The sequence below is a fragment of the Rhineura floridana genome, chromosome 13, assembly GCF_030035675.1.
Source record: "Rhineura floridana isolate rRhiFlo1 chromosome 13, rRhiFlo1.hap2, whole genome shotgun sequence".
NCBI lineage: Eukaryota > Metazoa > Chordata > Lepidosauria > Squamata > Rhineuridae > Rhineura > Rhineura floridana.
The window spans coordinates 33,150,583-33,294,761 of NC_084492.1; the positions used below are offsets into that span (position 1 = coordinate 33,150,583).

A 144,179-nucleotide genomic window follows, 5' to 3' on the forward strand; every position below is an offset into this window, starting at 1 on the left:
CACATTTCAAATGAGTTGATTTTTCTCTTATCTGCTTTTTTCACTGTCCAACTTTCACATCCATACATAGAGATCGGAAATACCATGGTCTGAATGATCCTGACTTTAGTGTTCAGTGATACATCTTTGCATTTGAGGAGCTTTTCTAGTTCTCTCACAGCTGCCCTCCCCAGTCCTAGACTTCTTCTGATTTCTTGACTATTGTCTCCATTTGGGTTAATGACTGTGCCGAGGTATTGATAATCCTTGACAAGTTCAATGTCCTCATTGTCAACTGTAAAGTTGCATAAATCTTCTGTTGTCTTTACTTTAGTCTTTTTGACGTTCAGCTGTAGTCCTGCTGTTGTGCTTTCCTCTTTAACTTTCATCAGCATTCGTTTCAAATCATTATTGGTTTCTGCTATTAGTATGGGGCCAACTAATTCTAGTTGAGTGCCCCTGTTCCTCCTCCCTGCTAAGCAACACTGAGACTAATGAGGAGGAGGAAGTTGACAGGCAGTGCTGGTTGTGCAATCTCTGGACTGGTTGTAAATAAGAGGACAGGTAAGTGGGGGCTGCCTGAGGCCAGACTGAGGTTGGGGAAGTGCTCTATTTGCCCTAAGGAACCAGCCTCCGCTGCTGGAACATTTGTCATGTAAAATGTTACAGGGTCTCAGCAGGAAGTTATGGGACATACACTGATTGGAAACAAAGCAGGGTGTCCACCCCAAAACCTGAGCGGGCACAAACAGAATTGAAAGTTTGCCGCCCTGGGCTCCTGCTGGAAGGAAGGGCGGGATATAAATCAAGTAATGAATGAATGAATGAAATGGGATCACATATAACTGCCCCAATACCATCATGAGCACAAATCATCGTGAATGCACAATAAAAATGATGTTGGGGGGCCCTGTGCTTACTGGATGCACCGAAAAACTTACCCATCCCCCACTATCTTAATTTGCCCAGAGGCATCTATATACATAAGTCAGCATATGCAAATATTGTGCAAATTAGTGGTTATGGGCATGAAACCCCAAATCCTTTAAGCAGCAACATTCCTGGGGGTTGGAAAGAAGGCAGAAGATGGATGGATTTCACCGTTCCTGTGCAAGGATGAAAAATGTTGCCTTTCCTTGAGATGGACCTTGTTTGAAAGTGTAAAGCGGCTCCAGTCTCGGGATGGTCAGTGCCACCAACCGAAAGCATCAGATTCTCCATACCCCCTCCACGACTCCCTCCCCCCAAGCAAAAGCAAACACAGCCAGATTGTTTTATATATCCCCCCCCCTCGTAACTGCCTAAACTGCTGTCAAGCCCCATTAGGCACAACGTGGTCCAGACTGATTCAAGATTAAGCCTTTTTTTGGCGAAATCCAATTGAGGACTTTTCTTACCTTGAGGGGGCAGCTGAGATTACATTAACCAGGCTGCCCACACTTTCCCACCCACAAGCTGTGCAGAGAGAGACAGAGAGAGAAAGAACAGATCAAATTCTCCAGGGGAGAAAAAGTGAAGGGAGAATGAGGGGTGGGGAGAGGCTGTCTCGGGCACCCCCTTCAAACTTGTCTTAAAGCACTGAAGATCCACTCCGCTCCCCACTCCATAGTCTTTGGCCTTTGGGGGATTCAGGAGAGGGGAAGGATCCTTTCAGCTGCTCCAGGCTCTACCTAGTGCCTCCACTAAGGGAAAGCGACCAGGATGCTCCAGGGCAAAACATCTGCGAGGTTTTTATCAATTCAGTAATTCAATCACGTGGAGAGAAGAGAGACTGGGGTTTAAAAAGCTCCCCAGTGCCTCGCCTACAGCTTTTCTTCTTGTCCCAAAGGAGACGAGGGTCTGCAGCAAGGCGCACAGGCTCCTGCGTTTGTCCCACCTGTCAACCTCAGGGGATGGGACATCTGTCTTTGTTGAGTGCCGTTTTCTGCTGAGAGATTCACCTGCCTGCTGGTGAGTTTTCACAAGGCCTCTGCTAAAGGGGTGTTTGGTTTTGGTGGGAGGTGGTATACTCCACGGTTGCGAACTCTGAGGAGGGAGGTGAGACGGCTAGAGCACCAGTGGCAGAAATCTTGCTCTGAGGACGATCGGACACTGGTTAGAGCGGCTGTAGCAGCCTACCATGTGGCAATAAGGGCAGCAAAAAAATGCTGCCTCTATTGCATCCGCAGAGTGCTGTCCCAGGAGGCTGTTCCAAGTGGTCCGAAGCCTGGTCGGTCCAGTTGCTTCGGAACCTGTGGAACATTCTAAGACCTCCTGTGATGAGTTTGCAAAGCACTTTGCAGAAAAAATTGATCGTCTAAAGAGTGCGATTCTGCACACTATGGATACAGTGAGCGAGCCAGAGTCGGCCAGTGGTTCTCCAGTGGTGTGGGATCGGTTCCAGCTTCTTCCTTCTGATGAAGTGGACAAGGTGCTTTCAACCTTAAGGCCAGCCACCTGCTTACTCGACCCTTGCCCATCGTGGCTCATTATGAGCTGCAAGGACAGTCTGGGCGAGGGGATCAAGGCGGTGGTAAATGCTTCCTTGGAAGAGAGCGTAATGCCATCAGCCCTCAAGGAGGCAGTAATAAAACCAATTTTAAAGAAGCCCTCCTTGGATCCCCAAGATTTGAACAACTTTCACCCAATCTCAAACTTACCATTCTTGGGCAAGATGGTTGAGTGGGTGGTGGCGAAGCAGTTGCAAGTGCAATTGGAGGAAGCAGATTATCTGGATCCACTTCAGTCGGGTTTCAGGCCTGGATTTGGGACTGAAACAGCCTTGGGCGCCTTGGTGGATGATATGAGGACAGCATTGGATAGGGGTGAGTGCACCTTCCTCGTCCTCCTGGACCTCTCAGCTGCTTTTGATACTGTTGACCACGGTATCCTTCTGGATCGCCTGGAGGGTTAGGCATAGGGGGTACTGCATTGCAGTGGTTCCATTCCTTCCTCTCTGATAGGCACCAAAGAGTAGCATTGGGGGATGAGGTTTCGGACCCTTGGCCTCTCACTTGTGGGGTGCCACAGGGTTCCATCCTCTCCCCGATGCTATTTAACATGTATATAAAGCCGCTGGGGACTATCATCAGGAGATTTGGGCTGCAGTGTCACCAATATGCAGATGACACTCAGCTCTATCTCTCATTTAAATCTTCACCGAGGTTGGCTGTAGAAACCCTATCCAAGTTCCTGGAATCGGTGAGTGGCTGGATGGGAAGGAATAAGCTGAAGCTAGCTGAACCCTGACAAAACCGAAGTACTGTTCGTGGAAGACAAGGGAAGGTTAGGGGATTTGGACCTGGTGCTCCATGGGCTACAATTGCCCCTGAAAGACCAGGTCCGTAGCTTCGGGGTCATTCTTGACTCCCAACTGTCCATGGAAGCTCAGGTTTTCTGCTGTGAGCCGGGCAGCACTGTATCAACTCCATCTGATATGGAGGCTACGCCCCTACCTTTCCAATCATCTGTTCTCATCAGTGGTACATTCCCTCGTCTCCTCTCGCCTAGACTACTGTAATGCGCTCTACGTGGGGCTACCGTTGAAAACGGTCCGGAAGCTACAACTGGTACAGAACGCGGTGGCGCGCCTGATTAAAGGCAGCCGCCGGCAAGATCATATCACTCCAGTGCTAAAAGAGTTGCACTGGTTACCAGTTGCTTACCAGGCCCAATTCAAGGTGTTGGTTTTGACCTTTAAATCTCTATATGGTTTCGGCCTAGTCTATCTAAAGGAGCGCCTCCAGCATCATCAGTTATGCCGCCCAACAAGATCAGCCTCAAAAGACCTTCTCTCCATCCCGTCAGTCAAAACAGCCAAACTGGTGAGGACTAGAGAGAGGGCTTTTTCAGTTGTGGCCCCCACCCTGTGGAACTCCCTCCCAAATGATCTCTGCCATGCCCCTTCCATGATGAGTTTCCGCTGGGCCTTGAAGACCTGGCTCTTCAGGCAGGCTTTTGGGATGGGCTAGATTTTATTTTCATTGTTTTAGATTTTTAATGTCTAGGTATTGTATGCCTATTTTGTACGTCGCCCAGAGTGGCTGGACAGCCAGCCAGATGGGCGACTAATAAATTAAATAAATAAATAAATAAATAAATAGGAGGCATGGGGCTGGGGGAATGCTGGAACAAGCATCTCCAGGCGTCAAAGGAGGAAGGTGTGGCCTCTGCGTGTATGTGTGTGTTTGTGAGAGTATTGTGTCCACCCTTTGCCGCAGGGATGGATGAGTCTGTCCATTTCAGTTCCTCTCACTTTCTAATTTTTCAGTTCTCACATTTCCACATCAGTTTGCATATTTTTAAAAAAAGTCCTCATGGAAATTCATCAGTGATTTTCTCCTAACATGCATATTTTTGCATGCAATTTTGCCTATTTTTACAGGGGTGTAGTTGTACAGGGTCTCAGGGGATCTTAGACCCCCTTACCTTCTTAGGAGCAGGGTCCCAGCAGGGTCCCTATGTCTCCAGCATCCTGTGAGCCAATCAGCATGAAAGGGGAGAGTGTTAGCCACTGAAGGGAGTCTTGTAACATGCTTCCTTGTCCTTTTCTGCTGATTGGAGCCAATCAGAGTGAAAGGAGGTAATTGAGCCACTGAGAGGACGCTTCTCAGCAGCTAACTTACTACTCTTTCATGTTCATTGGCTCCTAGGAACATCTGTTGTGGTGGGTGAAGGCATTAACAAGGATCTCAATCTCAACCCAGCAGCAAAAGGGGGGGAGGAGGCGTGGCCATGACTACCATGAAGGGACCGTGCAGTTCTGAATTTACCACTACACTATTGTATTTTGGCAAAGAAATTTCCCCTAACATGATGCATTTTTGTATGCATTTTTCATTAATGTGCACATTTTTGTGCGCATTACTTGGTCTGAGAACCGCCTTGCAAAATTCGGAGAGGTGTGAATTTCAGAAGATGGCTGTGGTTCAGTTCTCATATTGCTTTGGAAAGTGTGAATTAGGTAGCTTTGCCTTTACATGCAAACTGAATCTAACTTACCTCTTATGCTTACTGTGCAAATGTGTGTGTAAATGCGTGCAGGCAGGTGTGTCTAGCCAACATTTGCATCACAGCGGTAGACTGTCAGTCTGTTGCACTGCCCATGCACAAATACGTCTACTACGTGTACAGTACGTGAAACTCATTTCAACGATTCACCAAGAGGTCTGGCAAAATCTTAACAGAGTTTGGGGGAAGGGCTGTATCTCAGTGGCTGAGCACCTGCCGTGTGTGCAGAAGGTCCCAGTTTCAGTCCCCAGCATCTCCAGGTAGGGCTGGGAGAGAATCTTCTCTAAAATCCTGGAGTGCTACTGCCAGTCAGTGTAGACAGTATTGAGCTAGATGGATTGATGGTCTTGATTCAGAATGTGGCAGCTTCCTATGCTCCTATAGTTATTTGGCACATAGTTACATAGGAGAGTGCATAGGTGGTGGTGCACAGGGCTCTGCCTTCTGTGTCTGTGTGCAGGCACTTTCATGTGAACAGTTACTGTGCCTTCGCTTTAGCTAACTTTGATTCCATTCACACACAAGGTAAGTCCTGAGACCCTAACTCAGGGGCAAATGCCCCTGAGCACATGCTTCACATGCAGCAAGCCCCAGCTTTAATTTTGAGCATTTTTGTTTAACAGATTTGTGTAGCAGGCGAGGGAAAAACCCTTAACCAGAGACTCAAGGGAGCTATTGACCGTTGTTGTTGTTATGTGCCTTCAAGTCAGTTACGACTTATGGCAACCCTATGAATCAGCGACCTCCAAGAGCATCTGTCGTGAACCACCCTGTTCAGGTCTTGTAAGTTCAGGTCTGTGACTTCCTTTATGGAATCAATCAATCCCTTGTTTGGCCTTCCTCTTTTTCTACTCCCTTCTGTTTTCCCCAGCATTATTGTCTTTTCTACTGAATCCTGTCTTCTCATTATGTGTATGATAACCTCAGTTTCATCCTTTTAGCTTCTAGCAACAGTTCTGTCAGTAACAATTTTATTAACATTGTCAATGTTATTGACAGTTAATCATATACAATACCAGGAATAGATGGACAATGTTCCTGTAAGAAAAGGGGAAGAGTTGTAGCTCAGTGTCAGAGCACCTGCCAGTTCAGTCCCCAGCATATCTGGGTAGAGCTGGAAAAGACTCCTGCCTAAGACTTTGAAAAAACTGCTGACAATCACAGGCATATAGGTCACATCCACACCATACATTTAACGCACATTTAACACTCATGGCTTCCTCCAAAGAAACCTGGGAGCTGTAGTTTGTTAAGGGTGCTGGGGCGTGTAACTGTGATGGGTAAACTACAGTTCCCAGGATTCTCTGGGGGAAGCCATGAACATTAAATGGATGGCATGGATGTGACCACAGTTTAAAGTTGAATATTTTATTGATTCATTTTCAAAGGTTTTTATCTAGAGATCCTCAGGGCAGCTTAGAATAAGACAGGAATATAGGTCCCTGCCTTTTATCGAGATAGACCATTGGTCCATCTAGCTCTACTTTGATTGGCAGCGATTGTACAGGGTTTCAGGCAGGGGTCTCTCTCAGCCCAACCTGGAGGTGCCAGGGATTGAACCAGGAACCTTCTGCAGATGCTCCACCATAGAACTATACCCCTTCCCCATCTCTGCTTACAGCAGATTGCAAATACTAAAACAAAATCTTATACATATACACAGGTAACCCAATGCTCTGGCTGATGGGCAGCACCAGAGGTCAGTATTGTTGGGCACATGTCAAGGCACATGCCACAATAGGGGTGTGTGGGCTACTGTTTGTTCCCCTTCCATTTTCTGCCTGTTCACCTGCCCTCTCAAAAGAGGTGCAAGGAAGAAGAGCAGCCTTCATGGGCTTTATCTTCTTCCTGTGTCAGGTGGCCAGATTGGGTTCAGTGGGACAGCTGTGGAAATGGATGCTGGCATAGTAAAAGGCACCTTCCTATGTCTGGGCTAGTGGAGGGTGACATGATCTAAGGCCACACTAGCAAAACCACGTCAGGGTTTCTCTTCCACTCCCTGGCCTGAGCAAGAGGACAGAAGAAACCATGTTTCCCCACACAAAGTGTATCTTCCCACTTTTTGACTCTGATAAAGTGGTTTTGAAGGGCGGGGTGTTTTTTTTCCCCATTTGCTTTTTGTATTGTTCCAAAAATTTACAAAACCTATCTGATGATCAGTGATGGCAATTCAACAAGAGAAATATGGGAAGTGGCATTTGTCTCACACCACTTTCAGCTCTCGTTAAAAAAAATATTGCCTTTTCCAACCGGAGAGAAAGAGAGAAAAGGAGGTGCCCAGATTTAAATAGAGTGTGCATTAGAGATGGGCAATAAATTCAGTTTGGTTTGCATTTAAAGGTGAAGTTATCAAATTCCTAATACAAGAACTGAAACAAGCCATCCTTCAAAATTTGCACTGACTCGAATTTTGTGATGCAGTTCTCCAACCAAGCAATGTTTACAAAAATGCATATATTAAGGTAATGTGGGCATAGAAATGAATGTATTAGTGAAAATAACATACAGAAATGCATTACATTAGGAGAAATCCCTTGCCAAAATGTGTACAGTAGTCAAAACTGCATACAAAAATGTGTTAGGAGAAATTAGCCCTAAAATACTTAAGAATTGTCATGAAGATTTTTAAAAAATATATATATATTGCAGATTGCTGCAAAAATGTGGAGAACCAAATTTCAGAATGGAAAGATGAGAAACGGAGAGAACCAAAATTGACAGATCCTTTGATCCCCACAGCTATAGCTATAAGATTTAATAGGCAATCCTGTCAGTGTCTGCTCCAAAGTAAACCCCACTGAGTTGAGAGGTTGCTCCCAGGAAACTGGATATAGGATTGAAGCTTCAGGCTTGGATGAAGAACCTATGGCCTTCCCACCAGCCCCAGCCGGCATGGCCAATGGTCTGAGATGATGGGAACTATGGTCTAGCAACATCTGAAGGAAGTCAGTTTCCTCACATCCCTGTTGCACACACTTACCTGAGCAGACATGTTTCAGATGATGATGTAACAGTGAGCAAGTATGCGTGGGATTGTGATGCAACAGTGCAAATCAATGCATAGTTACTCAGAAGCAAATCTTACTGTTCCCAATGGGTCCTCCTTCCTAATAAGTGCTTATGATTGCACACCTAAATAATTACAATGTATTACTATTATTACTATTATTATTACTATTACTATTATTATTACTATTATTATTATTATCATCATTATTACTGTTACTATTATTACTATTACTATTATTACTATTATTATTACTATTACTATTATTATTACTATTATTACTATTATTATTATTTTAAAATAGACCTCTTTCAAAGAACTTGGGGCACACCACATCACAGACCATAGTAAACCACTTCTATTGGTTTGGGTTACCCTAAATAACCTTGTAGGTTTCATGAGCCAGCTTGGCTTTTTCTGCTAAGAGATCCCTGCCACTTTTACAGGACTGCAGTCTCTGAAGTTTAACGTTGTGGTGTGGACGACCTCTTAGACGTGCATGCAAGGTTCTTCTCTCATGTTATCCTCACAACAATCTTGTGAGGTAGGTTAGGCTGAGAGAGATGCAGTGAGCCCAAGGTCACCTGGTGCGCTGCACGGCTGAATGGGGATTGGAACTTGGCTGTTCCCGGATCCAGAGGGTCCGACGTTGCAGTCTGGGGGTTAAAGAAGAGCCCAGAGTCTGGAAAAGTTTAAGGCTACTGGTTTAGGATTTGTGGCAAGGTAGCACCCCTACATTTTTCTCACTTCACACGTGTGTCTTTGAGTGACTATGTAGAATGAAGGTGATTATACCAGGGAACTCCAGCAGGGCGTGTTAATATGCGCCCTCTGTGTATTTGTTTATTACGGTCACAGACCCAATAAAATAAAATAGTAAAACATCAGAATAATTAAGATATAGGAATATAAAAGTACAACATAAAAGAAAGAAATAGCAGTTAAAAGAGAAGAATCCTCTTATGACTCCTTTGCGCCCTCTTTTTTAAGCTCATGAAGTTAAGAGTGGCTGAATGAGTCAAATCTCTGAGGTTTTACGACAGGAACATAGGAAGCTGTGTTATACTGTGTCAGACCCATTGGTCCATCTAGTTCAATATTGTCTACACTGACTGGCAGCTGCTCTCCAGGATTTCAGGCAAGGGTCTCTCCCAGCCCTACCTGAAGATGCTGGGATGAACCAAGGGGTCTTCTACATGCAAAGCGGATGCTCTGCCACTGAGCTATGGCTTTAGGTTGGCGTTGTCTGTTGACTGAGATGTAAAGGCCCTTGTCCCAGTCTCCATGGTGTAGCTGTTGTTTTTTAAAAAGACAAAATGGACTGGTGGCAGAGTGACATTTGTGGGGCAATGCCCCATTCAGACAGCAAAAGATAGGTAGGAAAACCGGGAAGATTCTTTTTCCCAAATGGTGCTAGTAGGCATGTCTAAAATGCCTGGTTTTCTAGTCTTCGTGTACAAAGCCCTATGCAGCTTGGGACCAGGATACCTGAAAGACCGTCTTACCCCTTATATGCCCAGTCGATCACTGCACTCTGCAGGTGAGGGCCTCCTGCAGATACCATCTTATCTGGAGGTCCGTTCTGCACAACATAGCAACTCCCTCCCCTTAAATATTAGGCAGGCGCCATCTCTGCTATCTTTTCGATGCCTTTTGAAGACTTTCCTCTTTCAACAAGCCTTTTAAGTTGAGACCTATCCCAGTCTGTGTCTGTGTTGGAATTGCTTTTTAATATGTTCTTAAACTTTCTTTTTTAAAATGTTTTTAATCTTAGGATATGTTTTCATAGCTTTTATTAAGTAACATTTTTGAATATGTTTTGTTTTAATGTGTTTTAAAGTTTGTTTTTATGATGTTTTAATCTTTTTATTGCTTTTGTTTGCCGCCCTGGGCTCCTGCTGGGAGGAAGGGTGGGATATAAATCTAATAATAATAATTATAATTATAAAGGATTGTCTAGAACATAGGAAGCTGGCTTATACTGAATCAGACAATGGGCCCATCCAGCTCAATTTTGTCTACTCTGACTGGCAGCAGCTCTCTAAGGTTTCAGGCAGGGGACGTTGCCAGCTCTACCGGGAGATGGCAGAGACTGAACCTGGGACCTTGTGAATGCAAAGCAGATGCTCTGAGCTGCAGCCCTTTGCCTTCTCAGCATTTCCTTCTCAGGAAAGGATGTGATTCAGCTACCATTCTTCATTTCGAAATTGCATTGGTTCGAATGTGAGAGGAAAACATGAGCTAAATGTTCTTCTTACCCTGAAATCAGTGGAGTTTAAAAAGTCTTGATTTTGGCTAGATTGCCAAATGGGGCATGTCATTGCTGACTGCTCCTTGATGGAACACAGATTGGTTAGGCAGGAACTGTTCTTAAAATGCATAATTGAAAATGATTTCACTGCCCTTTATTGTTTGCTGCTCTGTGATCCACAACCCAGTTTATCTCACGGGGCGCCTTCAATGCCACCAATTATGCCGCCCGACAAGATCGGCCACACAGGGCCTTCTCTCAATCCCGCCAACAAAAACAGCCAGATTGGCGGGTACAAGAGAGAGGGCATTCTCAGTGGCGGCCCCCACTCTTTGGAACTCCCTCCCACAAGATCTCCGGCATGCCTCTTCCCTAAATGTATTTCGGAAAGCCTTAAAGACTTGGCTTTTTCAGCAGGCCTTCGGGGTATCCGGGGAGGGTTAATCGATATAATTGTAATGCCTCCTACCCAGTTTTAATATTGTTGTTGTAGATCTATTGTTTTTATTGTATTACTGTATTTTATTAATTGTATTTTAATAATTTTGTAAGTCGCCTAGAGTGGCCATTGGCCAGATAGGCGACGAAGAAATTAAATTTATTATTATTATTATTTAACTGAATCTGGATCATTTTCTGTTCTATGTACTTCACTAATTGCCATCCACCAAATAAGTGGAACAAATGTAAATGATATTTTATAGCCCAGGTTGGACCACTGTTGCATTAGCACACTTCTCCAAATTAGAGAATCAGGTCTCCAACCAAGGAATGTGCAGAACAAAATGCATATACTAGGGGAAAGTGTGCGAGTCTCGGGCGAGGGAGGGAGGCTAACCGAAGCGGGCTAGTTACTCCGAATCTCAGGAGTGTCTTTGTTTTGCGCGCACGCCAAAACACAAACAAAACAAAAAAACCGAAGATCGTGGCCGGCCGAGTGGCGCTTAATCCTGGGCTATCGCGAGGCAAGGTAGGGTGAGAAGGAGGAGAGTCCACTTCTTTGGCGAGTGTACGCGGCGGCGCTTGGAATCAGAGGCCGGCTGTCTGGTTTAGTTTGGCCCCCGAGGCGGAGGAGGAGAGCTCAGTGTGTGTGTGTGTGTTTTACTACGGAGGAGGGGGGCGCCACAGCTCTGCCTTTTTTACCCCCTCCTCGCCCCTTCCCTCCCGCTTCATTTGCATGCCCTCCTCCACCGCCTCCTTTCACCGCGCGGCGCGTTTTTGCGCTGCGCTCTTGGAGAGCCCAGCCGAGAGCGCCGGGGTGCCCGCTCCTGGGATAGAGGCAGGGGGCGCTTCCGTTCGCTCCGGCTTCTCGCCAGCCTGCCTCGCCTCCCACTCGCGCTTCGCCCCTCCGCTCTCCCACGCTGAGCTTTTTCCCCTCTCTCTTGTTCCCCCTCCCTCGTTCTTTCTTTCTCCGCTTGGACGTTTGAAGGCGAGGATGAACAAGCCCCTGAACCAGCCCGAGCGGAGGGGCTCGGCAGTGGCGCCGTTACGGGACTGCTCCGATCAGCCGACCAAAAAGAAGGACGTGGAGCTGCTCCTGGTGAAAGAGCAGAACGGCGTGCAGTACACCAGCAGCAACCTCCTGGAGCCCGGCAGTACGCGCTACAGCCCCGCCGCCGGGGAGCCTGAGCGGGAGACGTGGGGCAAGAAGATTGACTTCCTCCTCTCGGTCATCGGGTTTTCCGTGGATCTGGCCAACGTCTGGCGATTTCCATACCTCTGCTATAAAAACGGAGGAGGTAAGAGAGCCTTTTAGTTCCTTATTTTTTTGCAAATGCGAGCTTCACTCTCCACCTCCGGTGCTGTTCGGCGGGCAGGTGTTTTCTCCTCCCTGGGATATGTGGACGGGTCAGGGGCCGCGGAGGGGATGGAGAGATAGCTAGAAAACGCTGCAGCCAATCTGACTAGCCTGTAGACGTTTTACGCACTTGGCTTGGAGAAGTTTTGAATGGGGGGGGAAGGACCTGGGTTCAAACCCCACCGTGTCTGTTAGCCACGCCCAGAAGGGCAAGCTCCTAGCCTCGGTTCCCATCGGTAATGTTGTGACAGTGGCGAACTACCTCCTAGGGTTGTTGTGAAGGTGGCCACAGCAAAGAACACTGGTGGAATCCTGATCTGAAACATACTTGAAAAAAAAACCCTACAGAGTTCACTTACTTGGTTATCTAATACAAGTTTGCCCTTCTCTTCTTCCAAGCAGTGCGAAGGAAGGAAACACTCCCTTTTATTTATGTATTTATTGCATTTCTATCCCACCTTTTCTCCAAGGAGCTCAAGGTGGCATGCGTGGCTCTCCCCCTCCTCATTTAATCCTCGCAACCCTGTGAGGTAGGTTAGGCTGAGAAGCAGTGAGCACCCAGTGAGCTTCATGGCTGAATGGGGATTTGAACCCCTGTCTCCTAGGTCCTAGTCCAATACTCTAAACTACACCATACTGAGAGTGTTGAATTTTGATCTCCTAGAACTTCATGGATGAGTAGAGATTTGAATCCAGATCTTCCCAGAATCAAGCCCAGCATATCATGCTAGCTCTGCTACTGTTAACTATGCTTAGGATTGCACCTTGATTGTCCCAGCTGATGCTTGATGCACTTGAAAGTAAGTAAATGTGCATATGGCTGCAGCTTGACAGTGCAATCCTATGCATGCCATCTCAGAAGTAGGTCCCACTCAGTTCAATAGGGCTTCATGCCATAGCACAATCCTATACATGTCTCACAAAAGTAAGTCCCACTGAATCTTACCCCCTGATCAGTATGTTTAGGATTGCAACCTAAAACTCTTTGCAGATTAAAAGGATACTCTCTCTCTCTCTCTCTGATAAAGTAGAAGCAGTTGATTAAAATTGAAGACTTTTCTAAGCACTTCTGTTTTTTAAAAAAAACAAACGAGGGAGAGAGTTGAGTTATAAACTGACCATGTTGAACATTTCTGTACAGATTCAGGACTTTAAATTTCCCAGCATCCTGGCGCTGATTCATCCATGGCACTCTGTTCAGTGTCTCATCACTTGATGACTCTGAATGGGTGATCTGCTATGCTATCAAAAGGAATTGTGTTTTTCAGGTCATGAGAGGAGCATTCAGATTGCTTATTATGATCGTTATATTATTAATTATATTTTGTTCCATCTTTCCTCTGAGGAGCTCAGGGCATTCCATTTAGACCTCTTCCCCTCCCCCCTTTATTTTCACAACAACCCTGTGAGGTAGGATAGGCTGAGAATGAGTGACTGGTACAAGCTCACCCAATATGTTTAATAGCTGAGTGAGGATTTGAACCCAGAATTCAACCCCACACTGCTGCATAGCCAATTGATTAACTGAGTAAACACAAAACAGCAAAGAGTCTTGCGACACTTTGCCAGTTTTATTGTGGCATGAGCTTTTGTGGATTGGAGTCTACCAACAGATCCATGTAGTGTTATCCACAGTTAGAAAGTATGTGTGTGTGTGTGTGAGTACAGGCACATGTATATAAGATAGGTCAGAGGGAAATGAAATGCAAAACAAATATGGTGGTGACAATTGTACAAAATCAGAAATGTGCGTAAAATAAGCACAGTGACCATTCGCAAAGCAACAGGCTATGGTCTGAAGGCACATAACAGCAGCTCCCTGCTGAAGCTAAGGAGGGTCAGGTCTGGTCAGTGCCTGGATGGGAGACCACATGGGAACCATATATAAGCCGCCTTGGGTTTCATGAAAAGAAAGGTGGGCTATAAATGTAGTAAATAAATAAGTAAATAATATTGATTAGTTGGTTGGTTTTATTTATTATTTTTGCTCCACTTATGCTAAAAAGCAAATCGTTGTCCCAAAAACTGAGCCAGCAACAGATTAGGACCAAATCCAAAACAGCAGATTATGAAAAAACCCAAACAGAACAAAGAAACAATGGTTTGCTAAAACGAGAGAGTTTTCAACCTACATTAAAAATGCTCAAAGAGAAGGGTATCAGTGGATCTCAGTCGAGAGTTCCACCATCTTGGGACCACCACTGAAAAGGCCCTGCCATGGAAATACACCCATCTGATATTGCATATGGAGAGGATCACGAACCAAGCTTTAGATGTTTATTTTAACTAGTGGGCAGGTTAAAAGGAGAGGAGATGGTTTCTGAGGTTACCTGAGATTTAAGTTGTGTAGGACCTAAAAGTTTAAAGGGAGTCCAAAAACAGCGAGGCAGCCAGTGCAAATGTTGCAATGCCTCAGGGACATAGGAAGCTCCCTTACACTGAATCCATCTGCAGTACCTCATTATTGTCTACATGACCAGCAGTGGCTTTCCAGGGATTCATGCAGCAGATATTCCTAGTCCTACTTGGAGATGCCAGGGATTGAACCTGGGACTTTCAGCATGCAAGACAGGTGCTCTGCCAAAGAGCCCTTTCCTAGAGTTACATGTTGTGAACTCTTCTGGATAGGAATCTGGGGGCAGGATTCTGAACCCGTTGACGGTTTTTGGATAGTCTTTAAAGGCAGCCCTGCCATGCAGAGAACATTGCAGTAGCCTGGTCTGGAAGTGACCGGGGGCAGCCTTTACCAACCTGGCTACCCTCCAGGTGTTTGGGACTACAGTTCCCATCATCCCCCAGCCATCGTGGCCATCTGGAGGGCTGTAGTCCAAAACATGTGGAGGGTGCCAGGTTGGCAAAGGCTGACCAAGGGTGTGGGTGACCAACATTATTCCAGATAAGAGGGTGTTAGAGTAGTGAATTAGGACAGTACAGATTTTATCTATCCAACAGATAAAAGGGATAAAGGTATTACTTCTTTGGGGGAGGGCAGCATAGCTTAGTGGAGAGCATCTTATTTGTATGCAAAAGGTTGCCGGTTCAATACCTGGCAATTGCAAGTAGATCTGGGATAAAGATCCCTGCCGGAGACTTTGGAAGGTCGCTGCTAGTCATTGCCAACAATTCTGAGCTTGGTGGACCAGTGGTCTGACTTGGTATTAGGGATGATTAGAGAAATTTGATTCCATTCTCATCTAAAGCCGAAGTGATCAAATCTGCACTTTCCAAACTATGAGAACCAAAACAAGGACATCCTTCAAAATTTGTACTTATTTGCATTTTTGCAATGCAGTTCTCCAACCAAACAGTGTGTTTGAAAAAAATGCATGTAGTGGGGGAAAATATGCATAACAATGAAAATATTAGTGGAAATAACGTAGGAAAATGCTTTCTATTACAAGAAATGTATTGCAACAGTGTCTACATGAGTCAGAACAGCTTACGAAAATGTGTTTAGTAGGAGAAAAATCACACTAAAATGCTGAAGGGTTTTCATGGGGACTTTTGTCAAAAAACTGCCAATTACTGTGGAAATGTGGAGCACTGAATTTAAGATTGGAAAAATGAGAAACTGAGAGAACCAAAAGTGACAGATCCTTCCAACCCTAGTTAGTATAAGGCACCTTCCTATGCTCCCAAGGAGCAAAGTATCTTGGCTGGTGAGACGCCACTCCCACTCCAGGCTGAACAAATTGGACTTCTCTGATTCCGTACATCTGTACTAGAGTCTGGAAGGGCTGTAGGTCAGTGGTACAGCACACGCTTTGCATGCAAAGGTCCCAGGTTCAATCCCTGGCATCTCCAGGTAGGGCTGGGAATGTCCTTTCTCTGAAACCCTGAAGTGCTGCTGCCAATCTGAGCAAGGTGGCCTGATTTCTATAAGCCAGCTTTCTGGGCTCCATCCAGTGTTGTAAGAACCATGCTCACACAGCATGCCTTGTTCTTCTGGTCTCTGTCTAATTTGACTTGCTTGGACAAGAAGGTGCCTTCTGCATGCTTGGTGGAGTCACTCCATCTGCAGTCCTCATTGGGCACCTGCCAGTCCCATATTGGAGGAATAGCGAGTGTGGCAAGCAGATGGAGAACTCTTGGCAAGGCTGTGGAAGGGGTGGGATTGATGTCTGGCTATGAGGGAATCAGGCAGCAGAAGACACAGTTATGTTACGATGCCTGGACCACTCAATTGCCAGATGAGAAAACAGTAACTAAACATATTTGATGTGGAAAATGGATCTCAAGGGATCTGATGAATGCACACGCTCCATAGCTCAATGGCAGAGCATCTGCTTTGCATGCAGAAGGTCCCAGGCTTGATCCCTAGTGACTCCAAGGAGGGCTTGGAAAGACTGCTGTCTAAATCCCTGGAGAGTCACTGGCGATCAGTTTATTTATTTATCTATTACATTTATATCCCACCTTTCCTCCAAGGAGCTCAAAGTGGTGTACATGGTTCTCCCCTCTCCATTTGATCTTCACAACAGCCCTGTGAGGTAGGTTAGGCTGAGAGACAGTGACTGACCCAAGATGACCAGTTGAGTTTCATGGATGAGTGGGGATTTGAACCCTGATCTCCCAGATCCTAGTCCAACACTTTAACCACTATACCACCCTGGCTGTCTAGAAATTCTGAGCTAGATGGATCAATGGTCTGACTCAGTGTAAGGAAGCTTCCTACATTCCTAACTGTGGTTCTGCAAACTTTTACAAAATGCATAACTTATTTATTTTTAAATGGTGGGTTTTAAGAGGTATGAAGCTGAATTACAAGGCATGGAACCTGCCTCCCAGAGCTCAGGTTTTCATGACCTAGGAAACCAGCTCAGTCAGAAAACTTTCTGTACTCAAACTCACTTGCAATACCTTACATTTATGGTTAAAAATATGGCTTATTTGTCATGTTCTGAAACTGTGCAATGTCTGGCAAATCTGTCCATTATTTAGAGTTGTTCACATGGGTGTACATTGCTTGCTTACTCTGCACATGTAAACGCATATGTTCATGTGAACAAACTGGCTGAAAAACAATGCATTTGAGGTCAAGTGGGGTGATAGGAAAGTTTGATGTGTGATAGCCTGTTCTCTCTCTCTTACACACACACATCCCTTGCATAATCTGATGTTACATTCCACAAGTGATGTATCCCCATGTGTGAACCAGCTATAAAATGGGTCGCAAGAACCCTTAGACTATAATCCTATACACCCTTATCTGGAAGTAAGTTCCATTGGATTCAATAAGCCTTATTTCTGAGTTTTCATCTGTAGGATTCTACTGAAATAGGAATATCGGTTTTGTACTGTAACATTTTTTAAAAAATATCTTTGGTTTGTGATGTTGTTTATATCAAAAGCCATGCTGAGCGCTGCAAGCTCAGTGAACGAGCAGGGTGTGAATGTGTTTAAAAAGAGGGGTATTCACATAGTACATTCTATGAATGTACAGTCTGTGTACCTGTGTACAAAATAGTTGAGCTGCACAACTACTTACATGTAACGCTCAGCAAGTGTACAGTTTGTGAACCTGGTGAGCTATACAAATCAACAAGTGTACGCTCTTCCACACAAACTCTGTGTAGAGACATCTTGTACCTGTGTTCAGTGTGACGTAAATAACATAAAGGTTAAGTTATGCTTGCGAACGTGTGTAGCAGCCAAAGGCACTGGAAAGATCACCCTATCAACCAGATAGCTGTGGATATTCCCATGAGTCCTCTGATGATGGAATATATTGGATGAAAGAGCTCTGCCAGCCAACCCATGAATTTGGCTCCTTTTATTTACATGCAGAAACACCGGATGTATTAACTTCAGCTACCTGGATTTAAAAGATTTGGCTTTATTCCTCAAATAGTAGCACAAGGATATTTTTTTTAAACACACACACATGTACAACTTCCTGCATTCTGGGGCTTTGTTCTCTGGTGATTTATTTATCACTTGCCCTATGAAGGTGAGAGATCCATCACCCTGTGGATGAGATTTCTAGCACAATGTGTCCTTTGCGAAGGTGGCTTATCTCTGCCAGTTCTGGCAATAATTTCCCCCCAAAAGCATGGCAAAAGGTGAATGTGAGACTTCCCTTTCTTTGCAAGTGGAAGATGTTATGCGGTGGTCTGGTTTATGCAGGGCCAGTGTTGGGAATTGGCATTGTTGGGTGCCTGTCAGGGTCTGCATCCTGATGAATCTCAGATCCTCCTGCTGTTGCCTCTCACTGCTTTCTCCAAGCATGAGAATAGTGACAAAATTGAGAAGGGAAGGCTCCACTTGCCTTGCACTTTCCTGGGCAATGGCATGGAGACAGGACAAACAAATGAGGAAGTGGTGGCCGTGGAAAAGAGTGTTGGTGGGGGTGCTCAGAAAGGGGAGCAAAAAAACTTGGGCAGTTTTTTGCCCAAGGACTCCCAGAATCTGGATCCGACAATGGGTTGACTCTGTCTAGATCAGAGGTTCCTAAACCGAGGTCTGCAAGCTTCCTTCAGGTGGTCTGTGGTGTGTCCATATCAAATATCCATATTGATTTTGTACTGTGTTTTTACTGCTTCTTTTAATTCTTGGGTTGTATTTTGCTGCATTTCAGTTTGACTTCTATGGAAATCAAATTGTCTCGCAATGCAACATAAGAAGCCAAAGAAGCAATTAAAAAACCAATTAAAGATCACCCAACACCTTGAACAGTGCATGACAAATGCTACAACCAGCAGAAAAATCACCGAGTGGTCTGCCAAAACCCTCGGCAATTTTCAAGTGATCTGTGTCAATAAAAGTTTGGGAACCACTGGCCTAGACGGTTTGGGCGGCTCCTAATGCCAACGGTGTCCTAGCTGACCTTCAGTCCATGGTGAGTCTTTTATGCTCTAAAAGGCATGCAGAGTTAACAAGGAACCTGCTGTTCTGCCAGGGTTACAGCAGACCATGTGCCCAGGCGAGCTCTTGTCAGACTGTACCACTTCAAATTGCAAACGGGGGATTTGAGCGTTTCAACACGCTTGCTGTAATGATGTGCTAATAGAGTACAGCAGGAGTGGGCAACATTTTTTCAGGCCGAGGGCCGCACTCCCTCCTGGGAAACCTTCCAGGGGCAGTATGCCAGTGGTGGGTGGAGCTAAAGGTAAAAGTGAGTGGAGCAACAAATGCAAATTTTATCTTCGTACAGGAGGCTGGCATCTACACATACCCATGTACTTCTCTCTCTCCTCCATCCAGACAAGCAAAAAGGCATTATCAGAGTTCAAGGGCACATTCCAGCCAGACAAAACCACTTAGGGGCCGGCCAGAGAGACATGGGGAGGGGTCTGCATTTGGATCACAGGCCCAAGGATTTCCACCGGGTACTATAATATAGGTTCTTGCACATAGAAATCAAGCATGTCAGGAAGAAAGAGCTTTAATCCCACACACCCATTGCAACTGTCTAAGTTGGACAGAAACTACATGCAACATTAATTGCACGAAGAGACTTAACAAGTGCATGGTTTCTGTTATGTAAATAGCAGCTGGAGTCAGTCTCTGGCAGTAGTGTAGTGGCAAATTCAGAAGCGCAGGAGCCCTTCATAATAGTCAAAGCCAACCCCTGCCACACCCTCTTCTAAGATTATATAACCTTCTAAGATTATTCTGGCTGGGCGTGAATACTGCTTTCTGCTTCTCTGTCACTGTCACCTTTTGACTGTCCTTTCTCACTGTAAGAGATGTTGCTTGAATTACTGAATTGTCATAGAATCATAGAATAGTAGAGTTGGAAGGGGCCTATAAGACCATCAAGTCCAACCCCCTGCGCAATGCAGGAATCCAAATCAAAGCATTCCCAACAGATGGCTGTCCAGCTGCCCCTTGAAGGCCTCCAGTGTCGGAGAGCCCACTACCTCCCTAGGTCATTGGTTCCATTGTCGTATGGCTCTGACAGTTAGGAAGTTTTTCCTGATGTCAGTAACTACGCATTCATCTCCTTCTGCTACCAAACTATTTGATGATGAAGATGGGATGCAATCATCAGGATTCATTGTCTCTTCTTCTGCAATTACAGAATTCTCATTCTCCACAACTTGGCTTTTTGAAGTAGGAACTAATAAGTCCTTTTCCTCTGATTGGCTCCAATCAGCAGGAAACAACAAGGAAGCAAGTTAGAAGACTTTTCTCAGTGGCTAACACACTCCTCTTTCATGCTGATTGGACCATAATGCTTGATGAAGTATTTGAGGATACAGATGTTAGCATTACAGTTTATACCCTTTAATTTATTATCCTTTTGTATTCTGTGTTTGTAACTGATTTGTGAAAAGATGGTGATGTGATTTTGTTCTATTTCCCTTTCTCTTTCAGACATTTCTCACCATTACTAATATCCAATCATAGACAGTGTTTTGTAGAAATTTATAGTTAAAGCTTTTAATTTTTAATCTCTAATTTTTAGGATTTTGATTATGTCTATATGGAATGTACTTGTGTTTGGTTGTAAGTCGCCCAGAGTGGCAGATTAACCTCTGCCAGATGGGCGTCTAACAAATCTCATAAATAAATAAATAAATAAATAAATAAAAATAAGATGCTGGAGACATAGGGACCCTCCTGGGACATGGCTCCCCAAAGAGTAATGAGTCTCCATGAGACCCTGGATGACTACACCCGTGGTCTTTGAACCACAGAAAGGAAAGGTTTAACCTGTCCCTTCCCTTTTGCAGCCCCAGTGAAAATCACCCCTCAGAAGCTGCTAGTTGCATTGGGAGGAAATCCTGTATTGGTTCCAGTGAAGGCTTCCCTTGAAATGCAAATCACAACTTTGGAGAGGCTTTTTTTTTTTTTTTTGGTCGGGAGTGTGGCAGGGAAGGAAAGAGTTAAGCTTCCCTATCCCAGTTTTACAGCTGCTGTTTACATAACAGCAACAAAAAGGCATTCATGTAATTAATGTTGTGTCTAGTTTGGCCCTTTGAAATCTGCCTTTGGGTTTCTGCTACAAACCTGTGATACTTTTCCTAGTTCTCTGTGTGATAAGGATGTGTTTAAAAAACAGGGGTAATCTGTTTTAAAAGCTTTTAAAAATCATTGTATTTCTTTTCGTCCTTTCCATTTTGTGATTCCACACTGACACATTTATGAGCGACTGGGCCAAAACATTTCTTCATTCAGAGCCAGTGTGGTGTAGTGGTTGGAGTGTCAGACTAGGACATGGGAGACCAGAGTTCAGATCCCGATTCACTCAGCCAGTGGGTGCCCTTATGTCAGACACTGTCTGTCTCAGCCTAACCTCCCTCACAGGGTTGCTGTGTGAGGATAAAATGGGGAGGGGGAAAGAACCACATGCACCATCTTGCGGTCCTTGGAGGAAGCATGGGATATAAATGTGCTAATAAATTCATTTGACAACTTTTTAAAAACAAAACAAAACACCAGAGTGATGTGGTTGCTAGTCCTCAATGATTTCTTCCCACCCTGCTTACAATAGCAACTAGCAGATAATAGAGAGAGCCTAACAGTGGTATCTTCCATTGCCAACATTTCTCCCCGCCTATCACCTGCGCTCCAGTAATGTCGGCATGGGATGTGACTATGTTTTCAGCACCTCCAGGGAAAGGTTGTGGCCTCAAAGGATTCTTGAGCATTGCGGGATGGAGTCACAAGGAATCGGCAGTCTCACCACTTCTATGAAAGAAGAACCCACCTGTTGGCAGGCATAGCTGTGCTCTAGCATTGAGTTTCACCAACAAATTGTGCGGAGTCAAAGATTGCTGTTGCAAGCAGTTCTTGATACTGATGTTTGATCTGCTAGGTCAAGGGTGAGGAATCTCAAGCCTGGGGCCAAATGTGGCCCTCCAAATCTTTCTCTCTGGCCATTGGGACCCTCTCCATCTCATGCCCACTCCCCAGCCAGACCACCTCCCCCCAGTCCCTGCTGCTCACCGGCCGTGCTTTGAACTCTTCCTGAGTGGTTTTGCGTGGCTGAGATGCATCCTCTGCTAAAGCCTCTTCCTTCCTTGTTTGGATAAAGGCTAGAGGGGTGGGTGGGTCAACACTTGGCTAGTGTACAAAGACACATTTTTACATCCATTCCTCTTCTCGCTTTTGCCTCTGGCTCCACCCACCAAGGCATATGGCCCCCAGAGATTTGTCCAGGAGAGAATGTGGCCCTCAGGGTGAAAAGGGTTCCTTGCCTCGGCCAGGTGGCCTGAATTTCTCATCTGGCCACATCCTTTTGGATGTCAGTATGTATGTCATTTGCTCTAGTCTTTCAGTCCCTGGATTTTTATTTTTTTTTAATGAGCCAAGCACCGAGGCATATTGCAAAGCTGTTCCCTTGACATATGTTAAAAGGCTTCCCATTGTTCCACAAACGCTCCGTTGTTTGTTAGTTGGTACTCTGCTCCAATAGCAGGGGTGTGATACAGGGACTCTTCCTTGCTACCTGAGAGCTATTCTTAGCAGATGCAAATGAGAATCTCTCTTATCCTGCTGTTTCTTGAACCGCTTCCCCTAGAAAAGGCACAACAACGCGAGTTGAACTGCAAAGTATTGGCAATGAAATAAAGGATATTTATTTATTTTTAAATGATTATATACTGCGTAATCATTTATACACACCGCTTAATCATCACCAGTGGTGGCTGGTGGTTCCATGTCAGTGGGGCAGTGGAATGCACTCCAGGCTTTAGTCTAAAGCGCCCGGGACAGCTTCTTGAAAGTTCAGACTAAAACCCAGAGTGGATTCCACTGCCCCACTGACATGGAGCCACCAGACACTACTGATAATCACTGGTGGGCAGTGACTTAAACCCTGCTTTACTCAGGGAGTTGCCAGCTTGATTAAGCTCCCCATGGACACTCAGTTGTACAGCTGATCCAGCCATGTCTCTGCTTGCCCCACACATATGATGTCATGTGATTTGGGGAAATGGCTTTGCACAACCACCTGGGATCTGTGCTGGGGCAAATTTGGACCGCAGGCTAGAGTTCCCCCCCCCCTGCACTTTATGGCCATATACATGCTCTTTTTTTTAAAAAAACAAGCACTTCAGCTTGTCCATCTTGGCCTGGAGGCTTCTGTCATTAGCATATAAACATCTGTTTCTACTGCCTGTCTCCAAAAGCCTTTGGCATGATCATTTTACCTTATGATGCTTTGTTTTCTCTGACTTGCTATCCTGCCCCCCTGCACTCTCACTCCCTAATTCTATCCGTCTCCTGTTTGGAAAATCATAAGAATTTTCACCCTCATCCCTTAGGGATGACTTATCCCGAACTCAAAGTTCCTCGTCTCTTGTCAGCATTCCACCAGTGATCATTTTCAAAGCTGCTCTGCCAGCTTTATGAACCAGCAGTGTGGTTCAAGTAGTGCCCATCTATTTTGTACGGGCAAAAATGTTCCAAAATGTTCTCCAGTGCCTAACAAATTAAAACACTTCCTGCTGACATCACTGTCTCATCCACACTTTGAGATTCCTTAGCTCTGCCTGGCTTCCTGTAAACAGGACAGGGAGCATTTCAGAGAAAGCTACCACGAAGGTCCTGGCTTTCAACCTCTTACCTAGCAATCTACATGTTGCTTTCAGGACCGCTAGAGCACTTTCTCCCATATCATTAGTGCCACGTTGCACCATGGCCACTGACTCTTCCCCAGCCTTCTCAGTCAGGCTATGTAGATGATCTGTAACAACTTCAACCTTCGCACACCATGCAGTCTGCCTGTTTGCCACAAATCTAGCTGTCTGTGTCCCTAATGATTTAATCGCCAGGACGCTCACAGAGGAGTATCCTTGATGCGAGAGGATATCTGTTCATCACCAGGGAATGAGGCCCTTCTAAGAGATCATTACCCTCTTACTCAGAGTGATATCCTTCCATCAGACACTCCACTTTCTCCATGAAAGCAAAGGTGCTATCCTCTGGGAATGGGATGCCATTAAGATGTCCCCAAAGGCCTCATCTATGATATTGTCAACATCTCCAGGTCAGCTATCTTGGCTTTAAGGAAACAAACTTGTTTCCTGAGGGCCAGGAGTTCATTGCAACGGGCACCCAATCACCCACGATGTCTGTCCAGCATGCAGATAATCATGCATGTCACATTCTGAACTGGGGGGGGGATCATTTGGCCCACCAGATGTTGCTGAACTACAACTCCCATCAGGCCCAGCAAGCATGGCCAATGGCCAGGGATTATGGGCGTTGTAGTTCAGCAACACCTGGCAGGAACAGAGAAAGTTGCCTTATACTGACTCATACCATTAGTCCATCTGGGTCACTATCATGTGCACTGGCTGGCAGGGGCTCTCTAAGGTTTGTCCTACCCTTTCCTAGCCTGGAGATGCCGGGGATTGAACCTGCGACCTTCTGCATACAACGCAGTTGCTCTACCACTGAGCTACGGCCCTTCCCCACCAAAGGTGCCCCACTCCTGTTCTCCATAATTTACTGGAAAGCCCCCACAACCTTTCTCTCCCCTGCCAAGTCTGTATTTCCTTTTAAAAACAAGTTACGCTTACATGGACACATAATCTGATCCATAATTTAATGCCTATCATGTCACAGTAATGTAAATAAATTGTACGGATGTCAATTCTCCTAAAACATAATATGCCAAAAACATAATAAACAATTGTTATGGTTGTCAGCATTCTAAAATTCTATTTGCTTGCCCATTATTTTCTCTTCTGTCATATGTCAGCTCTGATGATGTTACAATATCCATTTCTGTACTGGGATAGCCTGACCACTGTGGTCCTTTCACCTGTAACCTCCAGGCTGGATTACTGTAATGTGCTCTATGTGAGCTGTCATATCAGGAGATCCATTCCTCACAATATACAAATTGGGCTTTGGTGTGGTTGCACCTACCCTTTGGAATTCCCTCCTCTTAAATACTAAACAGGCGTCATCTCTGTTGTCTTTTCGGTGCCTGCCGAAGACTCTCCACTTTCAAGAAGCCTTTTAAGTAGAGACCTTACCCCAGTCTGCATCTGTGTTGGAATTCTTAAAGTTAGATTTAAAAAAAAATATTTAAAAAGATGCTTTGTTTTTATGACGTTTTGTAGAGGTTTTTTTTAGTGTTTTGTTGTTTGTTTGCTGCCCTGAACTCCTTCTAGGAGGGACAGGGTATACGTTAAATAAATAAATAAACAAAACACCTCTGCTGTCTTTCTTCCTGCATACCTGTTATTGCTCCTTATTAATTTACTTTGGACGTTAGGATTTGTTAGGTACTAAAATGGTGGAAGGAGCATACTGTGCTGAACTGACCAGTTGCCTAACTCACTTGTGACCTTGTTTTGAGGCTTTGTCACTGAGACCAAGACACTTCACAGGTGAGGCTCTCCTCTTGCTCATGAAGTAATGATCAGAGGTCTTCTTACACATTTTCTATAGAGTGAAGAACGTGCCCAGGCCCGGCACCAGCAAGCAGCCAGGTTGGGCACTGGCCAAGGGCCTCTGGGGCTGAGAGGTGCCCTTGCTGCTGGGGTTGGGTGGGTGTAGTTACTGCTCCACAATCAGCACTAGCATCAAGTTATGAAGAGTGTTGCCTCCCAGGCAACACCACTCCCTGCTGCTGATGCGGGCTGCCTGCACCACTTCCCACAGTGTCGCAGCACCACTTCCTGTGTTGCCGTGGTGCTGCGTCAGCGCTCTGTGTGGTGATGTTAGGCATATGCACGCAAGGCCTACTAAAGCCTCCAGCGGCAGTGGCAATAGTGCCACCATGCTGCCCCAGCCACCTTCAAGGGCCTGCTGCAGTCTAGTGCCAGCCCTGAACGTGCTGCTAAAAGGAGGGATATATATTAGCGGTATGGGAAGTCTCACCATACAGTCATGTGTTTAGTCCCTGTCATTCAGGGAAGCCATATATATATTCTTCAGGCCACAAGGTGGAGCAGTGAAACTTTAAAATAATAATGTACAGCAGTTATATATGCATATGTTACTTCTCATCTTCTCATAAGATGTCCAAGTTACCCCAAAGATGTTTTCAGTGGGTGGGATCCAGTGGTAGTGCTACTCAGAATAGACCCACTGAAGTTAATAAACATTACTATTAACTTAAGCCAGTATGCTGTAGTGGTTAGAGTGTTGGACTAGGACCTGGGAGACCACGATTCGAATCCTCAGTCACCCATAAAGCTCACTGGGTGACCTTGGGCCAGTCACTGCTTCACAACCTAACCTAACCTACCTCACAGGGATGTTATAGGGGTTAAATGAGGAGGGTGAGAACCAGGTATGCCACCTTGAGCTCCTTGGAGAAAAGGTAAGATATAAATGCAGTAAATAAATACCCAACTTAGATACATTAATTTCAGTGGGTCTACCCTGAGTAGGACTTAGTTAGATACCTACCTCACAGGGTTGTTGTGAGGATAGCATGGAGAGGGGGGATCCATGGACACCAGATTGAGCTCCTTTGAGGAAAAGTGGGATATAAATGTAATAATAAATAATATATATATATATAACTCTACAAAGGGGGGGTATTATACAGACACGAGAATGGCTGTATACTATAGCCAGCATGGATTTTTTGCATTCTGCAATGTTAAATTGAAAATACACCCCATGCCATTCTGATGCTTCCCATAAGTTTATTTCAAAACGAAACCTTGTAGAACTTATAGTCCTGAACTCAGAAACGCTTGCTTAACAACCTTCTAAATTTTCAAGGTGATACACAAAACAGTCAGAGAGAATTGAGAGTTCAAAGTGTAAAAAGAGAGAGAGAGAGAGAAAAAACAGACTGCTTTTGGACTTTTTTCTGTTAGAGTTCCCATAATTTGTTGAACTTAATTAAAAATCAGCCATGTTCACAGAGTACCCATAATCCTATTACTGACATTGCCCCATACTCTGACTTTCATCTTCTGCAGTTTAAAAGTTAAAAAAATGTCTGGCTGATTTTTAATTAATTTAAGAAATTTAGCATTGAACTCAATGATAAGGCATACTCAGTAAGAACCAACTGTCAGTGTTCTAAAAGCCAGACTCACAGCTGCTGACATTGCCTGATCAGACACCCACACCCACGCCAGACCTTTATTTCACTTTAGACAGTCATGGCTTCCCTGAAAGAATCCTGGGAAGTGTAGTTTGTGAAGGGTGCTGAGAGGAGGCTCCTATTCCCCTGAGAGAGCTCCAGTGGCCAGAGTGGTTTAACAGTCAGCTGCTCTCATTGAAGCTCTGTGAGGGGAACAGGGCCTCTCCTACCAACTCTCAGCAACCTTCACAAACTGCACTTTCCAGGATTCTTTGGGGGAAGTCATGACTGTCTAAAGTGAAATAAAGGTCTGGTGTGGATGTGGCCAGGGACAGCTTTGGTTTAAATTTGAGTGGGAGGCTACATGTGCCTGCAGTAGAATAAAAAGGTGGGGGAAACACTGAAAAAGAATGATACTGTTCACAATGTTTTCCTTTTGGAAAGGAAAGGGGCTTACCCAATGCCCACCCACCCAATCTCCTCTCCTCCCCCCTCCTCCCTACCTCTTCCCTTCCTGCCCTCCTCCTCCCCTCCTTGCCCCTCTCCCAGGTCAATTTCACCTATCCTAAGCATGATTGAACAGCAGTAAATTCCATTGAACTCAAAAAGCATGCAAATGATCAGACTTGCTCTCTTCTCCTCCTCCCTCCTATCCCCTTCCTCTTGACCCTCCCCTCCCCCTTCCTTTGCCCCTCCTTCCTCATTCCCCATCCTCTTCCAATTCCCTCCTTCTTCCCCATGGTCAGTTTTACCTATCTTAAGCATGATTGCACGGGAGTAAATCCCATTAATCAGTATGCAAATGATCAGACCTGCCTTTCCCCTGTTTCTCCTATCCTCTCTTCTTCTTCTCTTCTTCCTCCACTAACCTCTTCCTTCTTCCTCCTCCCCTGCCCACTCCAGCCCTCCCTCGCTCCCTCTTCTCTTTCTCCCCCTCCCATGGTCAGTTGTACCTATCCTAGCCATGATTGCATGGGAGTAAATCCCACTGAACTCAATAAACATACAAATGATCAAACCTGCCTTCCTCCTCCCCTCCCTCCTGCCTGCTCCCATCCCCCTCCTCCCCTCTGTCCTTCCTCCCCCCCCTCCTCATTCCCTGTGTTCAGTTTCACCTATCCTAAGCATGATTGCAGGGGAGTAAATCCCATTGAACTCGATAAGAATGCAAATGATCAATCCATTCTCAGCAAACTTGCACTGGATCTCGTTTCTTACCTCCCAGATTTAAAAGCAGAGAAATTCACTAACAGGCAAAAACCCTTGCGGTTTAAGAATGTACCTATAGCTAACAAATATTTCTATCAAACTTTAAAAAGCAGGGAAATTGGGCAGCTATAGTGAATGCACCAGGGGAGCAGGAGACCTGATCTCTTCTCTGAAATATACTGACTTCCAAATTTGTAAAAATGGAAACACAATTTGGGTTGGTCTTTCACAGTCTAATCTACTTCCTATGTATATTGGAAGAATTTGGTAACATGTCTCTGAGCATATGGTGAGTGGTTAGGGTTGCCAGGTCCATGGCCTGAGACTGATCCTCTATCTTTAGGAGAAGAGAAGGTCAGCCAAGTGCAGGTGTTCTTGCAACTCTGTAATGGGAAAAACCACAAGGTGGAAATCTCCCTCCCCCTCCCCAACTTTTAAAGATACACAAGACCTCTTGGAGGCCAGGCTTGGAGGCTGGGCCTGGAGGGGGCATGGCCTGAGGGAGCAACTTGAGTGCTGGATAGAGAGGCCTGTGGGGCTGTAATCGGCCCCTGAGCCTGAAGTTCCCACCCCAGTCAAAAAGGACAGCAAGAGCGAAGCTGATTTCTGCAAGGGTGAAGCTGATTCGTTTTTCCTGGACCAGGTTTTGCTGGGGGCAAATGCCTGCAAACGTTGGGGTTATGCACAACTCTTGGTTTTTTGTAAGCAGCATGGACTCATTCTTTGCCTGATGAATAATTTTGTCAGATTCAAAGCTTGGATACTGATTATTTGTACAGAGGGGGGAAAAACACAATTCAGCGAATGTTGGCCTTCTGTTGTATCATTTGATACGACAATATACAAGGTAGCTTTTCTCTCCCGCCTCTCCCCCCATTTTTCTGGAAGAAATGATAAAGCAGGGACTCTTTCTTAAAAGTCCATGAAATCTTGAAAACTGAATTTTTACCTTTACAGGAGTGAATAAATATATTTAATTTGGAAGGGAAGCAGCCTTTTTTCTCATCCTCTGAGGTCCACAAGCGCTCTTGCAAAATGGGAAGAGGAGGGAAATCTCCCTTACAAAGTCTCCTCTTGCACATTTTAGCCTTTCAGGATAAGACTCGTAAATGAACACTTTGATGTCAAATAATGGTCACGTGGTTTGGAATAACAAGGGTAGGAAGCATTCTGTCAAAGCATTGCCAAGAGATTGTGGGATCAAAGGGGAGCAGCTGGATACGATTTACATCTCTGCAGGACATTTTGCCAATGTAGGGAAATCACAGTTCTTCATGGGGGTGGCGGGGGGGAGTGGTGGTTTAAGGAACTGAAATATTAGATTGAGATCCTTAATTGCACCTCCATAGAAACCTTCCAAGGAGCACCTCGAGGTGGGTGTCAGAAGAGGTTTACTGTTGCCACAGATCAAAGTTGCAAAACTGAGGGACACTTTGAAGCTGCAATTTTGCGATACATCAGATTTGCAATCCATTTTGTTCTCCAGATGTGTGCATCTGGTGGAGCTTCGTGGTTAATGGCTCGACCTAGATGGGGGAGAAATCTGATACATGTTGCATTTAAAGGCGAACCCACCTCATTCGCACTTCCTGAAACATTAAGAGAACCAAAACAGAGCCATGCTGTGAAATTCTATGAATTTGTTCTCCAGACAAGCAACATGTACAAAAATGCATATATTATGGTAAAGTGTGCATAAACAGGTTCAGAGGAGGGCAGCGATTAAGGGACTGGAAACAAAGCCCTGTGTGAAGAGACTGAAAGAACTGGACGTGTTTCGTCTTGACAAGACAAGACTGAGGGGAGATATGATAGCACTCTCCAAGTACTTGAAAGGTTGTCACACAGAGGAGGGCCAGGATCTCTTCTCAGTCATCCCAGAATGCAGGACATGAAATAATGGGCTCAAATTATAAGAAGCCAGATTTCAGTTGAACGCCAGGAAAAACTTCCTCACTATTAGAATGGTACGACAATGGAACCAATTCCCTAGGAAGGTTATGGGCTCTCCAACGCTAGAGACATTCAAGCGGCAGCTGGACAGCCACCTGTCAGGTATGCTTTAAGTTGGATCCCTGCATTGAGCAGGGGGTTGGACTCAATGGCCTTATAGGCCCCTTCCACCTCTACTGTTCTATGATTCTTTGAATACAAATGCATATATTAGTGAATATATAAAATGCATTCCATTAGGGGAAACTGCTTTACAAAAACGTGTACACTGGGAACAATTGCATACAAACATGCATAGATTAGGATAAATTTGCACTAAAATGCTGATGAGTTTTCTTGAGAACTTTGAAAAAAGGCAAACTAATGTGGAAATGTGAAGAACTGCCCTTTAGATTGGAAAAAATTAGGAGCTGAGAGGCAACTGGAATTCATCATTTCACCCATCCCTAGCTCAAGTTCTGAGTTATGAAGCTACTGGGAAAGGCCAGAACTCTGCTACAGCACATTCTTGAAGGGCAATCTGTGATGAGAGAAGTAGCGTTGATGGGCCTTTTGCCTGATCTTCTTATGTTGTTGGACTTCAACTCCCATCAGCACCAGGCAACATGGCCCATGGTCAGGGACGATGGGAACTATATTCCAGTAACATCTAGAGGACCTCGGGTTAGACACCCATGTTCTGGCCAATTTGCAAGATAGCATGAGTTTATCACCCTAGATTAATTAAAAGCAGGTGGTTGGAGAGAAATGTCAAGGTATTAAGTAGTGGCTGGGGAGATAGTTTCCCATATATCACCTCTCTAGGCAAATCTTCTCTCCTGCAGATGTCCTAGTGCACACAATTGATCACCAAGCTGATGTTATATGAGACTGCAGCATAATATCATTTGTAGGTATATTTTATTTATTTATTACATGTGTGTACCACCTATATAGCTCAGTTCTGTGGACCATTTCCAGACCATTAAGAATTCAAAATACAATGCAACATTGAAATGCTAAACAAACACCCAAAACAATTATAAATGAATGGAACAGCCAAGTCTAGTACCAATGCATGCTTAAAACTTTTTATTGTACGTTGTCCTGAGAACTATATTCTGGAACAGTTAAGTCTGCGTTGTTATCGATCCATGGGCACCTCAGTAATAGAGTATTTCTACAGATCTGTAGAAGAATGCAAGGTGGTTTCTAGTTACAATTTTGCTTCTGCCAAATCCAGCTTTCATACATGGAATGGGAGGGGCGCCATCTTGTCCTTTGCCGCAGGCAGCAAAAGGTCTTGGCCCCTTGCTGTGTGGAACGTTATTTCATTTTTAGAAAGGCATTGTTTCACAAAATGCACTAATAACGTAACGAATGAATACAAATCATGGCTCTGGTCCAATCCTTCCCATACTCCTCACTGTGGCTGCTAATATTACTAGTTTTTTAAGAGAAAATTGATCACAGATTTCCTCACTTCATTTCTAATATTTCATTTCATTTGGATGACTTTAAAAGACAAACTCAGGGAGGATAAGGCTATCAACAGCTACTATCCATGATAGCTATGTTCTGTCGGCGGCAGTATATATCTTTCTGAATACCTGCTTCTGGAAACTGCAAATGGGGAGAGTGCAGTTGTGCTCAGATCCTGCTTGCGGGCTTCCCATAGGCATCTGGTTAGCCTCTATGAGAACAGAAAGTTGGACTAGATGGGCCGCTGGCCTGGTCCAGCAGGCTCTTCTTATGTTCTTAATAGCACCCTTAGCCACTACTAGGAATGGGCAAGAAATTCAATTCAGTTGGCATTTCAAACTGAATCTATCAAATTTGCACTTTCCAAAACAATATGAGAACCGAAACACAGCCATCCTTCGAAATTCACGCTTATTCAAATTCTGCAATACAGTTTGCCAACCAGCCAATGTTTACAAAAATGCGTAGGTTAGGGGAAAATGTGCATAAAAATTATTGTATGAGTAAAAATAACATAGGAAAACACACGATGTGATGAGAAATTGCTTGCAAAAATGTGTACCCTAGGCAAAGCTGCCTACAAACATGTTTTTATTGGGAGAAATCTGCACTAAAATGCTGAAGAATTTTCATGAGGATTTTTTAAATAAAAAATATGCACATTTCTGCAGAAATGCGGAGAACTGAATTTAAGATTGGAAAAATGGGAAACTCAGAGAACCGCAATGGACAGATCCTTCCTACTGGGAACATAACCTGTCTTTTACTGAGTCAGGCCATTGGCCCATGGAGCTCAGCACTGTCTACACTGACTGGCAGTAGCCCTCCAGGATTTCAAAGAGGGTCCTCTCCTAGCCCTACCTGGAGATGCCAGGGATTGACCCTGGGACCTTCTGCATGCAAAACATGTTTTACCTCGGAGCTGTGGTCCTTCCCCAGTTGCATCCTGGGAAGGCAGGGACAGTTTCCACTTCGGTTGCATAGCGGCAGAAACACCTCTTGTGAGTTAAAACACGGCTGATTACAGCACAGCGCAAAGAGCCTTAAGTGTCATCTCGAAACATTTGTGTTTTCATTTGATCCTGCTCTGAGCAGAATTTTCAGTCATCTACCTCCTATTGGCTTGTGCATTAACACTCTTGAAAGACACACGGAGTATGTTTCAAATGTTTTTAAGCACTTCTCTTCACCTTGGCATATAAAGGCTCTCAGTGATCCTCCTTCCCACCCACCCGAACCCTTCTTGATCCCTTTTCTAAGAAGCAATTTTCTCTTTCCTCTTGAAGTGCTCCTTTTAGAACTGACGCTGGGCAGCTTGTTTGCTTGTTTGGGTTTTTCACTCTGAAAATCAAGGAGGGGCGAGCTATAAAAAGAAAGTATTAACACATTTTGATGAATTGACTTTTTTTTTTTAAAGTAAAGTAAAGTAGCACTCGATCCTGGCTTTCCAGCTATCTCTGTCGTTGAAGTGTTGGACAGCTTGATGTCAAAATGGAGAAGGAATCCATTCTAAAGGGATTTAGATATGGCATTTGGTGGGTTCCAATCAGAGCTTCACTCACATTAGACCACCTCTTGCATTTTATTTGCTTATTTAAAAGCATTTTTTATTTTAAGTAGTGCACACAGTATACAGTATAAAAACAATGGATGGGATTCAAAGCTGGCCCTGCTCAGAACAAACCTACTGAAGTTAATGAAAATGACTAACTTAGGTTCACTAATTTCCGTGGGTCTGCTCTGAGTAGGACTTAGCTAAATACATCCCAGGAGATTCACTGCTGGTCGGAGTAGATCTATTGATACTAATGGGCATGACTTAGTTTCATTAATTTTGTTGTGTCTACTCTGAGTAGGACTTCATTGCATAGAACCCAGACTCTATTAAAATGAAACTACAGCCTAGCCTAAAGCCAATAAGACAGTATAAAAACATAGAAAGCAAATAAAACAGAGATTTGGGGAAGTTTTACACTTAAATAAATAGTTTGTTTTTACTGGATTTTTAATGGTTTTTACTTGTTTTACTAGTTTTAAACTGCTTTGATGTTTTTAAATGAAATAGTGCTATACAAATATAAATAAATAAATTGAGGTCCAATCTTATGGGCCAGGGAAAACCTGAGCAAAAAGAAAGGTCTTCACAAGGTGTCTGAAGCAACTAATGGTTGCTGCTTCACAGATTGCAGAGGGAAGTACATTCCATAATACAAGGGCAATAGCAGATAATGCTGGTTTTCAGATCACTGCCCCATGATATTCTGTAAGGTGCGGTGCCACAAGCAGGATTTCCCCAGATGATCTAAGTGATCCTACAGTGGCAAGTGATCTTTCAGGTAACCTGGTCCTGAGTTGATCCCAGAGCAACCACTTATGTCTGAGCCACATAAAAAAGCGAAAGTGCAACTAATCATATGCACATAATTATATTATGAGTTGTATTCAATGCTAATCATGCTCAGAGGAGACACACTGAAATGAATGGACATGACTAATGTATGTCCATTCACTTCAATGGGTCTGCTCTGAGTAAAACTTAATGGATTGTATCCACTACATTTCTAAGTAGGTGACAGTTTCTAAATATTACATGCAACTACAAATAACAACCATATAATTTGGTTGGATGACCCCAGAAGAATTATGATTCAGGGGAAAGGGCTGTAGATCAATGCATGTGCATGCACGTTGGATGTAAAAGGTCCCAGGTTCAATCCCTGACATCTCCAGTTCAAAGAATCGTGGGTTAATCTACTCTAAAATCCAGTCAGATACAATCCCAAATGTATAAAGTGTATGTAAGAATCAAACCTTATGCTTTATAATATTTATGAAGCATAACTTTATAAATGCATTAATGCACACCTATACATATAAATTAGCATGTGGATATTTTGGGGAAGCCTATATCCTTATTTGTCCTTCATTTTTGTATGCTTTTTTTTGGTCATAAGTAAATGGCCACCCTAGGATTTGTGCTGTGCTCCCCACCCCATCTGTTTGAATGCACAGTGGAAAGAGGTCTCTGGGGTAGGAGGTTTTGTGGAGTCTGGTATCTTGCTGATCAGAGGACTGGCTGTACCCACCCCTGGGGAGCTGATGTGTGGATTTCTGGATCTCTCCTGGGGAAGTGGTAACTGACTCTTCTCCTTTCTGCCACTTTTTCCTGTATTCTCCTCCTAGATGGAGAAAAAATAATAGCAAGGGAAAGACTGTGTGAGCAGTCCCCCCCTCCGAAGAACCACACATTCTCTGCCATTTTTTTAGATGCTCTGTGGGCCATTTTATCAAGATTTGCCACTGCATATATTCAGGGTTGTAGCCAAAGTTCTACTCTCAGTATACCCATTGAAATCAATAGACATGACTAACTTAATTATTTTAAATGGGTGTACTCTGAGTAGAACCTCATTGGACTCAGCCCTTCTTCTACCTCTAACAGAGAAGACCTTTCCCCTGTCATAATCATAGCACAAGAGAAAAAAGGGTTTTGGGAAATGTCCATTTGAAATGTATGTTGTTAGCTATCAAGAGGGGTTCTGAGGGGCTGCTGCTGCTGGGATTCTTATTTTCTATGTTGTGTTGTGCATCTATAAATTCCACAAACGAATGCATACAATCTGCCCAAGTCTATTTTCTTTGATCTTGAACATCCCCCATTAACTCTAGTTACACTTTGATATTGAAATGAGCCATGTCCTGATGGGAGAATCATATCACTAAGATGGATTTACTCATTTGAGTGTTGTAGCTATCACTGTAGACCAGCTGGATAATTCTCCCACCTCCAGACACATATGTACATAGACACATACACCCATCCGCACGCACACCATTAAAGCATTTTGCTATATGCCACATCTGGAATATTGCTCAGTCAATTGAACAGTGGCCAACCATACAAACCTCATCAAATGGACAGCTGAGTAGTCAGCGGAAACAAAAGAATGTGCAGTTTGTGTCTTCATTGGGGAGACGAGTGGGATACAGGAGTGGGATCCAGAAAGCAATGCAGGACTGGGTCAAAACAGGTCACATCTTTCATGCTCATGGCTTCTAGAAAATGTGGCATGGGCTGGTGCCTGTGGCAATGGTGGCAACCGGACTGCCATTAGTGGCATCCTAGCCTGCCTGGTGTGGGTGGGGGAATCTGCCAGGGAAGGTTGGCTCAAGACAGCCGATGAGGTGGAATAGGGATGGAGGGAGCTAGAGAGCCCTTTCCCTCTCCTAACTAGAGCTGGGACAGACATTTGATCTAGTTCACATTCCAAAATGTTTGTTTGCCACCCTGGGCTCCTACTGGGAGGAAGGGTGGGATATACATTTGATATTGATAATGCTAAAGACCAACCTATCTAATTTGCACTTTTTGAAACCATACAAAAACTGGAAATAGCCATCCTTTGAAATTCACTCTTCTCCATATTTTGCGATGCGGTTCTCCAGCCAAGGAATGTGTACAAAAACACATATACTGGGAGTAAAGTATGTGTACAAATGCACACATTAGCGAAAACAACATACAAACATGCATTACATTAGGAAAAATAGCTCTGCAAAAATGTGTACATTTCGCAAAATTGCACACAAATGTGTATACTAGGAGAAATTCATACTAAAATGTTGATGCTGAATAGTCATGCAGATAATGCAAACTTCTCTGGAAATGCGGAGAATTAAACTTAAGTTTGGAGCAATTCAAAACTGAGAGAAACTGAAATTGACAGATTTGCCATCTCTAGTCTTAACCTAGAAGGATGGTAGTTGAGGTGCATAAATAACAAAAAGGCTGAATTTTAGGATTTGTGGATATGCCGAGGGCTACGGATGGGATCTGCATTTTGGTGCTGGTTTGATTTTCACTCCGTCGAATTTCCTTCCGGTACTACTTTGTCAGGGATCAATGTTTGCTATTTGCTATAAATACCAATTTGGGTTTTTTTCCCCTTCAAAAATATTGATATTAATATTGATATTTTTAAAATATTCATTTTTTCATAGATTTTAAAATATATCAATATTTTTAATGAAATATCAATATTGTTTTGAGGGGAAATATCAATATTTTGAGGAAAATATCGATATTTTGAGGCAATTTTTAAAAAACAAAATCCGTTTCAGCCACAGAAACCCACTAGAAAAAAACCCAATCCATGAGGACAAAAAAAAAGTGAATAAATCTGGTGTCGAATTCAAATGTTGTGAAATTTGAGCACATCCCTACCGAGGGCTGAATGAGAAGCCACTGGGTTGTCCTTCTCTCTCCCAGTGCAACAGTTTCTTAATTCCTTTTGCAGCCCTGGGGCCAGCACATTCAACCAGACACCATGGGTTGTATTCAACTAAGTCCTACTCAGAGCTGACCCATTTAAATTAACAAACCTATGTTAGTCATGTCTATTCACTTCAGTGGGTCTACTCTGCATAAAATTAGCATTGACTACCACCCCATAACATCAATGCAACAGCTGCAATTTTGAAGCAGTAGCTCCAAAAATGTTGGATTCCAATAATGGAACTGTTGGTCTGCAGTCATTCTTCCATGTGGTCACATCCCTGATCCTACTAGGATTAGGGTTTGCTATATCCTGTGACCTGGTCAAAGGCTGCTTTCTTTACAAAGCTGAGGAGATCAGTGAAGTGAATCCAAAGCTAAACTGGCAAGCAACTGATCTTTGTCTGATGGTTTTGTTTTCAGGTGCCTTCCTCATCCCTTACATCCTCTTCCTCATCATTGCTGGGATGCCCTTATTCTATATGGAACTAGCTTTGGGCCAGTATAACAGAGAAGGGGCTGCCACCGTATGGAAAATCTGTCCACTTTTTAAAGGTAAACCCCAGGCTTTCTGCTTCATATGTTTTCAATGTGACCCTTGATATTGAACAAATCTCCCAGGCTTGCATTAAAGGATGTTTGCAAGGTAGGATAGCCGACATGTGTATTTTCAGAGTCACTTTTCACTGATTTCTTTATTGCTTACAGCCATTCATCCAGCATAATATAGAATATACCAGGCCAGGTTCAAGGTTCTTCTGTTGATATACAAAGCCATGAACTACTTGGACCTTAAGGATTGCCTGAGCCCTTATATCCCATCCTAGGCATTCTGTCAACCTAACATCAATGGAGTTTGTTCTTTGTCCACTAGCTGCTGTGTTTACCAACTGTTTTTTTCCCTTGCCAAAAAATATTGATATTAATATTGATATCTGTATAGGAAATATTGATAATTTAAAATGAAAGGTCAATAAATGAAAGGAAATATCAAAATTATTCTTAATATTGATATTTTAGAGGCAGGGTTTTTGTTTTTTTTAAAAAAAATCCATTTTTGAAAGTAGCAGCAGAAAATTGCTATATAAAAATCCAATCCGCAAAATAGAGAATAAGCAAATAAATGGAAAATTTGGTACCAAATCTGAATTGGGTAGAATTCTAGCATATCCCTATCCCAACCCATCCCAATCACTGAGATCATCTGGAAGGGCATTGTTAGTTGTCCCCAATTGGCCTCAACCAGAAGTCAAGCATTTAGTGTCACCAGTCCCATGCTGCGGAACACACTTCAGGCAGAGATTCTGCATGCATCCTTGCTTTTGACTTTCAGGCATCTCTTGTAGAGTGCCGACAAGCCTATGCAGCTATTTAAAATGTTTGGTTGTGGGTTTTTGTTTTTTTTGGTAGCTAGTCATTTTAATAATAGTTTTGTATTGTTTTAAAATGTTTTGTATCTTGTATGAGAGGGTGGTATATAAATACTTTTATATATAAATAGTTGGTTGGTATAGCACAGTGGGAAGGAGAGCCTGGCTGGGAGTCTAGAGTCTGTGAGTTCAAATCCCCGCTCGTGTCTCCTGGGTGTCAAGGGCCAGCTAAAGACTGCCCCCACAGTGAGTGGCTCAGGGGTCACGTGCCCTGCCACCTGTGCAGCCGTGGGCAAGCTGCAGAGTCCCAAGGAGCCCAGTTGCCCCCTGCTGGCAGTTGCAGACAAGGAAGGGGCTGGCTGGTGCAGTTGTGGCAAGCTGAGCAGGCCCTAGCCAGCTGGGGAGGACTAGCCTCAGAGGGAGGCAATGGGAAACCTCCTCTGAATACTGCTTACCATGAAATACCTATTTACAGGGTTGCTATAAGTTGGGATCGACTTGAAGGCAGTCCATGTCCATTTTTTCATATATAAATAAATAAAAATATAGAGCTGCCTTCACAAACCTGTTGCTCTCCAGATGTTTTGGACTACAACTCCCATCAGCCTCAGCCAGCAAATGGGAACAGTAGTCCAAAATACTTCGGGGCAGCAGGATGATGAAGGCCAACATAGAGGGAGGAGAGATGCCATCTTTGCTTCCACCATTTCAAAATTGGTAGCAAAAGTGAAAATAACAAGGAGAAGGAAACAATTTCACTCATCTTTTCTGCCCCAGCTTTGAGTTGAAAATTATCCACTTTTTGGCTCAGTCTCTGCTAGATGACAATTTGCCAATACCTCCAAATCAGACAAATGCCATGGGGTGCTTTGCCCTAATGATAGGACTAGCCACAGTGGTGCTATGTGTGTGTGTGTGCGGCCATTTGAACTCTGGTATGTTTGAACCCAGAGGCAAAATGTAGACATTGCTGAAATGCTTATAGTGGAAAACTTTAGACAGAGCTATATTCAAAGGTTTAGCTTCGACTGCAGTGGACGGCAGCCTTCCGGAGTTCCTGTTTTCATGGCTTTCAGGAATACAGATCTTTAACGATGATGATAAACCTACAGTTTATCTTTTGGGGTTTTTTTAAATATCTTTAAGAAAAAAAAGATTGGCTAATTTTGGTTTGCTTTCTAGTCCAAAGGTTCTTTCCAGGTGCAGTAAACATTAAAACAAAACAGGCTAATATTAGTTATAAATAGCAGTGTTGTGAAATCCAGCACTTGGTGGTAATGAAGTGGGCCCATCGTGTTTGGCACTAAGGCTGTACCCTGCAATCATCTTGGAAGTGTTCATTCAAATGTTGGGATTTGAGGACTGATTTTAACCGCTTGGGTGGCTCCCAGCTGTTGTAAATAGCAGGCTGTGTCCAGATTTAATAGGCCACACTTGCTTCTAAAACTTACTCTGATGACATCCTTGAATAATTTACACCCTGGGTATTATTCTGGATTTCCAGTTTTGGTTTGCAGTGTTTTTGTACATGCTCTGCTAGGACTGAAATGTTGGCCCATGGACTGGTCAACTGTCATCAGTTTACTTCCTGTTATTTCACCATGGTTAAATGTTATCAAATATTCCAGTGTGTGAATCAACAGTTTACCCTTACAACTGCCTAATGTAACTTGATTTTTTTTTAAAAAAAGTTGATGTTACTTTCCATTATTACTATTTTAGCATCTTTTACCTTTACAATTCCTTTTTTTTTTAAAGAAATAACTTTTCCAAAAAAGGTAGCCAAGTTTTAAGACTTGTTTTTTGTAAAGTTGCTATTATTAGTATTATTATTATTTATTAAATTTATACCCCGCCTTATGGCCAAAAGGCTGTCAAGGCGGCTTACAAAAACACGAATATAACACATCATAATGCATAAATACAATAATGCAATTCTCAAAATTAAATAACAAATAACATTATTAAAAGAAAAGAAAAAACATTTAAATGTGTCACAATAAAAGAACCAAACACTTTATAAAAAGGCCTAGATAAAAATCTTCAATTTCCCAGCAAATAAGTAGCATTTTTATTTTTAACATATAAATATACACAGTATATAAGTAGCCAAACAATAATAATAAACAACAAACTAATGAGAACATCTCAATAAATATACAATTAAACAATCCCCACACACTTCACAACAGTGTTTAACAAAAATATGCTGTAGTCCAAATAACAGCAAAAATGAATCTCCAAAATTAAATCTTGACCCCCAAAACAACTAAAAAACAACTAACCCCAGTAGTCTATAGACATCCCGAGCAGCAGGTTCATGCACACATACACACACATTAATTTCCTTTATTGCTTACAAGTGCCTGTACGCTAATGCTAGGAGCCTCCGAACCAAGATGGGAGAACTGGAGTGCTTGGTCTTAGAGAAGAGCATTGATATAGTGAGCATAACCGAGACCTGGTGGAATGGAGAAAACCAGTGGGATACAGTTATCCCTGGATATAAACTATATCGGAAGGACAGGGAAGGACGTATTGGTGGCGGAGTCGCTCTATACGTGAAAGAAGGCATTGAATCCAGAAAGCTCGAAACCCCAAAAGAGGCAGACTCCTCCACAGAATCGTTGTGGGTGGTGATACCGTGCCCCAGGAGGGACTTAATACTGGGAACGATCTATCGTCCCCCTGATCAAAATGCTCAGGGAGACCTTGAGATGAGATATGAAATTGAGGAAGCATCCAAACTAGGAAATGTGGTAGTAATGGGTGACTTCAACTACCCGGACATAGACTGGCTGCATATGTGTTCCAGTCATGACAAAGAAGCAAAGTTTCTAGATATTCTAAATGACTATTCCCTAGATCAGTTGGTCATGGAACCGACCAGAGGGACGGCAACCCTGGACTTAATCCTCAGTGGGGACTGGGACCTGGTGCGAGATGTAAGTGTTGTTGAACCGATTGGGAGCAGTGACCACAGTGCTATTAAATTAAACATACATGTAACTGGCCAATTGCCACGAAAATCCAACACGGTCACATTTGACTTCAAAAGAGGAAACTTCACAAAAATGAGGGGATTGGTAAAAAGAAAGCTGATAAACAAAGTCCAGAGGGTCACATCACTCAAAAATGCTTGGAAGTTGTTTAAAAACACTATATTAGAAGCTCAACTGGAGTGCATACCGCAGATCAGAAAAGGTACCGCCAGGGCCAAGAAGATGCCAGCATGGTTAACGAGCAAAGTCAAGGAAGCTTTTAGAGGCAACACGCCTTCCTTCAGAAAATGGAAGTCTTGTCCGAATGAAGAAAATAAAAAAGAACACAAACTCTGGCAAAAGAAATGCAAGAAGACAATAAGGGATGCTAAAAAAGAATTTGAGGAGCACATTGCTAAGAACATAAAAACCAACAACAAAAAATTCTATAAATACATTCAAAGCAGGAGACCATCTAGGGAGACAATTGGACCCTTGGATGATAAGGGAGTCAAAGGTGTACTAAAGAACGATAAGGAGATTGCAGAGAAGCTAAATGAATTCTTTGCATCTGTCTTCACAGTGGAAGATATAGGGCAGATCCCTGAACCTGAACTAACATTTGCAGGAAGGGATTCTGAGGAACTAAGACAAATAGTGGTAACGAGAGAGGAAGTTCTAAGCTTAATGGACAATATAAAAACTGACAAATCACCGGGCCCGGATGGCATCCACCCGAGAGTTCTCAAAGAACTCAAAGGAGAAATTGCTGATCTGCTAACTAAAATATGTAACTTGTCCCTCGGGTCCTCCTCCGTGCCTGAGGACTGGAAAGTGGCAAATGTAACACCAATCTTCAAAAAGGGATCCAGAGGGGATCCCGGAAATTACAGGCCAGTTAGCTTAACTTCTGTCCCTGGAAAACTGGTAGAAAGTATAATTAAAGCTAGATTAACTAAGCACATAGAAGAACAAGCCTTGCTGAAGCAGAGCCAGCATGGCTTCTGCAAGGGAAAGTCCTGTCTCAGTAACCTATTAGAATTCTTTGAGAGTGTCAACAAGCATATAGATAGAGGTGATCCAGTGGACATAGTGTACTTAGACTTTCAAAAAGCGTTTGACAAGGTACCTCACCAAAGGCTTCTGAGGAAGCTTAGCAGTCATGGAATAAGAGGAGAGGTCCTCTTGTGGATAAGGAATTGGTTAAGAAGCAGAAAGCAGAGAGTAGGAATCAACGGACAGTTCTCCCAATGGAGGGCTGTAGAAAGTGGAGTCCCTCAAGGATCGGTATTGGGACCTGTACTTTTCAACTTGTTCATTAATGACCTAGAATTAGGAGTGAGCAGTGAAGTGGCCAAGTTTGCTGACGACACTAAATTGTTCAGGGTTGTTAAAACAAAAAGGGATTGCGAAGAGCTCCAAAAAGACCTCTCCAAACTGAGTGAATGGGCGGAAAAATGGCAAATGCAATTCAATATAAACAAGTGTAAAATTATGCATATTGGAGCAAAAAATCTGAATTTCACATATACGCTCATGGGGTCTGAACTGGCGGTGACCGACTAGGAGAGAGACCTCGGGGTTGTAGTGGACAGCACGATGAAAATGTCGACCCAGTGTGCGGCAGCTGTGAAAAAGGCAAATTCCATGCTAGCAATAATTAGGAAAGGTATTGAAAATAAAACAGCCGATATCATCATGCCGTTGTATAAATCTATGGTGCGGCCGCATTTGGAATACTGTGTACAGTTCTGGTTGCCTCATCTCAAAAAGGATATTATAGAGTTGGAAAAGGTTCAGAAGAGGGCAACCAGAATGATCAAGGGGATGGAGCGACTCCCTTACGAGGAAAGGTTACAGCATTTGGGGCTTTTTAGTTTAGAGAAAAGGGGGGTCAGAGGAGACATGATAGAAGAGTATAAAATTATGCATGGCATTGAGAAAATGGATAGAGAAAAGTTCTTCTCCCTCTCTCATAATACTAGAACTCGTGGACATTCAAAGAAGCTGAATGTTGGAAGATTCAGGACAAAAGGAAGTACTTCTTTACTCAGCGCATAGTTAAACTATGGAATTTGCTCCCACAAGATGCAGTAATGGCCACCAGCTTGGATGGCTTTAAAAGAAGATTAGACAAATTCATGGAGGACAGGGCTATCAATGGCTACTAGCCATGATGGCTGTGCTGTGCCACCCTAGTCAGAGGCAGCATGCTTCTGAAAACCAGTTGCCGGAAGCCTCAGGAGGGGAGAGTGTTCTTGCACTCGGGTCCTGCTTGCGGGCTTCCCCCAGGCACCTGGTTGGCCACTGTGAGAACAGGATGCTGGACTAGATGGGCCACTGGCCTGATCCAGCAGGCTCTTCTTATGTTCTTATGTTCTTATGCTGTTTTAGTATCTTTTTTAAAAAAAATTATAGGTTGACCCTGGCATTCCAGTTAAAACCAAAGAAAACTGTGCAATGAAAGTTTTGCATTTGCAATTTATAATAATTTATTACACGTTCTTTAAAAGGTTAATTTAATTGTTCTTACAATACTTTAGCTCATTTCTTTTTGTAATTAGTATAAAGTGTTTGTTTGTTTGTTTGTTTGATGGGGATTCCAACCCTGCCTTTCAACTAAAAGGGCTGGAGGCGTTTAAGCAGAGGCTGGACAAGCCATCTGTAAGGGATGCTGTAGTAGTTGCATTCTACATTGCAGATCCTATGCTGAGCAGGGCTTGGACTAGATGACCTCCAAGATATCTTCCAACCTGATGATTCTATTAAATTTGGTTTCCATATCATCAGAAATGCAATCAAATAATCAAACATATAAGCAATATTTTAAAAGCAGAGGGTGGTATTCAATGCTACCCCTATTCAGAGTGGATATGATTAACTTGAATTCATTCATTTCAATGAATCTGCTCTAGTAGGATTTAGTTGAATAAAGCCCAGAAACAATGAAACATACAAGCAGTGTTTTAAAAGCAATGGCTGTGAATTAATTGATTGGATCTTTACAGTTCAAGCCTACGTGCTGTTTCCCCTCTCCGATTAAAAACCAGTTTTGCTTCCCAGACCCAAACACACACCTTGGTGTGGAATTTGTTTGGTAAATTGTCAGTTGGGGCGATGAGCAATGGCACCCTTTTCTAGCCCTCGCTAGGAAGATGATCCTGACACGATGTGACTTATGGCTGAATGTGTAATCCGATTTTCCTTTGTCTTCAGGTGTAGGCTATGCTGTGATACTCATAGCTCTATACGTGGGTTTCTACTACAACGTTATCATAGCTTGGTCTCTGTATTATCTGTTTGCATCCTTCACGCTGGAGGAGCTTCCCTGGACAAAGTGTGGCAACCCCTGGAACAGCCCCAACTGTACAGACCCCAAACTCATCAACGCCTCGACGTTTGCCGCTGGCACCACTTACTCCAAGTACAAGATGACTCCTGCAGCTGAATTTTATGAGTAAGTCTGGGGGGCCCGTATGGCTGTTGAAAGCAATTTGCAATTGTCCTGGGATCTATTGAAAGGCTCCTCTGGACATCCTTTTTATTGTGCATTCATCATGATTTGTACTCACAGTGGCATTAGAGCAGTTTGTGATCTCGTATGCAATAGTGCTTTCGCCTTCAATAGATACTGCTCCGTTTCCAGTCTGTGTGTGACCTGTAGGTTCCCGCTTGAAATCCTGTAACTTCATACCGCAAATGTTCCGGGTTTGTGTTTTGTCCCACTTTTGTTGTGCTTTAGCAGAATAGTGCCCCTCCAGATGGCAATAATGCGGTAACATTGGGGAAGCATCCCAGAACAATTAATAAAGTGGAATGATGTATGGGTCATCCAGTATACAGTAAATCCACCACTAATGAACTATTATTGGATCAAAGACATGTTGCAGAATATAGCCACGAAAAACACACTCACATCTCAACCAGGGCCTGACAACCTTTTTAGGCCTGTGGCGCATTTGGACTATGAGTGAGTGCTGTAGGCACCACCCCTTATAGTCACTTGTTTCCCTTCTCCTCCAGATCAACACCTCTTCCCAAGAGACAGGAAGAGAGGAAGCGCCTGCACACAAACTTCACTTATTCAAGAGATCTTGGTAAAAGTCATATCCAATATAATTAATCTGAAAAGTGCATAGAGATGAAAGAGGAAGTGGGAAAGAATGTCACTTTTCCAACTTCCTCCTTGAGTTCTATCTACTTTTCAGGGGAGAGAAAGGTCATGACTAAAGAGACAATGGGGGAGACTGGAGGCTTCCTGGGCATCACAGGGAGACTTTAAGGATGCTATTGTGCCCATGAGTACTATATTGGAGACCTTGGTTTAGCCATCTCCATCTATCTCCTTCTGTACGGAAGTTGTGTTTTCCAGGAAGTAGATAAAGGATTCCTTTCTGAACTGTGAACACAAGATGACTAAAGGCCCATCTAGTCCAATATCCTGCTTTCCACAGGAGCCAAGCAGATGCCTCCAGGAAGCCTACATGCAGGACATGATGGCAGTAGCTGTTTCCCATTATTGCTGCTCAGCAGCTGGCATCTAGTAGCAGACTTTGAACATTGCTGTCCCATCTAGCCATCGTTCCCTCTAATAGCAAACTTGGGTGTTGAGTGCTGACATGACTGCATGCGGAACCCAGGTTCAATCCCCAACATCTCCAGGAAACAGGACCTGTTAGCAGGTGATGGGAAAGACCTTTGCCTGAGACCCTGGACAGCTGCTACTGCTCACAGGAACGTAGGAAGCTGTTCTGTACTAAGTCTGACCATTTGTCCATCTAGCTCAGTACACTGTCTGGTAGCAGCTCTCCAGAGTTCAGACAGGGAGCATTCCCAGCGTTATCTGGAGATATCAAGGACCTTTGCATGCAATGCTGGTGCTCCACTACTGAGCCACAGTCCTTCCCTTAAATGATTATTTTCTATACTGACTGGTAATGGCTATCCTGGTCCAGATACATTGGATGGATGCTGTTGGTGTTGTTGGTGTTGGTGATGATGATACAACTCTTAGAAATTATCTCAGAAAATTAAAGTAAAACAGGATGCTTTTTTCCCCCCAAAATGGAATAATTGTGTTTTTCTTACTAATAAGAACAACGGCACAAGGACACTCCCAGCCCAATACATGACAATTTGGAGGGGGAAAAAGTTAATGATTAAAGTGTCTTTGGTGGTGTTGATGATGCCTTGAGTCCTGTCTCTTTGACAAAAATGATAATGGTGATTGTTAGACCCATAACACGGAAGAATATTCTGTTAGCTCAGCTGTTATGACAGTACTTTCTAGGCCTTTTCTTTGGTCTGGAGTTAACTGCTGTTGCTATTTGTTTTGATTTATTTCGTTCTCTCTCTCTTTTCAAGTTAGCCTTGGAGACATCTAACCAAGTATCTGTCATGTAATTATAGTTTGGCCTTGATGGTAGTTAGACCAGTAGGTTCTCCTTGGATAAATGGTGTTCTGAAACATTTTCACCCTAAGCCTTAAACTTATTTTGTAGATGGTTGGAATCTATGGAACTAGAGTTTCTACATCATGTGTTTAGCAGAAAGGTATTTAGGTTTGTTTTTTCTGGCTCCATCTTCAAGATCAAGATCGAAAAACAAAGTGGGCACATCCCATCAAGGTACGTCATGTTCTTTTAAATGCTGTTTCCTGTTTAGGGTTCATATCCTTTTAACAGCGCCATAAAGAGTAGACTTTCAGCAAAGCTCACAAAGAAGAAATGGAATACACAATAAAGGGTGATCTAAAGGTTTTATGTTTAGTTTGTATCCCTAATAACAATAATCTTTTCTTTTCTTTTTTTACAAAGCACTCTAAGTCTCAAAACGCTTTATGCATTATTTTAGCCATACTTGTAACACTTCTGTAAGGTAGACTGGAGGGAGATTTAGGGTGGTATTCAACTTACTCAGAGTGAACCCATTGAAATTAATCAACCTAAGTTGGTCATGTTCATTAACTTCAATTGTCTACTCTAAGTAGAACAAGCATTCAAGGTGAGACATGGTAATTTGCCTGAGCCACCCATGGCTGAGATCAGGTTGTGCTTGAGTGGGAAGATTTTTTATTTATTGATTTATTGTACTTATTCAGAAAATAAAAATAAACTGCTTGCTCAAAAAGACAAACAAATCTCTGAGTGGTGTATGAGACCAATTATGTATAAAACAAGATTGAAAGAGACAATTAAAAACAAGTATACATAAAACATCTTTAAAAAAATATAAAATCAATAAGAGATTTAAAACAAATGGATTGTATTTAGCTAAGTCCTACTAATAGACCCACTGAAATTAATGAACTGAAGTTAGTCCTGTCCATTAACTTCAATAGATTTACTCTGAGTAAAACTAATATTGAATCCAACCCATTACTCTCTATCTATTAATAGCTCCATCCTGAATTTCCTGATAGGTTTGTTCTTTATTCACTTTTCTTCATGCACCAATGTGAAAAGACTGACCGTGGAGGCACAAGTTGCTTAGAGACTTTTTGGGATGTGATGGGATCTATGGAGAGAAATTTGCATGAAAATTGTTATTTTAAAGTCCTTTTTGATTGCCTTTACTTTAAATTAGCAATCTGCTTCAATCACTTTACTTTCCACCACCACAACCTTTTTATTTTCTTTTTCTAAATCAGACTAGCACTGAATACCGCCCAGTGTAATTATATCATATGTCTGAAGAGGCTTGCTGGAACAGAAGAGTGTTCAGGACGTATCTGAAATAGTACTGTGAAGGTGCCTGCCTAATGTCAATAGGCAGGGAGTTGCAGAATGCAGGTGCCGCCATGCTAAAGCAATGAATATGGATGAACAATGGGCATCTGGTTCAGAGCCTGCAGGGGCAGACTGACTGCAGTCTTGCACAATCTATTTCCTTTTTTAAAAACAGGAAACCCATGCAACGAGAGCAACAGGATTGAGGGGGCTCTTGTCAATCTGTCCTCCCTTCTGCATCAGTGAACTTTGGCAAGCTTACCTTGCGGTAGATTTTATTTAGTTCCACACAGCATTTGAAGCTGTATTCCTTATTTATTTGTTTATTTATTACATTTATATCCCAACTTGTCTCCAAGGAGCTCAAGATGGTATACACGATTCTCCCCCTCCACATTTAATCCCCATAGCAACCCTGTGAGGTAGGTTAGGGTGAGAGCCAGTGACTGGCCCAAGGTCACCTAGTGAGCTTCATGGATGAGTGGGATTTTGATCCCTCAGGTCCTAGTCCAGCACTCTAACCACTACACCACTCTACCTAGATCTGGCAATCAGCAGTACTCTGATCAGTGCTGGACAGCTTGAGAGCTGCCTTTTAATTCCCCCAGCATCACTCGGAAGCACTGCAGAGAATTAAAAGGGCAGCTCCCAGACCCATGCAATTTTTTTTAGGGCAGGCATCAGCAATAGATCCTGGGGACCAGTGTCTAACCTGGCCCCATTGTCCACATGGAAAGTTCTCTAAATCAGGGGTGGGGAGCCTTTTTTCAGCCCAAGGGCCATAATCTCTTCTAGGCAATTTTCAGAGGGCCACACACCAGTAGTGGGCAAGGCATGGCCAGAGGCAAAAGCGGCAGAGCAATACATGTTAACTTTACCCTTGTACAGTAGGCTGGTTTCTACATACCGCTCTCTGTCCTCCATCCAGGCAGGCAAGATGCATCATCAGACTTCAAGGACATATTCAAGCCAGGCAAAAACACTCAAGGAAGATGCAGAGCAGGGCCAGTAAGGGGTGTGGCTGGGGAGGAGGCGTGGCCTAAGGAGAACCAAAACCCAGACAGAGAAGATTAGATGGTTTCATTCAGTTCCTGGGCCTGAGCTTCCCCGCTCCTGGTCTTGATGGATGCACCAAGGGTGTATACTTGGGGAATCTTAACAGCTAAAGCATCAATCTGTGCTGTCTGATCCTCCCGAGTGTGCACGTTTGCTTAAGAAAATAAGAAATGACTTGATGGAGCAGATCACGATCCACCTAGTCTAGTCTTCTTTGCAACAATCCCAGAAACTAAAAACACTATGTGGATCACCAAAGGTTTATTAGTAGCCTACTGGTGATTGGACATGGGCTACCTTCTGCTCAACCCTGGCTAACAGGAATGATAAAATATGTCCAGTGGGTGACCCCAATCGAGGAAACTTAGATGACCCATCCCGAAATCAAACTGACTTGCCTATGATTTTTCTGATTGAGGTTTTTTTTTTTTTTTGCTTTTTCTGTTTTGCAGACTCCTTGAGGAAGGCTTGATCTAGACAAACAGCTCATTCTTACCTGAAACCACAGTTGCAAATGGGAAGCAGGTGAATGATTGTTTCTCCATATAAATGAATCTAACTCAATCGCTCTCCTGTCTCTTTTTGGTTAGACGGCGAGTTTTGCAGCTTCACCAAAGCCGTGGGATTCAGGATGTCGGCTTGCCCCGATGGCAGCTCATACTGTGTCTCTTGGTGGTGGTGATTGTTCTTTTCTTTAGCCTGTGGAAGGGTGTGAAGACTTCAGGAAAGGTAGGTAAACACTTTCCTAATACATAGCTTTTTTTTTTTAAGAAGAGGCTTTTCTATTAATATTTTGGTTACTTCGGATATAATGCCAAACCATAGTTTGTGCAGAATGTTGTCTACATTCCAAACCATGCTGTGTGTGTTCCACATATACAACCACACTGTAGCTTGTGCAGTTTCCATCTGTTCTTCCCTTCACCTTCCCTGCTGTTATCCCAAGCAGTGGAGGACCCCTAAACTGTGAACTTCCTTCAGAGAGAGTGCAAACCCTTTCTGAAACTGGTTGTACCCATCTATAATGATAGGCTCCCACACTCACAGTACTTCTGTCTTGCTTTAATTTAGTTTCAGCTTCTTCAACCTGTAATCTATTCCAGACTATCCAAACTATATCCAGAGATCCATTCAGACTTCCATAGCCTCCTTGGTTTAGATCTGGGATACTCAACATGGTTTGATCATCGTGTTTTTTAACTAATCACAGTTAGACCAAGCCACAGTTCACTGAGTTTGGACTTAAACAGGGAACTCTGCTTAGTTCAAGCAGAAGCTTTCAGTGTTCTCTTCATGCGTGTGAAGGAGGACGAGATCCATCCATGAAAGCTGCTCCACGTGAAAGCTGAAAAATAAAGTCCAGAGGGTCACATCACTCAAAAATGCTTGGAAGTTGTTTAAAAACACTATATTAGAAGCTCAACTGGAGTGCATACCGCAGATCAGAAAAGGTACCGCCAGGGCCAAGAAGATGCCAGCATGGTTAACGAGCAAAGTCAAGGAAGCTCTTAGAGGCAAAAAGTCTTCCTTCAAAAAATGGAAGTCTTGTCCGAATGAAGAAAATAAAAAAGAACACAAACTCTGGCAAAAGAAATGCAAGAAGACAATAAGGGATGCTAAAAAAGAATTTGAGGAGCACATTGCTAAGAACATAAAAACCAACAACAAAAAATTCTATAAATACATTCAAAGCAGGAGACCATCTAGGGAGACAATTGGACCCTTGGATGATAAGGGAGTCAAAGGTGTACTAAAGAACGATAAGGAGATTGCAGAGAAGCTAAATGAATTCTTTGCATCTGTCTTCACAGTGGAAGATATAGGGCAGATCCCTGAACCTGAACTAACATTTGCAGGAAGGGATTCTGAGGAACTAAGACAAATAGTGGTAACGAGAGAGGAAGTTCTAAGCTTAATGGACAATATAAAAACTGACAAATCACCGGGCCCGGATGGCATCCACCCGAGAGTTCTCAAAGAACTCAAAGGAGAAATTGCTGATCTGCTAACTAAAATATGTAACTTGTCCCTCGGGTCCTCCTCCGTGCCTGAGGACTGGAAAGTGGCAAATGTAACACCAATCTTCAAAAAGGGATCCAGAGGGGATCCTGGAAATTACAGGCCAGTTAGCTGAACTTCTGTCCCTGGAAAACTGGTAGAAAGTATTATTAAAGCTAGATTAACCAAGCACATAGAAGAACAAGCCTTGCTGAAGCAGAGCCAGCATGGCTTCTGCAAGGGAAAGTCCTGTCTCAGTAACCTATTAGAATTCTTTGAGAGTGTCAACAAGCATATAGATAGAGGTGATCCAGTGGACATAGTGTACTTAGACTTTCAAAAAGTGTTTGACAAGGTACCTCACCAAAGGCTTCTGAGGAAGCTTAGCAGTCATGGAATAAGAGGAGAGGTCCTCTTGTGGATAAGGAATTGGTTAAGAAGCAGAAAGCAGAGAGTAGGAATAAATGGACAGTTCTCCCAATGGAGGGCTGTAGAAAGTGGAGTCCCTCAAGGATCGGTATTGGGACCTGTACTTTTCAACTTGTTCATTAATGACCTAGAATTAGGAGTGAGCAGTGAAGTGGCCAAGTTTGCTGACGACACTAAATTGTTCAGGGTTGTTAAAACAAAAAGGGATTGCGAAGAGCTCCAAAAAGACCTCTCCAAACTGAGTGAATGGGCGGAAAAATGGCAAATGCAATTCAATATAAACAAGTGTAAAATTATGCATATTGGAGCAAAAAATCTGAATTTCACATATACGCTCATGGGGTCTGAACTGGCGGTGACCGACCAGGAGAGAGACCTCGGGGTTGTAGTGGACAGCACGATGAAAATGTCGACCCAGTGTGCGGCAGCTGTGAAAAAGGCAAATTCCATGCTAGCAATAATTAGGAAAGGTATTGAAAATAAAACAGCCGATATCATCATGCCGTTGTATAAATCTATGGTGCGGCCGCATTTGGAATACTGTGTACAGTTCTGGTTGCCTCATCTCAAAAAGGATATTATAGAGTTGGAAAAGGTTCAGAAGAGGGCAACCAGAATGATCAAGGGGATGGAGCGACTCCCTTACGAGGAAAGGTTACAGCATTTGGGGCTTTTTAGTTTAGAGAAAAGGGGGGTCAGAGGAGACATGATAGAAGAGTATAAAATTATGCATGGCATTGAGAAAATGGATAGAGAAAAGTTCTTCTCCCTCTCTCATAATACTAGAACTCGTGGACATTCAAAGAAGCTGAATGTTGGAAGATTCAGGACAAACAAAACGAAGTACTTCTTTACTCAGCGCATAGTTAAACTATGGAATTTGCTCCCACAAGATGCAGTAATGGCCACCAGCTTGGATGGCTTTAAAAGAAGATTAGACAAATTCATGGAGGACAGGGCTATCAATGGCTACTAGCCATGATGGCTGTGCTGTGCCACCCTAGTCAGAAGCAGCATGCTTCTGAAAACCAGTTGCCGGAAGCCTCAGGAGGGGAGAGTGTTCTTGCACTCGGGTCCTGCTTGCGGGCTTCCCCCAGGCACCTGGTTGGCCACTGTGAGAACAGGATGCTGGACTAGATGGGCCACTGGCCTGATCCAGCAGGCTCTTCTTATGTTCTTATGTTCTTATGAGATTGTGAGAACCCAAGGCTCATACAGCCTTGTCCTCATAACAACAAACCATGGCCATCATCATGGCCTTATTCACATGCCACAATAAGCCACAGTTTGCACTTAACTATGGTGAACGTGTTTCCCCCTTCCGAATAGGTTCTGAAGTGGTTTCCTCCTTTGGTTTATTTCTAGCTTACCACACATTTTTGGAAAACAAACCACAGTCTGGGCTTGGACAACATGCCAGGCCACACCATGGCTTGTTTGAGGTGCACGGGCATTGCATGTGTGTGTGTGAGAAGGGACCCATGTGACAGGGAGAAGGCATGTTCATGATTAAACTAAGACATATTGTAGGTTACCATGTCATGGTCTGCATCTGTATTTGCCTGTTTGCATGTGTGAGAGAGTGGTTTAACAGTCAATCCCTTTCCTAGAGAACTCTGGGAATTGTAGCACTGTGAGGGGGACAGAGGTCTCCTAACAACCTTCAGAGCCCTAAACAAGCTACAATTCCCAGGATTCTTTGAAGAAAGCCATAACTGTTTAAAGTGGTATGATACTGCTTTAAATGTATAGCATAGATGGGCCCTGAAATGGGAAGACCATTGACCGTATTGATAAAGATTTGATTTGGTCTTAACTTATAGGTTGTATGGATAACAGCCACATTGCCTTATGTTGTATTATTTGTACTGTTAATCCATGGACTAACCTTGCCTGGTGCATACGATGGGATCAAAGCTTACCTCAACATCGATTTCAGAAGATTAAAAGAAGCCACAGTAAGTGCTCAGGTTTCATCTTTGCTTTTAACATTGAAAAGGAGATTGCAGTGAAATCATGATAAAAACAAGTTTGCTCATTGAAATACAATTGAGTTATTAGTCAATTAACAAAAAATATTTCAGTTTAGCATATTGTGTTAATGGGCTCCTTTGGGAGGAAGGGCAGGATATAAATTAAATAAATCATCATCATCATGTTCACTGAAGCTCCAAAATGCTGGGAAATTTCAGCTGTTGAGGGTTGAGCTATGTAGGCAATATGGTTATGATATGGTATCCTATGTTGTGGGTAATTCAAGTTTGATTGCTGCCACAAACTTTGGAGCTGGATGGCTATCAATAGGGAGCAACAGAAACAGGAGGTGAAATTGCTGATGTTCTATTATTGCTGTTGTTGTTGTTGTTACCCACCCTTTACCAAGAGGTCCCAGGGCAGCTTACAACAATTTTAAAACACATAGTTAAAACAGTTAAAAACAACCTAAACAACAACACAGGAAATAGGGTATATAAAAATATACATCTCTGGTGTTGAAAGCCACCAGAGGTGCGTCTTCAGCATTCACCCAATGTTGTACAATGAAATTGCCAGATGCACCTTGGTAGGGAGGGAGCTCCACAGCTTAGGGATTGCCAGAGATAATGCCCTCTCCCGTGCCACCATCCCCTGAGCTTTTGAGGAATGGAAATCAATCCAGAGAATACCATCAATGTTGGCTGTTGCTTTCAGTCTGCAAACGATATATAATTGATTTCATTTCCTCCTATTTGCATTGTGCTTCCTTTGCATTGAAAGGAATGGGGTGGAATAATGTAATGACAACGTAATTTACCTACTTTAAGTAATTAATGATATAAATTACCTAAGTTACATAATTTCACCACAGTGGAGAGCAAGATGATTAACGTTGTTTTGGACAGAAGAGAAACGGCAGTGGAACAGAAATTGTGCTGCATGGGACAAATACAAGGTGGAACAAAAGACGATGCCTGTTTACACCTCTAGTTGTCAGTGGCAGAGAGGTGGACCCAAGTCCTAGATTTGTCTGTTCACTGGAGGAGGCCCATGAAGTCTATGCAACTGAAGCTATCTTGCAACTAACTCTGCCATTCCATGTTAGAAGTGCCCAACTGGCAACCATTCCCAAACACATAGGAAGAAATGTCATGATCAATAAGAAATCTCACACTTTAATCTCACATGGCTTTAAAAGAAGATTAGACAAATACATGGAGGACAGGGCTATCAATGGCTACTAGCCATGATGGCTGTGCTCTGCCACCCTAGTCAGAGGCAGCATGCTTCTGAAAACCAGTTGCCGGAAGCCTCAGGAGGGGAGAGTGTTCTTGCACTCGGGTCCTGCTTGCGGGCTTCCCCCAGGCCCCTGGTTGGCCACTGTGAGAACAGGATGCTGGACTAGATGGGCCACTGGCCTGATCCAGCAGGCTCTTCTTATGTTCTTATGTTCACTGTTTAGAAGGGTAAGATGCCACGTGCAATTTAGCTTTTGCCTATTCAGTGGCTAAGACTGCAGTCCTAATCCCTGGGCAGCAGCAGCAACAAACTTTGATGAAACAGTACAGCCACTCTGCATCCACAGCTCCAGCGTTTGCATCAACCATGGTGAAAGGTGGGGAGGGAAGGGGGAGAAATGCCCCTGTGCTGCTCCAGCTCCCAGCCTGCCACAGTGAAGAGGCTTTAACTGGGCCCGCTGCCATCATGTGACAGCAGCAGAGTCCACAAAGCATCCAGCGGATCCTGTGCTGGCCCGTCCCACTCCAATCCTCTTCCGCTGGGTACTGCTAATGGGGATGCTATTGAAACATCTGAAGCTCGCTGTAACGACATCGCAGGGCACTTCTAAAATAAAATCGCATGCATCCGTAGGGACCTAGACTCCGATGTTATGACAGACGAATCCATTGAAGTGTCCAGAACACGGTCTTGTCTTTCATTATTGGATGAGTTTCAATTGGTGCAGCTTGAGGAAGTGGACAAGGTACTTGGATTGGTGCGGGCGACCACGTCTGCTCTAGATCCTTGTCCATCTTGGCTAGTGAAGGCTACCAGGACTACTACCACCGGCTGGGCCAAGGAAGTGATAAATGCCTCCTTGAGTGAGGGAGTAGTCCCTAGTAGCCTCAAGGAGGCAGTAGTAAGACCTCTCTTAAAGAAACCTTCCTTAGACCCAGATGACCTGAACAACTATAGACCGGTGGCGAATGTCCCCTTTTTGGGCAAGGTTCTGGAGCGGGTGGTTGCCGGTCAGCTCCAGGTGCTCTTGGATGAGACCGATTATCTGGATCCGTTTCAATCCGGTTTTAGGCCTGGTTTTGGCACTGAAACAGCCGTGGTCGCCCTGTATGATGACCTTTGTCGGGAGAGGGACAGAGGGAGTGTGACTCTGTTGATTCTCCTTGATCTCTCAGCGGCGTTTGATACCATCGACCATGGTATCCTTCTGGGGAGACTCGCGGAGTTGGGAGTTGGAGGCACTGCTTGGCAGTGGTTCCGCTCCTACTTGGCGGATCGTCACCAGAAGGTAGTACTTGGGGAACATTGCTCGACTCCTTGGACTCTCCATTGTGGAGTCCCTCAGGGGTCGGTTTTGTCCCCCATGCTTTTTAACATCTACATGCAGCCTCTGGGTGCCGTCATCAGGAGTTTTGGAGTGCGTTGCCACCAGTACGCTGATGACACGCAGCTCTATTTCTCCTTTTCATCTTCTACAGGTGAGTCTGTGGATGTGCTGAATCACTGCCTGACCGCGATAATGGACTGGATGAGAGCTAATAAACTGAGACTCAATCCAGACAAGACTGAGACACTGTTGGTGAATGGCTTCCCTGCCCAGATGGTGGATGCTTACCCTGTTCTAGATGGGGTTACACTCCCCTTGAAGGAACAGGTCCGTAGTCTTGGGGTTCTTTTCGATCCTTCCTTGTCTCTGGAGGCGCAAGTGGTCACGGTGGCAAGGAATGCATTCTACCACCTTCGGTTGGTAGCCCAGCTACACCCCTATCTGGACAGGGATGACCTCGCCTCAGTTGTTCATGCTCTGGTAACTTCTAGGTTGGATTACTGTAATGCGCTCTACGTAGGGCTGCCCTTGAAGACAGTTCGGAAGCTTCAGCTAGTGCAAAACGCAGCAGCCAGACTGCTGACGAGGACCAGCTGGTCAGCGCATATAACACCTGTTCTGGCCCGTTTGCACTGGCTACCTATTTGCTTCCGAGCCAGATTCAAGGTGCTGGTTTTGACCTATAAAGCCTTACACGGCGTGGGACCGCAGTATCTTGTGGAACGCCTCTCCCGCTATGAACCGACCCGGTCACTTCGCTCAGCGTCTAAGGCCCTCCTCCGGGTACCAACCCATCGGGAAGCCCGGAGGACAGTTACTCGATCTAGGGCCTTTTCTGTAGTGGCCCCCGAATTGTTGAATAGCCTCCCCGAAGAAATACGCCTGGCGCCGACGCTTCTATCTTTTCGGCGCCAGGTTAAGACCTGGCTATGCTCCCAGGCATTTTAAAGCGTTTAATGTTACAATTTTAAATCTCTTTGTTTCAGTTTATTTATTGTGATATTTTGTATTTCTGTACTTTTAATCTTTTGTACACCGCCCAGAGAGCTATTCGCTATGGGCGGTTTAAAAATGAAATAAAATAAATAAAATAAATAAAAATAAATGCCACCAGCGATAGTTTTTGCCTGCCTGCTGTTTGGGGAGATGTATTGGGGTGCTCCTCCCCTATGGAGCTTCCCCACCAATAATGGAAGCCTGCAGAGCCAGGCAAGGCTAGGGGCTGAAACAGAGTGGACAGGGGAGGGCTTTGTGTCCTGTTTGTGGGAAACAAAAGTCTTAAACAAGGGGAGAGGGCTGTAGCTCTGTGACAGAGCATCTGCTTTACATGCAGAAGGTCCCAGGTGCCATTCCTGACATCTCCAGGGCTGGGAATGTCCCCTATTTGAAACCCTGGAGAGCCGCTGCCAGTCAGAGTAGTGAATACTGGGCTAGATGGACCAGTGGTCTGACTCAGTATAAAGCAGCTTCCTAAGTAAGATGCTGCTCTAGATGGACCTACAGTCTGATCCAGCAGGGCTTTTCTTAGTAGAGTTGGAAGGGGCCTATAAGGCCATCAAGTCCAACCCCCTGCTCAATGTAGGAATCCAAATCAAAGCATTCCCGACAGATGGCTGTCCAGCTGCCTCTTGAATGCCTCCAGTGTTGGAGAGCCCACTACCTCTCTAGGTAATTGGTTTCATTGTCGTATGGCTCTAACAGTTAGGAAGTTGTTCCTGATGTCCAGTCGAAATCTGGCTTCCTGCAACTTGAGCCCATTATTCTGTGTCCTGCACTCTGGGACAATCAAGAAGAGATCCCGGCCCTCCTCTGTGTGACAACCTTTCATGTACTTGAACAGTGCTATCATATCTCCCCTCAGTCTTCTCTTCTTCAGGCTAAACATGTCCAGTTCTTTCAGTCTCTCCCCATAGGGCTTTGTTTCCAGTCGCCTGATCATCTTATATTCCTGTGACTTTTTTTAAAGTGCCTAACTGCATCTATCTGAGTTAAAGTGGCTATGTGAAATTGTTGTCATTGGCCAGTTTTTGCAGACCTATCTTCCCAAAGTGATAAATCTTTTTTTTTTAAAAAAAAATGCACTGGCAACTTCAGTTGTCTAATTACCCAGAAGGACATATTTCAACATCATCCACTCTGGCTCCAAGATTAGTGGACCACCTTAATCTGCAAGAGGTAGAGTGCACACTCCATGGCTTTTCTCATGCTGCCTCTGAGCTTCTTGGGCGCTGTATGCTAACAGAGCATGATGGTGCTGGTACGATGGTAGGTCCCATGGCAGTCTTAGGTTTTCTGCAGATGCTTGAACTTGAAGCTCCCTGGGGTTGCTCCATTTCATCTGAGAGTTATCTGAAACTAAACAGTGTGCAATGAATCCTGGAATGCCTACAACAGGAAGTTGTAACCACATTGGCTCCCCAGTAATGAATAAATTTTGCCACATGGACGTCAAGTGTTTGAAAGGACAGTGAAATCTGAGATGTTAGGAAGAGTCTGTGTCTCTTCTTCATTGTTCTCTGTAAAGAGCTTCTTGCAAATGCTTTATAGTGTTTGTGGGTGCCCTGATTGTTTTTCTCTTCCTTAGGCTATAAATCTGCAGTTTATTATGTGTAGGCAAGAATCTTGCACTACCCAAACGTCGCAGCAATGCTAGCAATGACGCAGCACTAAAGCTTAGAAGGAGAGACTGTCTGGCACCTCTTGGGAAAATATTTGGCAAACTTGAAATAGTTTGGGAAGTACTAGGGCTGTTGAAGTCAACATATAACACAGTTGTAGATTGTAGCCTACAGCTGTGGCGTATTTGAAATTAATCTACACAAAAAACCCACCCCTCACAGAGAGTTAGATTTATTTTACAATGCAAATGGTATGAGTTAGAGATGAGAAATAAACAAATTTAAACTTAAATCATTTAGAATGTAAAATTATGGGTGTCGGGGATGGAAGGTCAGGAACCCATTATTACTAGAACAAATTATCATAGATTGATAGAATTTTGATTTGGAATTATTTTATTTGTATTTTGATTTGCGATATCTGCACATTTGAATAACATACCATTTCAGCAGTGCCTAATTCCATAAAAACTGAAATGTATGTGCTGTATAATATAGAACCTAGTGCAGGGATGGGGAATCTATGGCTCTCCAGCCTCCCACTGGCCCCAACTAACATGGCCAATGGTCAAGGAGGATGAGAGTTAGAGTCTAGTAACTTCTGGAAGGACCCAGGTTCCTCACCTCTGCTCTAGGGAAAGGTAACTGCTACACACATTACTCTTTGTGCCCACCAGTGAGGTGTATCATTCATTACCTGAGTCCAATGAGCCTCTACTTGAATTGCATATCATACAGATCCAATCCTATGACATCTTCATTGGTTACCCATTTGTTTCTAAATTCAATTCTAAGTGCTCGTGTCTTTTTTTATATCCAGTATTGGCCTAGAATTTCCTTTGCCAACCTAGTGCCCTGCAGATATTTTGTATGCCAGCATGGGGGAGTTGTCATCCAAATCATCTGGGGGGCATGGTTGGCACAAACTGTCCTAGAACCAGGATACCTTAAAAACCACCTTCTTCCATATGAAATCTGTCTGAGCCTGAAGATCAGCTTTGGAGACCAGGGGTTGTACGTAGTGTTCTACTCAGAATAGATCCATTGAAATTATTGGGCATAATTTCAATAATTTAGGCCCATTAATTTCAGTGGGCCTACTCTGACTAGACCTAGCTGGATACAACCCCAGGTGATGTGTCCCATTGGCTTTATAAAATGGTGCATCAGTGGTACTTGACACCATTTTTTGGGGGGGGAGATATGGAAATGACATGCAGATCTCTACGTGTACATTTTGGCAGTGTGCAAAAATTAAAAGATTGTGTCAGTTAGCATTGGACTATATCAAACAGATTACAGGATATAATATTCCAAATGAGCCAGTAAGAGTATTATTGAATTACTTGGAAGATGTGTTGATGTTGAGATGACTGTAAATCTATTAACAGTGGCAAATGTCAATAGCCATGCACTGGAAAAAGAAAAATAGCTCCATCTCTATCAGATTGGCTTTATAGGCTGTATTGATATATGACATACAGCTGTATTGCATAAACTTACTTCTTATGTCCAGATCCACAAAAATCAGAAGCCACACCGACACCATCTATTTAAAGCACTCTTAGACCATTTTAATAGTCATGACATCCCCCAAAGAATTCTGGGAACAGTAGTTTGCTGAGGGTGCTGAGCATTGTTAGGAGAGACCCCTTTTCCCCTCACAGAGCAAAAATTCTCAGTGGTTTAACAATCAATCCCTCTTCCCAGGGAACTCTGGGAATTGTAGCTCTGTGTCTTTAAAGTGGTATACATGGGCACATACTAGACATGGGTTCAAATTGTTGCCCATCTACACCATTTGGACTTCCGCAGACCTTCCTCTCTCACTCTGTTCATCATTTATGAAATGGATCCACACACACCAAATTATGAAATTGCAAACATACTGGGTTGTATCCAGCTAAGCTCTACCCAGAGTAGACCCACTGAAAATAATGACCCTAAGTTCATTGTATCAATTAATTGCAATAGGTCTCCTCTGAGTAGGACTAACATTGGATACAACTTATTTTTTCTTGTTGTCAAAATTCCTATCATCCATACACTACATGCCTCTGTTCTCTTTATGCAGGTATGGATTGATGCAGCCACGCAGATATTTTATTCCTTAGGGGCTGGTTTTGGGGTCCTAATTGCCTTTGCCAGCTACAATAAGTTCGACAACAATTGTTACAGGTAAGCCAAATGCTGTAAATGTGCCCAAGCATCTGTAATTGATTGATTGATTTAATCATTTTGTTTTCATAAGAATATATTTGTAATCTAGTATTGCTCCAGAGAGAAAGTATTCATTCCTGCAGTTACTGAGCATAAGAACTCAGCTGGACCAAATGAATGGCCCATCTAGTCCAGAATCCTGTTTCCCACTGTGGCCAATCAGAAGCCAGTGGGAAACCCACAAGCAGAAAAGAAGATCAACAGCCTTCTGATGTTGTTACCTAGTGACTGGTATCTGATGGCATTCAGCCTCTTATCTTGGGGAGTACCGTATAACTTAGGGCTGGAGAACCTTCTTCATCCCAAGGGCCACCTTCCCTTCTGGGCAACCTTCTAAGGGCTGCATGCTAGTAGTGGGCAAGGTCAGAGGCAGTGGCGACTGATAGCTCCGGATTTTAGTCCAAACTTTCAAGGAGCTGTCCAAGGTGTAGCACTGCCCCTCTGACATGGAGCGACCAGCCACCGCTGGCCAGAAGCAAAAGTGGGCAGAGCAACAAATGTAAATTTTACCTTTGTACAGTAGGCTACTTTCTCCGCCCTCACACTCCCATCTCTATCCTCCATCCAGGCAAGCAAGACACATTATCAGAGTTTAGGAGCACATTCCAGCCAATTGGAAACACTCAAGTAAGCTGCAGATCAGGGCCAGTGAAGGGGTGTGGCTTGGGAGGATGTGTGGCCTGCGGAGAGTCCCAAGGGCCAGGTAGAGAGGCCTGGAGGGCTGCATTTGGCGTCTGGGCCTGTCGTTCCTCACCCCTGGCTTAGCCATTGTGACTGTTAATTCTGCATTTTACGTAGCAGTTTTATTTTCACAGGGATATAAAAAAAAGGAGGGGCAATAAATATTATTGCATGTCACCCCAGTCTCTGAGCGGTGCAAGACTTACCTTGGGTTTGGTTTCCTTGAAATGAAGGTCAATGGAGACTGTGGTGTCTTATAGGGTATATGTTTTTTATTTACACATATTGACAACCTGAGCATAAGACGGAGAGGTTCTCACATTAATAGTCCATCAGATCTTGCCCCCCAAAGCCATAGTGTCTTTCCAGCTTCACCTCCAAGACAAGACTAAAAGACACAAGCCTCTCCTTATCTCCAGGATGGGGGGTGGGGGAGGAAGACCTCTCCCCTGAAAAGAGTTCCAATAGCAACAGGATCTCTTCTGGCCACATCCCTTTGGATATGCAGATTGGCCACTCAATAAGCTATTAAATCACAGGCTGACTTGGCTAAACAGTTAGCTTATGCAAAGGAAACTGGTTTGCCCAGCTTTTATCAGGTCTCTCCATTGCAGATTGTATCTCTTACAGGCACACAATTAGAAGCTACAAGGGGTTTCACAGATACCATCCAGCCCCCCTCGCACAATCTTATAACACTACCCCCTTCCCTGAAAAAGGTCTGTTGTAAACCTGCAAACAGACAACAGAATAACAGCTTCTCCTATAGATAAAAACAGGAACAGGTTAATAGAGACACTGAAACACACGTCATCAAAAGCATAGTCATAGCACAGTTACATTTTCACACAATATAATATCACTCCAGAAAGGTTTTCATTCTTGGTATTATGTATGTACAGACACACACCCAATTATGTGTGTTTAGGTGTTTGTGTGTGTGTGTGTGTGTTTATTCATTCTGCCTTTCAGTTTTACAAATTTCTAAGGTAGCATACAATTCATTAAAAAAAACAGCATTAAAACAGTTTAAAATACAAAACAGTACTAAACCAGCAGAGCAGTTTAAAATAATAAAAGCAGCAAATACCAGCATCATTGGAGTTAAGAAGTTAGAAGATTAGCGAGCCTGAGTAAATATCAAGATCTTGCCTGGCGTCTGAATGTAATTAAATGTGGCAGCAGGTGAGGCTCTTTGGGGAAAACTCTGAGGTATCCCAACTGGAAAGGCTTCCCTCTACCCGTCCACCACTAGCCTAAATCTCTGATGCTACTTGGTGAACGACTTCAGATGATGTTCTGAGAACTGCACAAGCTGATATGGCAGCAGACCAGGAAAAAGGAACCTGTGGCCTTCCAAATGTTGCTGGATGACAGCTCTCATCATCCCTAGCCATTGGCCACACTGGCTAGAGCTGACAAATAACTAGAACACCTCAGGTGGCCCATCCCAGCAGTAGTTTTACTGTCATTGTGAAGGCAAAGCTTCCTGTAGCTATTTGGAGGGAGGGGAGTATTTTATTTTATTTTTTTGTCATATGTACATTGATGAATTGTAGGTTTCATATAATCCTTTTTTCCCTTCTCCTGTGGTATAATATATTTATGTTTATGTTTTTAAATGTAAGTCACTTGGAGACCTTTTAGATAACAAGATAATAATAATAATAATAATAATAATAATAATAATAATAATAATAGGATGAATGACTCTGCCCAAAAGTGGCTATGAGTAGTACTATCCCAGCATGAAAACATCAAGATTTTCATGCATTCTTCAAATTGTTGCTGGGGAGAGATATTTAGACTACTGTGTCTATTCCAATGAGGCAACTGTTCCAAGACTGCTTTGCTGAATTTGCCAAAAACAAATCATAACAAAGCACAAAAAAATCCATGTATTGGGTTTGGCAATCTGCTATTTTCTTTGCTTCAGATTTGAACCGGGCTTTAGACTCCCAAGTGAGGTATTCCTCAGTGACGATCAATGGGAATCATTTTGTAGCAGAAGTAATACCTGTAATCACACACGGTTATCCAAATGACAACCATCTGCTTTTTTTGCAATTAGATTACCATTCATCGTCAGCAATCACTAGGAAGTGTGCCTTTAAAAAGAGAGAAGGAGGGAGCTGTTTCCTCCATAATTGCTTTTATCCTGTAATCTGAGTAAATGTGCCATGAAACCTCCAAAAAGGAAAACAAAAATGCCTCCCCCACCACCACCACCCTGCTCAAGGCAATGGTCACAATTGCATTACATTGTTCAAAGATTAATAATCGTGTCTTCCGGAACACAGGAAACAGCCTTATACCATGGGTCCATCTTGCTCAGCGTTGCCTACACTGACTGGCAGCAGCTCTCCAGGGTTGCAGGCAGGGAATTTTTCCCAGTTCTACCTGGATATGCCAGTAGGGATTGAACCTGGGACCTTTTGCATGCAAGGCAGACACTCTGCCACTGAGCTATGGCCCTTCTGCTTTTATACCCATGTTTTTTGCCCTCAGTCAAAAATAGTTATCCGTCCCTTCTTTACTGTTTTATCTTAAATCCTTTCAATTGGACGTGAGGAGTGTGGCCCTCCAGATGTTATTGGACTCCAACTGCCATCAGTCCCATGAGCCAATGGTCAAAGTATGATGGGAGCTGGCCGTCTTCCATCATACCTTGAGAAATGTCATTTTCACTTTGAACAGAGTGTGTGCTTTATGAAGAACCTTCATATAGTTTCAGTTATTATGTTGCTGTGAAAGGATATACAGATACAGGGACGGATCATAGCTTAGTCGTTTGCATGGTTTAATCCTTGGCATCTCTATGTAGAACCAGAAAAAGACTACTGTCTAAAACCCTGGAGAGTCTCTACCAGTCAGAGTAAACCAGGGGTTCCCAAACAGTGGTCTACGGACCAACAGCAGCCCACAAGCTCTATTCATGTGGTCTGCCGTTGTCTGCAACAACACAATTAAAAATCATACAGCATCTAGCACAGCACGTTGCAATTGCTACAACAGGCAGGAAAAAAATCATTCAGACACTCGCAGTTTTCAAGTGGTCCGTGGAGAGAGAAAACTGGTGTAGACAATGCTGAACCAGATAAACCAACGGTCTGACTTGATATAAGGCGCCTTCCTATGTTCCTTCCTACAAATGAGCTTGTGGTAGACAGATCCTGAGTATGGTCCTATTAAGATGACATGTGTGTCATACCTGAACCAGGCCTGAGGCCAGTGATGACTGGTCGATTAGAGCACATGGAGCACAGCCCCACCAGTCTCAGTCTGTGCTTAGCCAGCCCCCACCTGCCTGCCTTCTTATTAACAACCAGTCCAGAGGGCAGCACTGGCTGTCCACTTTCTTCTTCTTAGTTTCAGTGTTGCCCTTTTAGAACTCAACAGGGAGGAGGATGGGGGCAAACTCTGTCTCCACGTACTGTTGAGATCCCTGCCTTCCACCCTACCAGTCCTAATGGGCATCAGCCACCACTGCCTGAAGCCTGATGTAAGAGCTATTTCACAGTAGGACAGACTGCTGTAGGAGGTGGTGGGCTCTCCTTCACTGGACACATTTAAGCAGAGGCTAGTTGTCCGTCTGTTAGGGTTGTTGTAGTTGCAAGTTTCTTGCAGTGAGCAGAGGGCTGGACCAGATGGCCTCCTGGGTACCTTCCAACTCTCATCTGACATGCTCCTCCCCACACTCGTCTCTGTCACCTGAGAAAGCAGAGAGCAACTGACAGAACTGGTAGATCCCATGCTCAAAATTTCCCTGATCCTGAGAGACAGAAACAAGGGATGTAGTAGATTTAACCTTGCACAATTTTGAATTTAGGGACACCCTACTAGAGTAGAGCTGGGCGCAAACATGCCCCCAAATTCACCATCCTTTGGATTGGTGGCTGAGGGGGGGGAGACTTTCATCGATATCTTTCAAGTGCAGGAGAAATGTTATTAATTTTCAGGGCTTGAGGACTGAGGTCTTACTAAGGCTCCATCTGCACTGTATATTTAAATTTTATATTTATTTATTTATTTATTGAACTTGTATACTGCCCCATAGCCGAAGCTCTCTGGGCGGTTTACAGCAATCAAAACCATTAAAACAAATATACAATTCAAAACACATATTTCAAAAACAATTTAAAACACAATTTTATTTAAAACAATATAAAAACAATTTAAAACACATGCTAAAATGCCTGGGATAAGAGGAAAGTCTTGACCTGGCGCCGAAAAGATAACAGTGTCAGCAAAATCATTTCATAATTTGGGGGCCACCACTGAGAAGGCCCTCTCCCTTGTTGCCACCCTCCGAGCTTCCCCTGGAGTAGGCACCTGGAGGAGGGTCTTTGATCTTGAACGTAGTGTATGGGTGGGTTCGTATCGGGAGAGGCGTTCCATCAGTTATTGTGGTCCCAAGCCATGTAAGGCTTTATAGGTCAAAACCAGCACCTTGAATCGAGCTCGGAAACATACAGGCAGCCAATGCAAGCAGGCCAGAATCGGTTTTATATGTTCGGACCGTCTGGTCCCTGTTACCAATCTGGCCGCTGCATTTTGCACAAGCTGCATTTTCCGAACTGTCTTCAAAGGCAGCCCCATGTAGAGTGCATTGCAGTAATCTAATTTGTACCATTTAAACAGTTCCCCCAAAGAATCTTTAGAACTGTAGTCTGTTAATGGTGCTGAGAGTGGTCAGGAGACCCCTCTTTCCTCCTGGAGCTACAATTCCCAGAGTGGCTTAATAATCCCTTGTCCCAGGGAACTCCACACTGGTTTGGAGATCTGTTGAGATTTCATTTTGGCTAGATGGGGCCCTTGATTCTCCCTGAGGCCTCTGTTTCTGAAGCTTTGACTGCTCCACTCAAAACTGAAATCTACCACAAGATGTTGCCTCAAAACACATGTTTCAGAATATGATGATACGGATGCAAATTGATGCATGGGTGGTGGGATTAAAAATGGCGGTCAGATTTTTACCCCTCAAACTTGCATTTGGTTCTTCTGAAGTGGTATTGCACTAAAACGGTTCTTAAATGGGTTTAGGCACTGGATCATCCTTGCTATAGATCATCTCTTGATTTCTCTTAGGGATGCACTGATGACCAGCACCATCAATTGTGTCACTAGCTTCATCTCAGGATTTGCAATCTTTTCTATCTTGGGCTACATGGCTCACATATACAAAGTCAGAATTCAAGATGTGGCCACTGAAGGTAAGAATGCTTCCCTACCACACTGCCCAGTCAAACTGAATACTTTCTTCTTTTCAGGCCACACACATACACCCGTACCTCTCTTTGTTGAGTCAAAAATATTTTTTCCACCTCCAGATTTTTCTCTTCTGGCCTATGTACTTTTCTCTGCCTTCTGGTTGCTCACTGTAAAATGAGTGTGGTCTAATCCTGCAGAACTGGAAAGATTTCTCCTTTGTCTCAAGCATTTAGAAAAGACTGGCTATTTTTCAAGGATTGTTTCCTTATTTGTTATAGGTAGCAATGTTTTACCGTATCACTTGGCATTCTTATACGAAGTGATAAAGTAAAATCTTAATACCTATAACGAATAAGGAAACTGTCCTTGAAAATAGCCAGTCTTTGCTTAATAAATTTCGGACAAAGGAGGTACCTTTCCAGTTCTGCAGGATTAGGCCACATTCAATTTGTTACAAGCTGTGCGAACAGCTTGATAGTGTCACCTGCTGACAGATTACAGGCATTACAACACATCATATATACATTTTTAGCCAAGTGTTGGGAAGAGGAAAGGAAACACATGAATTAGAGAAGATATTTAAAAATAAGAATCCTCTAACCAAGGCTTAATTCACAAATAGGAAATGTTGCCTTAAGGCTGTGCAATTAGGAATTATTCTTTCCTTCTTCCTCAGGGGCTGGATTAGTTTTCATCATTTATCCAGAAGCTATTTCAACCCTTAAAGGATCAACGTTCTGGGCAGTGGTGTTTTTCATAATGCTGCTTTCACTGGGTATTGACAGTTCTGTGAGTATACATTATATTTCTCCAGCAACATCCTTTATTTTACATCTATATGGGTGTTGATCCTAATGTGCTCCTTCATTCATGTATGTTTGGCGGAGGGAACTTTGGTCCCAGGAAGTGAGTAGATGCAATTTGGGGTGATACCTTGACTGTCATTAATCATAAGCCACAGATAACAAGCCTACAGCTGGGATGCAAATAGTATCATATCTACACCCTAAAGCGTTCAGAGTCAGAGATAGACTATGTATGGAATGGGGACCCTATGACCCTCCAGATGCTGATGGACCCCCAACTCCCTTCAGCCTGGCCAATACATGTAGGGAATTGTAGTCTAGCAACATATTGGGGTGGAGGGGAGGTCCAGGTTCTCTATCACTTGATTATATGTACCTTTTCTCTGGTTCTGCATGTTTTTTCTAAACTTAATGCTTTCATGCAAGCACATACCAGTAAGCTCCCCGTACTGTATATCAGATAGGGATGGGATTCACCCCTGCCGATTTGATCCGCCCTGCTCCCACCTAGCATCACAGAGAAGGAGGAGGCAGGAAAGAAGGGGCCCTCCCCAGATGGAAGGCCAGAGTGGCTGCTATGCCACACCTTCTTTGTTTGCAGAAGGTCCCAGATTCAGTGGCCAGCATCTGGAGGAAGGAAGTGGCTGCCTATGCAGATCCTCTCTGAGAGCATCCAAAGAGTGACAGGAGAGAGGAGCATCCTCTATGAGCATCCTTTGGGAAGGGCCATAGCTGAGTGGCTAGAGCCTCTGTTTTGTGTGAAGAAGGTCCAAGGTTCACTCCCTGGCATCTCCAGGTACGGCTGCCAGTCATTGTAGACAATATTGAGCTAGGTGGACCAATGGTCAGATTTATTATGATGCTGCTTCCTATGTTCCTATGTACTGCCAATCAAGCACAAGGACAGGGCTGAAACATAATATTAGAACACCTTCTCCAATGTGAAGCCTTGCAGGGAAAGAACAGAACAGGCCAACTCAAATGACCAAGAGATCGGAGCATCTTTGGGACTCTGATAAAATCAAAATGGCTTGACATGGTTGACATTTGAAAAGTTTTGCGTTGTGGAGAAAGAAAGTGAATATAAAGGGCCATTGCAATTATTTCCTCTCATTCTACTTGATCTTGGATGATGACGAAACTGATTGGTAATAGGTTCAAGACAGACAAAAAAGGAAGACCTTGCACAACACATAAATAACTTGTGAAATTCAATTCGTACAGGATGTGGTGTTTGGTCATTAACTTAATTCGTTTTTTAAACAGAGGGTTAGGCAAAGTGATGAAGGATTGGTCGATCAATTGCCATTAGACGTCATATGGAACACATTTGGAGACAGGATACCTTTGAATGCCAGATGTTTGGGACAAACAACAGGAAATAGCAATCTCCATCTTATTCATCTGATGAGTTTCCCTGGGCTGTCTTGGCTCTCACACTGGCCCAGAGTTGGAGACAAAATGCTGGATGTGGTGGATTTTGGATGATAGGACAATGGGAAGCTGCCTTAAATTGAGTCAGGCCATTGGTCCATCTAGCTCAGTATTGGCTGCACTGACTGGCAGCGACTCTCTCCCAACCCTACCTGGAGATATATGCAAACCAAATGCTCTACCAGTGAGTATTGGCCCTTTGCAAAAAACAAAATAAAAACTGTCTGTTCATATTATTTCTTCTTGATATAACAATGAAGTTTATTTTTAATGTTAAGCCAGAGTCATTTTCAAATCAATCTGTCCCATCCACCCCCAATTGTGACTTATGTGGAGTGTATCTAATTAATACTGCAGATTTTAAAGCATAAGAATGTTAAATGATACCTGATGAATTTTTCCTAAGCTCTCTCTCTCTTGCTTCCTCTTTAGATGGGTGGCATGGAAGCTGTAATCACTGGCTTAGCAGATGATTTCCACATCCTGAAAAGGCACAGAAAGCTTTTCACATTTGGGGTCTCCTTTGGCACGTTCCTGGTTGCACTATTCTGCATAACAAATGTAAGTATTCTTTGAGAAGTCTGTGCCTCTTCTAAATGTAAATGTACTGCCTTCAAGGGCGACCCCATGAATAGGGTTTTCATGAGGCTGAGAGGCAGTGACTAGCCCAAGGTCACCCAGTGAGATTCATGGCTGTGTGGGGATTCAAACCCTGGCATCCCAGGTCGTAGTCCAACACCTTAACCACTACACCACACTGGCTCTCATAGGGCAACATTTTTATTTTTATTTTTTGCCCCCAACCAATGCACTGGAAATGATGCTGCATCACAAGGTGGTGCTATTCAGGAAGACACTCTGGGGATCACATGATCACCAGGCTGTTGGGACGAATGCTGCAAAACAACAAACTTTTATTTTTTAAAAAAACTTTGCTGCTACTTCTCTGGTAAGCTGTCTGCCCCTCTGGAAATTTCATTATTTTTCACCTGCCTCTCAAAGATGTCTTGCTTTACCCTTTTGCCCACAGACCCCCTCAAAGTTCCATTAAAAATATATATATTTTCACCCCTGGCTCTAATGCTTCCTCCCTATGCAAAGCTAATACTTCTGCATGGCATAGCTCTGCTGTTCAGGGGCTTAGTGCAGTAAGGCCACATTCACACCATACATTCACTCCACGATTATTCCACTTAGCCTACAGCCATACTACCCTAAACATGCCCGATCTCGTCTGATCTTGGAAGCTAAGCAGGGTCAGGCCTGGTTAGTACTTGGATGGGACACCGCCTGGGAATACCGGGTGCTGTAGGCTTAGAGGAAGGCAATGGTAGACCACCTCTGAAGACCTCTTACCATGAAAACCCTATGAATCTATAAAAAAAAAGATTCATAGTGTCACCGTAAGTCATAATCGACTTGACGGCATATAACAACAAACAACAATTATTCCATTTTAAACAGTCATGGTTTCCCACAAAGAATCCTGGGATGTGTAGTTTTTGAAGGGTGGTGAGAGTTGTTAGGAAACCTCCTTTGCCCTCACAGAGCTACAGTTCCTAGGGTTCTCTGGGAAGAGGGACTGATAGCTAAACTAGTAGGGAATTGCAACTCTATGAGTGGAACAGGGGTCTCCTAACAACTCCCAGGATTTGATTTTTTTTTTTAAGGAAGCCAGGACTGTTTAAAGTGGAATAATTGCTGGAATAAACATTAGTGGAATAAATAGATAATGTTTCCATTTAATTTAATTTTTGTATATTGTATTGTTTATTTATTTATTTATTTATTTATTTTATTGCACTTGTATACCGCCTCATAGCCGAAGCTCTCTGGGCGGTTTACAGCAATCAAAACCATTAAAACAAATATACAATTTAAAACACATATTTTAAAAACAATTTAAAACACAATTTTAAAAATTCAAAACAATATAAAAACAATTTAAAACACATGCTAAAATGCCTGGGATAAGAGGAAAGTCTTGACCTGGCGCCGAAAAGATAACAGTGTCAGCAAAATCATTTCATAATTTGGGGGCCACCACTGAGAAGGCCCTCTCCCTTATTGCCACCCTCTGAGCTTCCCTTGGAGTAGGCACCTGGAGGAGGGCCTTTGATCTTGAACATAGTGTACGGGTGGGTTCATATCGGGAGAGGCGTTCCATCAGGTATTGTGGTCCCAAGCTGTGTAAGGCTTTATAGGTCAAAACCAGCACCTTGAATCGAGCTCGGAAACATACAGGCAGCCAATGCAAGCAGGCCAGAATCAGTTTTATATGTTCGGACCGTCTGGTCCCTGTTACCAATCTGGCCACTGCATTTTGCACAAGCTACAGTTTCCGAAACTTCTTCAAAGGCAGTCCCACGTAGAGTTTATATTGTATATTATGTTTATATTGTATATTATTGTATTTTTATACCTGTGTTTATTTTTCTTGTAAGCTGCATTGAGGGCGTTTGGCCGAAAGGCAGGGTATAAATAAACTATATATGGTTCCCTGGCTCTCCCTGTCAGGTTCCTACCTGCTCGTGGTTACTGCCTGTCACTAGGCACCACCAGGGACTCCACCAGTCCGGACTGTCCTTTTTTATGGTTTCTCTCCCCGCTCTAGCACAGATCTCAACAGATCCCCCTGCTAGGCAGCACCACCAGTCACGTCCTATAACCAGTAGTCCCAGAGACTCTGCCTGAGTCTCTCTATCAGGTTACCTCTGTGACTGAGTGCTTAAGCTGTCCCCAATCCCTTTAATCTTTATATATAATTCTGGTTTGCTCTGAATACTTGTGGTGTTATATTATCCCCTTCACCGCTGCCACCATTTGTTACAGTTTCCCTTCAGCCTTGGTATTTACCTTACCCTCCCTTCTGGTCTGTGAAACCCCAGCCAAGGATCAGGCCTTTGGTAAACCAAATATATTTATTAAATAACAAAGATAACAAGATTTCTTTATAAAGGCACTTAAGCATATGGTTTCATCTATTCCTGAGGTACTGGTCTTAGTATTAATCCGAACTCCACACTCTCCTCACATCCACCAACTCTCCACACAATCTCCTCTCACAAACCCACCAAAACAACCCACTAACATCCACCGTCCACCCAGATTCAACTGTCATCCTTCCATTTATATCCTCCAGCCATCCAAACACTCAGCCAATCATCCAGCATTCTACTGCCCATTCACTCCCCCCTCCTCTTTCATTCCACTTACCCTGTATCTCCTATCCAAACAGCACTTACCATATATACACTAATACAGGAACATCACATTTCCCCCCCCCCTTAAAATAACAGCAAAGTATTATTCCTGTTCCAGGATTCATACGTCGCGTTAATAAGTAAAACAAGTCTCTCTGGGGAAAATGTCTTTCTTTGTTCCTCCGTCTGGTCACATCACTGCAGTCCCAGCCACCTGCCTTGACAGTCCATCGGCTAATACATTGTCCTTGCCTTTTATTTTAATTTGTATTCTAATTTTGTTTTTAAATATGTTTTTATAATTGTATACTGTAACCCACACTTGTTCGTATTTTAAATGTGGTTTTATCTTGTTGTACACCGCCCTGAGAGCTTGTTGCTATAGGGCGGTTTAAAAGTGCAATTAAATTAAAATAAATAAATAAATGGTGTGAATATGGCCTAACACTATACCTGGGGAAACCAGGGGCATTTCTTAATGATAGCATAAGGCAGGGATGAGGAACCTTTTCCACTGGAGGTCCAGATCTTCATCTCCCCAACTCCTGGCAGGCCAGAGATGACAGGTGGGTGAGGCCACCTACCTGTCAATCACTTGCCATCATAGTGATGCTGGGTGATGCTTCCCTTTGAAACCATGATTTTTGGGACTTCAAAGTGAACCGCGGGGCTTTTATATATGGAGGGGATTAAAGGTGCACTCTGATCTTCCCATCAGCTGATCAGCAGGTGGGAGCAAGCTTTCAAATGACCCCTCCCCTGGCATCTCCTTCAGATCTCTGCGGTCTGAAAGAGAAGGGTGGAAGGGATTGAAGGCAAGCTCCAGCTGGCCCATCAGTTGCCAAGAGGAGGGCATGGCTTTGTAGCTGGAGTCCTGAGTAGGAACACTCCAATAGCACAGTGGTCCAATAGCATGGAGAAGGTCCCAGGACCAGTCCTCAGCATCAGGAAGCATCAGGAAGACTCTCTGACTGGCAGAGCCACTGCCAATCAGTGTAGGTACTACTGAGCAAGATGGGCCAATGATCTGATTCAGTATAAGGCAGCTCCCTATATTCCTATCTACACTTGGATATCTGTTCAGACTGATTTGTTTGGCCCCATGCATGCTTCACATACTGTACAAGCGCATTACCTCACCTAACAGAGCCATGTCAACCATATACAAAAGGGGAGTCAAACAGTGTGTGTGCTACTGTAAACCGCCCAGAGATAAATAAATAAATAAATAAATAATTCCATGGTTTGTTTTTACAACCTCAGAAAAGTAATGGTGTTTTCCATTAGTTCCCCTTTATACAAATGACCACATCAAACTGAGATGTGGAGCAACCGTGTATTTTATGCTTTAGCTTTTCACTGTAGGTTTGTTAATCTAAAGAGTGCCTGTCAGTTCACCAGGTAAGCTGCAAGCTAAACAGCATCTGGAACATGAGAGTGACAAAAATGGTGAAGGTCTTGGAGACCAGGTCCTAAAGCTGAAAGAGCTGGGTATGTTTAGTCTGGAAAGAGACAGTTAAGAAGTGAAATAATAGCAATCTTCAAATATTTGAAAGGGTTCTTGCATAGATCAGAGGTTCCCAAACTCTGATCCATGGACCACCAGTGATCCACAAGCTTCATTCATGGGGTCCATGGCATATCCACAAGAAGTATTCATATTGATTTTAATGACATTTTATTGTTTCCGTTGTTTCTTATACTGTGTTTTATTGTATTGCAATCTGAATTCTATTGAAGGCAATTGAAAAATACAATATAAGAAATAAAATAAGCAATACATTTCACTTAAAATCATACAGCACCTAGCAGAGTGCATTACAATTTCTAAAATAGGCAGAGAAATCATTAAGTGGTCCACCATAAGCAATGTTCAAGTGGTCCATGGAGGGAAACGTTTGCGACCCGCTGGCATAGATGATGGTGCTAATTTTATTTTCTAATGCTCCAGAGGGTAGGCCCTCAGCCAATGGGTCCCAATTACAAGATTACCTTCTCCAGATAGTTTGAACTCCCATCAGCTCCAGACAGCATGGCCTTGCAGACTGGGCCTGATGATATGAATGGCATGAGGTTGGGGAAGGCTGATCTACGTTGAATCAAACTCTCCTAATGCTGAAACTGGTTGGTTACATGTGTGGAGTGTCAAGCAAATTATATCCCACCTGGTCATAGTTTTGGGTACTTGAGGATGCTCTAGAAATGCTGGGCTGCTCGACTGATTGGCTGCTTTCTTTTTGTTACTTAGGGTGGAATCTATGTACTTACTCTGTTAGACACTTTCGCTGCTGGGACGTCCATCTTGTTTGCTGTTTTGGTGGAAGCCATTGGCGTTTCCTGGTTTTATGGTGAGCCAGGGGGTGAGGGAGGATTGTTCAAATTATTTTTGACTGCTTCTTTGGATGGCCCAGGGTTCTAGTATTATGAAAGAGAGAGAAACTTCCCCATCCACTTTTCCCACACCAGCCATAGTTTTCATAGAATCATAGAATAGTAGAGTTGGGAGGGGCTTACATGGCCACCAAGTCCTACCGCCTGCACAATACAGGAATCCAAATTAAAGCATATGCGACAGGTGGATGTCCAGCTCCTTCCTGAATGCCTCCAGTGATGGAGAGCCCGCCACTTGTCTAGGTCATTGGCTCCATTGCAGTATCGTTCTAACAGTTAGGAAGTTTTTCTTGATGTTCAGCCGAAATCTGGCTTCCTGTAACTTGAGCCCATTAATCCGTGTCCTGCACTCTGGGATAACTGAGCAGAGGTCCTTGCCCTCCTCTGCACTTGAAGAGTGCTATGATATCTCCCCTCAATCTTCTGTTCTCTTCTCAAGGCTAAACATCCCCAGTGCTTTCAATCTCTTTTCATTGTGTCCCTCTTAATTGCCTTCTTCTAAGCTAAATAGCCTCAAACATTATAACCTTTGCTGATAGAATTGCTCTGGCCCCTTGATTACTTTGGTTGCTTTTTTCTGCACCTCTTCCAGTTCTAAAATGATCTCTAGTTTGCCATACAGGTTTCATGCAAGAAGGTGAAATCTAGCCCCAAGCAATGGGTGTTATTCAGTGCCAGTCTTCCTCAGAGGAGACCCACTGAACTTAATGGACATGACTAACTTAGGTTCATGAATTTCAGTGGCTCTACTCTGAGTAGAACTTTGTTGAATGTCATCCAATTCCTTTCCTTTCACAACTGTAATAATTTATCATTGTTCTGATACATTCTCCTGGCCTGCTGTGGCAAGTAAGGATTGGTTCGAGTTATGTTGTCGTTAGCATTAGTATTAGTGATGGCCACTGGCTTGGATGGCTTTAAATTTTAAAGTTTAAAAGATGATTAGGCGAATACATGGAGGATAAGGTGATCAACAGCTACTAGCCATGATGACTACATTCTACCTCCATTGTTAAGAGACAGTATTCCTCTGAATGCCAGTTGCTGGAAACTGCAGGAGGAGAGAGTGCTCTTGCACTCAGGTCTGTTTGCAGCTTCCCATGGGCATCTGGTCTGCCACTGTGAGAACAGGATGCTGGTCTAGATGGCCCACTGGCCTGATCTAACAGGGCTCTTCTTATGTTTTTATCTTTATTTATTAGTCAGTTTTTCACAAACTGTCTGTCCCTGTTGCAGAAAGTAGACTGTGCCATTACACACTACAAGTCTGAATGCCCCCCACATGCCAAAACTCCTGCAAGTAAACTCCTTGCAATTGAAAAACAGCTATGAATGTATGCAGCAGGGAGCAAGACTCAAAGCATTCAAAACCATGATCCATGGACTGCAGTCTGATGATGTGGCCTATTCTACCACCTCAGGACTAGACCACATCATCAGGGCTTGCCCCAGGCATGCAGGGGCCCTTGGGCACCAGCCTGCCCTGGGCCCTGGCACCGGCATGCATGCCCCACCTACCTACGTTACCTACCAGGTGAGTGGAGGAGCGGAAGGTTGGGGGGGGAGTGAGTGGGGGGGCAGGACAGCGGGCGATCAAGCGGTGGGGCAGGGGGAGGGGGAGTGAATGGGGGGCAGGGGGGAGGGCGAGCAAGCTAGTGGGGGAGAGGGGGAGGGCGAGCAGGTGGGCAGGGACAGAGGGAGAGCAAGCGGGCAGGCGGATGGGGGGAGAGCGAGCAAGCAGGTGGGAGCTCCCTCCCTGCAATCTGCTACTCCCCTACCATAACGAGGAGCCCTTCTGGGGCCCCTGTGTGCCATGGAGCCCTCGGCCAGGGCCCCACCTGGCCGCCCTTTGGATCCGGCCCTGCACATCATTTACACAGCATTTGTCTGAATATATATGGCGGGCCTTCCAAATAGCAGATGAAGAGTTAAACCTGTGTCTGGACTGTACCTCTTCAGACAGCAGCTCACGGGATAGGAATGATTGCTTACAAAACAAAAGTGTTCCTTTCTGTATGGAATATGAGCATGTCAAGGAAAGAGACTATGCTACAGCCTTAAAGTGTTCCTGCTCATATAGAATATGTGCTACAGCCTTTCTCCTTGACATCCTAGTTTTCTATGTATATGGATATTTTCCCCTATATGTATGGATGTTATGTTATATATAAACTGATATAACCTTATGAGCCTCCCACCTGCCCTCTGCAAAAGTACAGTCCAAACAAAGCAGGGTTTTTTTTACCTCTTCATCTGCTGTTTATCAGACGGAGGCCAAAACGTCAGGTCAAAGACTCCCTTTATTTACACACTCAGTTCAGCTTTTTGAGATTAGTTGCAATTCAACATTGGAGGACAGAGCTTTGCCCTCTGATGCTTTTTGTGTGTCAGATAGCCACAGGACATAAACACAGACTAGTGGAGTAAAGGAGACATAGAGAGATTAATTCCCGCCTGCCCCAACTGTGTACACGATCATAACGCTGCCAGGCAGGCAGGCAGGGAGGGAGGCCAGCTGTCTCTTCTCCTTCTCCTGCAAATGAAAATGAATGCGCTCAGATAACCTGGGCTGGAGAAGCTTGCCAAAGCTGTATTTATTCTAACAGCTCTTTAGAGAGTTTACTAAACACAGCAGGGCAACCTGGGGGAAATGGCTTCTTAATCACACAGTCTCCTGCCAAGAGGTAAGAGTGAGGAGGCTTCTGACTGGCTACCTTGAAGGTTGGGAGCACACTGTTAATTATGCCCTCAATTACACTGTTCCCTTCTGCTTATATAAATGCATGTGATTGCAGGGCACCTGCAACTCGGCTGGGATGGGCAATTTCTGTTCATCCCCCAACTGAATATTGTTGGGCCTAATGCTTTTATTATTATTGTTATGATTATTGTTGTTGTTGTTGTTCGTCATGAAAAATTCATCAGCATTCTAGTGCAAATCTGAGTATACATATTGCTGTATGCAGTTTTTCCTAATAACCACATTTTTGCAAAGCACTTATCCCTAATATAATTCATTTATGTATGTTATTTTCACCAATATGTGTATTTTTATTTTTATTTTGCATACTATGTGCCTTTTAGTATACATTACTTGGCTGGAGAACTGCATTGCAAAATGTGGAGCAGTGTGAATTTCAAAGTATGGCTGTGTTTTGGTTCTGGTATTGTTTCAGAAAGGAAAAAAAAATCACAAACCGATATGGAAATATCCTGAACTGGATTTAAGACTGGAAAAATGAGAAACTGAAAGAAACTTGCTGTAAGCATGACTGAGACTAGATCCAGCTCTCTCATTTATTCTTTGGGGAGAGGAAACTGGTGCCCTCCAAATGTTCTTGGATTACAATTCTGATCAGTCCCAGCCACCACAGCCAATGGTTGAAAATGGGAGCCAGAATCCAACATCTGGAGGACAACTGCTTCCCCATCCTTGTGTAAGAGAGTCTGCATGGTTAGAGATGCTCCATGGCTTGCTTGCTTTTTTATTTATTTATTATTTAGTATTTATTACATTTATATCTTGCCCTTCCTCCCAGTATGAGCCCAGGGCAGCAAACAAAAACACTGAAAAACACCCTGAAATATTATGAAAACAGAGTTTAAAAGATATTAAAACAAAACATCTTTTGTTAAAAAAAAAGCTTTAAAAACATCATAAAAACTAATTCCAACACAGACTCAGACTGGGATAAAGTCTCTACTTAAAAGGCTTGTTGAAAGAGAAAGGTCTTCAGTAGTGCCAAAAAGGTCACAGAGGTTGTGCCTGTCTATTATGTTAAGGGGAGGAAATTCCAAAGTGTCGGTGCCATGACACAAAAAGTTCTCTTTCTATGTTGTGCTGAAAGGACCTCCTCATAAAATGGCATCTGCAGGAGGCCCTCACCTCGTTAGAGTGAGGCATGAAGCCATTACTCATTGTTAAATCTCTTCTCTTTGTTGCTCTTCTCAAAATTCTCTCGAAACAAGACGCAGAACTGAGGACACTCCACATTATTGCCAGCATTAAATGACACACACACAGCCCGGTCCTCTCTTTTCTTCTCTGGTCATTGTCAGGTGTCTTCTTAAAGGGTTATTTTTCCTATGAACTTTGGTCTCTTTCATATTACCACTCAGTTTTCCCATCAAATGCCTCTTCTTGGTCATGAACACTCTCATCTTTTCATTCATCTGCCAAAGTTTCCTAAGGACTTTGGCAACCCCTGAAAGGGCAAGGAAGACACAATCATCCAAACAATATGAAATGGCTTGAATGCACATTCCCTCATCCCTTTTTCCATCTGCAGTAAAAAATAAAAAGGATCATGAACAGATTCATAAAAGTAATTCTGCTTGGACTGTATAATTTCAAACTGTCCAGTGCATCCCTTTCAAAAAGTCAGTGTTGATCAACAACTTTTATAGAGATTGCTTTTCTTCGTCATCTCTTTGGCCTACTTGTTAATCCTCCAGATGCGCTTTCCCTTTTTTTCATCCATCTCCTCTTCAGTAATAATGGGGAGCATAGTTGCGCTCCTCCCAAGGTTAAAACAAGGTCAACATTTGTTATGTGAACATCATCATATGCTTTCTTCTTCTTTGCTGCTTATAGCTCCTCTTATGCTGCATACGTGCAATGTTGGAATGTGATTGAGGTCATGGCATGTCTGCTGGAGCTTGCCAATCAAAGAATATGACATTAACGGCATCCCTGTTTTCTTTGCACTCAGAAGTTCTTTATTGCTACTCAAGTAGGATTTACTTGCCTTTTAGAATAGCTACCTTCTGGTTGTGGTCTATGTCATTCTCTCTCTCTCTCTCTCTCTCTCTGCAATGAGCCAGAGCCTATTTATTTCTCAGAACTTCTTCTTTCACAATTGCTACCACTTCTCTTCCCACCGACATCCACTTCCCTTTTGGGGAAGGTTCATAGCTCGGTGGTAAAGCACATTCTTTTGCCCACAAATGGTCCCAGGTTCGTTCCCTGGTATCTCCAGATAGGGCTGGGAAAGACTCCTGTCTGATGTCACTACCAGTGTAGATAGTGCTGGGATAAGTAGACCAGTGGTCTGATTAGCTTAAAGACAGTTTCCTATGTTGGGGGAGGAGCCATAGCTCATTGGCAAAGCACCTATTCTGCATGCAAAAGGTCCCAGGTTCAATCTCCAGGTAGGACTGGAAAAGTCTCCTGACTGAAGCCCTGGAGAGTCACTACCAGTCAATGTAATCAGTGATGGGCTAGCTTAACCAATAGTAAAAGTTTGTTTTCTATGTTTCCTCCCTGCAAATGGGTACGAGGGGAGAATTTCAAGTCATCTGTCTCAGGCATGCAACAGTTGCTTTTTTTGCTTACACATTATAACCCATTGCTGTATAAAGAAAAATTTGTTGTGGCTGCAGTTAATGTTCAAATTGACCACTAGTTAAATCCAGCATGCCTCTGTCCACCTATTAACTTCTGGGTTAGCCTCTCTCTCTCTCTACACGTGCGCACATGCATGCATGCACACAAGCACACACACATATTCTAGCCATTTCGATGATGCCCAGTTCCCTTAGTGACCCATACAAAGCTCTGTTTAGCTGAAAGGCTCACTCAACATTTTAGTGTGAACCAAAGCAAAGTTTTTGCTGACATGTTTAAATGGGAATTAAGCTATACCTGTGTCCATTGACAGTGGGGAAGGAATTGTTGCATATAGAGGTACTTACAAATAAGGATTGCAAACAAGAATGTGTTATAACAAGGATAAACTGTAATGTTTGTAAATTGAAGTAATATTCTTATAAGTTGAATGTTTGACTTTCGTTTTGGGCAGCAAACATTTGGGGAGGGGCAAAATGGTTTCTGACCCTGCGCCCCAAATATTGCAAATGTTCACATGCTTTGTTCTGGTCCTCTGGTATTATTTCCCCTCTTCACTGCACTTTTGAAACTCCATTTTCATGGACTGACTTCTTCCTGGAAAGAGTCACATGGGAGATTCTAGCTAATCATGAACCTTATGAACAATCTTATGAACATGACAATGTCATCATGCTACATAGCCAATCAGATGTTGCTGCATAGTGTCATCCTTGAAGCTAATTGAGAGTGAGGGAAATTCTTCCTGGATCAATATTGCCCTCCCTCTAAATAAGTAAATTTATTTTTCTCTGTTTTGGAGATGTCTTTTTTTTTTTTTGCCATTTCAAAATTGAAAAATGTTCTCTTTTCGGCGCAGCCCTAATTAGTACTGGTTATTAGTATTGTAAAATAAGGTTTAAAATCCTCATGATAACAGATGTAGAAAGCAAGTTTTTGTAAAGTGAAGGGACTTCGATTACAACAGTTAGGCTGGATTACGGGTTTTAAAGAGAACAAACATTTGCTGTGATTGTTGCAGTCCAAACGTATGAAACTTACCAGAGCTCCCCACTGAGTTCATGGCACTTACTCCGAAGTAAAAACACACAAGAACTCCAACCAACCAAAGATTGCTTAAATCCTTTTGACTTCAGTGACTTTGAGACAGCAGTCAATTGGCCAGCTGGTCACCATCATTTCATAGACCCCCCCAAAACAGAACCACCATCTTATTGATGCTTCCACAAAACATGGATCACACAGTTGAACAGTTTATCAGCATTCAGGGGGATCGTAGGCAAGCAGTGTAAAAAGAAAGCATTACAGCGGATACTGTAGTCATATATAACAGTGTGTTGTCTGCTTCATCCTTCGTCCTCTGTGGTCAATCTTCAGGTGTGGACAGATTCAGTGAAGATATCCAGCAAATGATGGGCTTCAAACCTGGCCTCTACTGGAGACTGTGTTGGAAATTTGTGAGCCCTGCTTTTTTATTGGTAAGCTGGTCAGTTGTTTTAATAGAAATGATAGAATGTGTGGATTTTTGGCAAGTATAGCCTATTGCAGAGTAGGTTTTTAGCTCACCAAATGGAAGACAGACACAGTTATAAGGCTTAAACTTAGTCTTTTACTTAGAATAATCAGCTATCACAGCAGAAGCAAAGAAGAAACTAAACTCACAATCCAGGAAGGCCATTTAACTTCCTAGGCCTAAAAACATTAACTCTTTAGCATTTTCTTCTCTCAGTACAGTGGGTATTAATTAAAAACAGTTGCTTATTCCAAAAAGCCAACATGGTGTCCTCCAGATGATGTTGGACTCCAACTGTTATCAGTCTCATCCAGCATGATCAATGTTCAGGGATGTTGAAAGCTATAGTCCAGCATCATCTGGGGGGCTCCACATTGGCTACTCCTAATCTATGGTATGGTTTACTCCTCTGCCTCTTCCCAAATAGATAAAAGACATGGGCCCTATTCCAGATATGTTCAGGCATAAGAAACCTATTCAGGTGTTGTACTCATATGTGATCAGGTAGACTGGGAATGAGTATGTTAGCTCTGCCCTGTGGGCCTCCATAAATTGGAGGGTGGCCATCAAAAGAGGTGAGCCTATTCTAACTTGTGTCAGGTCCTTGTGTAAGGAAGACCGTTATAAAATCAGGGATTCTGCATAACACGAGGAGGCTTCCACCTGCAGATAATTGACCTCCAGCTCATGGAGAACAATAACGTGTGTGTGTATGTGTGTGTGTACCCTGCTCATCTCCACTCACATTTTCTATTCAGTTATGAATATAACAACTGAATAGTTCTAAGATGTTTGGTGCAATTAACAACCCAAACTAGTAAGTGAGGATAACATGGACTGAAAGCCAATACCCCATCCAAACTGTGCAGTGTAGATAGGGCTTGCACAACAAATGCCACATCAAGATTAGGGATGAGGGAGAAATTTGATTCAGTTCACATTTAAAGGCAAATTTATCACATTTGCACTTTTGGAAACACTACGAGAACCGAAACTCGTTCTCCATCCTTCCAGTTATGCACTTATCGGAATTTTGCATTGCAGTTCTCTAACCAAGCAATGTTTACCCAAAAAATGCATATATTATGGGAATATAACATGCAAATAACATACAAAATGTATTACATTAGGAAGAAAATGCTTGCAAAAATGTGTTTATTAGGAGAAATTCACACTAAAATGCTGAAGGATTTTTATGAGGGTTTTTTAAAAACAAATTGCAAATTGCTACAGAAATGTGGAGAATCAAATTTAAGATTGGAAGAATGAGAAACTGAGAGAACCAAAATTGACAGGTCTTTCCATCACTAATCAAGACCTACAATGCAGATGTGCACCCAGATCCAATATTTCGATTGCAATTCCTAATCCAGAAAGGAGGTCTGCATATTTATTTATTTATAAAAATATTTATATACTGCCAACTCATTTAAAATATCAAGGCAGTGTGCAACAATGTATACAATGTATAAACACCATACAAACAATACAAAACAATCATTAAAATGACTGGCTAAGGAAGGAAGCTTAAACAGCTGCATAGGCCTATTGGCATAAAAAGATCTTCAAGAGATGCTTGAAAGTCTATAGTAAGGATGCCTATTGAATCTCTGCTGGAAAAATGTTCCACAGCACAGGACCAACAACACTAAAACTTCTAGTTGAAGCCAGTCGGGCCTCTGTAACATAGAGGACAGCTATCAGCACTCCTCTGGATGATCTCAGTGATCAAGCTAGGATTTAAGGACAGTTCATAAAGTACCCTGGACCCAAGTGGCTTAGTGCTTTGTATATTAATACAAAGAACCTTGAACCTGCATATAGGCAGCCAGTGCAGATGTTTTAGCATGTCGGCTGTCAGTCATCTGCCTCTGTCTGCAGTAGGAAAACCTTATTCTGCATTTGGATCTCCCTTGGTGGATGAGGGACAAAATGAACAACTCTTGACCTGGGACACCATCAGTCTGAAATTGTCCTACATGAGACTACTGAAAGGAATGGCACTGCACAAAAAAGCATGCTTTAATGGCTTTTGTGCAGGAAATAGATTGTTCCTTGGGTTTAGGAACATGATGATCAAAGGGAACAACGCCAAGATTATTGTTAAATGGAAGTTTCACATTTTTGTTTGTGGGTTTGGTTTTGTTGACTTATTTTCAATATTCAACCATTGTGGAATCTGAAAATAAGATATTTGTTCATTCATTTTAAAAGAAAAGGGAAAACCAGCAAGCCTTTTGGCATCATTTAAATATTTTAACACATGGAAAATATTTCTTCTTGGAACACTTGCAACCCATTTTTGGTAACTTTTTTTTTTTAAAAAAATCTCACTCAAAATTTTGAAATTTTTTGCTTTTGCTTTCACTAATTCTAATCATGGGGCCTTGAAAGACTATTAAATGCATGATTTCAGAGTGAAAAAAATACGTAAATAACAGATGTGGTCCACCTTTCCGGATTCTTTGGTCTCATAAGATTTGAAGAAAAGAAGAAAAAACAACCACCCCCAAACAGCAGCTGACTATTTAATTGCAATGATGAACAGCAGATGGGTTTTTTTTTAAATAAAATAAATAGAAAAATAGAATAAAATTGGAAACAGTAAAAGAGCAAACCTAAGGAGTTCCTTTCAGATGTCAGGAAAAGTCAGTGTGAATGTAGTAAATGTATATATATTAAGGAGAAATGTGTGTTAAAATGCTGGTGAAAAATAATCACAACCTGATGTAGAAATGGGATGGAAAATGGAGAGAAACTGACATTGACAGATCCATCCATCTCTCACCCAGAGTAGTTGCCTGCAGTGGTGACTAGTGCCCAGTGGGACAGGTGGGGCGGAAGGCAGGGAGTCCAAACAGTAGATAGAGCCAGAGCCAATGACAGGCAGAGTCAATTCATTCTAGTTTTGTCCCCATCCTCCTCTCTGCTGTGTTCTACAAGGCCAACACTGAGACTAAGGAAGAGAAAGATGACAGGTAGTGCCACCATCCCCTGACCTAGTTGTAAGAAAGAAGGCAGACAGGTGGGGACTAGATGAAAGCAGATTGAGGCTGGTGGGGCGGTGCCTCCCTTGTCCTAATGGACCAGCCTCCACTGGTTCCCTGGAATCAAAGGTACTACTCCAGTGTAAACAAACACATTTCAGAATCCAGATTTTAGTAGGTTTTGGCTGTAGTATTTTGTTGTTGTTCCAGAGACACAGAGCTGCCAGCCAAACTGTCAATTCATGCTGAAACCTTTTATTCAGCATCTAATACCGTTAACTTGATGTTTGAGTGATGAACCTAATAACTAACATTACAGGCAGATCAAAACCCTTTTGGGCCTTTCTTTGTGACAAGATTTAGCTTGACACTCAATATTAAACAACTAGATACATTCGGGATGTGTCCCTTTTCCGAGATTGCCATTTGCACTTGTCCTTTGACATTTGATAGCTGGGAATGACATGATTAAAAGGCATGTAGAGAGGGTGTAGTCAGCAGAAGCCAACAGAATTTTCAGAATAAAGGAAGCCATTGGAGGTTTTGGATTAAGATACGGTCAAATGGGGCCCCACAACAAAATGTATGTGTCTGAGGCAGCAAAGCTTCCAAAGCTCTTCTTTCTTGAACAGAAGAATGCTCAGAGTGAGTGAATGGGTAGGCACTTTATCCACCAGTGTGGTATAATGGTTACAGTGTCAGATTAGGACTGGGAGGCCAGGGTTCAAATTCCCATTCAGGCACTAAGCTCACTGGGTGAACTTGGGTCAATCAGTCACCATCTCTCAGCCCAACCTACCTCACAGGGCTATTGTGAGAATAAAATAGGGAGAAGGAAAATCATGTATGACTCTTTGAGTTCCTTGCAGGAAAGCTAAGATACAAAGATAATAATCAAAGATAATAAATATCTATATGTCTCTTTCTCCATTATTCTTTTCCAGCCACTCTGTTCTGCTCGGTTTTTATTTTCATTTTTCCTCTTGACAATCTGCATTCTGAGAGGACTGAGTTCTCCATAGGACTTTTTTTGGCATCCCCCCAAATTATTGTTGTTTTTTAAAAAATGTATACATAAGAGGCGGCATTCTGAGAATTCAATCAGAATGAGAATATAGGTTTGCTCACATATTAATACTAAACATAGGTACAAGTTGTCTCTACACGTGTACAAGTATTTGTGTGGAAAGAGTGTGCACTTATTGATTTGTACACCCAGCTGTTGTGTACACAAATTGTACACTCATTCAGCTTTGCATGTGAATCACTGTATGAGTGAGCATACAGCTGAACAATTTATATATGCAGGCACACTGTTTGTACACTTGTTTAATATAATGTGTGAATACCCCCTATAGAATGCTAAAATGGCATGCAGAAAACTGCTCTGGATTGTCAGTGGACTTGATGACTTTTCCTTACATATCTCACTTTTCTAGTCTTAAAATGGAGCATGTGTATATGTTACCCTTCCGTAGGGATGGAAATATCTGTCAATTTCGCTTCTTTCAGTTTCTCATTTTTCCACTCTTAAATCCAGTTCACATTTCTGCAGCAATTGAATTCTCCAGCACTTTAGTGTGAATTTCTCCCAATAAACACATTTTTTGTAGTTAGTTTGACTAATGTACACATTTTTGCAATCCATTTCTTGTCATACAATGCATTTTTGGGTGTTATTTTCACTCATATATTTGGTTTTATGCACACTTTTGCCTAATATATACATTTTTGTAAACATTGGTTGGCGAACTGCATCGCAAAATTCAAATAAGTGCGAATTTTGAAGGCTAGCTACGTTTCAGTTATCTTATTGTTTTGGAAATTGTGAAGCTGATAGATTTGGCTTGAAATGCAAACTGAATTGAAATCCTCGCCCATCCCTATTCCTCCATAGACTGGGACAAAACCCCGCACATGGTCATAACCAATTTGAAAGCCATTCTCTAAGGCTCTTATATCATACTACTTTTCAAGTGGAAGCATTTATAGACAGTTTGATCAGCCTTTGGGGAATGATCACAACTGCAGATAAATACTGCATGGTTATTTTACCCTAAAACAGACATCTTCTAAGTACAAAATCACCCTTGCACTTCTACAAGTTCCAGGCAGTTTGATCAGAGTCTAGAGCAGCCATTTATTTATTTAAAATATTTCTATCCCACCCTTCTATCCTATAATAGGGCACTCAGGGTGGCTTACAAAAATAAAATCAAACATGTACATAATAAAATTGTAAACAGTAAAATCACAAAAACATTAAAATACATAAAATAGAATTAAAATACATAAAATAGAATTAAAATACATAAAATAGAATTAAAATACAATTAAAATACATAAAATACAATACAAACACACACACACATATACATATATATAGGGATTGGTACTAAAGGGACTACAAAGGTAAAATTTAACATAGAAGGCATAAAATCAGTGTCATTCCCACCCTTGTGTCCCCAGATGCTTGTTGGACTACAACTCCCATAATCCCCGGCCAGCATGACCAATGGCCAGAGATGATAGGAGTTGTACGTTGTCGATCCAATGAGCAAATGGGCTCACGTAAAGTCCTTTGCTGATTAGCCTCTCTGTGGGTGTTGACAGTTTGATGATGCGGAGACTTCGAAAAGGAACTGGAGGGAGGACCCAGGAGATTGAATAAAGGTTTGTAGTTCATTTTCTTGCCAGGGTTGAATTTGACATTCTTGATGTTCTTGGATTTTTTTGATCCATGCGAGGCTGCCTTGCAGGGCTTATTAGCCTTGGAGCCATTCGTGGGAGCCATTTTAGGTGCCTGGTTACCGGAAGGGAAAGTGGAGGGCTGAGTGATAACACTGGATTTATTGCTTAGTAATTGTCTCGTAGCTTGTACCAATGTTGTGAGTAAGCTATTGGTCTCCGCAATAAACCCTTTAATCAAAGCTTGGACTACAACTCCCATTATCCCCAGCCAGCATGACCAATGGCCAGAGATGATAGGAGTTGTAGTCCACGAAGATCTGGCGACCTGTGGTTGGGGATGGGTGGTCTAGAGGACAGAGGTAAGCATAAATGTAGGGCTGATTAAGATTAGCTTTTGCAGGCAACAACCCGTTGATGCAGAGTCTCCTTCCCCACCCCCCTTTCAGCTTGGAATAAACATGTGCTTCAAAGAAAATTGACCATTACCTTCTGCTCTTCTTCCCCCTAGTTTGTGGTATTAGTCAGTGTTATAAATTTCAAACCTCTGACCTACGATGAGTACGTCTTCCCACCTTGGGCCAATTCTGTTGGATGGGGGATTGCGTCGTCGTCAATGATCCTTGTGCCTGCATACATTCTCTATAAATTACTGAAGGCGCGGGGGACCTTTAAACAAGTGAGTGGCCGAGCAGTGAAATGTCATGGAAATGTTCTTTGTGAAATGAAAATCGCCAGCATTAAGCTAAGAGTTTGCTTTCTTTAATTCCACAAACGCTTTGCGGTTAGGTGACCTTTTGGAAACAGCTTTTAAGTAATTTGCCGTTTTGAGAAGGGATTTAGGACTCTTCTCTACTTCCTCTTCTGGAAGTTGGGAAGCTGAAGTACCCCAGGATTTGACCTATTAAGGGAGAAACAAGGCATGAGATCCATCATCTAATTTCCTAGCACAAGGATAGCCAATGTGGTGTTGAACTCCAACTCCCATAGACGGTGTTGAACTCCAACTCCCATCAACCCCCAGCCAGCATTGGCCAGTAGCCAGAGATGATGAGCAGTGTAGTCCAAAACATGTGGAGGGGACCACACTGGTTGCCCAGGAATCTTGATCTTCAGAGTAGCTGTGGGGGCTACTAACTTGGTTCAGCATTTCAGGGAAGAGTTGGCCCTTTCCCTGATTGGAAATTTGTTCCCTGAATATGCTATTAGCTAGGACTAATCAGTTTGGGAAGGGCATGAAACGGTGCAGGGCGAAAATGCTAACACCCCCTTCCTGGCATCCCGAGTGACTATTTTGGCATCAAGTGGTATATAAATTAATAAATGAATTATAACACTAACTAAAATGCACAAAATATAAAGTGGAAGCCTTTGAGTTACACAGAACACTTCCTCGCATTGGGTGCAAAAATTATTTATATTCCAAAACTGGAAAAAAAGTGCTCCACAAAACTTGTCCTCACACTGGAGGTGAAAGTAAATGGCGAAGTCCTCTCTGCGGTTGTTTCAATCTTAAGATGTTAATGGAGGGAACCACCTGCAAAGTGTCGGAACTGGGAAGGTGCCTTGAGCAAAAACGGTTAAGTGGCATGCTGAGACAGAGAGTCAGCAGGAGCACTCTCTTTTTCCAATTGAAATCCCAGCAAAACTGTGGAGCAGAGATGGGCAGGGTCGTCGCTCAGTGGTAGGGCATCGGCATGCAGAAGGGCCCAGGTTCAATCCTTGGCATCTCCAGGTAGGGCTGGGAGAGATTGCTGTCTGAAACTCTGGAGAGCCTCCACCGCTCAGTGTGTGCAATACTGAGCTAGATTGACCAATGGTCTGACTCGGTATAAAACAGCTTTCTATGTTCCTGTGTTTTCTATGTTCCTAACCTGTGGTTTTCCAGATGTCTCTCATGCTGACCGTTGACCATGCTGGCTAAGTCTGATGGGGATTGTAGTAGTCCAACAATGTCTGGAGGGCCACAGGTTAACTAGCCCTGATGTAAAGATACAGAACCAAGAGTTTATCATATGTGGTTTATCTGTACTTTCAAACACACACACACAAACGGTTGCTGTTCTCCAGTTTTAGAGAGCCTTGGTTTCTATGGTGAAAAAGTGTGTCCCATTATTCTGCATTACAATTGCACTGTGCTCGCTTCCCAATTACCATTCCTAAACCGCGCAGAATTACGTTTTGTGATCATATTAATTTTCCTGTCACTGGAAAACATTCTTCTCAGGGCTGTCATGCCACCCCCTTTAGGTGTGTTTCAGCCTTTTGGCAAGAAAGCACAAATTTCCCTCTCTTGCTTTTCAAGCATGTGACCTTATAAAACAAGTTCAAAGCAGGCTGTATTTCCCCTAAGATTTCTGTGATCCTCTCCTGCCGTTTGTTGAAGCTGCCATGATGTCACAGAAAGCTCATATTCAGCCAAAGATTTCAGTGTAACTTATGATGTGTTTACCCCTATGCTAACTAAAGTGAGTTTTTTGTTACTAAAAAGCTTTTTTTAAAAAAAAAAATAGAAGTGAGGCAATCGTATCATGAATAGCTGACCTAGAAGAGAAATGGCTCATCATGTGGTCTGTTGACTCAGATGAGCCTCACATAAGCCAATCTGTACACCTAATGAGGTGTCAAGTGGATTAAGCATCAGGGGTGGTCAGGGGTCATGACTGGATAAAAGATATAATTCCTTTAAGGAAATAGTCGGGGAGGTGAAATCAAGAGGAGAGATTGGCTCGGCTCATAACAGCTCAGAGATTCCCAAATGGAGTCCATTTCTGAAATGCACGCAACATGCACACCATTTCTGAAATTATTCAGCATCCCAGTTCTGAGGCTCTTTGCTTCATAGAAGGAGGTGAGACTTTCAAGGGAAGTGATTTCAGGGTACCGGAGGTGGATTGCCCTGATGACTTCATTCTGTCTAATAGAGGGTGATGCACAAGTCAAAAGCTTTGGATGCTCCTATTTTCATACAGTCAATCCTCTACCGTTGTTCCATGTAAGACTTTCTTCCATCATCAGTATGCAGATACAAATTCCCTTAAAGTGACTTTCTCCTCTACCTGTGCTCCTCTGTAGAGACTAGCATACTGCATCACGCCTGAGAATGAGCAACATCTTGTAGAACAAGGGAATGTGCGACAGTATAAGGTTTGTATTCTCCTGTGTGTATTATTTATTTATAAATGTCTGTTCCTTAAAAAGAGGCGAGGGCGATGTACATCAACACACATAGACACACCCATGGCTGGGTTTATTAAGCAATTCATCTATGGTATGAAATAATAAATGAAATGTATACCAGTTTGGTATTTTGATTCTCAGCCATTGTGTAAGAATTTTTATTATAACGGAAGCCCCATTTTATGTTGAGCAAGGCAGCCCATGTGGTGGCATCCACCTGTAGGCTGACTATGACTCCCATCATTCCTGGCCATCGGCCGTGCATGGTGGGGCTGATGGGAGATGGAGTCCAATGACACCTGGTTGCCCCTGCAGTAGAGGGATCCATGTCATTCTTCCAAAGAAGTCCTTCAATGTTTTCTCTGTGAAGCTTTCATAAAACAAAGAAGTGTGATGTTCTGAGGGTGTACTTTTTTAAAAAATATATTGCTTATCAGCCTCCATTAGCTTGCCTATACAAGAGATGGGCAGATTTCAACCATGTGTTGGGGGGGGGTCTACATTATTATTGTTGTTGTTGCTGCTGTGTTGCTGTTGCTGCTGCTGTTTTGTTGCTGGTATTGTTATTGTTGTTATTATCATCTAAATTCCAGCATGCTTGCCACTGTGTTACAAAACGTATTCATTCTGTGAACCCCAGTATAATTAACAACATTTCGATAGTATTCACCCAAATCTTTTTTTTCCCTTTGCAGCTCCAGCATTGGCTATCTATATGATGACTAACAAATTTAAAAGGGAAATCCAGTACATTATAAAAGCTAAATTGGGAATATCAGAGAAGTGACCATCAAAGCTCTTAACCGTGCTTGGTCCTGGCTGGCTGGCTGGCATGCTCAGAAGATTATCTTCAGATTTCTTTGGGTGAAGATTCACCTTTCACTCTCCAATACCTGTTCATTCAGTTCATCAAATGAACTACCTGGATGGCATTTATTCATTTCTGTTTTGTTTTTCGTTTTTTAATACCTAAGTTTTCAGTGTGCTGATCTTCATCCTGACCAAAGGGGCAACCTGTGCTAATGACAGAAGCAAACGAGAGGGGGGTTTAAAAATCAGCATCTAGCTGAAGGCTATCTTATCTGGGGCAGACAGATCAAGAGAATAATTTAAACTCATTTCAAGCAGAGACTATAGGAAGATGCCTTAGACTGAGTCAGATCATTGGACCATCTAGCTCAATATTGCCTACACAGACTAGCTGTGGCTCTCCAGGGTTTTAGTCAGGGGTCTTTCCCAGTCCTACCTGGAGATGTCAGGGATTGAACCTGGGACCTTCTGCATGCAAAGCAGATGCTCTCCCATTGAACCATATTCATTCCTCTATCAGTGTGATCGCTCTGAAAGATGGAGATGTCCATCAGCAGACCCTTATTTGATTATAAAATCATTGAGCTCTAGACTTTGAAGGGGCCGAGCAATCCTTCTTGTCTAACTCTCAGCTCCCAAGCCAGACCATCCCCAAAAGATGGCTGCCCAGCTTCTGCATGAAGACCTCCACTATGGGAAACCCCACCACACTCCCATGTAACCAATCTCGTTGTTGAATTGTTCTTACCATCAAGATGGTTTTCATAATCTTCGGGCGATGGCTTGCTTGGGCAAGCCAGCCATGGCTGATTCAATAATGCCAACATAACTTCGACATCCTCTGATGTCACCTCCAAGGCAATACGTTTCTCAACAATGGCAAAGATGATTGTCTGTTTTGCACGTCTCTGCCATTCCCCAAAAGCAGCCAGAGATGGGATTGGATTCCAAGCTCTGGAGGCTGTCACAGTTTGCATCACCTCAAAATTTGTTTGAATCACTGAGCAAAGTGGTTCCTTTATACACCCTGTATTTGCTATACAAATGAAAGTAGAGGAGCAGAGAGAGAGAGAGAGAGAAGATATTTTGTTGTTATGTGTCTTCAAGTCGATCGCGACTTATGGCGAGCCTATGAATCAGCGACCTCCAACAGCATCTGTTGTGAATCTGTTCAGTTCTTGTAAGTTCAGATCTGTGGCTTCTGTTATGGAATGAATCCATCTCTTGCTTGGCCTTCCTCTTTTTCTACTCCCTTCTGTTTTCCCCAGCATTATTGCCTTTTCTAGTGAATAATTTCTTCTCATTATGTGTCCAAAGTATGATACCTTCAGTTTCATCATTTTAGCTTCTAGTGATAGATCTGGTTTAATTTGTTCTAACACCCAATTATTTGTCTTCTTCGCAGTCCATGGTATGCGCAAAGCTGTCCTCCAACACCACATTTCAAATGAGTTGATTTTTTTCTTACCCACTTTTTTCACTCTCCAATTTTCACAAACCATCTTGTCTATAACAGCAACATATGGCTGCTCCTTGCTGATATACAGTGATCTATCTAAATTCTAATGATCTTCCATGGAAGCTAGAAAGACAAAACTTGGTTAGTAATTGGGGGAGGGGGATCCAAAATGCCAGATGTCTGCTAAAATCAATACATAAACATCTGACACTTGTTTTAAAGGCTGGCTCATTCCAATAGCTTTTAGGGTGTTATACCTCCTATAGGGAGCCTCCAAAAGTCTAGTGGCTAGAATGCTGGGTTGGAAGAATGTGGCAAGACCAAGTTCATTTGGACAAATCATTGGCCTAGTCCTCACTGAGACAGTAAACCTGTGCACGGGCTGCACCACTTCAAACTTTAGTTGGGGGTTCACAATATGTAAAGTTCTACCATACCACCCCCATTTGGTAAAGGCCAGGCATTTATCGTTCAGCCTAATGTAATTCACAGGGATGTTGTGAGGCTAAAAAACCCCTATAAGCTCCTTTGAGGACAGGCAAGGTGATACAAACATAATACAAAGTCAAATGGCACACTGCATTTTCCGAGTGTCTAAGTGATCCTCCATTCCAGAGCTTGGAAGATTACTTTTTAAAAGTAATAAATTACAGTTACAGTTACATGGCCCAAAAAAGTAGTAATTACCGTTACAATACAATTGCTCTGAAAGTAACTGATTACTTTACTTTTTCTCAAAAGTAATCACTACAGTTACATTTCAGTTACTTTTTTTTAAAAAACGCCTACAAGGTGCTGGCCTTGGTTCCTGCACCTCTAAGTAGCCTAAAACAACATTAAAAATAAACACACACAGAGAAGGTAGTAGAATAATACTTTTACAAATTCTTCAAAACTTAATTTCATGGTATCCTAGAACATTTGCAGCTCCCATTTTATTCTAAACCAGGCCCAAAGAATTAGTGCTGGCAAGTCTGAGCTTAAGCTGACAATTAATGAAGGTAACTTTTTTCACATTCGAACAGAACTGTATGTCCTTGTGCAAAGGTTATATTCAGAAAGATGACTCTTTAAACTCTTATTTAAAGTTTTTAGGCAGCTGCTATGTCTTTACTGCTCAAACGCAGAACAAAGCCTATTAATTCCGACAGTGTCCTATATTAACTTATCAGTAGTTCAGGGATAATAACTAAGATGCTAAGCAAAAAATAGCCAATTAATCTCAGCTATGGAATCCATTCCTGACCTAACTTCAGAGCTCTATACTATACACATATGAATTTGCATTGCTCAGTGTGCTCCTACAATTAATTCAAAATGTTACAAAGAATGTGGAGGCACACACAACTTTAATTAGGATCAAACCTCTTTAAAAATAAGCTAAAACAAAAGACAAATATTTACTTTCAGAACATTATTTTCATTATAATTGCTTTTATATACAGCTCATCAGTCAGAAAATTAGAAGAGTAGTGAATGTGATCCCTTCAGCACTTCACAGTAATATGTTCCCCTCTTACTACAGGCAGCTAGAAGTCAGCATAACCATAAAACCACTTCTACATGTCATCAATGATTTACAGCCTATTCTGGACAACGATACACCCCTCCCGCAGGCCCTGGGTGCTACACCAGTCCTTGGTTAGAAACAGCCCTGCAACCTTCAACAGCTACTTACCAGCAACAGGCCATATAACAGAGATACAAATGGAGGGACCAGATCCTGTGGCAGACCCAGATGCCAGTTCTGACCTTAGTGCTGTTTTATCTAGCAACACTATTGCAGGATCTAACAATGTCACCCACAACATAAACATCAATAGGACTATTGCTGGCTGGGAGATAGGCACCAACCATAACCTCCCTAACCTTTTTCTGCTGCACCTCAAGAACAGCAACCTGTTGCCACAGCTATAGCTGGTTTACAAGGGGCAAACCTATTTGGCAGTAGCCAACAGGTCAGCCCCAGACCAGGGAAACATCAAAGGAGAACGTCACTCCTTTGATTTGTTCCTTGAGGGTGTGATGAGAGTGAGGGAACCTCATGTGGATCATGGGCTATGGATGAATTTGCTCCTAGCTGAGAGATTGGAGAGGGGCAGCGGAATGTGAATTAGCCAGACTTACCAGTAAAAGATGGAATGTTGGCTTCTCCATCAGGCTACTGCTCTGTTGATTACAACAACCACTACCAGCCCAGAGAAAAGTGGTTGAACTATATGTACCTATACAGTTCAAATGTGACACAGACAGAATATGTTCTTTGTACTTAGGAACTGTTTTGTCTGTTAAATCTTGAGTAATCTGAAGCTCTCTAACAAGAGCACTGTCTGGGCTATAGCTCAGTGGTCATGCACATGTTTTGCATATGAAAGGTCCTAGGTTCAATACTTAGCATATCCAGGTAGGATTGAGAAAGACCCCTGCCTAAGATCCTGGAAATACGCTGATAGTCAATGTGGTATGATAGCTGCCTAATAACCTGACTTATCATAAGGCAGCATCCCCTGAAGATCTGGATCTGTGTTACTACCTACAGGCCCATGCTGCCAGCTTAAACCTTGAAAAGTTTCATTGATGAGTACATCTGTTCATGCTCTGCCTATGACAGTTACTATTTAGTGATAGCCTAGCTATGTGAAGTAACCTTATGCCTATCTAATGGTAAACTAATAAGCTGTATGAACAAAATTTAATAATTTCATGTTAAATATTTCAGATCAGAAAACACTTTAAATTAATGTTAGATAAAAGTAATCCTATTTAAACTGAACTGTGTTTCCAAAAACTTGAAATTGGTACGTCATCTGTTATTTTTGTCCATTTAACATAATTATTAAAGCATTCACCACAGGTCTCTGAAGAGGAATGGATATAAAGGAGGACAAAAGGAAACATGCAGTCTTTCAGGAGTTATTGTTTCTCATGTTACATGAAGTCATAAAAAAATCCAGAAAAAGTCATTTCAAGGCCTATAATCCAAGAATGTTTTGCCAGGGAGATTTTATGCCACCATGATATAAAAACAGAGAGAGAAAAACTGCCATTTGGGCTCCTGCTGGGAGGAAGGGCAGGATATAAATCAAATAATAAATAAATAAATAAAATTTCTGTAATTCAAGAGTTTGCTGCCAAGGACAAAGTATGGTTTGGGGTATGATGCTACCTTTCATTTCTCTACAGCAAGACTGATAAATGCCCAGTTATTCTACACAAAAAAAAATCTTTCCTTCTTAAAGGGAGCAAGACAGCTTATACAGCATCATTACATCCTTGTAGAACAAAACAAAAATGTTCTTTTTTAAGTTAAACAAAAATGTGCAGAAAACCAACACAGAAGCGTCAACACTTTCCAAGAAGGGAAAGAAATGATTAGAGAAGAAAGTGGAAATTAAAGCAAAAGAAGCCAGCTCTGCCTACAAGATCAAGCCAACTAAATGTAAAACTGACCAGCTCTGGCTACAGTTCTCTCACTTTATTAAGTGGTCAGCTTCGCTTCTGATCCAAGATCAAACAAAGCTCTTTGTAATTACAGTCTCTCAAAGAGATCTGACCCTTCAAATGAGTACCATAAAGGGTACTGTTCGTCTCGTTCCATTTCCAGCCCCCCCATCTCTACTGCAGCCAAATAAATACTGACATACATTTGACGATCTATGCAACACACTAAAAAGGGTGAGATAGATATGAAAATTACTTCCCTGAGTTTGCAACAGCAGCCCTCTAAGCACTCTTGCAATGCAACCACAACTAAAGACCACATATTTTTTTTTAAAAAATAAAGTGAGCAAGCAGGGGGGAGTAGAGGGAGTGAGCAGTGGGGGCAAGAGAGTGGGGTGGGGGTGTTAGGATGAGTGAGGGAGTGTGCAAGAGGGGGTGGCTGAGTGAGCGTGGGCAAGAGAATGGGGGTGGGGGTGTTAGGATGAGAAAGGGAGTATTGCAAGAGGGGTGGCTGAGCGAGTGCGGGCAAGAGAGTGGGGGTAGGGACATTACCATAACCCTCACACACACAGAGCTCACCTCCATTCTGCTGCTGCCTCCTCCATCCTTGTCCTCAGTCTTTCTCCCTCTGCTCCTTTCTTCTCCACCACCGTCTATTCTTGAAGCATTTTTTTCTCTTTCTCTCCACTTCCTCCCTCGTGCCTCTAACACAGAACACGAGGGAAGAGCAGCTCTGCGCAGAAGCCCAGTATAAGGCACATGTCTTACATCCACCAATCACAGCAGCAGACTTCCCCCGTTCCCCCATAACATCCAAATGTAACGCGGGAAACGTTATAGTTACAGCTAAAAAGTAATAAAATTACCACTCGTTCTGTTACAAGGAAAATGTAACGAAGTTACCCACTCGTTACGGAAAAAAGGAGTGAATTACAAATAACTCGTTATTTCTAACGAGTTACTTCCAAGCTCTGCTCCATTCTGCACTCTTTCCGAGTACTTTGAAGGGAGGGAAGGTGAGTAATTTCTAGGTACCTCTGGTTAGTTTAATCAGCAGACGGGTGGGATGTGTCACACCCCCTTTTAAAGATTTGGAGCATGGAATGCTCCTCATCTTAAAACCTTCTGTGCTTTTCAAACATCCTTCCCAGTTATGGCTGCTTCTCCTTGGCAGTTGGGCTTGAGTCCTACTTGTTTCTGACTCTTTTTAATCATCTGTCTTGCAGCTCTGGGCCCCTAATAGGTGCCCGTAGGGATGAGGGGAGAAATTCAATTTGCGTTTATAGCTGAACCTACCAAATTCTCACTTCCAGAACAACAAGCACACCAAAACACAGCCACGCTTTGAAATTTGCACTTCTCCAAATTTTGCAGTGCTGTTGTTTTCCAGCCAGCTAATGTGTATAAAATGCATGCACAAGGGTACAGTGTGCATAACAATGCATGATATTAATGAAAACGACATGCACCAAAATGTGTTAGATTGGGGAAAGTTGCTTTGCAAAGTTGTGTACATTGGACAAAGTTGTATGTTTGGAGAAATTTGCACTAAAATGCTGAAGAATTTTCATTTTTCATAAACTGATGTGGAGAGCTGAACTGGAAAAATAAGAATCTGAGGGAAACCAAAATTGAGAGATTTGCCCATCTCTAGGTGCCTGTATCAAATGCTTCTTTCACTTTAAAGTTCCTTACCACTGAGTCTCTCTCATACTTTTTTGTGTGTGGCCATTTCACTTGTATGCTCTCTCTCTCTCTCTCTCTCTCTCTCTCTCTCTCTCTCTCTCTCAGTCTCTCTCTCAGTCTCTGTCATGCTCCTCCACTCAGTTAGCTGCAAATCTTAACTATCAGCACACTACCTCGGAAAAGACCCTTCTCCACCTTTGAAGTGTCCGGGTTTGTTTCAAGTGAGCAGGCTTGAGATGTCTACAGGCTCATTATTTTTTCCAGTAAAACAAAACCAGGCTTTTGGAAGTTATTTGCCACAGTGGAGGGGGAACTGTTGCCCTTATGTGGAGTTCTGGGGGCAGTTTTTGCTCCTCTGCTTACTCTTGGGCACATCTGCCAGACATGTAGTTTCACGTAATCTCTGTACCAGATGTTGTTGGACTCCAAATCCCATCATCCCCAGCTTGTATGCCCAATGGTCAGGGATGAAAGTAGTTGTAGTCCAAACTGCTATCATCCCTGACCATTGGCCATACTAGCTGGGGATGATGGGATTTGGAGTCCAACAACATCTGGAGGTCACCAAGGTGAGGGAGGTTGCTCCTGAGTCTTTCCTGGAGATATCGGAGATTGAACCTGGGACCTTCTGCATGCAAAGCATGTGCTTTACCATTGAGCTAAGGTCCTTTCCTTTTAAAGTCAACAAGGAGGGATTTGAACTTGCCACCCTGGGTTCTCTAGCCCCTAAAGGTGCAACTATGGCACTGAGCTACACCATTCCAGCTGGATCTTAGGAGTTTGGCTGGGGAATAAATGATCTGCCCATGAGGAACAAACCCCAGTTCCTTACTCAGCCATATACTTGAGTGCTGCCATTTTGTCTACCAGCAGCATCAAAACAAACCCAGCTACACTGCATAGGCCATGGAGCAGTGACTTGTGGTGAAGAGGGCCCAAATCTTTTCAGTTTGGGTCTTTCTTACAGCCATGTGCACAACCCTGTTTGTTTTAGTGGAATAAATTTTGCAGATGGTAGAAGCACAGACACTTCCAACAAGGAACATCCTCTGGCTCTTGATAAGACCCATACACTCTGTTTTCCTCTTTCATATGGATTCTTGGCAATAATTTAGTTCTGAGTGTTTCAGCAGACAAGAGACCAGTATCTTTATGATCCCATGATCATAAAGTGATACCAACATGTCAATATGAAGTTAGATGGCTTTATATTATTATTATTATTATTATTATTATTATACTCACTGGCACTTCATTTCAGGAGGACCAGAAATAGCATTTGCAAACTGTAGCAGAGGGTTATGCCTGTGTGTTACCTCAAGTCATCATTGCAGATCTTGGTGTCACACCCAAATGAATCTTTGGAAGAGTGTGCAAGGCTGGTAAAAGGAGCCTAGCTATTGCTGTGGGCCACCTGGTGCCAATCTTGTGGATCAACCTTCAAAATTATAAATGATCTGCTTCCATGTATCTGTATATTGCACCTGAGGGCTAGGATCCAAAGGGCTATTTTAGCCAAGCCCATGGGCTTGGGTAGCCAGTAAAAACTTTTACACACACATATACTTAACACTTTAAGTAACAGAAATCCATGCCACATCGAATTTTCATGAGGGTCAGTTTTCACTGCCAAAATGGCCATCTCAGGGTGAGACAGAGAGGTCCACCTTCTGCATCTTGCAGTACTTTGTACATTTTTATGTCTGTTTGCAGACCTTTTGGCTCTCCACATGTTGCTGGTGGCATCATCCCTTGCCATTGGCCATCCTTGCTGGGACTGATAGGCATTGTAGTTCAGCAACATCTGGAGGGCCAAAGGTTCCCCACACCTGTGCCACTGCTTGACTGTGGACAGGGAATTTATCCTTGTTGCCAAGACAAATGGGCTGATCCTTCCATGCACCAAGTACCCATCCCACTCCAAGGAATTCCATGCAGAGGATGACATCCCAGTGCCATTGTCATTCCCCCACACCATATTAATTGGGATTTGCACCCCCTTGAAACTTAGAGGCCTTGGCAATGGGGACACATTCCCTTGTCTCCCAACACTAGGCCCAATCTGAATACTGAACATAGAAGATAGGGCTACTAACTTCAGAGGTAGCATGCCACCAAATACCATTTGCTGGAAGTCACCAGTGGAAAGGCCTATTACTTATTTGCTTTACTTCTGAGAAGGGATGGGGCAGAAATTTGATGCAGCTTGCATTTAAATGTGAACTTGCCTAATTCGTGCTTCCTGAAAAAATATGCGAACTGAAACGCAACCATCCTTTCACATTTGCACTCCTCTGAATTTTGCAGTGCAGTCCTCCAGCCAAGTAGTCTGTACAACCAATCCATATGTTAGGGTAAAGTGTGCATATGTCAGTGAAAAAAGCATAGAAAAATGCTTTATATTCAGGGAAATGGCTTTGTAAAAATGTGTATATTAGACAAAATGCACACAACAATATCTATGTAAGAAGAAATTTGCACTAAACTGCTGATGAATTTTCAGGGGGCCTTTAAAAGTTGTAGACTGATGTGGAAAAGTGGAGAACTGAATGTAAGACTGGAAAAACAAGAAACGGAAAGAAATTAATGCATTTGTCCATCCCTACATCTAAACTGGAGCAGAAATCTGGAAGCATCTGGCCGGTTTCTGTTGGAAGCAAGATACTGGGTAACATAGACCTTTGGTCTGATCCAGCAGAGCTCTTCTTATGCACCCTTTTGCAAAGGGGTGCATAACATCACCTCCATTCCAAAAAGTGTGCTTATTTTTGCATGTGGGGAAAAAAACACCTTCACAAAATGAGCCCCAATTGTTTTGGCTCTGAACTGGCAGCATCCATACCCTATCACCAACTGCTTTTGAAGCTCTCTGCAGTTTCAAAAAGAGCCACTGATTGACAGAGGTAAGGAGAAGTCCAAAGATGCCCTTGGGATGTGCATAACTAGTTGTGTCACTCTTTGGATCCTGGCCCTCATGGGCTTCTTTGGGAGTTATATCCCTTGTGCACTTCATTATGAAAAAGGAACTTTTCCCCCCAAATATTGCACAAGTATCTTACAGTATAGTCTTTTCAAGTTTGCCTTACTGAAAAGAGCTTTATAGTTAATATTGTCTTGGTTACTCTCCCACGCTTTGTTTAATTTGTAATGCCTTTTTATAGCAAAAGGTTCAATAAGGGTACCTCTGTGTATATCAATATTTTTATCATTTTTTTATGTGGGAAGTTCCCATCAAACTCATTGGATCAGCCGACCTAGTTTGATCTAGTCTGGTAGAATGGGTTCACCTTTTTTGATTCTCAGTGTAATGTGATAAAAGGAGAATAACACACTGACATCAACAACGTTGTTACCTGCAGTGCAATATTCTCCAAAACTGCCTTAATCTGATAGAGGAAGTTGTGTTTATTTGTAGTCTATATTCTCAAGAAACCAGAGAGTATTTTTGTGTGTGAGTTTATTGTAGAAAACTAAATGTAACCCACATTGGAAGTGTGGGGAACCGAACCCATTACCCCTGATCTAGCTTTCTATGTATAATAATCTGAGCACACAAAACACCCAGGCTCAGGCTCCTATTAATTGAACTGCTGGGGCCCAAAGTCGCATGTGCGTAATTATAGATCATCTCCCTTAATTGAAAGGATTGGGGAAGCCATTCTAGGTATTCCTGTTCATTTAGAAAATCCCTCACTTTGCTACTATAGAGGACAGAGCACTGGACCTGAAACTAGAGATGGCCAAAGTTCAAATCTCTGCTCAGCCATGAAGCCAATTTGGTGGCCATGGGCAAATCTCTGCCTCACAGGCTACTTTGCAGGGTTGTTGTGAGAATAACAGGGGGAAACCAACATTTACAGTTTCTTCAAGCTCTCTGGAGAAGTGGTGGAATACAAATATGAGGAACAAACACATAGATCCCTGGATCAGGGTGAGTGGATTATGGAGACTCTCTGGAAGCTGAGCAATCTTCTCCAGCATCATTCAAGAAATTTGGAGCACAGCTTATTTTTATTTGAAGGTGACAGAGAGCTAACTCATCCCTAAAGACAGCAATCACAACAGCATACCTACTGATGCACAGACAAGTACAGGAAGCTTCTCGCCTCGTTCCATTGACTTCAGTCTGCCGTAGATGCATCTGGCAACAGTTTCCTTTTGTAAACACAGCCCTGTTAGTACTTTAGGCAACTGAAAATAGCATTTTATTCTATTATTTTCCCACTGTCACCACATGGCAACGGGCAGAGCTACATCCCTAGGTATGGAACCAGGAATAGCTATGTTTCTTTACAATTATGGGCGTAAGTGTGATGTATGCACTGGTTGACTATATTCAAGATGTGGGTCAAGTTACTGAATGTCAAGTATTTCCTCATGTTTTTTTTTAATGTCTCCTGTGGATCCATGTACCTAAGAGTCACTGTGTTTGTTTGGTTTTTTTAAAAGCTGTGCATTGTAAATGTTAGGGGTTATTCAAATATTGTGTTACAAAATCTTATTTAAGTTGACATAGAAATATGCACTAAAATGAAGTATATACAATAAAGACTATCTTCTGTACCGATAAACTGCATTTCTGGATTTTTTGGATTTAACAAACGGTGGTTGTGATGTTCTTGAATTCACCAGTGAGGGACTGGGGCCAGAGTCTGCTAATATAATAAAGATTTGTTTGCAACATGCACAGGAGGCATGTAAGATAAGCCAAGGACAAATAATGTGGTTACTTACAGATGTTGTGGATTATAGTTGGCATCATCCCTGACCATGGGTCATTCTGGCTGGGGTGATGTAGTCTGAAACATCTGGAGGACACCATGTTGGCTACCCCTGAGATAGGCCTTTGGTCAGATCCAGCAGAGTTTCTCCTGTGCTTTCAAGGGCACTTCCTCTGTTCTGAAGAGGGCATACTCAGGGGCATTTAAATTAGTTTTCCCTCCACTGTTACATTTATTACCATGCAAGAATGTTAAGCCTGTTGGTGGACCATGTGGATTCTAGGGTTTTGGCTTGTTTTGTAAGCTGAGTGGACCAAATGAAACTGAAGCTGGGCCATTTCCCATTCATTCATTCATTTATTAAATTTATACCCCTCCCTTTCTCCCAGAAAGAGCCCAGGGAAGCCAACAAAAAACACTAAAACCTCTTAAAAATGAAAGACTTTAAAACATATTAACACAAAACATATTTAAAAACATATTAAAACAAAACATCTTCAAAACTGCTTTTAAAAAGCCATCTTTAAAAAAAGCAATTCCAACACAGATACAAGCTGGGATATCTACTTTATGACATAGGAAGCTGCTTTATACTGAATCAGACCCACTGGTCCATCTAGATCAGTATTGCCTGCACTGACTGGCAGTGGCTCTCCAGGGTTTCAGGCAGTGAATCTTTCTCAGCCCTACCTGGGGATGCTGGGGATTAGTCATGGGACCTTCCGAATGCAAAGCAATCCCTCTACCACGGAGCTACAGTCCTTCCCCTACAAAAGTCACAAATGGTACATGTCAGAGATTGAAAACCCAGGGTCCTCCACATATGGTTGGACTCCATTGACCCCAGCCAGCATCACCAATGGTCAGGACTGATGGCAGCCGCAGTCCAATAATATCTGGAGGGCCATAGGTTTCCCTCTCCTGGTGTTTCCATTTTCCTTCCCAGTAAACATATCTTGAACACTCTTCAGCCTCCCCGGCTGCCTGCACTTCCTGAGCTGAACAACAACAAGAAGCCTGATAGGAGGAGTTACCATATGATGTATTTTCCTAAATTTACATTGAAGCATAGGAAGCCAGGGAGGCTGGCTGCTGAGCACCTGAGATCACTGCACTCACTGATTTTGTTTTAAGGGATGTTCATCCTTTTACCTTTTTTTAAACTTTCTGCACTGATTTCTTTACAAGTAAAAAGATTTTCCTTTCAAAAAGAAAAAAAATGAATGGATGTCAAATGTACAGTAGACAACCTCCCCATTTCCCCATACTTACAGGACAGTCCAGCTGAGAGCACCACTGGGTTTTCTGAAAACATGGGCACCCAGGAAGGCTGCAGGAGGCAGACCATCAGAGATGTTTAGCAGAATAAAAGAAAAAAGCACAAGCATCTCTTGTCCACCTTAGAAGTAAGGTAAGCACCACAAAAAGCCTGCACCTGACCATAAGAATTTCACCAAGGTGTTCCCTCTCCTTGATCAAATTTAATGTCTTTTCTCATTAAATGATGGAGAATCATCATGAAAAAATTGCAGGAGAATGTTTGGCAAGGCGCCAGTTTTTTACAGAACTGGTTTATCACCACAGCCATAGGACACAGTTCCAGAACTGTAGCAATTGGCCAAAACAGTGTGACCTAAAATAATCTACCCCCCAAAATCATGCAGAAAAAATGGCTGCAAAAGAGGGAAACTGCAGCTGCAATTACAGAAACTGTGGGATGAGTTTTCATACTAAGCATTGCATGAAGTCAGTCCTGAGCTCCAAAGCACTTGTTCCAAGTTTGGGCACAATCTACAAAGCTGCTTTAAACAAGATTTTGGGAAAACAACAGCTGAGGACAGATGTTTGTACAGAATGTGATTAGATCTGGGAAGACTGAGTGCAGCTGGGTACCATGTGTATTTTTGCACAGCATGAGTACTAATTTTTCCAATTCACAAATTTGGGGATTTTTTTTTCATTTGCACCGTTCAGCTGAAATGTTCCATTTTCCTTACACATGCTGTCCTCGCTGGATCAAGCCCTTCCAATTTTGGGGTGTTCACTTGCCCCAAGAATTAATCAAGAAAAGCAGAGGAATGCCAACACAGTCCTAATCCAAAAATCTGCACGCACCAGAGAATACCACCACTGATGCCTGCAATGCCAATTCAGAAATTAATCAGGACCCATGGTACAGCCTGTCCCATCTCAAATATTCAGAGGGGGGAATTGTGGTCATTTTAAAAAAAATGCTCTCCCCCTACCCCTGAAAGCTAATTTGAGAATGTGGAAAGTTCCCTATTGTTATAATCAACAGAGTGAAAACAGCATACAAAATTAGTTCAAAATCAATCAGTACTGTGGAAGATCCAAATTTAAAAGATGTGTTAATGTCAAAAGAGTAGTCAAGTTTGGAGTGTCAGAATAAATTCCATAGTTTGTCTTACAGCAAATACGGGGAACCTGTGGCCCTCCAGATGCTATGAAATTCCAGTTCCCATCAGCCACAGACACCATGGCCTCTGGTCAGAGATGATGGGTATTGTAATCCAACAACATCTGGAGGGCCACATGTCCCTTATTCCAGCCTTATAGAGTAATGCTGCTATCAGTTGCTTTCATATACAAGGCCATATTTGCACATTTAAAGCACTTGCACCACTTTGGAATCATAGAATAGTAGAGTTGGAAGAGGCCTATAAGGCCATTGAATCCAACCCGCTGCTCAGCGAAGGAATCCAACTTAAAGCATATACAGTCAGGTTTCCTCAAAGAATCTTGGGGACTGTAGTTTGTTAAGGACACTGGGAGTACACAGGACAGGGGGTAGGGTTTTGAGCCCAAGCACAAGAAGAAAGATGTTTCAGAGCAACGTTCCCCTTAGCTGCTCTCCAGAGCTGCTGACTCTCACTTGATTGTTTTCAAATGCATGGGGAAAACAGGGTTGGTTTTCATTTGGCTGAAGCACTAAGGCATGTGCTTGTATAGCTGAGCTAATGCCAAGCTATTCTTGGGCATCTGTGCACTAAATTAGAGTATGAGGTGAATGTCAAAGCACAGGAGAAAAATCATTTTTTGGGGAGGGAGAACTGTGCAAAGTGATTATTACCTTACAAGAAGGCTCGCTCTAATCTGCATCGCAGGATGGAGACCTCAGGAAGCACAAAAAAGGCTGCACATCTCCTATTCTTCGGGGGTGAGAAACCTCAGTTCTCCAGGCCTCTGTGGCTGCATTCAGACAGCAGTTTGTTCTGTTTTCCTGACACTTCCTTACCTGATAATTCCTATGTTTTATTTGATCTTTCACACAGCATAAACGCCACTTCTGGAAATCAAAGTGGACTGTAGTGGAAGTTTAACACTCATTTCCATATTAATTGTTTCGTCATTGCAACCCCATTAACCCAGGAAATCGTGGGAGTCAAGTGATTTGGATCGGTTATACGGCATACAGTTATTTCCCGCCGTTTTCATGGGGGGAATCATGGGGGAACAGAAGTGCACATGCGCAGACATGTCCAACAATTTCATTGTTGCATCACACTGCACCCACTGGTGTGAGTGAAATTTAGCATGACGTGGCAGGATTTGGGTCAAAAAGCCACCGTTCCATAATGCAACACATATGCTGCAGTGGGAAAGGGATAGAAGTGGTACCATTATAAATCAGTAAAACTAATGCAGTAAACCACATGTTTTAATGCAGCATCTGGCCAACCAGACTTTCCCAAGCCGTACCCCCCTCGCCTGGCCAAACCCCTCAACAATTCTGTCCCAGGCCCTCTTTAAATGTGCTTGTGTCCTTGAACTGTGACAATGCCTCCTTCTTGCCTTGGTGGAAGATGGAAAAATGTGTCTGGGCATGTGCAAAAACCTCTGGCTGGAATGTAACCTACTGTGCAAAGGTATAAGTTACATCTGCCACTCTGCTCACTTTTGCCCATGGCTCCACCCAGTTTTTCCTCTGGCCCCGCCCACCATTGTCATGTGGCCTCGGAAGATTGTCCATGAGGAAAGGTGGCCCTTGGGCTGAAAAGGTTTTACCCCAGCCACCCTACGGTATCGGTTCATCATTTCCTAGGCTGACATAAACTTAGGGAGGAAGTCTATGACCCATCCACACACTGAAATTCAGATGATAGGTTTGGGTAGCATTTTGTAGGCAGCCAGATTTGGCCAGGAGCCAGAGAGCTTAGGAACATAAAAAGAGCCCAGCTGGATCAATTCAAAGGCTCATCTAGTCCAGCATCTTGTCCTCACAGTGGCCAACCAGATGCCCCCCAATGGGAAGCCCACCAGCAGAACATGAGTGCAGCAATACTCTCCCCACTTGTGATTCCCAGTGACTGGTATTCAGAGGCATACTCCTTCCGACAATGGATTCCATGGGATCCCTATGGGAAATCACTGGATCCCACCGACTGCATGATCCTAGAGGCAACCATTTTGAGCCCGAGGGCACATTTGGAAATCTAAAAAACTGTGATGGGCCCCACAAAATACCCATTTCACAGAAAAAAGCCTGCAGATGCTTAGAACCCCATCCCAAACAGGCAAAACACCTGCACACAAACTCTAAAACAAATAATACTTTTTAAAGAAAAGAAAAAGCAGGCAACACCCCACCAAACTACCCCCCCAAAGAACAACAAAGAATATACAAATTGGGAGGGGCAGGAGGCTTGGGTAGCTCTAGCCATCTCTTTTTTACCATGTTTCATTCTTGCTTTTGCTCTCATTAAGTCTAGTGACAAAACTAAGTTCCAGATGGAAAGAGACCACAGAGTTACTGCCAAATAAACCTGCCTTGTCCAAATAATATTTTTTTTAAAAATGAAAAAGAAACACACAGCCCTTTGTAGTGAAGAAATGGTTGCACTGACCCTTTTTTATTGCTACCTCTTCAGATTAAGCAAGTGTCCCCAAGGCATTTATTTGCCATTAAAGTTATCTTTCATGTGCTAAGTTGGGCTTCCTTTCAAGTTGTAGATTTTATTTGGAAAGTTACAATCTATAATATCGCTGCACACGACAAACTGGTAATTGCAAGCACATGTGCTAAAAAACCCCTTGGCCTCAACTGTGGGTTTTAGAGATGATAGCTGGCAGCAAGTCAATGGTGAGACACCCTTTGAGCTGCACATGAATCCTCTGTTCAGTATGTACCTCCACTCCCTCAATTTTTCTCATTAAAGTGCCAAATGGATCTCATTGATGTTACCAACAGTAATAGAACATAGTGGACATGCACAGGGGAAGATATAATATGGCCCTGGGAAATTTTGTCACAGATTTTTATTTATTTCATTTTATTTTTATTTATTGCTTTGCTACAAATGAAACTTTGGAACGAGTAAAAGCCTTGCCACCTGAACTACACAAAGGGTTATTAGAACAGCAGACTCAGAAGTAACACAAATGCAATCCGAAAGGGTGACAAAACCAATTATCAGCAGAAGATTTAAAGGATCTACACACCCCATCCCAGAAGTGGTAGATCAGTGGTAGATCTTGAAGCTGGTGCCCTCCAAATGTTTTTGACTTCAACTTCCATCAGTCCCAGCCAGAATGGCTAATGGTTACGGATGATGGGAGTTGTAGTTCAAAATATCTAGAGGACTCCTGGTTGGGGAAAGTTGCCCTACCACTTGGCTTTTTTTCGGGGGGGGGAAGTCAATGGAGGACGGAGGGATGTTGTGGTGTAAATGAATACAGTGGGCAGAGTAGGGCCTTAAGCAATGTATAATAAGAGGGACAGAGATCATTGTAATGAATTAGGATGCTACACATGATTGCCCCTAGTTTCAATGTTAAGAAATACTGGAGAGTATGAAACAGGGAGGCAGTGATGTTGGCCAACTTGGATGGCTTTAAAAGAGCACCAGGTTGGCTGCTGCTCCTGACACAGGTGTAGTGCCTGAGAGTAAATCCCCTGGAACTCAATAGGACTTTCTTTGGAGTAGAGGATTGCACTGATATAATAGTCCAATAATAATTAATAAGTAGTGAAGGCCGCCAACCTGAATGGCTTTAAAAGATTAGACAAATTCCTGGAGGATAAGGCTATTGATGGCTAATAGCCATGATGGCTATGTTCTGCCTCTACAGTTGGAGGCAGTATGCTTCTGAATGCCAGTACCGTTGAGCTGAGGTCCTGCTTGCAGGCTTTCCATAGGCATCTGGTTGACCACTGTGAGAACAGGATGCTAGACTAGATGGGCATGGATTTGGCATAATTAATGCGGCTAGGAACATAGGAAACTGCCTTATACAGAGTCCATCGTTGGTCCATCTTGCTCAGCATTGTCTACACTGACTGGCATTCCAAGGTTTCAGGAGATGCTGGAGATGCTGGGGATTGAACCTAGGATCTTCTGCATGCAAGGCAGATGCACTGCTACTGACCTACAGCCTTAGCAAAAGACAGGACCAGTAGATCCAGTTTGAAAAGGTCCTTCTCTCTTCAGGTACAGACAGAAAGCTCAATGGAACAGACAGCAGCAGGAGATCTCCTGTCCACAATGCTCAGTCTAGCAGGCTGGGGGACTCTGCCATGTGGAAGCAATCTGGTTGGCCACTGTGAGAACAGGATGCTGGACTAGATGGACCACTGGCCTAATCCAGCAGGCTCTTCTCATGTTCTTAGGGAGAGTCAGCAGGCACACAGCAGTCTCAATCTGTACTGAAGGGGTTCTCATCTGCTCCCAACCAATGTCCTGTTCTAGTGAGGTGAGGCAGGCCAGGGGTTTCAGAACCATAGAGACCTCCCAGTGAGCAAGTTGCTCCAACAAACGGCTGAAAGAAAACTGAGTTTTTAAAAAGGCTCTGCCCCGAGACCACCTCTCTGAGGCTCCCCCCCCCTTTGTGGAGAACTTAGATTCTTCAAGGGCCAACACTCTGGTCTGAAGATGGGCGTTTCTCCTATATTCTGTGGCATGGCAAGGGAAGTGCCTGCCCAAACTGTTGCTGCTCACACAGGAGAGGAGAGGGTTAAAGAGCCCTTTGCCTTAGGGGGCAGACTGGCTGCTCATGTTGTAAATGAGTTGCCTTTGAGGGCTTCATCTTCTCAAGCAACAAAATGTTTGAAACTGTCCTGCTCTGCTGATAAGCAGCAGGCAGCAAACATCAAATAAAGTCACGGAGGATAAATTCATTCAGTCCGCATTTCATAGAAAAAATGGGTGGTGGGAAAGAGTTGCCCTCCTGACATCGGCGTTGCTACAGACTACCTGGGTGGGATTGGGTTGAGGCAGGGCAAGAGCAAGTTGGGGTCTGTGTGGATGCAACAGCAGGAGTGACAGACTGACTCTTCAGGTGCATCCCTGCAGACCCAACCTTGTAGCCACTAACACATCACACCTGCCATTAGTTTGGGATATTCTACCACCCCAAGACACATTTGAATTCAGCTTGGAAGAGAAAAAAATCCCCTAAAACTTTCTATATCAGTTTCTTAGTTTCTGTTTAGGGATTAACATATGGGGTGAAAAAAGTTCTGTGTGGTTTCTCAAGCAAAAACTGATCTAGGGAAGCAGATTAAAGTGCTCTTCTCCTGACAGATGGCTTTGTTTTGAACAGTCTACTACCCTAAGATAAAATAGAAGTCAGCTTCGGGTAGAAAATTATCCTATAAAATTGTCTGTGTCATTAAAAAAAAAAATCCCAGATGATTGCAAACTGGCCTAGTTTGCCTAATTTGGTTACATACATCACAAACCTTGCAATGGGGTTTTCGTTTTTTTTAAAAAAAAATGTGCACAAAATGAGCATTTTATGGGGAGGAATGCATATAAAATGTAAATTCTAGGGGAAATGCACTGAAATGCATGCAAAATGTGTATTTTAGGGAAATAATGAGTGCAAAATGCATACAATTTAAATGTGATTGTTGGGTGCTTTTTAATAAGTAAATAAATAAATAAATCCACACACACCCCTTCCTCCAAAAAGGACAGAATAGGCCTATGAATGATTACGTGCATAAATGGCATTCAGTGGGAATAGACTGACCTGTCCATCAGTGTCATGAGTCAGTAAGTGTGTGTGTTTAAAAATAATTAATTAATGGGTAGAATTAGGGGCCCATAACATTGCAAGTTTGCACCATCTAAAAGGCCGGTAAATTGCACCCGGCGATTCCTGTAAACGGGCGACCTTTTCCTCCTGCGATGCATTTTCTCTTATTTAACCAGGCTTTATGGATACAATGCAAATGTTGGTTTTATTATGTGGCCTATTCAAAAAGGGGGGGGTGAATGTCAGGCAAGCTTTAATAATAATAAAGAACACAAAGAAAACACACAATGGCATTACCTTTAAAGAGGGCTCCAGCAGCTGAGCACCAGAAGGGAGAGAAAATGGCCAAGCGCCACTGACTGCCCTCATAAGATAAAGTGTCCATTACTCACTGTTCATCGCTTTTATGAAACATCTCTTCTTGAGCAGCTGAAGCCTTGCATTTGCTGAGATTAATCTCTCCCTACCCTTCTCATCCACTGACCAAAAAGATGGGCTTTAAAATATCCGGATACTGCTTGTGGGTCTGTTAATTCTATTGTATTGTTCAATGTTTATTGAGTTTAATGCAAGGAGGGGTGTAAGAAGCCATTGTTTCCCGTTCTGCCCTATATTCATCACATGCAACCCTCTTTCTGTTCTGCTGCAGTTTGTCCTCCACCCAAACCTACAGTTACTCATCTTGCTGTGGCGACATGATATAACATACTTAAATTACATTGTCATTACATGATTGCACCCTGTTCATTTCAGTGCAAAGGAATTGCAATGCCAATGAGTGGGAAATGTAACCAGTTACGTATCATTTGTGGGCTGAAAGCAACAACAACAGATAATACCTTTTTATTCACTGGTTTGACTTCCATTCTGAACATGGAACAAATAAGCAAAAAGCAGCAATTTCTGCTCCTGTTTCCCTTTTTGTCAGAATTATCCAACATCCCTAGACCCAACTAGAAACAGCCAGAACCCCATTCCCACCATTTCCCATATATTCCTTCTGTCCTAATATACATACATCCCATCGCGACACAGACAAATGGGAGTGGGAAACTGGGTCTGGCCTGTGGGATGGATACTTACCTTCCCCAATCCTGGGGGCCAAATGACAGGTGGGTGGGACCATCCTTCTGTTCATCACCTGATGTTCACAATGATGTCAGATGACCCAGTTTGATTTTGAAATCAAAGTGTGTGGGCAAAAGGACAGTGCACTTGCCAAGTGCAGGGTTTCTCAACCCTTCCATAAGACAACTTATGGGGGGGGGGAGAAAGGATAGATGTTGATGCAGGAAAGCAAGATGCTAAATAATAGCATCTTATGAGAAGATGCTGGACTGTATTTGTTTATATTTGTTTTAATGTATTTCAAAGTCTGTTTTTATGATGTTTCATTAATGCAAGTTTCATTAATCCTGCTAGTATTTTCTACCATTGATTAAATGGACATCTAGAAGTGTACCAATTGAGGTTCATGCTGAACAAATAATTAAATGTACCTCTTGAAATGACCGCTAATTCCTTGAATCGTTTCATTGACCTATCCTTTATTAAATGACTGCTTAGATCTATTTATAGAACAACAACAACACTGCAAAATAGTCTGGGCATCTGGAGTTGACCTGCCTTCCTTTGCCAAGGACTGAGTGAACTGCTTTGTATTTAGTTTGCATCCCTCCAGTGATGCCTGGTGCCCATTGGGACTGGTAGGAGCAGAAGACAGGGCGATCCACAGTAGGTGGAGCCAGAGGCAATGACAGGCTGAGAAAACTAATTCTAATTTCGTTCCTTTCTTCCTCCCAGAGGAAGAAGTTGACAGGCAGTGCTACCCTTGGGCTGGTTAAAAGAAAGCAGGCAGGTGAAGGCTGAGGGCAGACTGAGGTTAGTGGCGCAGTGCCCCATTTGCCCTAATAGATCAGCCTCAATTGGGGGTAAGGATACAAGGATCTCCCCATTTCGTTTCTCTCAGTTTCTCATTTTTCCTTAATCTTAAATTTGGTTCTCCACATTTCTGCAGCAATTTGCAAATTTCTTTTTTAGAAAATCCTCGTGAACATTATCCAGCATTTTAGTGCACATTTCTCTCAATTTACACATTTCATATGCAGTTTTGATTAACAGACAAGCCAATTTCCTTTATGTAATGCCTTTTTGTATGCTGTTTTCACTAATAAATTCATATTTTATGCACACGTTCCCCTAATATATGAATCTTTGCAAACATTGCTTAGTTGGAGAAGTGCATGCAAAATTTGGATAAGCAAGATTTTTGCAGGACGGCTGTGTTTTGGTTCTCAAGTTGTTTCAAGAAGTGCACATTTGATAAATGTGGTTTTAAATGAGAACTGAATCTAATCTCTCTGGGGGGGACACAATTTTTGTCCTTTGGCTCAGGTAGCAAAATATTTTGGGCCAGCCTTGTGCAACATTATTGAAAAGTGTTAGAAACAGGATCTTTGTAAGGTATTGATGGCAAGAAAATAAAGAAAACTGCGCTGCTTAATGTAATCAATAGATAAATGAATATAGGATCATAGAGAGCTGCCTTATACAGAGTCAAGCCATGGGTCCATCTTGCTCAGTATTGACTGAAAGCGGTTTCTCCAAGGTTTCAGACAGCAACTTTTTCTGAGCCCTACCAGGAGATGCTGCAGACTGAACCTAGGACCTTCTGCATGCAAAACAAATGCTCTACTACTGAGCTACATCCCTTCTCCAGACATAATATGACCTCATGTTAAGGCCTTCTGGAATTTGAATATAATTTGTCTTTACAGGTGACATCAACAGGCACAAGAAGATTTTGATATTTTCCCCTTCCAGTTCATTTTCTTCCAGACTCCCCCCTCCTCCACTGCCAATCGTCTTTATCAGATGCAAAGAAAGGTCAAGCTCAGAAAATTCTTTCAAATTTGGTTAAACAATAAAAGTCACCAAAGTGATTACAAACCTCAGCATAATTGTTGTGGCTTTGGAAGAGCTTAATCCAATTCAGAAGAAGAAAAGGAGTGTTCAGAGAGCCAGCTCGTATCGCAAACTCATTCAGACAATACCAACGCTAATCTAATTGGTAAGATGTTAATCCGTCTGGTTCCTGAGCTAAAAGCTACTATTGTCAAAGAAAACCTTGCAATGTAATCCAATTTGAATATTTTAAGACTCTATAAAAACAAATTCTCAAAGGGCACCGCTGCTGAGAATAGCCATTGACTCAAATGTGTACTTTCAAGAAACATTTTCAGATGTACCTGGGGAGTTTGATTGAAAGCAATGGTCAATCTTGCAAGAAGAGCAGACCTCTGGAGGGGATGTGGGGGTCAGAACTAGGGATGTGCTAAAATTCTACCCAATTTGGATCTGGTACCAAAATTTCCATTAATTTGCTTATTTGCTATCATTGCAGATCGGATTTTTATATCGTGATTTTCTGCAGGTATTTTTGAAATGCTAAAATATTGCTGCATCTAAAATATTGATATTAATGCTAATATTTTAACATTTCCTTTAAAAATACAGATATTAATATCAATATTTTTCCCAATGGAAAAAACCCCACAGATTGGTAAAAACCACAGTTTGTGGACAGAGAGTGAACACGAATCAATACCACCCTGTTAGGCTGACAGAATGCTGTGAAACTGACCCTGGCCAGCAGATCCCATCCCTAATGAGAACACTGCTTACAGCAGCTAATATAAGGCATTTTGGTAAGTGTTAGGAACATAGGACTCTGCCTTATGCCAAGTCAAGCCATTGGTCTATCCAGCTCAGTATTGCCTTAAATGTCTGGGCAGCAACTCAGAGCTTGGAAAAGTTACTGCTGGCTGGGGCTGATGGGAGTTGTTGTTTTTAAAAGTAACTTTTCCAAGCTCTGCAGCAGCTCTTGAGGGTTTCAAGCAGGATTCTTTTCCATCAGGAGATGCCAGGGATTGAACCTGGGACTTTCTACATGCAAAGCAGGTGCTCTGCCGCTGGGCTATGGCTCTGTTGCTCAAGTACTAGTAAAATGCAGTTTCCACCAAATTTCACCAAAAGCAGAATTTGGAGATTCCAGTCAGGAGAACCATCAGGATGAATGTTGAACTCTAATGGAATCTTGACAAGATCTGTGACCCTTCTCAGGACTGGGAGGAGAATGACAACTTTGTGAATTGCCCCAATTTCAAGCCTAATTCAAAATTCAATCCTACTTTGGTCAAATATAGGCAAATTGAATTCAAAATCCCTTCCCTCGCCATAAAGGATTTTGAGAAGATCAGTGTCAAAACATTTCTCAGAGTGTCATGGGTTCCCATATTTCTAAGTTGCCACTGGATTTCAATCACAGCATTCAAAGTTCATTTAGAAGTTCTTCCCAGGTTGAAATATCAGTGAGAATTTCAAGGGAAGCTAAGAGTGTTATGGAAATATATATATATATATATATACACACAGAGATAGCAGTCTGAGCTGCGTGTGTGCCAGTGTGTCTATTTACCTAAGTAGCAGGCTTTTACCCTGCATTTAGATCACTGAGACTTAAGACTTAGTAAAATAAGAAAAGCTACTTTATTTATAGAAATACATAATAGATAGGAAAGGCATACCTAGTTCTAACTAAGTTGGAGCAGCAATGCCCAGACTTGGGTATTGCCCTCATGGCTCAAGAGAGAGAGCAAAGATAAAGATATCTCCTCTCTCCTTGGACAGTCAAAGAAGAAGACAAAGGAAGGAGGGGCAGCTCAGCTTCCCTGAGCATATCAGTTTACAACTGAAGGTAGTTAGGTAGAGAAGAGCACAGGTAAAGGTAGGCAAGTCTAGCCAGCTGGATGACCCTCACTCTATCTTCCTTCTGGAATACAAACAAAAGAACCCAAACAGGAGTTGCTCTTGCCCCACTTCCAACAAAGAGAATGTGGATAATATTAATAAAATCCATAAAAAGGGGATTCATACATCTGTAGTCAAAGGCGAAGGATAGGGTTCTTTGATTCAGACTCTCAGGACAATTTATTTTTAACCTACTTGCCTAGGAGAGGGTCACAATGGATTGTATCCAAGATTGGTTTCTCAGAAGTCCTCTCCCTTAAAAAAAATAAAATCCTTATCTATTTACACATTATGTTTCATGTGGATTTAAGGCACAAAAGTCACTATATATAGCAATTTCCTATCTTACTTCATTAATTATGAGTGATATCGTCTTCTAAAATAAGACTGTTAGACTGGCATAAAATGCCTATGTCCCAACTCAACTTGGACAAGAAAATATAAGAGACTAACAATAATGTGCAAACAGAAATCCCGTGATCCTTCGCAATATGAATGCTCTCCTTCCATGTCTAATCTGCCAATCATAATTACAGGCATTTACTAGTTAATAATACATGAATAACTAAATAAATCCACCTATGTCTGCTCCTGACCCCTGGAAGGCACAATGTTCGTTCTTTTGTGGATGACTGGCTTTGCCTTGTTATCAGTCATATCATGACTCAAACACAGCTTGTGATTCAGCCTTGCAGTCCTGAAATCCTAGTAATCCTAACCATGTCTACTCAGAAGTAAATCCTACTGTATTCAATGGGGATTATTCCCAGATAAAGGATTAGGATTGCAACCTAAGTGTTGGGGATTAAAAATCAGTTCAGTTTCTGCCTGTCCTTGAGGTAAGTTAAGATATAAGAAATATTCTTTATACTTTGGGTCTCAGGAATCACAGAACAAGAAAGGGGCAGCAAGGGTGTGTGTGTCACCATTATGAATGTTCTTAGCAACCACTAACAGCTTTCACAGCTCATGAAAACAACATTATCATTCCTGATTAAAAATAATTCCAATTGGACTTTGCAACAGACTTTTTGTGTGTGGCAATTCTGGTTTCAGTTTTTTTTGTTTTTTTAAAGAAGGGGGCCTAGTTGTTATTACTAATTTTCAAAGAAGAGTAGAGAGAGTTGCTAAGGGAGGAGAATACTGCTGCATCCACTTTTTGAAGTTTTTTTCCCCCTTCCTCTCTTTTGCATAATACTAGAACCCAAAGAAGTCATCCCATGAAGCTGAATAGTGAGATTCAAGACAGACCCCCCAAAAAGAGGACTTCTTTACAGAGCCCGTTGTTAAAATGGAATTTGTTGCCACAAGAAGTGGTGATGGCTGACAACGTGGACAGTTTAGAAGAGGTTTAGACGAATTCATGGGGATATGGTTATCAATGGCTACTAACCCTAATGGCTATGTTCTGCCTCCACTGTTGGAGGCAATGTGCCTCTGAATACCAGTTGCACTGAATCACAAGTGGGGTGAGTGCTGTTGTGCTCATGTCCTGCTTGTGGGCTTTCCATAGGCATCTGGTTAGCCAATGTGAGAACAGGATGGTGGACTAGATGGACCTTTGGCTTGATCTACCAGAGTTCTTATGTTCTTAACTTAGTACAAATCTCTTATTTCCATTTCTTATCCTTCTGATAATTGCTATTTATTATTTTTATTCATGCTACTTCTTCAGACAATCACACAGAATTCATATATGGAATTTGCTGTCAGATGTGGAGATGGCCACTGACTTAGGTGGCTTGTAAGAAAGGGGACTTAGGCAAATGCAGGATGAGGGCATGCCTGTCAAAGACTTCTAGCCACGATTGCTAAATGGAATGTCCATGTTCTAAGGTAGCAAACCACTGAACACCAGCTGGCTGTGGAGCAATAATGGGAGAAGGTAGATGCCTTCATGATGTTCTTGAGGCCTTCCTGGAGACATCTGGTTGCTAAAATAATTAGACCCTTGGTCTGATCCAACATGGATGTGAAATCTGGTGTCCTCCAGATGTTATTGGGCTATGGTCATCTCAGACTACTTGTCATGCTGGCTTGGGATGACTAGAATTGGAGTCCATCAATATTCAGAGGAGCCACATGTTCCTCACCCTTGGTCTACACTGACTGGCTACAGGGCCTTTTCAGCTGTGGCTCCCCATCTGTGGAATGCACTTTCCAGCGAGGTCCATCTTTTTCATGTCAGGTAAAGACTTACCTTTTCCCCCAGGCTTTTGACAGACTAAGATGATGTTGCTCGTTATTAGCGTGATGCCAAAGCTTCCTGTGGCTGTTGTGGGGTTTTTTTTTATTTTGTTCCTGTTTTATGGTATAATATAGTTATTTGTGTTTTGAACAGTGTTGTAAGTCTCTTGGAGACCTTTCAATAACAAGTCTAAATAATAACAACAATAATAATAACAACAACAACAATAATAGTTTTCCAGTGTCTCAGACAGGAGTCTTTCCAGGCCTAACCTTGAGATGCCAGGGACTGATCCTAGGAACTTCTGCATGTTAAACAGATGATCTACAACTGAGCTACAGACCTGATATAGTTGATGCAGCTGAAGAGTGTTTTGAAGGGAGAGAGGGAAGGAGGTGGTGTGAGTTAAATGTATGAAAACAAAATTAAATGGATATTATTGTTGTTATTATTATTAAATAATACTAATACTAATAATATCCATGTCAACTTTGGGGAAGAATCTTTAACTTGCAAATGGCATAGACAGAATGTTTGTGTACAAATAGATCACCCCTCATTCAAAAAGTCACCATAGCGACCCAGCCACTTACCACCAAACAGAATGATAGCTGTCACTGAAGCAAAGGCAGTTGAGGAGTCAAAAGATGCAATAGGGCAGGAGAGGGTGAAAAACTAACACCTCATTAATCTGCCTCTTTGATAAGCCTTGTTACTTCATGTCAGGAATGAATGTGGCACCGAGCTTTCTTCAGGCTCATTGTTAACTCTGCAGAATTTACAGCAGCATATTTGCTTTGCTGCGTTTTAGCTGAGCTCTTGTGGTCCAATAACCTTATCTTCCATGATTGAGCTGAACAGGAGGATCTCGGTCAATAACAACCTGTTTTCCAACTAAGTTGTAGTAGGATCAACTCAGGCGGTTCAAATGGGACTTCGGAGTACAAGGTGTTCCTGTGCCCTCTCTCATTGTTGGGGGCAAATAATGAATGCATTGGTCAGAATTCAGAAGGGAAAACACAATATCACCGATCTGCTTGTTAAAAGCCTTTTGCAGCCCTCCAGATACATTTTAAAATATAGACTGTTTTACTAACCTAAACCGTTTCCAACTTTCCTCTGTGGTTTGCATCATTTGTCTGCTTGCCAGGTCCCTAAGTTGGCAGTTTACACATGAAGAGTATTATTTCATCTTATCAGTGCCTTCCTGCTGGTGAACCCATTATGCAGACATCCCAACATGACACTCTGAAAATGTACCAACTCCATAAGAGACAGACCTGATGGGCATATACCCCTTTTCCCCAGCCTTTCCCCACCAGGTATCATGACAATTAATGTTTAGCTAACTTACCACTAGGGATGGGGGAGAAATTCAATGCAGTTTGCCTTTAAAGCTGAATGTGTCAAACCCACACTCTCGGAAACTATGTGAGAACTGAAACACAGCCATCCTCCAAAAATTCGTACTTATCCAAATTTTACAAGGCAGTTCTCCAATGCTTACAAAAATGCATCTACTGTATAGGGGAAAGTGTGAACAAAATGAATATATTGGTGAAAATAACATACAAAAATGCATTATATAATGAGAAATGTGCGCATCAGTCAAAACTGCATATAAAAATGTATTTATTAGGAGAAATGTGCACTAAAATGGTGAAGAATTTTCATGGGGATTTTTTCAAAAAAAATAATTCTCACATTGCTACAGAAATGTGCAGAACCGAATTGTAGATTAGAAAAAAAATGAAAAATTGAGAGAAGTAAAATTGACTGACCATCACTTCCCTACTTAGCTTTCAGGTTGCTGTGACGTCTTGGGCCTAAAATGTTCCTGTTGGACTCCAATTCCTATCGCAGCCTGATAGATGATAATAATGAACTCATCCTCCAAGTGGCTTCTTAAGTAGACAAAATGGTACCACCTGTGTCATCAAGGCTGGTGAGACCCTAAGGTTTAGGAACATAGGAATCTTCCTTATACTGAGCCAGACCAATTGGTTCATCAAACTCAGTATTGCCTACACTGACTGGCAGTGGCAGCTAGTGGCTCAATCTCAGTGTGGCAGTGGAATCCACTCTGGGGTTTAGTCCACACTTTCAAGGAGCTATCCAAAGTTCTGAACCTATTGTAGGATTAGGTGTCAGCAATTCGGGCAGCACATTGAAAGTCCCAACTAAACCTTGGAGTGGATTCCCCTGCCACACTGCCACAGAGCCACCAGCCACCACTGCTGATTAGCAACTAATCTCCAGGATTTCAGTCAGGGGTCTTTCCCAAAGGGGTTGATGTGCCACTGAGTGATGCCCTTTCCCTCCACAGCTAACAACTACTGTAAGACATCTCCTCTGTGGATTTGCCTAAACTCTTTAAAAAAAAAAAACCAGCTAAGGTGGTGGCCATCACCACACTGTGAGCCTGAGAATTCAGTAAATTATATATGTGCCATGTGAAAAGGGCTCTCTCTGGTTGCTCTTGGATCCCCTTCCTGTCACAGGCTGGAACATGTTCTTGAAAGGTGCTAATGCCTTTTACTTGCCTGGATGGAGAGATATGTGTGTGTGTGTAGAAACCACTGAATTGGGCATGGCTTGAATGTAGCCTACTCACAAAGGCAAGAGTCACATTGGTTGCTCCATCCACTTTTTGGCCTCTGGCCATGTCCACTACTGGTGTATGACCCCAAGAAGGTTGCCCACATGGGACACTGTGACCCTTGGACTGAAAAAAGTTCTCCACCTCTGGCTTAGATACCCACCCACTTTCTATAAGAAAGTAGTGTAGCCAACTGAAGCCATCCTGGAGCCCCACGCTATCCAGCTTCAGAAGGCAAGCAGGCCAGGACCAACCAATATTGGGATCAGCAATCTGCCAGAAAGCAGCCTTGTCTTCAGTACTTGGGCCACATTCACACCATGCATTTATTCCACTATTTAAACAGTCATGCCTCATACACACACACACACACACACACACACACACACACACACACACACACAGAATTCCTGTAAAGTGCAGCCTATGGGTTGACATTAGGAGACTCTTCTCCTCCTCCCAGAGCTACAGTTCTCAGAGTGGTTTAACAGTAAGTCCCTCTTCCCAGAGAACTCTGGGTATTGTAACTCTGTGAGGGGAATAGGGGTCTCCTCTCCCTACTCTCAGCACCCTTCAAAAATGATACTTCCCAGGATTCTTTGAGGTAAGCCATGACTGTTTAAAGTGGAATGATAGTGGAATAAATGCATGATGTGAATCAGTGGTGGCTGATGCCTTCATGTCATTTCGGTAGTGGAATCTGCTCTGGGTTTCAGTCTGAACTTTCAAGGACTTGCTCAAGGTGCTGAACCGAGTTTGGCAATGACTCCTTGACAGTTAGGACTCTGCCCCAATGACATGGAGCCACCAGCCTCTGTGAATGTGGCCTTAGTCTTGGCCAAGCTGGCATCAGCTTCAAGCCCACAGCCCAGTCTCTTGCAGACTTCAGCTAAACAACCTTTCAAGCACTCCTGGATCCCAGCAAGTTCTTCTTGGTGAAGATGTCCAGAAGGTGTCCTTTATAAACTGTCCTTTTAGTCTCAGGCAGAAGGCAGATTTTCCCTCTACCCTCAACACCCCCCCCAAATCTAATTATGAACCTAATTTAAAAAGCCAGGTTCATAATACGATATCACCAAATGTAATAAAGAGATGTTATAAGATTTACAAAGAGCCTGTAAAGTTGTACAAAGCTAGATAGCTGGGAAAGTGCATAACTAATGTTTGGTTTGCCTTTTCAATGGAACAGTTCCTCTAAACACAATTAGACCAGTCAGCTCTTAATTTATAGGCAATCACAACAAGACTGACAAAGCCAATCAACACCCTGACACACACTCTCTCTTGAAGCAGGGGTCAGTGAGTCAGCAAAGGAGGGGCTGTGGTGTGCACCTGGCTTCCTGACACCAAGCGTCCCTGCCACTTACTAGGGATGGAAAGATCTGTCCATTTTGGTTGCCTCAGTGTCTCATTTTTCCAATCTGAAATTCAGTCCTCCACATTTCTGCAGCAATTTGTGATTTTGTTTTGTTTTGAAATCCTCAAGAAAATACATCAGCATAAAAGTGTGAATTTCTCCGACTAAACACATTCTTGTGTGGACTAATGTACACATTTTCTCAAGCAATTTTTCCAAATACAATGCATTTTTGTATGTTTATCTTCAATTATATATTCATTTCCATGAATGTTTCTCCCTAATATATGCATTCTTGTAATCATTGTCTGGTTGGAGAATTTTATCACAACACTCGGATACGTGTGGATTTTGAAGGATGGCTGCGTTCTGTTTCATTTCAGAAAGTGCAAAGGTAATCGATTTGATTTTAAAAGCGAACCAAATCGAATTCCCCACCCATCCTTACTGCTTACCGAGAGGAAGGATGGGAGGGGCAGGGTGTGGTGTAGTGGCCATGTGGCAGAAGCATTGCATAGGCTCCACCACTGCCGTGCCTATACCACACCTAGCTCCCCACACCAAGTGAGATGTTATACTTAGAGAGCGCCTAAATTAAGTTCTTCTAAAAGTGATCTAGGTAAATGCAAAGGTGTGTATAATGAGATTATAAAGATGGTCAAAAGCAATGGTTAAAGATGATAGATATTCCATGATTCAGCCATAAATTAAAGTTTGAACCAGGATAATCTCCCCTTCTTGCTTAGTCTGTGGTTTGCCAAACCGGGTGTGAATTTTATGGCCCATAAAGTTTGCTTCAAACTATCGACCTTACAAACTCTTGCCACGTGCCTAAAAAAGTCTCCACATCCTCACACAGCTGCCTGGGAATCTATTGACTTGGCAGGCTTGGTCTTCTAGGAAGCAGAAATAACCGAAGTTCAAAGCCCAGAATCTTGATTTGCCAGCCCCAGTCATCTCAGGTCATCTGAGGTCAGGATGCACTCCTATTCCCAATTGCCCTAATCTTTTCACAGAAAAACTGAAAGCTAAGGTACTGAAGAAGCCTGCAGGTCTCAGAGTTTCCATCAGGGAACACTGCTCGAAAGCAGCTAATCAAATTGTGTGCTAATGAGGCATACTGGCGGCCAGTTTGTTCTTCCTTTATGGCTCAATTCCCTCCGTTCGGTAACACGCTGTAGTGCCCTGTCCCTGAAATGTTGTGCAGAGATAGAGACGTAGAATTGCATTATTTTCAACTTACTGATAAAGTTCATTCTAATGCAATAAAAACTCAAAAAAGAGAGAGTTTGGCTGAGACTTCTACTGATCAGGCGTAGAAGATCCATCAATTACAAAGAAAAGGAAAATGAATATTTGCAGTGGTGACTGGGGCCCACTGGAACTGGTGGGGCGGAAGGCAGGGAGCCCAAATAGTAGGTGGAGCCAGAGCCAATGGCAGGCAGAGCCAACTCATTCTGCTTTTGCCCCCATCCTCCTCCCTGCTGAGTTCTACAAAGGCCAACACTGAAACTGGGAGGGGAAAGGTGACATGCAGCACCACTCCCTGGACTGGTTGTAAAGGCAGGTGGAGGTAAGTAAGGCTGAGCGCACACTGAGGTCACTGGGGCAGTGGTCAGCCACCAATGAACATCTGTCCAAACTAAACAATTTCAGATTGCTCTTTCCACATACAGTACAGGGACCCTCAGGAGCAAACTATGTGATGCCCTATAGCAGGCTTTCCCAACTTTTGGGTCCCCAGATGTTGCTGGACTACAATTCCCATCATCCCTGACCATTGGCCATGCTGGCTGGGGCTGATGGGAGTTGGAGTCCAACAACATCTGGGGACTGAAAGGTTGGGAAAGGCTGCCCTATAGATCCATGATAAAGGTTTTCCATTTACTTTTTATTTCACAGGGTTGGTGTGAGGATAAAAAGGGAAAGGGAAGAACCATGTATGCCATCTTGAGTTCCTTGGATGTAATGAAAGAACAACATTTTTGTTGCGGATCTCACTTGCTGTCACTGAAAAACTGATTTGCCAGAGTATCATTCCACGCTTAAATGTGTGGCCAGGGCACACTTTGACAGCTTCTGCAGAAACACCCTTTGGATGTGCTTCACTTAATTTATTCATGGCCATAGTTTGGTGAGCATCGCTACTAAAAGTGAACTTTTTCCTGTTTCCCCAATGACTGAACAGAGCAGCACTTAAACACACACACAAACATATACAGGCTGAATTGCCGGTAATTTGCTAGAGCAACATTTAAATGGCACATTTAAAACAAACGGTCTAGCAGCGATCATTAAAATGTCAAAACTCTGTAGTAACTGTTGACAACTATCAACTTTCCTTAAATGTCGGCCACCTGTTAGCTAACACTGGCAATAGTTCAACATGGGCAGCCTGAGAAACCTTTGTGTTATTAAACAGGGAACTGCTGATTACTTTAAGATCAGCAATTTGCCTTTTCTCTGAGAAACCATCCACTAGATTAAACACATACACACAAAAAGGCACTGGGAAAACCCAAGTCCAAAGTTATTGCTCCTACCAACAGTAGGAGTGTTTTAAGATAAGGTTGGAAGGAAAGATGGCTACAAAGCTGTTGCATCTCCTGTGGTTGGTTCTAAGCTGAAATCTTCATGACAAACAGCAGTGGTTTGAAAGGGATGGGTCCCTATTTTCTGCTCCATGATAAATTGCTGTTCCTTATTGGTCCCTATTTTTACCTTTTCAGGATGACTTGCTAATTGATTACTCCCCTTAACTATCAGACAGGTGTCGTCTCTGTTGTGTTTTTGGCACCTACCAAAAACCATCCCTTAACTCGGTCGACATCTGCTGAAATGTTTTTTAAGATGTTTTTATTGTGTTATCAACTTTTGTTCCCAGGTTTCTTGGGGGGGGAGCCATGACTGTTTAAATTGGTATGATACTGGTTTAAATGTATAGGACAGATGAGGTCAGAGTCTACTGGCACAGAGTGGGTCCCTCTTCGTGTTAGAGACACAGGGGGAGTGAGTGGGTTGCTATGGGTGGGAAATAGAATGGGAAATATTGCTAAGGCTATTGCGTATTTAATCTATTTGAATGTCCTTTGTCTGTTTGTTTGTTTGTTTGTTTGTTTGTTTGTTTGTTTACCTAGATAATTGATTAAATTGGAAATGTTAATTTTTGTCCTCATTGTAGCTCATTTGGCTTGCAACATAATTGTTAATTTGTTGTTTACTGCACCTGTTTATATGATTTTGTACGTTTTGTTTATTAATTTTTCTCTGTTAAACTTTATATTTTCTTTCCTGCTCTGGGATTGAAAAGTTTCAATAAAGGTTGGGCTATAGACATTGTGTGGTGTAGTGGTTAAGGTGTTGGACTACGCCCTGGGAGACCAGGGTTCGAATCCCCACACAGCCATGAAGCTCACTGGGCCAGTCACTGCCTCTCATCTTCAGAGGAAGGCAATGGTAAACCCCTTCTGAATACCACTTACCACAAAAACTCTGTTCATAGGGTTGCCATAAATTGGGATCATCTTGAAGGCCGTCCATTTCCATTTTCATAGATATTGTAAATCAGTAAGGAAATCAATATTAATTTATTTCATTTACAAAACACTTCCTATGAAGCATCTCGAAGTGATTTCACAATGCAGTTAAATACTCCATTCCCCCAAACACACATCCCCCAAACAGACTGTCCATTCATTCTTAAAATTTATATCCAATGAAGTTATTAATATATCAGTTGGCAAAAATAGTCTACAGCAAGACTTGAAGGCAGAGGCAAAATAAAACAAGGATGACCCATCAGTCTTCAGCTTCCGTGACAATCACCTGCTTCTCATAACAGCAGCTACTGTAGATTTCAACAAAATAATATTGATCAGACAAATCCAATCCAATCAAGGAACTCTTATACTGCCTCTAGGTGCAGGCCTTGCTATAACCTTGTAAAGCAGTAATAATAATAAAAAAAATAACGTGCTTGATATTTTAAGAAAACGATTCAAAAGTTAACGAGAAAGGTTTACATTTGAAGTCACCAAAAAGGGCAGCAAATGTCAAATAACGTTGGGAAGAAACAGTTCATAACACACCAAGTGATGTCTGTTAAAATGGTTTGAAAATGTATTTGGGATTATGGGTATAACAGTAAAACAAGTTCTCCCTCTGGCTACTCTTCTGTCCCTAGAAATGGAAGGAAAATAGCAAAGTCCAAAAAAAGGGGGATCTTAACTGTAAGTTTAATGGGGCTGTCTTTGTGATAGCATCAAGATGACAGCTCCTTTAGCCATCCATCCAAGGCTTCTCATAAAAAAAAACAACACCAGCATTATTATCAAGCACAATTATTGGTCACAGGATGGTTCCAGATCCTAAATTATACTCTCTGTATGTGTGGAATTCTGATCCTATCCTGGAATATCTGGTTGCATACCTTTCAGTGGCTGTGTGTTTAGTAATCGTGCCAGGCAGGCAGGATGATTCTGACATAACTGTTGAAAGGTGGTACAAAAATAATAATAATCCCTTTTTATAGCTGTCTCTGAGAAGATCCTCTGTGGCGCAGAGTGGTAAGCGGCGGTAACGCAGGCGAAGCTCTGCTCACGGCCGGAGTTCGATTCCAACGAAAGGAGGACGTCGAATCTCCAGTAAAAGGGGTCGAGGTCCACTCAGCCTTCCATCCATCCATGGTCGGTAAAATGAGTACCCGGCCTATGCTGGGGGGTAAAGAAAGGCCTGGAATGGAACTGGCAATCCCACCCCATATATACGGTCTGCCGAGTAAACGTCGCAAGACGTCACCCTGAGTTGGAAACGACTCGCGCTACAAGTGTGGGGACACCTTTACCTTTTTACTGAGAAGGTGACACATAAAGGTCTCAAGAGGCCAGGCACACCGTGAGGACTTTGCTGCAGTTTGGTGGACTTTCATGATGAACAATACAGACGGCTACTCCCAGCCAAATACAACTTCCTTTGGAGAAACTGGTGGCTTTACTCAGTGAAACCACTTTATGCTGTGGTTTCATATTTCATTGCTGGTCCCCGGACGTCCTCAGTATATACTGGACTTTGCACCTGGATTAATTCTCCGTGAAGAAAGCTATATGAACACACACATGCCCTTCAATGAATCCTGCTGGCTATGAACTCAGTGGAGCAGTGAATCCGTTCTGGGTTTTAGTCTGAACTTTCAAGGCACTGAAGCACCTTGGACAGCTCCTGGAAAGTTTGGTCTAAAACCTGGAGTGGATTCACTGCCCCACTGAAATTGGAGTCACCAGTCTCCACTTTGGTGATGGAAGGAGGAGGAAGAAGGCATCCATATGGTTTGGGTCATTGGTTTGTTCATGTTTGTACGTGGATGACTTTGGTATCTGCTTACCAGATACTACAGCTCAGTGGTAGCTCACTGGAAGAGCAACTGCTTTGCAAGCCGAAGGTCCCACATTCAATCCATGATGGCATCTCCAGGTAAGGCTCCCTGAAGCCCTGGAGAATTGCTATCAGTCAGTGTGAGCAATGCTGAACTGGATGGACCAATGGTCTGATTCAGACCTTGGAAAAGTTACTTTTTTGAACTACAACTCCCACCAGCCCCAGCCAGCATGGCCACTGGATTGGGCTGAGGGAGTTGTAGTTCAAAAAAGTAACTTTGCCAAGCTCTGGTCTGATTTGTATAAGGCAGCTTCCTATATATTCCTACGCTTTAGTGAAAAATCATTCTACAAATGTGCTCTTATTTAACACTGAGGTACTAGCAGAGTGATAAGTGCTCTGCAGGACACCAAAAAGCACACACACACGGCCAGCCTCCATCTGCACTATGCATTTAAAGCAGTATTATGCCACTTTAAACAGCCACTGCTTCCCCCAAAGAATTCTGGAAACTGTAGTTGGTTTAAGGGTGCCGAGAGTTGTTAGGAGACTCTTGTTCCCCTTGTTGAGATACAGTTCCCAGAATTCCTTGGGAAGAAGGATTGATTGGTAAACAACCCTGGGAACTGTAGCTCCATGAAGGGAATAGGTGTCTCCTAAGCACTACAGATGGGGCTCCAATATAGGGGAGAAGACTGGAGTGCATTGGATGAGCAAATCTGGTCGGTGATCTTTTGCAGTGACAGATTGTATTTATTTATTTATTTATTTATTATACTTGTATACCGCCCCATAGCCGAAGCTCTCTGGGCAGTTTACAGTAACTAAAAACAAATACAATTTAAAATACATCTTTTTAAAAAAACCAATTTAAAACACAATTTAAAAATTTAAAACAATATAAAACACATGCTAAATATATATAGGGTTCCCAAGTCGTCTCCCATCCAGGCACTGACCAGACCAGACCCTGCTTAGCTTCAGCAGGGAGCTGGCCTTCAGACCGTCGCCTGGGACCTCCCTATTGGGGTCCTCTCCTGAGACAGGAGCCGTGGAAGGCCCCGAGTTCTACCTGTTTCCAGTCTCCTTGATGGGCTGGGGACTGGGTCTCTCCAGAAGCCCCTTTCCCAGGGCTATGGGGCTTGGGAAGAGCAAGGTCTGGCTGGCCCCTGTGCAGGAGACTCTAGGGCCACCAGTCCTCCAGTATCTTTGCCCCAGAGGACTTGGGTGGTCAGGAAGCCTCTTCTCCTCCCAGCTGGCAGAGAAGCCACAGCAGGTCCCTGCGATAGTGAGGGAGAGGTTGTCCTGGCCCCTACAGAAATGGATCAGAGCCTTCTTAAAGGCTCCATGCTGGTAGGAGCCCTTTGGCCCAAGGCAATCCCCTGCAGACCGTCACAGCCCCCAACTGCCGTTGAGCCCCACTGAATATTCAAGCCCGTCCTGCTGCTCACCCTGCGTGCCTCTTCCCTTCCCCCAGTTTTTTCCAGGTCCCTCAACAATGATGCTTCTTCCAGAGTTGCCTATTCCATGGTGAGGGACGCCGACCAGAGCCCCAACAAGCCTGAGAAGTCCTTCTGGACCAAATTCGTCCGCAAAGGTCACCTCGGGCAGGAGGATGCACCTGGCAAACTGATAGTGAGCCACGTCTTCTCGAGACCCCACCACGCAGGAGAGACTGTGCTGGACAATGGCACTGAGGCTTTTCCAGAGGGCACCCACCCGCACTTGGAGGGGCATGCCGATGGCATCACTGGGCACACCCTAGCATCACTGGCATGGACAGAGGCTGGCAAGGTGGTCCTGGAGCTGTTGTACTGGCTGAATGGAGAGTGTTGGACTCATATGGGGGAGAACCAGGTTCAAGCCCTCACATGGCTATGAAGTTTACTGGGTGATGTTGGGCCAGTCACTCTCTCACTTTAGCCTACTTCACAGGGCTGTTATGAGGATAAAATGATGAGGGAGCACCAAGCACATCATCTGGAGCTCCTTGGAGGACCAGAGATTCAAAATGTAAAAGATAACGATGGATTGCATCCAACATCAGAGTAGAGCCATTGCAATTAATGGACATGACTAAATAGGGTTGCCAGGTTCAGGGCCTGATCCTGTATCTTTAGGAGAAGAGAAAGTCAGCCAAGTGCAGGTGTTCTTGCACCACTATAATGGGAAAAACCACAAGGTGGAATTCTCCCTTCCCCCTGAACAACTTTTAAAGATACATAAGACCTCTTGGTTGCCAGGCCAAGCCTCCAAGATGTCTTCTGTATCTTTAAAAGTTGTGCAGGGGGAAGGGAGAATTCCACCTTGTGGTTTTTCCCATTACAGGGTTGCAAGAACACCTGCACTTGGCTGACTTTCTCTTCTCCTAAGGATACAGGATCAGTATCAGGCCCTGAACCTGGCAACCGTATGACTAAAACAGGATCTTTGGGTTGTATTTAACTAAGCTATTGAAATTAATGATTAATTAATCATGCCTATTAACTTCAGTGGGTCCACTCTGAGTGAGACTAGCATTGAATACCACCCATTAATTTGAATGGGTCTACTTCAAGTATAACTAAGTTGGGTACAGTCCTATGTCTTCTGGATAGAGTATATTTCCTAGGAAATAATATGATTCTTTTATAGTTGGCAATCATGTTTATCTAGCTGCAAGAACTGGCACATTTATTTCTAAAAGGCAGCCAATGACATTGGCAGAGTGGCACGCAAAATTCCTTAGGGCAAAGTGTGAAATGAACAAAAATGTCACAGGCAATTGTTGCTTAATATGGTTTTATTTATACCGACATCACAACTCCCCCCCCCCCAAAAAAAAACGTTCTTGAACATCTGGGATTTGATAGATTAGATTAGCTCTTTATGAGCACAGGTACGCTTAGATCTTATTATGCGAAACAATGAAAAACAATTTAAACGATCGTCTGCAGATGTCCAGCCCAGAGGTGAGGACACCAGCAAACCTCCAGGACTGTAGTTTAAATGCTAAGAATCCAAAAGATGAATTTCCAGACTCCTCGAGTCAAGTTGTTTCTTGCTCAGGCAGAAAGTGTACTCACCCCGGCAAGAAAAACTAATTAAAAGAAAATTGCTTGGGTTCGGGATGTGTCACTTTTCTATAATTACGGAGAGACATCACAAAGTTGCTCTTCTCAGTTTGGTAGGGTGTGTGGAAACAATGCCTTGGGAACATAGGAAACTCACTGGTCCATCTAGCTCAGTATTGTCTACACTGACTGGCAGCAGCTCTTTAGGATTTCAGACAGGCTGCTCCCCCAGCCCTACCTGGAAATGCCAGAGATTAGATCTGGGACCTCATGTATGCAAAGCAGATGCTCTTCATTGAGCATCTTGGGGTGCAAAGATGGGACTCAACAAGTCTTGCGTCACAATTACTGCTGCAGTGTGCATCCACAACACATGCAGACAATTACATTGTATGGGTGATATTCAACGTCAGAGCAGACCCACTGAAGCCGATGGGCACAAATGCTTTCTTGTGACTTGGAATCCTGCATGACAGAAGGCTTCATGTGGATGCATGAAAGTTCCAAACTATCAGACTTTCACACTCTTTGCAAAAAAAGGCTGGGGGGGGGGGCAGAGCTACTCCACTTTTGTCATGACCAGCAGCAACCCAGACACGGAGTCTACAGAGGCACCAGCTACAGAGCTGGACCGGGCTCAGATTGGGATGCTGTTCAGCCTGAGGCTGAAGTCAGGGACCCACAGGAAAACCTCCTATCGCACCAAGTCCTGCAGAGTCAGAGCCAGAACCCTCATGAAGTCACGGACCCCCTTCCTTGAGCCTGAGGAATCAGATGCTTCCCACAGAACCTCAAGGGTCCAGAAGCATGGGGAGCTCATCGGGAGGGAGGCCATGAAACGGAAGAGGAGTGCTCCATCTTCAGGCCACAGCTGCCAGTAACCTACTGGCAGCCAGTGCAGATCCTGCAGTAATGGTGCTGTGTGCTGTTCAGAGCCAGCTGCAGTCAACAGCTGGGCTGCTGTGTTCTGGGCCAGCCGCAGCTTCTGGACCAGCCTGTGCTCAGATCTCGCTTCTTGTCTTCCCATAGGCATCTGGCTGGCCGCTGTGAGGACAGGTATTTCTCATATTTGGATGTCCCTGAAGGAGGAGTATTCTTAAATATGCTAGGCCCTTCTCTCTCTTTTTCCTTGTCAGCAGTTCTTTCCTGCTTTTGTTCTCATTTCCCCCCCTGCTTTGACTGAATCTGACCGTTAGCCTTTCTAAGCCAGTATTTTGTACTCTGCTTGGCAGCCGTTCCTTAGGGCTTTGGGCAGAGATCAGGCCTAGCAGCAGTTGGCCTGGTTGGGCACTGGCTAAGGGCTCCAGGGGCTCAGAAAAGCTCTCCACCAATTCCACTCAGTTATATTGCGATTCCTCGCCCTGTCCTGGACAGTCATTTTAGGTAAGAACCAAATCTGGAATTTTCTATTGCTGCTGAGCTATGGCCCTTCCCCTTGATGCACCTGTTGCCTCATCATTCCTTGCAGGTGATGCCCTGGAACCAACCTCTGCCATTCTCCCTTGGTAGCCCTTTCCCCACTGGCCATTCCCCATTGCAGAAAGGGCAATAGCTCAATAGCAGAGGGTCTCCCTTGCATGCAGAAAGGCCCCGTTTCAATCCCCAGCATCTCCAGATACGTCTAAGAGAGAGCCCTGTCTGAAATCCTGGAGAGTTGCTGCTAGGCAGTGTAGACAATACTCAGTTAGATAGACCAATGGCCTGACTCAGTGTGATGCAGCTTTCTAGGATCTTGATGCCCCCCTGTGGCTCCCTTAGGATGTAACTGCCAATTTTGCAAACCTGTACCTCTGCTGCCATCTAGTGGCAAAATCGCACCAGGAGCACGCAAGCAGTTTCCCTGTCTTTCACTGGCAAAGCTGCTGACTGTATCTTTTTCTTCCTCCTCTTCCCCTACCTTGCTTTTCTCTTCCTTATCATACGGTGGGAAACTAGAGGAAGAAAGTGCCTGACTCCATTGGGCAAAGAGCAGCCTGAATCCCCAAACTCACCCTCATCCTGGTGCGAAAATGGGCAGGAAAACTACATCAGACTAGAGGTGCCTCCTCTAGACAGTCACTATTTTGCAGGGGGGGGGTGTACCAAAGATTTAGGTGTGGGCAATGGAAGTGCATTAAAGCACTCTGTCAATCTAGTGTAACAAATCCACTTTTTAAACCTTCATCCTGACTGTTTGAAAAAAATAAATCACACTTGCCTAACTTGGAGGTATATTTGAGATTTCCAGTGGAAGGATTGGGTCACTTGTCCCACTGAGGACCCCTCTACTTTTTTGGTCATCATAAGTGTGCTTGACATCACCAAAGCACCTTGGGTCAAAAAACACTTATTCAGCAGAGGCAGAATTTTTCTGAGCAGTATACTTCAGCCCCTTCTCCATGCATACTGAGTAAACTGGGACATTTTTGGACCCCCCATGGGTTTTTGTGTGTTTTTTTTGCTTCCAGAAGGAAAATGGTTCAGCATTAACTGGCTGAAATTTGGGGACATTGTGCTGGTGACTGTGACAATGTCCTGGAAGGACAACCCCTTAGGTCTACTCATGTGTAGATTGCACAATAAAAGGCAGAAATCTGCCCCCAGGGCTTTTTGCTGGGGTATGTTTTGGCCCACAGTGGGTTTTTATTTCCAGAAGGAAAATGGTAAGTGATAACTGGCTGAAATTTGGGGACATTATACAGTTTAAAATTTGTGACAATGTCCTAGAAGGACACTCCTATAGGCATACCTTTGTTTAAATCACGCAATGAAAAGTGCACCTGAGGGTCCAAATGGACCCCAGAAGTCAGGGTGAAGATTTAAGAAAATAACCACAGACTTTGTGAGGTTAGAAAAGTCGTAGGAAAATGCATTGGAATGTCTGGGATGAATCAAAGATTAACAGGAACTCATGCAAATGCCCCATGTGCAAATCAAGATGAATTCTCAATAAAGACAGACCAGAGGGGGTTTCCAGACTCTTGCTATTTTCGGGTTGGTTGAAATCTCAAGCTGGCAAGTTTAGGTTGTGCAATTAATGCTGATTTTGAGCACTCGTGCAGCAAATCTGCTTCTTCAACAGATCAATTACTTTTTGCAATGGGGACAGTGACAGGGAAATGCCGTTGAAAGTGTGGAGTGCTCATTAGAATAAAAAGGTCATCTGGAAGCAACTATAGTCTAAGCCCCACAAAAGCTTTTTACAAGCATTGTTGGGGGGGGGCGTTGGTCTGAATGATGTGATTTTGAATCTGATTTTGAGTTGTAGCAGAGGAACCTGCTGTACTGGTCCAGTCAGTTTCTTTGTTAGGTTAATGGGTCAGTAAAGTACCCGATCTAAATGTCTACAGATTTGGCCAAGATATGTTGCCATAGGAAATGAGAGTAGCTCTCCTCCCTCACAATGCAGGAGCACCCCCAAACTGCTCTTTCAGAGGGAGTATGACTCCATTCAAAGCAGGCAACTGACCAATTATCTGAATTCACATCTCCGAAGGGTCTAAAACTCAATTTCCTGGAATTGATGTCAACCCACAGTGCCTCCATCTTGCTTGATTCAGACTCAGGCTTGATTCAGACTCAGTTTATTGGTTCTCATCCAGCCCACCACAGAGTCCAAGCACCAATCCAGGGCTTGCACAGCATCCTCTGATTGAGAGATCCAGTAAGAATAACAGGGTCACACTCCCCTTGTCCTTCTCCTGATAAAGATCATCCATCAGGGTGACCAAGGCCCATTCAGTCCCATAACCAGGCCTGAACCCAGATTGGAATGGGTCAAGATAATCTGATTCATCCAAGAGTACTTACAATTGCTATGCCCTCTTGCTCTTGCTCACCTTCCCTAAAAAGCAGATATTTGTGACAGGGCGGTAGTTGTCACAAATCAGTGGGTCCAGGGTGGGGTTTTTCATGAGCAATTGGATCATCACCTCTTTCAGGGTGGCTGGGACCACTCCCTCCCACAATGACACATTAACCACACCCTGGATCCACTCAGTCAAGCCCCCTTGGTAAGGCTTAATAAGCCAAGAAGGGTAATGGTTGAGGGAACATGTTGCTGGCCACATCGTCACAAGCACCTTGTCCACATCATCAGGCCACATCAACTGAAACTGATCCCAAGAAGTTGCAGCAGTTGTTGCACTGGACACCTCACTGGGGACTACAGTAGATGTAGTTGGGGCATAAAGATTGCTACAGAGGTGAGCAACTTTACCCTCAAAGTGCCTTGCAAACAATTCCCAGTGAGCCTCCAAAGGGTCTAAAACTCCATTTCTTGGAGTGATGTCAACAGACCCTTGACAACATGGAAAAGCTCCACTGGACGGCTCCTTGAGGATGCAATGGTGGCAGAGAAGTGGGCCATCTTCACAACCCTCGCCGCCACACAGTAAGCATGCTTATGATGTTCCCGATCAGCCTCACAGCACATCTTTTGCCACTTGCGCTCTAGCTCTCATCTAGCCTGTTTCATTGCCCTTAGTTCACTGGTATACCGAGGTGCAAACTGGGCTCACAATGCCAGAGAGGGCGCTCAGGGGCAACCTTGTTAAGAGCCCGATGCGCCTCAGTGTTCTGCAGCGTGACAAGGGCTTCAACAGGGTCACTTGCTCTATCTGCTGGGAGCTCCCCTTGGGCATTCAGGAATCCAGTGAATTTCATTAGTCTCCAGGGGCAGGCCATCTAAATCTGCCCACCACCCCTGCAGGAGAGGATCGGAGCCATAAGTCTAAACTTCACAAGGTCTGACCATGATATTGGGGTGACATCCACCACCACCTATCTCCAGAACACCCCTTCCTCCATCTAGAGCAAACACCAAGCCGAGAGTATGCTCTGCCCTATGTGTTGGACCGGTGACAACTTGAGACAGTGCCATGGTCATCATGGAAGCCATGAAGTCCCAAGTTGGAACACTAGAAGCAGCCTCAGCATGGACATTGAAATCATCCAGGACTATCGTTCTGGGCTTCTCCAATACCAAAGCCAAGATGGCCTCCAACAGCTTGGGCAAAGAAGCTGCTGGGCAGCAGGGTGGACAGTACACCAGCAGCAAGCCTAGTTTACTGTCTCCTTGGCCCGACACCAGGTACAGGCCCTCACAGCCAGCTCCAAGACAGAGTGGTTTCCTGGTGACAGAGATGGAAGTTCTGTAGACCACAGTAACCCCTCCCACCCATCCTGCAGCATCTGCTGGTGTTGCACCAAGTATCCAGGTGGACAAAGCTGGGTCAGATCAGCTCTTCCCAGCTCACCCACCCAGGTCTCGGTAACACACACCAGATCTGCACCTTTATCCATGATCAAGCCAGTGGGCACAGCGGGGAACCAGTTAAACAGTATGTTTAATCTGAAATAATCACACGGATCTGAAGGGATTCCATGCCTCCATTTCTCGCTTCCTCCGTTGTTTCCTTGTATTTCCTTGTGCCTGCTCTAAATCACAAACCAGTGGCCAGTCATATCTGTTCTTTTTAAAGTGACATGTATATAGATAGCACTATGATAGCCATCCAAGGGTCACCAATATGGCACCTATGGGCACATATGTGCCTGCGGAGGCCCTCTCTGGTGCCCACAAGGTCTCCTCTCCCACTTCCCACCCGCTACTGATGAAATTAAGCTTAGAATAAGCATTCTATTGCAGCCAATAGAATGGGCTATGGGGTATGTCTGGCATTAGGAATGTAAGAAGGCATCATTTTCCATTCCACCCCAGCACTCGTCGCATGCAGCACTGTTTCTGTCCCACTGCAGCTGGTCTTGTGCCAAGAAGTATGTTATTCATCTCATTGTACATTGTGGGAACATTATGTATTTTAAGTAATTTATGTAATTAAGTAAATTATGTTGCTGTTATGCTATATCAAAGGATGCAAAGGAAACACAATGCAAATGGGGGGAAATGTCATCAGTGACATATCATTTGCTGGCTGAAAGCAACAACCATTGCGAATACTGATTGTGTTTGCTGGGCTGGTTTCCATTCCAAACATGAGAAGAATGAGCACACACTGTCAATTCCCACTCCTGTTCCTGCTTTCGTCAGGATTCTCTGCTAACCCTATGTGGTGCTCTCAGTATTTCCTCTGGTGTACAAATGCGCCCGTGGGCCCAAAAAGTTTGGTGACCCTTGTAATAATCCATCACTAGGAAATCATTTGGCGCAGCTCCCGTTCATTTCACTGGTGTTATGCAGGTGAATGTCCTGGCAGATCCTCCTCCAGGTCTTCTGTTTGCACAGTATACTCCAAAAGCAAATTCTCCACCCATTTTCCCTGTCTTCAGTCTCCTCTACCGTGCAGTTCTGATCCGTTCAAGTTGTTGCTTGCTTGTACTTCTTCCGTGTCCTTCCTCTTCTTTTGGCAAAGCATAAATTTCTCCAGACCATCCTGGAACTTTTGTCAATCTTTCCTGCAACTTGTTGCTGTTGCTGCTACAGCTGTTCCTTTCTAGCTATGAGGTCTGGCTTCACTCCGTTCTATATATTATGGTAAGAACTGCAATACATCTTTTCTCTCAAAGATGTGATGTTTGTTTTGTGCATTCTGTCCTTGAGCCCCAGATTGGTTTCCTGGATGGAGTGACAAAGTGGGGGCTCTGAGGATACACATTATTTTTGAAACACACTGTAGTGCGCTCTCTCACCCCCCACCTCTCTCTCACACACACAGCCTCATGGACCCCACTATCTTCTCCTCTGGCCTTCCATTGTCATATTTCAATCCCCTCACCACTACCCAGAGGTTTGTTGCCTAAATGGTCCTTCTCCATATTTCAGAGGTGCAGCTGTAATTTACAAGGGAGGTTGTAAGTAGGGATGAAACGACCTGTCAGTTTTGGTTCTCTCAGTTTCTCATTTTTCAAATCTTAAATTCAATTCTCCACATTTCTGCAGCAATTTGCAAATTTATTTTTAAGAAAAATTCCCATGAAAGTTCTTTAGGAATTGAGTCTGAATTTCTCCTAATCAACACATTTTTGTATGCTGTTTTGGCTAATAAATATATTTTTGCAAGCAATTTCTCCTAATACAATGCATTTTTGCATTTTGTATGTTATTTTCACTAATGTATTCATTTGTATCCACATTTTACCCTAATATATGCATTTTTTTAAAAAAAAATGTGGCTGGAGAACTGCGTTACAAAATTTGGATCGGTGTGAATTTCAAAGTGCGGGTTTGATAGATTCAACTTTAAATGTGAACTGAATCAAATTTCTCTTCCATCCCTGGCTCGTACCAAGCTGCTTTATGTTGAATCAAACTATTGGTCCATCTAACTCACTTTAGTCTATGCTGACAGACAGAAGCTCTGCAAGGTTTCTGATAGCAGAACAGCAGAAGATTGCTACCCAAGATTGATTTAACTAGAAAATGGAAAGGGACTGCCTTCAAGTCGATCTCAACTTACGGCGACCCTATGAATAGGGTTTTCATGGTAAGCAGTATTCAGAGGTGGTTTACCATTGCCTTCCTCTGAGGCTGAGAGGCAGTAACTGGCCCAAGGTCATCCAGTGAGCTTCATGGCTGTGTGAGGATTCAAACTCTGGTCTCCCAGGTCATAGTCCAACACTCTAACCACTACACCACATTGAGATAGCAAAAATTGACCCTGGGACCTTCTGCATGCAAACCATGGGCTCCACCACTGTGCTAGGAATGAACAGATATAGCAAGTTGTTGACATGCGGCAAGGGTCATTTTTTTTTAATGTGTGCCAAGGGGCACCTGCTTTACCTTTTTAGTACATCAAACTTGTTTCAACAACCTTTAACATAAACCCAGAGGGAAATTTTGTTCCACAAAGGGCAATTTGTAATGAAAGCAAACGTGACAATGAAAACATAAAAGGACCCTGTTCCAAAGACTTAACACAAGCCTTGAACCAGAAGGTGGCACCCTAGATCTTTTGATGCTGAGCTTTCTTCCAGCTACATTGTGAAAGAGAGGCTGGCTGGCCCATGCTTCTTCAACTTTTATGTTTCTTAAAAGTAGGGTTTATTGATCGTGGTTGTGACCTGCTACTCTGCGCCTGACCCCTCTTTGCTTTCTTCTCTTGGAGCCCCAGAGGAGTGTAAAAGTCTTGTATGACTACCAGATTGAAAGAAGAGATGGGCTGACCTTTTCCAGATAAGCTTTAATTCACAGGCGCCCTCTTCTTACAGACATCGAGTAAAGCAAAATCATGCGTTAAATGGGTCTGGAATTTGGGCTGTGGAAAAGCTGCTGGCTGTTTCTCCAACATCCATGCCTTAGGACAGGGGTGGGGAACCGTTTTGATACAGTGGGTGAGATCTTTATCAGATCCTACCCTTTTTGGCCAAATTTGACAGGTGGGCACTGCTGCCCACCTTGTCATTCACCTATGAGGAAAGGTTGCAGCATTTGGGGCTTTTTAGTTCAGAGAAAAGGCAAGGAAGAGGTGACAAGATACAAGGATATAAACCTATGCATGACATTGAGAAAGTGAACAGAGAAAAGCTTTCTCCCTCTTGCATAACATTAGAGTTCGTGGCCATCCAATGAAGCTGAATGTCAGAAGAGTCAGGACAAATAAAGCAAAATACTTCTTCACAAAGCGCATAGTTCAGCTATGGAATTTGCTCTCGCAAGAGGCAGTGATGGCCACCAACTTAGATGGCTTTGAAAGAGGGTAAGGCTATCAGTGGCTATTATTGGAGGCAGTATGCCACTGAATACCAGCTGCTGGAAACCGCAAGAGGAGAGAGTGCTCTTTCATTCAGCTCCTGCTTGTGTGCTTCCCATAGGCATCTTGCTGTCCACGGTGAGAACAGGATGATGGACTACATGGGCCAGTGGCCTGATCCAGCAGGCTCTTATGTTCTTATGATGTCACAATGACATCGGTTTTCCCCCCACCCCAGATGACCCATAATCTCCAGATTCCCAATTTTTTTTTTTTTAAAAAAGAGCAAGGGTGCATTCAGACATCACACAAGCTGACTTCCTCTCCCATGAGCCTCCCCCCAAATCTGCTCCAGAGAGCCCTCCAACCCTCCAGAGCAATTTTTTAGGATGCACAGAGAGTTGCAGAGCAGGGGAGGATCCATTTTGGAAATGTTGCCCACTCTGCAGGTGGATAAACACTGCTGATTTCACCCAATATTACATCATAAACTGTGCTTCACTAGAAGGTTCCAGGGCGGATCACAACAACATAAAATACAATATTTAAAAAGTTTAAAACAAAAACTGGAACAGGTTCAGAGGAGGGCAACAAGGATGATCAGGGGACTGGAAACAAAGCCCTATGAGGAGAGACTGAAAGAACTGGGCATGTTTAGCCTGGAGAAGAGAAAACTGAGGGGAGATATGACAGCACTCTTCAAGTACATGAAAGGTTGTCACATAGAGGAGGGCAAGGATCTCTTCTCGATCGTCCCAGAGTGCAGGACATGGAATAATGGGCTCAAGTTGCAGGAAGCCAGATTTTGACTGGACATCATGAAAAACTTCCTGTTAGAGCCATACGACAATGGAACCAATTACCTAGAGAGGCATTCAAGAGGCAGCTAGACAGCCATCTGTCAGGAATGCTTTGATTTGGATTCCTGCATTGCGCAGGGGGTTGGACTTGATGGCCTTATAGGCCCCTTCCAACTCTACTATTCTATGATTCTATGAAATTACACTCACAATTAGAGGGGGGTCCTAAAATGATCTATCTCAAGCATCAAAGGCCAGGGTGAGGAGGCGAGTCTTCAGCTTATGACAAAAGCTTTCCTCACGAAGGTGCCAGACATCTCTGTGGCGAGGGAATTCCACAATTTAGGGGATCCCACAGAGAATGCCCTCATCCGGGCCACCCTCCCCTCCAACTTCTGAGGGTGGTGGAACTCCCAAGGGAGCCCTCGGAGCAAATGGGGGGGGTAGAGACATGGCAGACAAAATCTGCTTATGTAATGTTGCCTCAAAAAAATAAAAACCCCAGCATACTCTGAAAGTGCCTAAAGGCACTCCTTGTGTTTCATGATGATGTGAAACTCCTCTGATGTTCTGATCTGACATGCACTATAAGATGCAAGAAAGACCACCCTCAATTCTGCAATTAAAAGAGATTAGCATGCATGTGTGAAGCCGTCTCTCTGTGCTCCCAAACCCAGGTGGTTTTGTAAGTAGGCTCTTCATTCTGAAATCTTTTTTTTCTTGCCATCCCGTTTGGAAAGAAGTGCTGAATTTCTACCATTTGTTTGATGAAGCAAGCTGAGTATTACTTCAACTGTTTTTAAATAATGTAGAGGCACGTGGAAAGTATGTTATGTGTGCGTGTGTAAGAGTGGTGCCAAGACGCTCTTGATTCCATTGGCTTTCCAAATTCTGTGACTGATTAAACAGCTGCCTACTATTCTAGATAAATCAGTTTCCTTATTTAAGGTTTAAAAATATCAAAGCCTGCTCTCTGTGGCTTTCAAGGTGTTCTGGGAAGGAAAGAACAGACTTCAAATGCCAACATTTCCAATCTTATCTATTTCTGCTCGCAGCTGTGCACTGATTTCAATAGCACCCTCCTACCAGATCTTTTAAAAAACAGATCTTTTAAGCCATGCTTCAGATCATCTATATTTAGCACTAAATACCAGTTTGAAATTTGGAAACATTAAGACATAGTACTTCAGTTCAAATAATTACCAACTTTATCTATACCTGATCGGACCACCACCACCACCCCAAAAAAGAGGACAAAAGCTAAAAGAGCATCAGCTTAAACAGCTCCAGCTTCTGTCAATTTTTCCTGCGCTGCTCAACCCCACCCCCAAAATGCTAGCCTAAAACAGGAATGAATAATGTGTAGCCCTCCAGATGTCATTGGACTTCAGCTGCCATCATCCTTTTGCAATGGCTATGCTGGACGAATCTGATGGGAATTGGAGTCCAGCAACATTTGGACAGCTACAGGTTTTATCAACCTCTGCCATATAGCAACGGAAGCTCCGGAAGGGGGGATCCAGGTCTGCGTTGGGTTGATTGGGTTGGCATTTCCTGCAAAGATCAGTAAGGGGACACATTCAGAGCAAGAAGATTCTCAACAAAAGAGTGGCAAAAATGTTTGTCTGACTTTTGCTGTAAACAGCAACAGAAACAAAGTCAGGTAAGATTCCAGACCAAATTGCAATGGAACTATGTCTCTTAGACAGCCAACTTAAGAATGTTTTGTGCACCCTCTGATCACTAAAAGAGGTCTCATTCCCTCAACAATGGCCACGTCTCTCTTAGACATAGAGTTGCCAGGCTCAGGGTCTGAGACTGATCCTGTATCTTTAGGAGAAGAGAAAGTCAGTCAAGTGCAGGTGTTCTTGCAACACTGTAATGGGAAAAACCACAAGGTGGAATTCTCCCTTCCCCCTGCACAATTTTTAAAGATACAGACGATCTCTTGGAGGCTGGGCCTGGCAACCAAGAGGTCTTCTGTATCTTTAAAAGTTGTGCAGGGGGAAGGGAGAATTCCACCTTGTGGTTTTTCCCATTACAGTGTTGCCAGAACACTGACACTTGGATGACTTTCGGTTCTCCTAAAGATACAGGATCAGTCTCAGGCCCTGAGCCTGGCAACCCTACTTAGACAGAATCTTTATTCACTTCTCAGTTTCCTTGATGGCAAAACAACTCAACCCTGCTTCTAACGCACTGGATTGCAAAATATCAGGAACAACAACATTCACAATTTGTGCAGAAACCTTTTTGTTTGGAGGTTTAACTTTCCTACCTCCTCCAATGAAACTTAACTTTAGGAATGGCTGACAAAGCAAGTTTACAACCGGAGTTACAAGGTGACATCAGCATTGGACAACACATCGACAATGACATTACAGTCATGGTTCCATTTCTGAGGAACACAAGCATACATCAGACTGAACAAAATACAGTACCAAAGTCTCATCAGGAGCAGACTGCAAAGAATCCTGCCAAAATCTCTCAGCAGAAGTCTCTGTTGATAAGGCAGCGGCATGTTCAGATGACACAAGGGCCAGATTCTCACTCCTAATGCGGTCAAGGAGTTGAACCGCAGACGATCCTTGCCCTGGACTAGAAAAAAACAGTCTTGTCCATAGTCTGTACATTCATTTCATTGGCGATCACTCGTGGCCGAGTAAGATTGTCTTCCAAGACAAGGTCTTTAACCGTGGGTCTGTAAGTGACTGTGGAGGCCAATTCTGGATCCACACAGCCTCCCGCAGTGAGGTTATAGGTTTCCAGATGGAAGATGGTCACGATGATTATTTGTTTGATGTCCCTTCCGCTTAGCTCATTTGTCCCGTTCGCCCTGTATTTGTGCTTCTTCAAAATCCACAGCACCTTTGATCATAGCCGACCTCCATTTGGGACGTTCGTGGGCCAAGACTTCCCAGTTGTCGATGTTCATGTTACATTTTTTTAGATTCACTTTAAGAACATCTTTAAACCACTTTTGGTGTCCACCAATATCCCGTTTTCCATCCTTAACTTGGGAGTAAAGTAGCTGCTTTGGAAGACGGTTTAGAAGCCAGGCGCTCTTGACACAGGGAAACAAGACTTCATCTGGGTGAGGCTGGTGTGGGGTCACTGCTAGGAACATAAAAAGCTGCCTTACCTGAGTCAAACCATTGGTCCATCTAGCTCAATACACTGCTTCCTGGCAGGAGTCTCTCCCAGTGCTATCTGGAGATGCCGGGGATGAAACCTGGGGCCTTCTACGTGCAAGGCAGGTGCTCTGCCACTGTTTATCTTGCATGTACTGGTGTGGAATCTGATGGAGTGGGGAGGGCACGCAAGTGCAGCCCCACTCTCCAGAGCTCATATGATTACAGCCACACATTCCTGTATGCCTCCGGAGGGCTATGCCGTGCAATGGGCTGACCCTACAACAAACAAAACGGGATGCAAGCAATCATAAGAACATAAGAACATAAGAAGAGCCTGCTGGATCAGGCCAGTGGCCCATCTAGTCCAGCATCCTGTTCTCACAGTGGCCAACCAGGTGCCTGGGGGAAGCCTTTGCCTGTTGAAAAATCTTCACCTCCAACTGTAATTTAGTCCCCCATTTAAATCTTTTTGGGCTTAGGGAAGATAGCAAGAAACATCCAGGCGGTCTTCAGCTGGCTGCAAACTCTGAAATCAGCAGTAATTTAAGAGCATATGGGATTTAACGTATTAGGATGGAGGCTCATTTAAAAACCTGCTTGCTATTTCCTGTCAGTGCTGCCACACACAGAAGACTGGCACAGCCTGTAACTGCAGGTCTTCAATCATTTACCTACACATTCAATCCGAGTCCCTTTCGGCTTACATGATCTAGGTCAAGCTTTTATTTTTGTTTTTCTTTTCTTTTTCGGTTCCAGAAAGAACATTGCAAGCAAGGGAACATGAAATAAGCATGAAATTAGAAGTATATTTACAAGAACGGTGCCAGGAAGGAACTGTGAAGTGGCAAAACAGTGATTAAAATCCCTCCCATAGGCATCAGCCAGCAAGCAGGTGTTTTTATAATTAAACGTCAGCAACAAATCCGTAAACCCTGAGTTTTTCCAAGCACGTGGTCCAGCAATTATTAGATATTATACTTTTACAAGTGTTCCAAGAGGCAAAAGTGTTACGGATGCAAGAGGACATAACACAGGAACAGAGGAAGAAGCAGCCTTGCTCCAAATCACATCAATGGTTCATCCAGCTCAGCGTTGGGTGCCCACAAGCTTCATGTTGGTGACTCATGCCTTAGATTTAAAAAAGGTGCACGGAGAAACGGAAAGGCTAAAAAAAAAATCCAGTCAAGGCCAGCTTCTCAGAAGTTTCTTCTGGCTGCCTTTACGAGGTTGGGGCAAATGAGATTAGGGCAGGTGGGGAAGTCTAAGCTTATTTTAGTTCTGCTTAAAAGTGTCCAAGGAAATCTGCCTTGTTAGTATCTGATCTCCCCATCAGACGCTCTGACTGCTCTGGGGAACCAGGAAAGAACCACCACTGCAAACAGAAGGACAAGCACCACATCCCTAAAGAAATGTTTTGCGGTGTACCTCCCAAGCTTCCGGCTGTAACTGTGGGCTTTAAACCTCTCGACCGCTTCTCTGATGCTATGCTGCTGGGGATCATACCCCAGCTCCCTCTTGGCCTTTTCCAAAGTGAAATAATGTGTGACGCCAGTTTTGTAAACCTCTGTGCAAGTGAGGAGGGGCTGGAAATTATAGAAGCGCCCCACCATGAAATGAACCGCTTCAGTGAGAAAGGCGAAGACGTAAACAAGAGAAAGAGGGAGGCACAAAGTCGGGAATGGGTAGCCTAAGCCTTCTATCAAAGGCCGGAAAAATTCAAAGTTGTTGACGGGCCTGCCGTCTGAAATAAAGTAAGCTTGACCAGCTGATTTATGCCCCTTCCTACTTCCCAGAGCTTCTGCAGCTAAAATGTGAGCTTGCACCAGGTTGTCCACATGGACAAAGTCCACCAGGGTGCCGGG

The 144,179-nt window shown here is 43.2% G+C and overlaps 2 protein-coding genes and 1 non-coding gene across 6 annotated transcripts in view; 2 read left to right on the top strand and 1 right to left on the bottom strand.

The window, feature by feature from the left end:
- Positions 1 to 1,852: 1,852 nt before the first annotated feature.
- Positions 1,853 to 93,012, top strand: SLC6A2 (solute carrier family 6 member 2). Its single transcript, XM_061593660.1, has 15 exons — positions 1,853 to 1,929; positions 11,656 to 11,965; positions 37,296 to 37,427; positions 44,440 to 44,680; positions 49,598 to 49,736; positions 53,258 to 53,392; positions 60,670 to 60,773; positions 66,585 to 66,709; positions 67,384 to 67,496; positions 69,380 to 69,508; positions 74,399 to 74,498; positions 81,266 to 81,366; positions 87,588 to 87,755; positions 90,152 to 90,223; positions 90,952 to 93,012. Exons 2-15 carry the CDS (start codon positions 11,662 to 11,664, stop codon positions 90,973 to 90,975), a joined length of 1,887 nt encoding a protein of 628 aa, XP_061449644.1. The 5' UTR covers positions 1,853 to 1,929; positions 11,656 to 11,661; the 3' UTR covers positions 90,976 to 93,012.
- On the top strand, positions 70,144 to 70,262 carry LOC133369499 (5S ribosomal RNA). The gene has a single exon (XR_009758907.1). It is a non-coding gene; the product is annotated as a 5S ribosomal RNA (ribosomal RNA).
- Positions 93,013 to 139,689: 46,677 nt separating the features above from the next.
- SDR42E1 (short chain dehydrogenase/reductase family 42E, member 1) overlaps positions 139,690 to 144,179 on the bottom strand; it is a 13,941-nt gene continuing 9,451 nt past the window's right edge. For 3 of the 4 annotated variants that reach the window (XM_061594460.1, XM_061594458.1, XM_061594459.1), the window contains exon 3: positions 141,252 to 144,179. This exon is cut by the window's right edge. In XM_061594460.1, coding sequence (XP_061450444.1) covers positions 143,628 to 144,179 — 552 coding nt within the window. In that variant the 3' untranslated portion in view covers positions 141,252 to 143,627. Of the gene's footprint in view, positions 140,738 to 141,251 lie in introns of those variants that run through there. The other variant, XR_009758861.1, reaches the window with a different exon arrangement.

Bases quoted from the DNA above. Each gene is read 5' to 3' on its own strand.
- SLC6A2 (XM_061593660.1), top strand. From the start codon at position 11,662: ATGAACAAGCCCCTGAACCAGCCCGAGCGGAGGGGCTCGGCAGTGGCG. The intron at 67,497-69,379 runs GTGAGTATACAT...CTTCCTCTTTAG, and splicing joins CACTGGGTATTGACAGTTCT to ATGGGTGGCATGGAAGCTGT. The intron at 74,499-81,265 runs GTGAGCCAGGGG...GTCAATCTTCAG, and splicing joins TGGCGTTTCCTGGTTTTATG to GTGTGGACAGATTCAGTGAA.